The sequence below is a fragment of the Pelodiscus sinensis genome, chromosome 30 (assembly GCF_052426305.1).
Source record: "Pelodiscus sinensis isolate ZL-2025 chromosome 30, ASM5242630v1, whole genome shotgun sequence".
In the NCBI taxonomy this organism is placed as follows: Eukaryota; Metazoa; Chordata; order Testudines; family Trionychidae; genus Pelodiscus; species Pelodiscus sinensis.
The window spans coordinates 10,965,956-11,092,500 of record NC_143081.1 but is presented as its reverse complement, the minus strand read 5'-3'; the positions used below and the strand labels follow the sequence as shown (position 1 = coordinate 11,092,500).

Here is a 126,545-nt window from a genome sequence, read left to right as displayed (position 1 = left end):
ATGGGCTCCCGTTGATCTATTGGGCAGTGGCGCATTTAACATCAGCCATCAGCCATGCCTGGATACCAGCAGTACCAGGGAGGAACGCGCATCTTCCAGCCAAATCTCGGCTGATGTAAATGGGTGAAACTCAGTTGGCTTCAGAGGAGCAATGTTAATTTGAACCAGCTGAGGACCTATAGAGACCCTGAACTGTGTCCATAACACAGCAAAGCAACACACACACACACTGCCATCAAATACACTCCCACACAAGCGTTCACTGAGGGCTCATTCCCTGCCATGCACCTGCACACACACATGCCAGGTACACAAAGCAGATGAAGACACCCTCAAAAGCATCTGTAGCGACACAGAGAGGCGAACACACAGGCGCCTACACACATCCATACACCCCAACTGAAGATCCCTCCTCCTCCACACACATACACTACAGGCACGCGTCTGCAGGGACACCCATCTAGATCCACACACAGAGAGGCTCATACATACAAATTCAGACATTTATACACCCCATAGTAAGATGTGAGCACTCCTGCACACATGTAAAAAGCTGCTTTAACACATAAACCAAAGAAATCCATCACTCCCAGGTACCTAGACTTTGTCACCTGTCCTGTCACTGAAAAAGGTGCAGTCATTTTTCCAACCATACCGTCTTATGCCCACTCTTTTTCTTTTATTTTCCATTCAAACTGATTTGCATCACCAAAGTGAAATTACTCCTTATTTGTCATTAATGCAGGAAAACTGGAGAGGGTCCAGTGGAGGGCGACCAAAATGATTAGGGGGCTTGAGCACATGATCTACGAGGAAAGGCTGGGGGATTTGGGCTTATTTAGTCCACAGAAGAGAAGAGTGAGGGGGGATTTCATAGCAGCCTTCAACTTTCTGCAGGGTGCTCCAAAGAGGCTGGAGAGAGGCTGTTCACAGTGGGGACAGAGGCAGAACAAGGAGCAATGGGCTCATGTTGCAGTGGGAGATGTCTAGGTTGGCTCTTTGGGAAAACTATTTCCCTAGCAGGGTGGGGAAGCGCTGGGATGGGTTCCCTGGGGAGGTGGAGGTGCTTAAGTCCTGGCTTGACAAAGCCCTGGCTGGGATGATTGAGTTGGGGTGGGTCCTGCTTTGGGCAGGGCGCTGGGCTCCATGACTCCTGAGGTCTCTGCGCAGCCGGAGATTCGAGGGTTCTGTGCTGGAGCGATTTAAAGACAAGGAATTAGCTTGTTTGGGTGCAGGCCAGCAGCCCACAGCTCCAGCACTGCAGAGAGCAGCCTAAAGGTTCGGACACAGCTTCCCGAGGGGCCCCGAGACAACCAGAGAGGGACGTATCCCATGGACATTGGTGGGGTGGCCAACTTTCCCCACCAGATGGCCCCACAAAATGTGCAACAATGTCCCATGGGTGACACCCCCCCACCACCACCCTCATTACTTCATTTGGTTTTGATTTTCCTGACAGGGAAAGCTTTAGACTAAGGGCTGGGGAGCGAGAGGAAGGGGTGGAGGGGGGAAAGCTTTAAGCAGCCTTGTTTGCCAGACCACTGGTAGCCAATTGACAGTGGCCATGCCAGGTGCCCCAGAGGGCGTGAACAGAAACAGGTAATCATCAAGTGATCCCTCCCCTGTCACCCATTTCCAGCCTCTGACGAGCATTAGCCAGGATGGACAGGAATGCTTTCCCTAGCCTCTAAGTACTGATGGACTTATCCTCCTTGAATGTATCTAGATCTTTCTTGAACATTGTTAAAGTCTTGGTTTTCACAACATCTTATGGCAAGGAGTTCCACAGGTCGACCACGCTGCATGAAGAAAAAACTGCCTTTTGTTTCTTTTAAACCTGCTGCCTATTCATTTCTTTTGGGGACCCCTAGTTCTTATATAATGGAAATAAGTGAACAGCTTCTCCTTATTCAGAGGCCAGGTCAGAGGGTTGGGAGGCCAGGGGAGCTCAGGGCAGGGGCTGAGGTGCTGGAGTAAGGGCAGAGGTGGAGGGGCTGAGGGCACAAGGTTTGGTGGGGGGGTCTCAGCGCATGGGGTGGGGTGCAGAAGTCAGGACACAGGGCTGGGGGCTGAGGGCACAGGTTTTGCTGTGTACAGGGCTCAGGGAAAGGGGCTGGGAGCCCGGGGGAGGGGAGCTCACCATAGTCACCCACGGTGGCCAGGTTGGGGCTGCTCCAGCTGTGGCACCTACTGGGGGGCTGTGGAGACCAGCCCAAGGCTCCAGCTCCCCCCCCCCCCGGCATCCAGCCTGGGCCCCTTCCTCCAGCTGTGACTCCCACCCTGGTTGTGGGGGCTCTAGGGACCGGCTCTGGGATCCAGCTGTCCCCCTCCCCCTGCCTCTAAATTATTTGTTGGAGGGGGCTCAAAGGGCTGGCCCAGGCCTCCAGCAGCCTCCCCTTGTCCGACAGTAGGTTGGGGGGCAGGACTCCAGGGGACTTTGGTGGGGGGGGACACTTCTAAGGAGAGCCTGGGCCGTGGTTCCTGGCTCCAGCCTCTCTTTTGGGGGGGGCCCTTCTCCGGGGTGGGAGCTGAGTTGCACTGCCGGGTACTGGAGGTGGTTCTGGGGAGGAGGGGGCTGCAGCAGGGGAGCCAAGGAGGTGGGGGGCTTCCCCCTTGTCCAGTGGCTCATTAGCACGGCTGCTCAGGTACAAGCCCCCAGGTCTTTCCATCGGGGTTCTCACGGTTTCATGTTCACAGGCGGCGAGACACGGGCCCCATGCCACTGGGTAGCAGATCAGGCGCTAGGGATCGGGCCAGGCATGTGAGACACGCTCCTTGGTTCTGTGAGGCCGGTACAATTCTCCGCGCTGGCTTCCCCTGCCCCGCTCTGCCGGCGCCCGCGAGGGGCCGGGTCCAGCGTTCAACTTGCCATGATCTCGCAGCTGGGGGAGCTGAGGTCTGGGGGGAGCGCAAGTGACGCACCAAAGCGTAAGGAGGCTGCTGGTCCCCAGCTGCATCGGTTCCACCGGCGAGGGGCGTCTGTGCCCGTCTGCGGAGCGCAGCTCTCCTGGGGCCGGAGTACAAAACAAGCCTCCTCGCGCACCCTGCGGCTCCTTAGCGCGGTAGGCAGGGCGAGGCCGTCGGAAAGAGACGGGACAAGCTTCCGCCTTGGCCCGTGTCTCCGCGTTTTGAAAGGCAGAGTCCCGTTCACACGGGCGATTCTGCACCGCTCGGGCGGTGGGGTGAGGCTCGCAATTGCAGGGACCGACACGTAGTTTAAAGCCCTCCGCTCGCCTACAGGGGTGCCAAGTGGCCTGGATGTAGGCGTGAGCCAGGGGTGCGATAGCCCTTTGCGGGGGGTGCGGGGAGATATTCCGCTGTCCAGCGCACCAGCGGCCGGCGGCCATGCTCTGGGGTGTCACCCAGCCAGGAAACGACGGGCAGAGACGGGAGTTTGTGTTACCAAGGTCTCCAAGAGGACGGGGTAAGTCAGGCTGCACCTGGCTCGTGGTTCTGGTTAGTCACTGCAGCGTGAAGCAGTGCACGGAGACCGAGTTCTGCCTCGCTTGGTACAGTGAGCGATGTGGAAACTGCCATTCAGTTAGCCTCAAGTAGGAGTCAGCAGATTCGTGCTGAAAGACATATACCGAGTCCGTCTCATCGCTCTATTTCATCATTGTCTAAAGTCGACACTGAACAAAAAGAAAGAGCATTTTCTACATCACCTAACTAATACAGCCAACTGGGATACAGGGGCTGTGGGAGATAGATAGATAGATAGATAGATAGATAGATAGATAGATAGATAGATAGATAGATAGATAGATAGATAGATAGATAGATAGATAGATAGATAGATAGATAGATAGATAGAGGGGTGTGGGGATAGATAGATAGATAGATAGATAGATAGATAGATAGATAGATAGATAGATAGATAGATAGATAGATAGATAGATAGATAGATAGATAGATAGATAGATAGATAGATAGATAGATAGATAGATAGATAGATAGATAGATAGAGGGGTGTGGGGATAGATAGATAGATAGATAGATAGATAGATAGATAGATAGATAGATAGATAGATAGATAGATAGATAGATAGATAGATAGATAGATAGATAGATAGATAGATAGATAGATAGATAGATCCCCATACACCTTTAGCGATGTACTGTAGGTTCCCAGCACTGCTTTGCACACTGCTTTGTGGGTTGGACAGCTCCACCCATGCTGTGTATTGTTAGCTGAGCGGTTTGCACTTATCTTGTTCCCTCACCTGCCTTCAGACCAGGCTGGAGGGGCGAGGCTGGATTAGCTGTGTAACTAGTATTCTGGGGCGGGAGGGGGGATATTTCAAACTTTGCTCCAATATGGAAAGAACATGAGACCATCCAAACTTTTGACAGACAATACAGAAGAGCAAGACACATTTGCACAACAGGGGGTTGCTGTTAGCCGACACCAGCGTTGTGGCAAAGCTAAGTTCATGTCCCAGCTCTGGCTGATTAGGAGGAGGGACTCAAACCTAGGAACATTCACAAGCTCCCTAGCTACAATGTTAGGCTCCGTCTAGATTGGCATGAGTTTCCAGAAATACTTTGAACTTTAAGTTTTCTGTTAAAAGCATTTGCAGAAAAGAACATCTAGATTGGTACGGACGCTTTTCCGCAAAAGCACTTTTTGTGGAAAAGCGTCCGTGCCAATCTAGATGCGCTTTTCCTCAAAAAAGCCCTGGTCACCATTTTCACGATCAGAGCTTATTTGCACAAACCAATTCTGAGATGTCTACACTGGCCCTTTTGCGGAAAAGCTTTGTGCAAAAGGACTTTTGCCCGAACGGGAGCGGCATAGTATTTCCTCAAGAAGCACTGATTTCACACAGTAGGAAGTCAGTGTTCCTGTGGAAATTCAAGCAGCCAGTGTAGACACAGCCCACTAGGGATGGAGATTCCACCACCTCCCTGGGGAACCCATCCCAGCACTTCCCCACCCTCTTAGGGAAATAGTTCTTCCTCACATCCAGCCCTGACCTCCCCCGCTGCAACGTGAGCTCATTGCTCCTTGCTCTGTTATCTGCCCCCACTGAGAACAGCCTCTCTCCGTCCTCTGTGCAACCCCCCTTCAGGAAGTTGCAGGCTGCTCTCAAATCCCCCCTCACTCTTCTCCTCTGCAGATGAAACAAGCCCAAATCCCTCAGCCTCTCCTTGTACGTTCTCACTTTAATCCAGCATTTATCAGCCCAAGTGCTGCAGATGTTCAGTGAGAATTAGGCAGCCCAGGGAGCGATTTGCAATGGGGTTGAGGTACCTAAAGTTCTCAATCGGCAGCCAGTGGGATTTTGAAGAGTGCAAAGCCCCTAAGCTGAACATCCTTCAAAAGAAATCAGTCTCCTAGGCCTGCCGATGTTGCCCAGCAGACTCAGCCTTGTCGGAGGCTTAGAAAGGGCCTGCGTGTGGAAACAAGGCCAGTATTGTTTTGCAGCAGAGTTCCTACTAGCAACTGGGTTTGTGCAGCTGGCAGGTCCATGAGCAGCCACCTGGGCCGGGAAGGCCCTAGAGCTACATCGACATTTCCCGGCAGCGGCTGTGGCGTGCTGGGGGTAAGCGGCTAGGCACTGAAGAGGAGTCTGCAGCCAGCACTGCAGGGCTTAGCGCCAGGAGGAAGTGAAAGGCACGGGCAGTGGGAAGGATGTGGGGAAAGCTGGGGCAGGAGGGAGTTGCCAGAGCTTTTCCCCACTACCAGAGTACGTCTCCGGTGGCTGCCTGGGGGTTGTGGAAACTCCACCCCTGGAGATAGGTGAGAGCAGGTTAGGCAGACGCCTGTCAGGGATGGTCTAGACGGTGCTTGGTCCTTGGCCAGGAGCGGCAGTGGAGGAGCTGTTCCAGCACTTGCGGCTGAGTGGTTCAAGCAGGGCGTTTGGGGCTACTCCCCGCCTGCTGTCGCCAATGTCTCTTGTCTTGGCAGATGGGCTTCAGGACGAGTCCAGCAATGGAAAACCAAACCAGCCAGTCGGAGTTCATCTTCCTGGGCTTTCCCGGCACCGGGAATTTCCAGACCTACCTGGTTGTCCTGTTTTCCCTGATCTACATTCTGACTGTCCTTGGGAATGTCTCCATCATCATCTTGGTGAGGATTCAGCCCCAGCTCCACACCCCCATGTACTTCTTCCTCTGCAACCTCTCCTTCCTGGAGATCTGGTACACCACTGTGGGCGTCCCTAAGACCATCGCGATCTTCATGGGCAAGAGCAGAACCATCTCCTTCTCTAGCTGCATCCTGCAGATGTACTTCATGTTCTCCCTGGGCTGCACCGAGCAAATCCTTTTATCTGCCATGGCCTACGACCGCTATCTGGCCATCTGCTACCCGCTGCGCTACAGCACCCTCATGAACACCAGCCTGTCCGCTCTGCTGGCCGGGGGGTCCTGGCTCTCTGGCTTCCTGGCTATTTCTATCCCGGTGTCTCTGCTAACGCGGCTGTCCTTCTGCGGCTCCAACGTCATCAACCATTTCTTCTGCAGCTTCGATTCCTTCATCATCCTCTCCTGCACCGACACCTCTGTCATTGAGACAACAGCTTTCATCATCGCCATCATCGTCATCCTGGGCTCCTGCTCCATCACCCTGGTCTCCTACGTTTACATCATCTCCACCATCCTGAGGATCCCCTCGGCCCAAGGCCGCCAAAGGGCCTTTTCCACCTGCTCGGCCCACCTCACGGTCGTGATCATCTGGTACAGCTCCACCATCTTCCTCTACGTCCGGCCTTCCAAGGAGAACTTCGTGGAGATGAACAAGGTCGCCAGCATTTTCAACACCGTGGTGACACCGCTGTTAAACCCCTTCATTTACACGCTGAGAAATAAAGAGGTGAAGGAGGCTCTGTGGAAGACATTCCGCCGGATGTGACTTTTCAGTGGCGAAGATCTTCCTGGTCTGATTTTCAGCCTGGGATCCTCTTGCCTCTGCCTCTGAAAGTCTAAGAGGCACCTAAACATTGACATAAAATTAAAAACCTGCCTTCTAAGTCCCTACATTTTATCCAAAGTCTATGGGATGGAAGATGTTAAGGGCCAGGATTGCTGAGGTGCCTAATGAAGGAGATACGTGCCCAGAGGGATTTTCAAAAGCACTGCAGAAGTTTACCTGCCAAAATCCTGTACGTTTCAATGGGAGTGAGGCCTCTGTCCTGCTTGACTGTTGGAAATTTTCCATTCAGCTCATATCTGCACCTTTCAGAAGGGACATTGTTTTCAATGCCTGGTCCTGAGACACTATCTAGCCGTCTCCTCCAGAGCCCATTGGACTCAATAAATGAACATTTTGCAATTAAACTAAATGGGCTTTTATTCAGTGCCTACATAGATGCTGGCTTTAGCAATGCAATTTAGGCCCCCATCTTGATGTTATTACTGATGTGCTGCCTTTCACTATTTTGAGCAGTCCAGCTGACTTCAGCAGGACTATTCACTCTAAGGCCGATAAACTTGTGCACAAAACATCTGCAGGATCAAGGTCTCAGAAAACTGTGGGTGCTGTTGCAAAACTTAAATTTTATTAACCCCAGTTTTTATTGCCCATGATGTATGATTGCTTGGGTGAGTCACATGATGTTATGTCTAGTCCCTGATTCAATAGCTGAATTAAACAACAGAATGAAAAACAGAGACTCATGAACAAATTTGGCAATTGTTTTCAATTAGTGATGAATTTCAAAATTTCCACTTTTAAGGATGCTAGGTTTTTATGTTGTTTGCTCTAAATTTCAGTAAGTGCACACACAAAAAATTAGTAATGGTTTTTATATATAAAGTTTTCCATAAAAACGTTGACCAAAACACAGTGTCATTAAAAAAAGATTTAAAAAAATCTCAAAATCGGCAGTTCTTCATAAAAATTGTCATTTTTAAAAAAGAATCCCTTTTTCTTCTTATTAAATAATTGCCCAGCTGTCATGATGAATAATAAATATCATTCTTACTGGTTTACCCATGAATGCTCATGCTTTCCAGGTAGAGGTACAGAAAAAAATCTGACAATATTTGTGTGAACAAAACCTTGTTTATAGGTGAAAAGTGATAAACAGTTGTATAAAGAGTCCAGTTAAACTGTGAATTAGAATTTGAATCTATGGTCACAATCATAATTTGGAGCATTTGGTGAGCTGGGCTCATTCAGTTCTAATGGATGGTGATTTGCTAGGAGGCAGCTTAAAGGTTCATAAACAAAACTGAAGTCCATAAAACTCTTTCAGTGAACTTTGGAGGAGGAGAGAGGAAAAGAGGATCATAAAATCATAGAACACTAGAACTGGAAGGGACCCAGAGAGGTCAAGTCCAGTCTCCTCCTCTCACAGCAGAACCAAGGATCATCTAGACCACGCCTGACAGGTGTCTGTCCAACCTGCTCTTCAATATCTCCAGTGATGAAGATTCCACAACCCCCCCTAGGAAACTTATTCAAGTGCTTCACCACCCTGACAGATTGGAAGTTTTCCTAACTCAGAGGCTACGTCTACACTAGCATGATTTTCTGGAAATGCTTTTAACAGAAAAGTATTCCGTTAAAAGTATTTTCGGAAAAGCGCGTCTAGATTGGCACGGATGCTTTTCCGCAAAAGCACTTTTTGCGGAAAAGCGTCCGTGGCCAATCTAGAAACGGTTTTGTGCAAAAAAGCCCCGATCGCCATTTTATACATCGGGGCTTTTTTGCGCAAAACAGTCCTGTGCTGTCTACACTGGCCCTCTTGCGCAAATGATTTGCGCAAGAGGGCTTTTCCCCAAATGGGAGCAGCACAGTATTTCCGCAAGAAAACTGATGATCTTACATGAGATCGTCAGTGTTCTTGCGGAAATTCAAGCGGCCAGTGTAGACAGCTGGCAAGTTTTTCCACAAAAGCAGATGATTTTGCGGAAAAACTTGCCAGTCTAGACGCAGCCAGAGAGTACGTCTACACTGCATGCTTATTTCAGAATAAGCTATTCTGGAAGAAATACTCCAAAATAGCTTATTTTGAAGTAGAGAAGAGTTCTCTGTGTGATCTATTTCTTTGGGCAGGAGCACAGACGAGGGAACAGAGCTCATCAAAAGCATGGTTGGAGGGGGCTATGAGAAGTCCTCAGATCCAATCCCCTGGACTGAGGCAGAACAAAGCAACTATTCTACAGGGAAGCCTTGAAATTATTCCCAGGCAGGCTCCCTTAGGCTACATCTACACTGCAGTCTTCTTGCACAAGAACTTTTTGAGGAAGAGATTTTCCACAGAAAGTTCTTGCACAAGAATACGTCCACACTGCAAGGCTACGTCTACACTGGCATGATTTTGCACAAGAACTCTTTTGTGGAAGAGTTCTTGTGCAAAAACTCTTCCAGAAGAGAGTGTCTACACTGGCATGTGCCTTTGCACAAGAGATGTGCTTTGGCGCAAGAGCATCTGTGCCAGTGTAGACGCTCTCTTTCTCACGAAAGCTCTACTGGCCATTTTAACCATTGGGCTTTGTTGCGCAAGAAATTCACGTTGCCTGTCTACACCGGCCTCTTGCGCAAGAAGAGTTGCACAAAAGGGCTTATTCCTGAGCGGGAGCATCCTAGTTCTTGCGCAAGAAGCCCTGATTTCACACATTAGAACGTCAGTGTTCTTGCCAGTGTAGACAGGCAACAAATTTTGGCACAAAAGCGGCCGCTTTCACGCAAGATCGCACCAATGTAGACATAGTCCAGGAGCGCCACAATGACAACACTGCAGAGTCCCTCTCCCGGGGTGCGGCAGCTTCACTGCTGGACCCACAGCCCACCGTGGAGAGGCAGTTCTGGAGGCTGGACATCAGTTCTGATGGGTGGGACGGGCTGGGGATGGAGCACTGGGACGACCAGCAGTGGCTCCACAACTTCCGGATGAGGAAGGAGACATTCATGGAGCTGTGCGCCTGGCTCCACCCGCACTCCAGAGACACGACACCCACTTGTGGCCACTATTCCCCTGCAGAAGAGAGTCGCCAGCACCTTCTGGGAGCGCACCACCCTGGACAGCTACCGGTCACTGGGCAACCAGTTTGGTGTGGGCAAGTCCACCGTTGGGGCGGTCGCCTGGGGCTGCAGTCCCTGCACAGGGTGGGGGGGAGACAGTCCTGGCTGTGGTGGGTCGAGTGGGGGTGGGAGGAAGCCCCATCCTCCAGGGGGTTGTGCCGTCCCACCCTCACACAGCCCTGCTTATGGGGGGAGGGCAGACTCGGATAGGGCTCCAGGGGGATTCGGGGGAAGAGGGCATGGGAGGGGGCAGGCACCTCACAAGGGCCCAGGCTCCCCCTCCTTCTCAACCTCTGTTTTCGGTGTTTCTCTGTGTCCTCCTGCTGAAGAGGGTCATCCAAATGGGAGACCCGGATGCCACTGTGGCCTGATTCACTGCCCTGGGGTTCCCCAATTGCAGGGGAGCCATCGATGGGACACACATCCCCATCCGAGCACCTGTCCATCGAGCAGCCCGCTCCATCAACAGGGAGGGCAACTTTTTGGGGGGTGGTCGGGCAGGGCTCACAACGCCAGCATCTTTAGAAACTCCAGCCTGCACCACAGGCTGGAGCTGGACACATTCTTTCCCTACTAGAAATTCGCCACTGGGGATGTGCAGATGCCACTGTGCATCGTGGGGGATGCAGCCTACCCCCGCAGGCCCTGGCTTATGAAGCCCTACACGGGCCACCTGGACCCCAGCAGGGAACAATTTAATGCCCACCGGAACTGGGCCAGGAACCAAGCCGAGCGCACTTTCGGCCATCAGAAGGTTGCGGTTCCATTGCCTGCTGACCCGCCTTGACGTGGCGGAGCACAGCATCCCCAAGGTGGTCTCAGCATGTTGTGCCGAGGGTTGCCAGATGGTTTCAACAAAAATACCGGACACACTTGACATGACATCACAATCGACATTCCATCTTATTGAGGAAATACCAAACAGTTCTGTTTGCTCACTTCTATTTCCTCAATTTGTTTCCCGAACAGAAAGCTCAAATACTGGACTGTCCAGTTCAAAACCAGACACCTGGCCACCCTAGTTGTGTCCTCCACAACATTGTGGAGAGGAAGGGGGAGGCCTTCCTCCTGAGATGGGGTGCAGACACCGGCCAAGTGGGCTGTGCGCATGAGCAGCTCTGGAAAGCTGCCGTCTGGCAGGCCCACCAGGCCAGGGTGCTCATCTGGGAGGCCCTGTGGGAGAGGTTCTCGCAGGTATCCCCGTAACTGTCCCCCGGGGCCTCCTACCAAGGGGACCCTGCCTTGCGGCCACATCCCTTCCCCCACCTCAACCCCTCCCTTCCCCCCTTCCCTCACTTTCCAATAAAGAACCCTATCTTGAAACCAAACAAAACTTGTTTTATTTAACAGGAATGAAAGGTGGGTAGAGGGAGGGGCTCTGACCTGGGGGGGGTTGTGTTTCCCAGGGGCTGCCGGTGCCAACTTGGGTGGGGGGGCCTCGTTGGCCTATTGGCTGGGTGGGTGCAGAGAGAACAGGGAGGTGGTCAGGAGGGGGGGCATGGGTTCATTGGGTGGCCAGCAGGGGAGCATGGGGGTGGCAGGGGAGCCAGGAGGGGAGGCAGGGGAAGCAGCATGGGCCATGTGAGCCCCCATGCTGGCCATGAGCTTGCTAAAGCGATCGCAGAGCTCAGTGTATTATCCCCAGCCATGCTGGCGCCACTCCTGGCCTGAGCGGACCTTCCCCGTCCACGTCGGCTGCATCTCCTCAGTGGCGGTCACGTGGCACCGAAGGAGCTGTTCCCGGAGCCGGGCCCGCCTCTGTCCCCCGGCCTGTGGCAGGTGGCAGCGGGGGACTGGCTGGCCCCTCACTCCCAGCTGGTCCGGCTGTGGAGAGCACATAGATGGAGGGGGAGTCAGTCCTCCCGTCAGACCCTGTCCCGAGGCCATGCCCTCCTGTGAGCAGTGAGCAATAGGCTGCGGTTCAGAGGAACGGGCTGCCTGCTTCCCCCCCCCACAGACAAGCACCCCAGGGAAGTGGCCTCAGGGGGTTCCCTCGGGGGTGGCAGAGGATCTGGGAGCAGGGGCTTCCTGGGGGCTGCATGCACAGGGGCGGCTCGCAGCGACGTGCACGGATGCGACTGCTGTCTCGCAAGGGCAGGCGTGGCCCCGTAGTGCATGTGGCACTCCATGCCCCCCACCCCAGAGAGGATGTGTGTGTCCAGCAGGATCCCAGGCATGCCATTGTGTTGCCCAGTAACTCATCTATACAGCAGGGCTAAAGCCGAGCTATGTCAATTGCACAGATGAAGTTGGAATAACTGAACTCAGCTTTTGGCGCTGTCCGAGTAGAGCGCACTCCCCCCACTGCCCTCACTCCTCGTGAACTGAGGGTTACAGGAGTCAGAGTAAGCACTCCTCCAGCTCCCCATTATTTCAACATTATGTCGAAATAGCCGTGTGGATGCGGACCATGTTATCTGGGAGTAACGCCAGTTTTTCAACACTGCTGCGTAGACGTAGCCTGAGTAAGTGTCTGTCTGCATCTTTCAGTGCCTAATACCTGTTGTAAATCTTCCTTAGATTTCCTTGAAAATCCCAGGGCACAGGACTTCTTCCCGTGGTCACTGAGCTCTTGCTAAGAACCTCAGTGCACGTCGGCCCCTGCGGAGGTTGGGTGAAGAATGTGTTGCACTGGGCATTATGTCTATGGGCCATTGGCTCAGGGGATCCTTGCCTGGGGTCTCTAGGTGAGCTGGGAGGTTGTGTGTATTGTCAAAGCAGGTGTTCTGAAAACATGAACGCACTACGAGATTTGCTTCCTCAAGGGCAGGGAAGTCTCCGTTTGGAGAGTACTGCTGTGTCCTCACACAATGCTTTCAGCCATATTGGTCAGACCAAAGGCCCAGTTTCCTGTCTGACAACAGCAGCCAATTCCAGGTCCCCCAGAGGGGCTGAGCACAAACAGGTAATCATCAAGTGATCTCTCCCCTGTCATCCATTTCCAGCCTCTGACAAACATTAGCCAGGATGGGCTTTCCCTAGCCTCTAAGTACCTATCCTCTTGATGGACCTATCCTCCTTGAATTTATCTAGTTCTTTCTGACAGGGTGTGTCTAGACTACAGGGTTTTGTCGACAAAAGTGGACCTTTGTCGACAAAACTATACCTGCGTCCACACTGCCTTTGAGTTATGTTGACACAACGTCGACAAAACTCAGCAGTTTTGTCGATGTATGTAAACCTCATTCTATGAGGAATAACGCCTTTTGTTGACAGAGTTCTGTCGATAGAAGACATTATTGCATCTACACTGCCCTTTGCGTCCACACTGTTATGTCAACAAAGCAGCTTGCTTGTCGACAGAACTGGATGTAGTCTAGACGCTCTTTGTCGACAGAAGCTTTGTTGACAGTATCTGTCGACAAAACCCTGTAGTCTAGACGTATCCTTAAAGTCCTGGTCTTCACAACATCTTATGGCAAGGAGTTCCACAGGTCAACTGTGTGCTGTATGAAGAAAAACTGACTTTTGTTTCTTTTAAACCTGCTGCTTATTCATTTCATTTGGGCACCCCTAGTTCTTATGTCATGGAAATAAGTGAACAGCTTTTCCTTATTCAGAGGCCAGGTCAGAGGGTTGGGAGGCCTGAGGGGCTCAGGGCAGGGGATGAGGGTGCAGGAGTAAGGGCAGAGGTGGAGGGGCTGAGGACACAAGGTTTGGTGGGGGGTTCTCAGCGCATGGGGTGGGGTGCAGAAGTCAGGACACAGGGCTGGGGGCTGAGGGCACAGGTTTTGTTGTGTACAGGACTAAGGGAAAGGGGAGGGGAGCTCACCGTAGTCACCCACGGTGGCCAGGTTTGCACTGCTCCAGCTGCGGCACCTACTGGGGGGCTGTGGAGACCAGCCCAAGACTCCAGCTGCCCCCTTCCTGGCATCCAGCCTGGCCCCTTCCTCCAGCTGTGCCCCCCACCCTGGTTGTGAGGGCTCTGGGGACCGGCTCTGGGATCCAGCTGTCCCCCTCCCCCTGCCTCTGAATTATTTGTTGGGGGGCTCTGGGATCCAGCTGCTCCCCCCCAGCCTCTAAGTTATTTGTTGGGGGGGCTCCAAGGGCCTCCAGCAGCCTCCGCTTGTCTGACAGTTGGTTGCGGGGCAGGACTCCAGGAGACTTGTGGGGGGGGGGGGGAGGACTTCTCCTGAGGAAAGGCTGGACTGTGGTTCCTGGCCCAGCTACTCGTTTAGTGGGGGGCGAGATTTCTCCTAGGTTGGAGCCAAGCTGCTCTTCCAGGCACTGGAGGTGGTTCTGGATGGGAGGGGGCTGCAGCAGGGGAACTAAGGGGGTGAGGGACTTCCCCCTTATCCACCACAGTTTCGGGTGAGAAGGGTACTTATCTACAGCCATGTGAAGCTCCAAACCAGCTGGCCACTCCCCTGCTTGTGCAGCTGGGTTACTCTGCAGCATGGCTGGCCCTCCTATCAGCCCCTCCCTTTCCAGGGTATGGACATCAGTCCCATTCTGGGCACTGCCCATTGTCCTGGCACAACCCAGCCAGACCTTGCCTCAAGATAGGAGAAGAGGAAGCTGCATCTCAACTATGGTGGCCCCAACTCTTACCATTTAGGAGGAGGTCTTGGACAAACTGATTCGCAGACAGATGGATGGACTCACAGACAAACAGACACAAACTCTGAGGGTATGTCTACAATACCACCCTACTTTGAACTAGGGTGGTAGTGTAGACATACCCTGAGATAGATAGATAGATAGATAGATAGATAGATAGATAGATAGATAGATAGATAGATGGGGTGTGTGGGGATAGATAGATAGATAGATAGATAGATAGATAGATAGATAGATAGATAGATAGATAGATAGATAGATAGATAGATGGGGTGTGTGGGGATAGATAGATAGATAGATAGATAGATAGATAGATAGATAGATAGAGGGGGTGGGCAGGGATAGATAGATAGATAGATAGATAGATAGATAGATAGATAGATAGATAGAGGGGGTGTATGGGGATAGATAGATAGATAGATAGATAGATAGATAGATAGATAGATAGATAGATAGATAGATAGAGGGGGTGGGCAGGGATAGATAGATAGATAGATAGATAGATAGATAGATAGATAGATAGATAGATAGATAGATAGATAGATGGGGTGGGCGGGGATAGATAGATAGATAGATAGATAGATAGATAGATAGATAGATAGATAGAGGGGGTGTATGGGGATAGATAGATAGATAGATAGATAGATAGATAGATAGATAGATAGATAGATAGATAGATAGATAGATAGATAGATATTGGGGTACAAATTTCAAAGATGCCTAAGGCCAGTTCCCTAAAGTTTCAGACTGGCACCTAACACCATTACAAAGCTGATTTCTATGTTTTGCTGAACCTCTACTGAGCGTAACCTCCAACGGGCCAGATTTGCTCAGGTAGCTAAACAGACAGATTGGTGCCCAATGGGATTTTGAAAATCACTGCAGCTGCTCAGGTACAAGCCCCCAGGTCTTTCCATCGGGGTTCTCACGGTTTCATGTTCACAGCGCGGCTCGCTCCCCCCCTCCCAGGCGGCGAGACACGGGCCCCATGCCACTGGGTAAAGATCAGGCGCTAGGGATCGGGCCAGGCATGTGAGACTCGCTCCTTGGTTCTGTGAGGCCGGTACAATTCTCCGCGCTGGCTTCCCCTGCCCCGCTCTGCCGGCGCCCGCGAGGGGCCGGGTCCAGCGTTCAACTTGCCATGATCTCGCAGCTGGGGGAGCTGAGGTCTGGGGGGAGCGCAAGTGACGCACCAAAGCGTAAGGAGGCTGCTGGTCCCCAGCTGCATCGGTTCCACCGGCGAGGGGCGTCTGTGCCCGTCTGCGGAGCGCAGCTCTCCTGGGGCCGGAGCACAAAACAAGCCTCCTCGCGCACCCTGCGGCTCCTTAGCGCGGTAGGTAGGGCGAGGCCGTCGGAAAGAGACGGGACAAGCTTCCGCCTTGGCCCGTGTCTCCGCGTTTTGAAAGGCAGAGTCCCGTTCACACGGGCGATTCTGCACCGCTCGGGCGGTGGGGTGAGGCTCGCAATTGCAGGGACCGACACGTAGTTTAAAGCCCTCCGCTCGCCTACAGGGGTGCCAAGTGGCCTGGATGTAGGCGTGAGCCAGGGGTGCGATAGCCCTTTGCGGGGGGTGCGGGGAGATATTCCGCTGTCCAGCGCACCAGCGGCCAGCGGCCATGCTCTGGGGTGTCACCCAGCCAGGAAACGACGGGCAGAGACGGGAGTTTGTGTTACCAAGGTCTCCAAGAGGACGGGGTAAGTCAGGCTGCACCTGGCTCGTGGTTCTGGTTAGTCACTGCAGCGCGAAGCAGTGCACGGAGACCGAGTTCTGCCTCGCTTGGTACAGTGAGCGATGTGGAAACTGCCATTCAGTTAGCCCCAAGTAGGAGTCAGCAGATTCGTGCTGAACGAGATATACCGAGTCCGTCTCATCGCTCTATTTCATCATTGTCTAAAGTCGACACTGAACAAAAAGAAAGAGCATTTTCTACATCACCTAACTAATACAGCCAACTGGGATACAGGGGCTGTGGGAGATAGATAGATAGATAGATAGATAGATAGATAGATAGATAGATAGATAGATAGATAGATAGATAGATAGATAGATAGATAGATAGATAGATCCCCATGCACCTTTAGCGATGTACTGTAGGATCCCAGCCCCTCTTTGCACACTGCTTTGTGGGTTGGACAGCTTTATCTGGACAGTGGATGAGAGGCTGGATATGAGTCAACAGTGTGCCCTTGTAGCCAAGAAGGCTAATGGCATATTAGGTTGCATTAAGAGGAGCATTGCCAGCAGATCCAGAGATGTCATTATTCCCCTTTGTTCGGCTTTGATGAGGCCACATCTGGAGTATTGTGTCCAGTTCTGGGCCCCCTACTACAAAAAGGATGTGTACGCATTGGAGAGGGCCCAGCGGAGGGCAACCAAAATGATTCAGGGGCTGGAGCATATGACCTACAAGGAGAGGCTGAGGGAGTTGGGTCTGTTTAGTCTGCAGAAGTGAACAGTGAGGGGGGATTTGAGAGCAGCCTTCAACTTCCTGAAGGGAGGTTCCAAAGAGGATGGAGAGAGGCTGTTCTCAGTAGTGACAGATGGCAGAACAAGGAGCAATGGTGTCAAGTTGTGGTGGGATAGGTCCAAGTTGGATATTAGGAAAAACTATTTCACTAGGAGGGTGGGGAAGCACTGGGATGGGTTACCTAGGGAAGTAGTGGAATCTCCATCCCTAAAGGTGTTTAAGTCTCTGCTTGACAAAGCCCTGGCCGGGTTGATTTAGATGGGATTGGTCCTGCCTAGAGCAGGGGGCTGGACTTGATGACTTTCTGAGGTCTCTTCCAGTTCTATGATTCTATGATGAGGGGATGGGTTGATGAGATAATATGATCTTGGTAACTAATTGATCATTCATTTTCAGTGGTAAATAGGTCAATGGAGGGATGATAGGAGTTACTATAGAGAACTTTCTGGGTGTCTGGCTGGTGAGTCTTGCCCACATGCTCAGGGTTTAGCTGATTTGGGGTCGGGAAGGAATTTTCCTCCAGGGTAGACTGGCAGAGACCCTGGAGGTTTTTCGCCTTCCTCTTTAGCATGGGGTACAGATCACAGCTGGAGGATTCTCTGCATCTTGGGGCCTTCAAAGTATTTGAAGGCTTCAATATCTGAGCTATAGGTGAGAGGATTATTCTAGGAGGGGTGGGTGAGATTCTGTGGCCTGCACTGTGCAGGGGGTCAGACTAGATGATCATAATGGTTCCTTCTGACCTTAAAGTCTATGAGTCTATGAATCTATCTGTGCTGTGTCTTGTTAGCTGAGCCGTTTGCACTTATCTTGTTCCCTCACCTGCCTTCTGGCCAGGCTGGAGGGGCGAGGCTGGATTAGCTGGAAAACTAGGATTCTGGGGCGGGAGAAGGAATATTTGAAACTTTACTCCAATATGGAAAGAACATGAGACCTTCCAAACTTTTGGCAGAAAATGCAGGAGAGCAAGAGACATTCCCACCACAGCCAACACGAGGGTCATGGCAGAGCTATGTTCATGTCCCGGCTCTTGCTGATTAGTAGGAGGGACTCAAACCTAGGCACATTCGCAAGCTCCCTAGATTCCATACAGAACCATAGAATCCCAGGGGTGGCAGAAACCTCAGGAGTCACTGAGTCCAACCCCCTGCCCAAAGCAGGACCAACCCTGAATCAACCATCCCAGCCAGGGCAAGATAGGACTTAAACACCTCTAGGGATGGAGATTCCACCCCCTCCCTCGGGAACCCATCCCAGCGCTTCCCCACCCACCTAGAGAAAGAGTTCTTCCTCATATCCAACCCAGACCTCCCCCACTGCAATGTGAGCCCATTGCTCCTCATTCTGCCATCTGCCCCCACTGAGAACAGCCTCTCTCCATCCTCTTTGGAACCTCCCTTCAGGAAGCTGCAGGCTGCTCTCAAATCCCCCCTCGCTCTTCTCTTCTGCAGACGAAACAAGCCCAAATCCCTCAGCCTCTCCTTACACATTCTCACTTTAATCCAGCATTTATCAGCCCTAGTGCTGCAGATGTTCAGTGAGAATTAGGTGGCCCAGGAAGAGATTTGCAATGCGGTTGAGGTACCTAAAGTTCTCAATCGGCAGCCAGTGGAATTTTAAAGAATGTGTAGCAGCAGGAGGAAGTGAAAGGCGAGGGTGGTGGGGAGGCCGTGGGGAAAGCTTGAACCATCCACACGAAATCTGATGAGGACAAGTGCAGAGTCCTGCCCTTGGGATGGAAGAATCCCAAGCATTGTTACAGGCTGGGGAGCAACTAGCTATGTAGTAGTTCTGCAGAAAAGGACCTGGGGGTTACTGTGGATGAGAAGCTGGATATGAGTCTTGTGGCCAAGAAGGCTAATGGCATATTAGGTTGCATTAGGAGGAGCATTGCCAGCAGATCCCTGTATTCGGCTCTGGTGAGGCCACATCTGGAGTATTGTGTCCAGTTCTGGGCCCCCCCACTACAAAAAGGATGCGAACGCATTGGAGAGGGTCCAGCGGAGGGCAACCAAAATGATTAGGGGGCTGGAACATATGACCTATGAGGAGAGGCTGAGGGAGTTGGTTCTGCTTTAGTCTGCAGAAGCGAAGAGTGAGGGGGGATTTGAGAGCAGCCTTGAACTTCCTAAAGGGGGGTTCCAAAGAGGATGGAGAGAGGCTGTTCTCAGTAGTGACAGATGGCAGAACAAGGAGCAATGGTGTCAAGTTGTGATGGGAGAGGTCCAAGTTGGATATTAGGAAAAACTATTTCACTAGGGGTGTGTCTAGACTACATGCCTCCTTCGATGGAGGCATGTAGATTAGCCAGATCGGAAGAGGGAAATGAAGCCGCGATTAAAATAATCGCGGCTTCATTTAAATTTAAATGGCTGCCCCGATCTGCCGATCAGCTGTTTGTCGGCAGATCGGGGCAGTCTGGACGCGATGCGCCGACAAAGAAGCCTTTCTTCATCGGCACAGGTAAACCTGGTTTCACGAGGCTTACCTGTGCCGATGAAGAAAGGCTTCTTTGTCGGCGCATCGCGTCCAGACTGCCCCGATCTGCCGACAAACAGCTGATCGGCAGATCGGGGCAGCCATTTAAATTTAAATGAAGCCGCGATTATTTTAATCGCGGCTTCATTTCCCTCTTCCGATCTGGCTAATCTACATGCCTCCGTCGAAGGAGGCATGTAGTCTAGACACACCCTAGGAGGGCGGTGAAGCACTGGAATGGGTTACCTAGGGAGGTAGTGGAGTCTTCATCCCTAGAGGTGTTTAAGTCTCGGCTTGACAAAGCCCTGGCCGGGTTGATTTAGTTGGGATTGGTCCTGCCTAGAGCAGGGGCTTGGACTTGACCTTCTGCGGTCTCTTCCAGCTCTATGGGTCTATGACTCTATGATTCTAAATCTGGGGCAGGAGGGAGTTGCCAGAGCTTTTCCCCACTACCAGAGTACGTCTCCGGTGGCTGCCTGGGGGTTGTGGAAACTCCACCCCTGGAGATAGGTGAGAGCAGGTTAGGCAGACACCTGTCAGGGATGGTCTAGACGGTGCTTGGTCCTTGGCCAGGAGCGGCAGTGAAGGAGCTGTTCCAGCACTTGCAGCTGAGTGGTTCAAGCAGGGCGTTTGGGGCTACTCCCCGCCTGCTGTCGCCAATGTCTCTTGTCTTGGCAGATGGGCTTCAGGACGAGTCCAGCGATGGAAAACCAAACCAGCCAGTCGGAGTTCATCTTCCTGGGCTTTCCCGGCACCGGGAATTTCCAGACCTACCTGGTTGTCCTGTTTTCCCTGATCTACGTTCTGACCATCCTCGGAAACATCTCTATCATCATCTTGGTGAGGATCCAACCCCGGCTCCACAGCCCCATGTACTTCTTCCTTTGCAACCTCTCCTTCCTGGAGATCTGGTACACCACTGTGGGCGTCCCTAAGACCATCGCGATCTTCATGGGCAAGAGCAGAACCATCTCCTTCTCTAGCTGCATCCTGCAGATGTACTTCATGTTCTCCTTGGGCTGCACCGAGCAAATCCTTTTATCTGCCATGGCCTACGACCGCTATCTGGCCATCTGCTACCCGCTGCGCTACAGCACCCTCATGAACACCAGCCTGTCCGCTCTGCTGGCCGGGGGGTCCTGGCTCTCTGGTTTCCTGCTTCTTTCTATCCCGGCATCTTTGCTAGCACAGTTGTCCTTCTGTGGCTCCAATGTCATCAACCATTTCTTCTGCAGCATTGATTCCCTGGTTATCCTCTCCTGCACCGACACCTCTGTCATCGAGACGACAACTTTCATCATCGCCATCATCGTCATCCTGGGCTCCTGCTCCATCACCCTGGTCTCCTACGTTTACATCATCTCCACCATCCTGAGGATCCCCTCGGCCCAAGGCCGCCAAAGGGCCTTTTCCACCTGCTCGGCCCACCTCACGGTCGTGATCATCTGGTACAGCTCCACCATCTTCCTCTACGTCCGGCCTTCCAAGGAGAACTTCGTGGAGATGAACAAGGTCGTCAGCATTTTCAACACCGTGGTGACACCGCTGTTAAACCCCTTCATTTACACGCTGAGAAATAAAGAGGTGAAGGAGGCTCTGTGGAAGACATTCCGCCGGATGTGACTTTTCAGTGGCAGAGATCTTCCTGGTCTGATTTTCAGCCTGGGATCCTCTTGCCTCTGCCTCTGAAAGTCTAAGAGGCACCTAAACATTGACATAAAATTAAAAACCTGCCTTCTAAGTCCCTACATTTTATCCAAAGTCTATGGGATGGAAGATGTTAAGGGCCAGGATTGCTGAGGTGCCTAATGAAGGAGATACGTGCCCAGAGGGATTTTCAAAAGCACTGCAGAAGTTTACCTACCAAAATCCTGTACGTTTCAATGGGAGTGAGGCCTCCAGCTTGCTTTGGTTGTTTGAGTTTTTCCACGCAGCTCATATCTGCACCTTTAAGAAGTGACGTTGTTTTCAACAGCTGGCCCTGAGACACTATCTAGCCGTCTCCTCCAGAGCCCATTGGACTCAATAAATGAACATTTTGCAATTGAACTAAATGGGCTTTTATTCAGTGCCTACATAGATGCTGGCTTTAGCAATGCAATTTAGGCCCCCATCTTGATGTTATTACTGATGTGCTGCCTTTCACTAATTTGAGCAGTCCAGCTGACTTCAGCAGGACTATTCACTCTAAGGCCGATAAGCTTGTGCACAAAACATCTGCAGGATCAAGGTCTCAGAAAACTGTGGGTGCTGCTGCAAAGCTTAAATTTGTATTAACCCCAGTTTTTATTGCCAGTGATGTATGATTGCTTGGGTGAGTCACATGATGTCTAGTCCCTGATTCAATAGCTGAACTAAACAACAGAATGAAAAACAGAGAATCATGAACAAATTTGGCAATTTTTTTTCAATTAGTGATGAATTTCAAAATTTCAAACTTTCCACTTTTAAGGATGCTAAGGTTTTAGGTTTGTTGCTCTAGATTTCAGTAAGTGGATGAACAAAGTCAGTAATGGTTTTTATATATAAAGTTTTCCATGAAAATGTTGTCTAAACCAAAGAGAATATTTTCATTGAAAAAGAGAAAAAATTTCAAAATCAGCAGTTCCTCATAAAAATTGTCATTTTAAAAAATATTTTTTCAAACAAAAATATCCCTTTTTCCTTTTTGTAAATAATGGACCAGCTGTCGTGATGAATAATAAATATCATTCTTACTGGTTAACCCACGAATACTCATGTTTTCTGGGCAGAGGTACCTAAAAAAACCTGACAATATTTGAATGAACAAAAACTTGTTTGTAGGTGAAAAGTGATAAGCCACAGTATTAAGAGTCCGATTAAACAGGCATTTTGATTTAGAATCTATGGTCATAACCATAATCTGGGGCATTTGTTGGTCTGGGCTCATTCATAAGCACAGAAGAGCATAAGAACAGGCAGACTGGATCCGACCAAGATCCTTCCAGCCCAGTGTCCTGTCTGCTCACTGGCAAAAGCCAGGTGCCCCAGGGGGAGTGAATAGAACAGGTAACCATCAAGTGATCCCTCTCCTGTCACCCATTCCTAGCCTCTGACAAACACTCCTACCCATCCTGGCTAATAGCCATTGATGGAACTAACCTGCATGAATTTAGCTAGTTCTTTTTTGAATCCTGTTAAAGTCGTGGCCTTCACAACATCCTCTGGCAAGGAGTTCCACAGGTTGACTGTGTGCTGCATGATGAAAAACTTCTTTTTACAGTAAACTTCCAATAATACAGCACCTTTAGGACCCAAGACTATCAGAAGGGGGAGCTATGAGGAGTCTGGGGTGGGATGAGAGGGAAATGCCACCCCAGACCCCTCATAGCCCCCCCTTCCAATAGTTCAGCTCTGTCCCAGGTGTCCCCGATTCAGCTGCTGTTGGTCAGTTTCAGCAGCTGCTAAATTTCAGATGCCTGCAGCAGAGCAGCTGGGGTTGGTTCAGTAGCACCACCCCTCGGCGCTGTGAGACCAACCCGGCAGCACCCCAGCTGCTCTTGGGGATGCCTGGGGCAGAACAGCTGGGGGTGCTGCCGGGTTGGTCCCACAGCGCTGCCCCTGAGCGCTGGGGGACCAACCTGGCAGATTCCCTTCTGACTTGCAAATGGGCCAGTGTAGACAGCTCAGATTTGTTTTCCGCAAAAAAGCCCCAATCACGAAAATGGCGATCGGGGCTTTTTTGCGGAAAAGCGCGTCTAGATTGGCACGGATACTTGTCTGCAAAAAGTGCTTTTGCGGAAAAGCGTCTGTGCCAATCTAGACGCTCTGTTCCGAAAATGCTTTTAACGGAAAACTTTTCCGTTAAAAGCATTTCTGGAAAATCATGCCAGTCTAGACGCAGCCAGAGAGTGCTGAAGTTTCCAGGGCCAAGTCACATCCTCAGTAAAAAGGGAACCCCCCCCCCCCCACTCTGGACAGGTATTGTAGGTGGCAGCAAAGAGGGTAACAGCTCTCCTGTTGGGTAGAGGAGCGTTGCGAGTGCTGAAGAGGCTCTAGTATCAGGCCAGGAGGTGTTTGGGAGCTAGCTGGAGCTGGTAAGCTGGCAATGCCTCTCACATCCTTTTCACTGTTTGTGTCAATGGGCCAGATTCTGAGCTGGAGTAGATTAGTCAAAGCTCCATTGGATGCAGTCAGCCAGGACCCATATAACAGATGATCCAAGTGTTTGCAGGATTGGGCCCCTATCTTGAACGCTTAAAAGAAAGGCAAACAGCCTTAACTCTCAAAGCACCCCCCGACTGGCACTTACATATCTCCCATGACAGCAATAATAACAGTGTCTCTCTTTTACACCACACTTACTTGCCCCTGTAACTGCAAAAGTTCTGTACCCTGGAAGGTACTAATGTTACCCCCACATCACCAATGGGGAAACTGAGGCACAGAGAGGCACATGATTTTCTCAAGGCCACCCAGCAGAGCAGTGGCAGAGCTGGGAAGGAAATCTCTGTCTCCTGAATCCCAGTCCAGTACCTTATCCACCTTAGCTATAGTGCCAGTGCAGCCACTTCTGGCTGGCTGCAATGAACACAACGAGACAATCTGGCCTGGAATACCTGCTATTCATTTAAAAGTCTGATACGTGTATTTTTTGCACAACCGGACAGAGTCTAAGGGAGTCAGGAACACAGCTCCCATTGGCACTCTGTGGGACTTGGCACCTAACTCACCTGAGACTCTTTAAAACTTGCAGCTGCAAATTCCCTGCGTGGATCCCTGGGGTTAAGATTTTTAAAGATGTCCAGTTCCCATTAATTGAAGCCTCCAGATCCATTAGGCTGGGATTCTCAGAGGTCCTTATGGGAAACAAATGCCCAGCTCCTGGGTAAATCGGGGGAGCTGGGAGTCTAACTCCCTTAGGCCCCTCTGAAAATCACACCCCGAGAGTTTGGGGGATGTGCAGGACTTGGCTGGCCCGATGAAACACCCGGGACTGACCTGAGCGTTGTAGTTCCCAGCACATTTTCTGCCCATATTTTTCTCCTTGTCTGTGGCTCCCGGTCCGGATGCGTTTCCAGGAATCCCCACATGTAGCAATTCCCTTGAGCTAAGGACCCTGCAAGGGCAGTTTAATGCTGAGGTGATATTCCTCCTAGCACACTGCCAATTAAATCCAGAAGACGTGGGGGGAGTCAAGACAAGACAGACGTGGGGGGAGTCATCTGCAGAGAGAGAACACACGTGTAAACCCTGCAAGGGTAGCACTGCCTCTCGTGAAATACACCAGGGACAGGCTCACCACGAGTGTGCAGGCATGTGGAAGGATACGAAGGAGCCAGAACTACAGGTGGTGCATTGCCCCGTTGTTTTGCTTTGTTCCAAGGTCATTGTGAGATGTTTCCTCCCGTCGCTGTTACATGGTCACCATGAACACCAAGGTTTGCCAGCAGAGGGCAGCAGGGCCTTAGATAGGCGGGTTCCTGGCTCCCAGAGGCTATGTCTACACTCATGGCTTCTTGCACAAGTACAGCCGTTCTTGCACAAGAGCTATGCTCTTTTGTAACAGGTGTAAGCTCTCTTGCCGAAGACCTCTTGCATAAGAAAGCCCTATGGCTAAAATGGCCAGCAGAGCTTTCTTGCGCAAGAGAGTATCCACACTGCCATGGATGCTCTTGTGCAAAAGCACAGTTCGCACATGGCAGTGTGGATGTGTTCTTGTGCAAGACTTCTTGCACAAGAACCCTTGCACAAGATGTTCTTTCACAAGAAGCTGCCAGTGTAGACATAGCCATAGACACCATTGTCTTGGCTTCCTGGTCCCGTTTTGCACCTTGGATGAAATGGACCATTTCTCCTGCCACTCAGCTCCAGTCCGGACGCTCTCCTGCAGGGACACGGCTGTGGCCGAGACAACCACTTGCCTGATGGCCTCCGTTGTGAGCCCGCTCCCATTGCTGCCGAATGGTGTATCCTCTGTCCTCCTCCTCCCTTCCTTGCTCAGGCTCCCGCCCAGCGTGGGGAAACAGAAAGCCTTCGCGCTCCTCCCATCTCACCCTGGTGACCTCCTTCGACAGAGCACTGCTTGTGTGGGCCCCACAGCCAGCCAGTCTCTGGGCCTAAACAAAATGTCCTCCCTGCTGTACATGGCGGTAACCCCTGTGTGAGCATGTGACACAAGGTGGGGGAGGAGTGAATAATGGAGAAGGTTGGTCGCTGACTCAGAGATCTGGGTTGCCGGGTTCACTGGTCACAAGCCAACCACGTGCATTTCAATACAGCTAACTGCAAGTGCAAACACCCAGACGTAACGGGGGGCACGCGTACACGAAGAGACGGCGACCCAGGGAAGCAGTCACTGGAACATCCCAAGTGCTTGGGGAGTAAAGGGGGGTGGCAGGCTGTGTGGGTGTCATGGGGGGGGGGTTGAACACAGCACCCGGGGCAGGGTCCGCATCCCCCACCCACAAGACCAATCCTGCTGGAGACAATGGGCCAGCTTTCGCTCTGCCCCTGGGTTGCGTCCCTTCCTAATTATCTCCCACTGGCAGGACGCTTCCATGGTCCGGCTGCCAGGGCCACAAAGGAAGCAGATCCTGGAGACACACGCCAGTGATGTGCAGTGGTATTTAGAGAGGTGGACAGGCCGGCTGTGTCAAGGTGTTCAGATGCTTAGAGGGAGGGGTTCTCTAGGGAGGGGGTGGAATCTCCATCCCTAGAGGTGTTTAAGTCCCAGCTTGGCAAAGCCCTGGCTGGGATGGTTGAGTCGGGTTGGTTCTGCTTTGGGCAGGGGCTGGACTCGGTGGCTCCTGAGGTCTCTTCCAGCCCTGAGATTCTCGGATTCTCGGATTTTCTAACCCAGGCACCCCCAAGCAGGCTGGGCCTACCTCACATTGGCTTCACTGGGGCCTGGCTGAACACCCCACGGAGCACGTATCTGCTCCGACAGATACCCAAGAGCCTTGCCAGTGTGGCCCTGTGTGTCTTCAGCACTGCGCAGTGCCTGTCCGGCAGCTCCTTTCATTGGGGTTGCTTCAGGAAAAAAGCAAATGCAACCCAACAGGCCGAATCGCAGACAAAACGAAAGGGGGGCCCATTGGATCTGCCCACCCCGCTCTGAAATCCCAGTGTCGGATAACGCACTGGCCCAGCTCCACGTCACTAGGAGACTTTCCTCGCTATGGCTCGGCCTGCTCTGAGGGGCGAGTCCCCGAGGTCCCGGCGACGTGTTTTCTCCAGCTCTGATAGGGCAAGCCGAGACCTGCAGCCCCACGGGGAGACGAGCAGGCCCCTGTCATTAGCGCTATGACTGTCAGGGCTTCCCCGCCTCGCTGAGGCCTGGCAGAGTCCAGAGGCCAGCTGGAAAATCAGTAACAAACACCAGTGTCTAACGCAAGAGCTGGAAACGCCTGGCCCCGTCTCCGACGGCCACTATAAATAGCCCTTGGGCCACGCAGTGTGCAGGTCTCTGCAAGGGTCAGGCAGGGCTCTGTCCATCACAGCCTCCTGCTGAGGTGTTAAAGCTTCCCCTCCAATTTAAAGTCTGGGCCGCCGGCCTCTGTGGGACTGCAGAGCTCCCTAAGCCAGCGGCTTGCAGGGCGTGTTGCCTCTAACCGGCTGCTAGCCGCACACCGGGCGAAGTGCTGGGAGCCTGCATTTCAGCTTTCCCTTGGCATGACATTCCCGTGAACGTCACAATGATCATTCGCCTCTTTCTGCTGCTGCTGCTGCCTCGGGCCCTCGGCAGGACCCGGAGCCCCATGTGCTTGATGAAGAAACTCTTCCCGACTCACCCAGATTATTATCGGCAGGGAGACCACGTCATTGGTGGGATCCTCTCTCAGGTTATCTCCATGCTAGACCTGGAGACCTTCCGGCAGCCGCCCCTGCCTTGGTACATTAAGTACTTCATGTGAGTACAGCTGTGCTGTGTATGGAGACGCCGCGAGTGCGAGCCCTGGAGCTGAGTGTTGGGGGGCAGGGGGGTCACGGTGCAGAGCTGGGGGCAGCTTCTCTCTTTACAGGGCAGAGAATAGGCTGAATTTTAAAGAGACCAGTGAAGTGACTAGTATCTGTGTTGCTTGCCCCCAGCGGCTTTAAAAGGATTGGCGAGGGAGTTCTTGAGGGAATGATTGTTATTGAACAAATCTGGTTAAACTGAGGAATGCCCAGGGAAATGAGAAAAACCTCCCAAATGTACCAATATTTAAGAACATCAGATCAGCCACACAGGGTCAGACTGATAGTCCATCTAGTCCAGTGTCCTTTCTTCTGACAGCGGCCAATGCCAGGTGCACCGGAGAGAGTGAACAGAACAGGGAATCATCAAGTGAGCCCTCCCCTGCCACCCACAAATAGACAAACAGAGGCTAGGGACACCATTCCTCCCCATCCTGGCTAATAGCCACTGATGGACCTGTCTTCCAAGAACTTATCTAGTTATTTTTTGAACCTTTTTGTAGTTTTGGTCTTTACAACATCCTCTGGCAGTGAGTTCCGCAGGTTGACTGTGCTGAATTTAAAAGAGATGAATCAAGTTTATTAGCCTGATGCTAGCCAAAATGATGGCAAATCTGATATGGGAAGCTACACAAGAAAGATTAAATGATGCCAGAATATATGGTGCCAGTCAGCATTGTTTTATAGAAGCTAGGTTTTGCCAAACAAACTTGATATCATGAAAATCCTGCTAAACTCTTAACTGCTTATGTGAGCTTATGGATTTAGTTGACAAAGGAAATTGTGATGATATAATATGAGAGACAATGTGGGCGAGGTATTATCTTTTATAAGCTTGACTTCTGTTAATAAAAGAGACAAGCTTTTCCTACAGACCTCTTCTGCCCCTTTGGGGAAGGGAAACAGTATCACAGATAAATACAAGTTGGAACAGGCTGCCAAGTATCAGGTGTTAACACAGTGCAAGAAAGTGGGGCGGGCAGATAACGGCTCTGAGCTCAGAGGAGAAAGGCAAGCGAATGGTTAACAGATTGATATAATGTTTCTTCAAACCAGTGTCTTTGATGCGCGTATGATTTCCAGTGGCTAGCAGAGGGATGAAGTGACAAATTGCGATGGTGTACTCACACTTACCTAGGGAGTTTGATGCGAAGTTAAACAAACGTTTTACAAAATCAGAGTCACCAGAGCAAAAAGGACTAAGAACGGGGTAATTGACAGATCCCAAAACAATGCTTGTAGAGACTGAGCAGTAAAGGGGGGTTTCTAGCAAGGTTAATAGTCAAATACCTTTATCAGGGAATTGGAAGAAAATAACAAAGCTGTTGCTGCTCAGTTTGCAGGCAGCCCAACAATTCGTGGATTGGGCCGGGTCTGCAGTGGCCAACAACCCAATGCAAGGGGATGGGTCAGGTCTAGGGGCAAGCGACGGCAGCCACGTGTGTAGGACACGGGCTCTGTGTGGAAGCCTGGGACTAGGAACAGGGATTAGCAGTCGGGGTGGATCATGGACTGAACCCAGAGTCCCGGGGCAAGACGGGGGCTGGGCGAGCCAGTGCAGCCCTGGGGTGTGTCCGTGGGCGCATGCTGACTAGAAATGGGGGAGGCGGGGGGAGGGATTCTGGCTGTATCGTTCCCCAGGCTGTTACTGTCCAGTTCAGCTCGGCACTTCCTCGAAAGGGCTCCAGAAAGGGCCACCGGGAACACCTCCGCACAGCTCGCTCTAGGCGATTCCTGCCAGGGAAAGCTCAGAACGCCTTGCCCAAAGCCTGTCGGCGAGATTCCCGTCTGCCCTGGGCTCTCAAATTCTCCAGAGCCAGGTGTAGCAGCACCCAGGGGCCGAAAGCCAGAGATCAACGCCCTATCCCCTAGGCCACTGCCGGACCCAGCCCCAGTCCGTACCTTCCAGGAATCCCTTACCCTGCCTTCCGAACACTAGAGCCAGTTCCCTCTCCGGGGCAGCCTGTGTGGGCCATTCAGCTCTCCCAGGATGGGGCGGGATTCGAACACCCAACCCTGCCCTCCCCAGGTGAGAGAGAAGGGGTGAGTTCTATGGCAGAGTAGGTTGGGACAATTGGAACAATTTGCCACGGAACACAGCTGCACCTCCAGCTTTAAATAAACAGCAGCTGCATCTTCCTACGGGCGAGGCAGGGCGCATCCGTGCGCTATGCAGACCAGGCTAGTGGCTCACCATGGCCCCTGTCGGCCTGGCCATCGAGGAGTCGATGAAAGGCCGGGAGTTCTAGATGGTGTGGCCTTTGACTGGGGCCGGGTGGGTGTTACTGAGCCACCAAAGGGCAAACCGAAGGGCAGCCGGCGCGGAGGAGGAAAATCCAGGCAGTGCAGCCAGTGGCAGGGCCCCAGTACTGAACAGCCACTGTCCAAAGAGAGCTGGCTGCACCACCACACGCGTACGCAAACCCAGACAGTCACAGCTTGGCTGCAGCCTGCAGTGCCCCTCCCCTGTCCTGCTGGCTCCTGATTCCTTAGTGTCTCCTCCCGTCCCCCCCAAGCCACTGGAGGACTCGGTCGGAGGGGGCTTTCCCGAGGCAGGGGGCTCAGGTTGCCTCTCCCCCAGCAGCTCTCGTAGAAGCGGAGCCCCAGGTGATGTTGGGGAGCGGCGCAGGTCCCGGTTGAGCTGACTGATGGGAAACGCCAAGGCCCAGACGAGAGGTTGTTCTTAGGCACTGGCCTCGGAATGGGACAGTTCCCCGGTGTGGGGTGGAATCTCCATCCCTAGAGGTGTTTAAGTCCCGGCTTGACTAAGCCCTGGCTGGGATGATTGAGTTGGGGTTGGTCCTCAGCCTCATGCCAAATTTCCAAAAAGCCTCTTTTGAAAGGAAAGTGGAAAAGATCTGTACACTGTGGTTTGCAGCTTGCCGATCTTTTTCCAGCTTTTCTCTGTAGTGTAGATGTAGCCATAGTCATGATTCCTGCAGTTGTCACTTTGGGTACGTCTAGACTACAGGCTTCTGTCGACAAAGAGCATCTAGACTACATTGAGTTCTGTCGACAAAGCAAGCTGCTTTGTCGACATGGTAGTGTAGACGCAAAGGACAGTTTACATGCAATAACACCTTCTGTCGACAGAAACTCTGTCGACAGAAGTCGTTATGCCTCGTAAAATGAGGTTTACCAGCGTCGACAAAACTGCTGAGTTCTGTCGACGTTATGTCAACAGAACTCAGCGGTAGTGTGGACACAGGTATAGTTTTGTTGACTAAAGTCCACTTTTGTCGACAAAACCCTGTAGTCTAGACACACCCTTTAAGGAAAATACTAAATCTTGCTAAAACACAATAACATCTCAAAAGTCCAGAAGCTGGAAATGGGCAACAGGGGATGATTCCCGGTTCTGTTCACTCCCTCTGGGCCATCTGGCATTGGCCACCATCGGCGAGCAGGACATGGGGCTAGATGGACCTTTGGTCTGACCCAGGCTGTCTGCTCTCATGGTCTAACACTGTGGCGGGGCAGTGGGCGGAAGGATGAGCTCTCCTTGCTAGCAAGCTGCCGGGTGTACACCTCTGTGTCTCTCCTGTCGCCCACAATTTTAATCTCGTGCAGGCTGGTGCCCAAGAACTACCAGCACGTCTTGGCCCTGGTGTTTGCCATCGATCAGATCAACCGGGACCCCGTGCTGCTCCCCAACATCACCCTGGGGTTCCGCATCTACGAGAGCTTTTTCATCCCCCGGAAGACCTACGAGAGCGCCTTCACCCTGCTCTCCACCCGAGCCATCATGATCCCCAATTACAAGTGCGACAGGAAGGACCAGTTGGCAGCTGTCATCGGGGGGCTCGGGGCTGAAACATCCCTCCAGATGGCAACTGTCTTGGGCCTCTACAAGATCCCGCAGGTGAGGAGTGGGGGGGGGGAGGGGTGTCTCAGCTCACTCAGATGGGGCCAAAGACTCATTGTGCAACTTGATTCATCTCAGAAGAGACGGGGAAATACTCTACGGGGATTTCCAAGCCCTTCTCGGCCCTCCTGCTGTTTGGAGGCGTGGAACCCGTGGTTCTGCAAGTCCACCATGCGCCCCCGTTTCTCTGTGGCTCTCCAAATGCATTCACACTCCCGTTAGCGGCACCTGGCCTTGAGGGAGCAACACGACCGCCGTGTGTGCAGTGACCTAAGCCAGCTTTTCATTGGGTGGCATTAGGACACCGCCACTGAGTGCCCTCAAATAGCATGGGAAAGCCAGGGTTGTCGGCAGACTCAAGAGCCCCACGTTCCCCGTTTGGCTGGAGTCCATCTTCACATCCGGCTCTCTCCGATCCACAGCAAAACTCCCAAACTAGGCCGTCCACAGCTGGGTCACTTGTCTCCAGATCCAGCCATGGTATGTCAGCCTGCCTGGGCTTCCAGAGCTTTCCAGCAGGAACCTTTTGGGGGTTGGGGGCCACTGGCCCACAGAGAAATCAGTCGGGTGCCGCACGCAAGTGAGAAGCAGAGAAACCTCGACCCCATATGAGAAGCAAGAAAAAAGACACTCGCCTCTCTCCCCTCAAGCTGCTGCCAAGATTCAGGGCTTACACCGAGGGCTCGAGGGCCTGGGGCTAGTAGATTTTGTGGAGGCCCCTAGGCTCTGGGGTGGCACAATGAGGGGTTAAGCATAGGGGAGGAGATGCTGGGGAGTGGGTTGAGAGTTGGGGTGCAGGATCCAGGAAGGAAGTAGGGAGCAGAAGCAGGCTGAGGTGGGGGTGCAGGGTTTGGGAGGGAGGGTGCAGGAGCAGACTGAGGTGGGGGTGCAGGGTCTGGGAGGAACAGTGCAGGAGGGGGTGGGGGTGCAGGGTTCAAGAGGGATGGTGCAGGAGGGGGTGGAAGTGTGGAGCTAATACTGGGTGGGAAGGAAGAACCAGGTGGGGGTGCGGGTGAATGTATTTAGTTCTTGTTTGAGCCCTGTTTTAGTCTTGGCTTCACAACATCCTCTGGCAAGGAGTTCCACAGGTTGATTGTGCATTGTGCTCACTGTTTAGCTTTTGTGAACTCCCTTTTCATGGCAGCTGCAGGACGTAATGTATTTTCACATCAGGTCCCATCGCAACAGTGTTCCTCATGTGGCTGCATCTCCAGTCTAGTCTGGAACTGAACCTGATGTTGAAAAAAAATCCCTGAGTGATTCTTGTGGTTAAGACTGAAGGTTGTTGCTGTAACACCTCTAGTTACTCACTTTCGTTGTCTGATTCATTGAGTGGTTACTGGTTGTATCGACTTGTGAGAATTTCCAGTCCCTCACTGATCAAATTTCTGAGGCTTAGAAAGGGTCTAGTCCCAGAATCAGTCCCAACAGAATTAGGTTTCCACCTTACACATGCTCACTCCTTTTACCTACGTTCTGCCCTGCCTCTGGCGTGCCAAGCAAGTCAGGATCTCAAAACTCACATGCTGATTTGTCCTATTCCAGGGCCTGGCGACTACCACAGATATTGACATAAACTCCCAGCCTCCTTTGTCAAGAACTGTCGTCCTCATCTAAATGAGGGATTATATGTAAATTAATGATCTCAACGTGTTTCCAAATACATCAATTTGTTGACAAGGCAAGAAGGTGTTCCCAGCATAAAATATCCAAAATCTGTTACCAATCACACTCCTGAGGTTACGTGGCGTCGTTTACACAAAAATTCGTTAAACATAACTATCGGGGGGTGCCATTAATTCAGGGCCGCTGTTGGATAACACACTTGTGCTTCCAAGCCTGATGTTCCCTACTGAAGCTAATGTCTGAGCAGTGTCCATTTCTTGTGTTACTTCTCCATATAAAAGCTATAAGCTAGCTCTGTGGGGCACAGAATTACAATCTGAGATGTATTATTTGGAGTGGAACCCACATGCTCACATGACATTACTCTTAAAGAGAGATCATGGAACAATCTTGGCAGGTCAACAAGTCCATTGTGAGGCCCAAACACCATCTAGGTCATCTCTGAGGGTACGTCTAGACTTCATGGCTCCGTCGATGGAGCCATGTAGATGAGTTTACTAGACATAGGAAAATGAAGCTGTGATTTAAATAATCACTGCTTCGTTTACATCAAAATGGCTGCCCTGCTGTGCTGATCAGGTGTTTGGTGGCACAGCGGGGCAGTCTGGACGCTCTGCAGTCAACAGTGGAAGCCTTTGTCAACCGCTCTGGTAAACCTCATTCCACGAGGTATAATGGAGCGGTCAGCAAAGGCTTCCCAAAGTCCAGACTGCCCTGCTGTGCCGCTGATCAGCACAGCGCGGTGGCCATTTTGATGTAAATGAAGCAGTGATTACTTAAATCACCGCTTCCTTTCCCTATGTCTAGTAAACTCATCTACATGGCTCTGTCAATGGAGCCATGTAGTCTAGACATACCCTGATAGACCTGTTCCCAAATATCTCCAATGATGGAGACTCCACAACCTCCCAAAACACATGGCCCTAGTGAGATTTGCATTCACAACCCTTGGTTTACAATGCCAGTGCTCAAACCCCTGAGCTATGGAGCCTAACTGGGCAGGTTTCCTTTTTGCAATTGAACATATTAAAAATTCACCATTTCTGGCTGTTTCCCAATTTATTGTTTCCAGGATTTTTGCAACCAGTGATCTCCTCCCTTCTCCCTAGGAGAAGCCAATGCAGAAGAAACATAGTCAGATTGGTACTTGATTTGGGGGAAATAATTTCAAATTTTCAGAAGAGCTGGCTGGAAATTTTCCATGGAAATGTTTGTGTGCATAATTTGGGGGTTTGGGAGAGAAAAAGGAAATCGGGGTCAAAGGAAATCTTTTTCTTGAAAATATTACAGTTTTCACTGGGAACATAAACAACTGGAAACAAAATATCTGGGTTTTGTGGCTGAATTGTTTGTTTTGGTTTTGATAGAAATTTTGCTAAGAAATGTTGGGTGTTAGATAGCCCAGAAGAAAACTTGGCCATTTTGCATAGAAATTTTCCACCGAGAGAAGAAACCATTCTCTAAAAACTTTAGATTTCACCCAGATCTTTGACACATTTTCTCTTTCAGATCAGCTATGGCTCATTCCACACCATGCTCAGCGATAAACTGCAGTTCCCTTCTGTCTATCAGATGGTCCCAAATGAGACCCTCCAGTCTCTGGGCCTGGTCCGGTTACTGCAGCATTTCCGATGGACCTGGATTGGCCTCATCACTTCGGACGATGACAGTGGAGAAAAGTTTGGGCAGGCGCTGAAGCGAATGCTCACTAGGAACAGCATCTGTGTGGCCTTCACTGAACGGGCCCCGCTTGTGCCTTCCTCTTCCATGGACTATGCGTTTCGGGAGCTCCATTTCAAGCTCCATGCCACTATCTCCCAGACAACAGCGGAGGTGATTGTTGTCTATGGCGACATGGACTCCCTGCTAGGCTTGAAAATGTTTTTACATGCGAGCTCCCAGGCAGCCCTGATGCCGATAGGGAAGGTTTGGATCACAACGGCTCAGTGGGACTTCACGTCGTCTATCGCACTCAACCAGTGGACTCTAAAACCCTTCCACGGTGCCTTGTCCTTCGCGGTCCACACAGAGGAGGTGCCGGGGTTCCTAGGGTTCCTCCAGGCCCTCAACCCTTACCAGCCCCGAGGAGATATTTTCATCCAGCGGTTTTGGCACAGTGTCTTCAATTGCTCCATTCTCAACACCAGCTTGACGATCAAGGGGGGGAGAAATTGCTCGGGGAAGGAAAAACTGGCAGGCCTGCCGGGCTCTGACTTTGAAATGAAAATGTCCAGCCAGAGCTACAACATCTACAAGGGTGTCTATGCTGTGGCGCATGCGCTGCATGCCCTGTACTCATCCAAAGCCAAAAAGGAAGCCACAGGCAAAGGACCTCAGTGGGAGCTTCAAAACATCCAGCCATGGGAGGTAATATCTCTGCTTACGGAAGCACCAATAAACATTCGCAATCCTCTATGGCCAGGTCTACATGAGACCTGGAAGGTCGAACTGGAGTCGGCTTAACTTAAGCCGAGCCTGGCGCTGTCCCCGCTGCGGGAGGTCAATGGGAGCCAGCGTTCTCGTTGTCTTCCCTTACCCCTCGCAACTGCGAGTACAGACTACGGATGTTAAAATGCGGTTAATTGACTAGTCGAGCAGTCAGTGGAATTTCCATCGACTACTCGACTAGTCGATAGGCACTTCTGCATTCCTCCTTTGAAACGTACAAGAGCCCCTGCTGGGAAGGAGGAATGCAGAACTCCATGTGCACCCAGGACCAGCGGGAAGTCCCTCTGACTCCGGGCTGCATGTGGGTGCCTGCTTTGAAATGCACAAGAGTCCCCAGCGTCCCCCATTGATCCCTGGCTCCACGCTGCGCTGCAGCTGGGGAGTTCCCAGCTGACCCTGGGCTCCACAGCGCTTCAGCGATTTAAAGGGGCAGCGCTGCACAGCTGGGCCTTGGATCAGCTGTGCGGTGGCTGCCCCTTTGAAACACCACCTTGAAACCTTTGAAACGTCAGCTCAGCTATGCGGTGCTGCCGCTTTGAAGTACCCCTCCTCCTTCCCCTTTGCTGTCTCTATTTCATAGAGGCAGTAAGGGGGAAGGGGGAATTGACTAGTCAACTAGTGAACAGACTCTCCGATAAGCAAATGCTTATCAGAGAGTTGACTAGTCAACTAGTCCTTAGTACAGACGCCATCCAGAACTGCCCTCAATGTTCGATTTACAAATCTATAGTAGACCCACTAAATCAAACGCCAAGAATGTCAATCTCCGGCACATCAAGTGGTCCTGCTTCAGACAGGGGGCTGGACTTGATGACCTCCTGAGGTCTCTTCCAGCTCTGTGATTCTATGATTCTATGAGTGAAGACATGCCCTGTTTAATGTGTGCCAAAATTTTCAGTAGGACCTTTTTTCTCACGTGTATAATACAATAATAATGATCATTAATAATTTTAGCACATCCACTGGTGTAAATCAGGAGTAAGTCTACTGGGATCAGATCGGGGAGACACTATTGTAATGGGCGTTGAATGAGACTGAATAATTTATATTTTTAACTGAATAGTTTGGATGATTTATTTGCAGAATTGTTTCTTATATGCCAGGAGCTTCTCAAATGCTTTAAGAAATTATTCCAGATGTTCTCAGTGCATTGCTTCTCAATTCAGGACTTCTCAATTGGGGCTTGATTTGTACCGGTATTTAGGTTCTCTTAATTCACTAGAGAACTTTTCCAAAGTTCTCAATTTTCAGTCTGCTAGCTGCAAAATGCCTTCCTTTACAAAGTCACCCTGTGCCGGAGAAAAGAGAAACAGAAAACAGAATTCTGCTCCCAAAGATTGTAAGTGGCAGTTTCATGAATTCAGCGCATGGGCATTTATCGCATTTGGTAACCTTGGCCTCCTTCCCTTCTGATCTAGCTCCATCCTTTTCTGAAAAACGTCCGATTTAACAACAGTGCCGGGGACGATGTGTATTTCAATGAGAACGGAGAATCATCAGCCGGATACGACATTTTAAACTGGATCATTTTCCCCAATGAGTCCTTCGTCAGGGTCAAAGTGGGCCACGTGGATCCCAGGGCACCCTTAGGCCAAGAATTCACCATTAACGAGGCGGCCATTGTTTGGAACAGCAAATTCAATCAGGTGGGGAATCATTCCAGGTTCCGGTGACACAGGGCAGTGACTCCTATTGGGTAACCCATTCCCCTCTGGATTTCACACTTCCTCCCAGAGAAGGGGCACAGACACCTCACAGTAATGCCCCGCTGCTGCTAACCCACTCGACTGCTTCTGTCCAGACAGTGCCCCAGTCCACGTGCACCGAGAGCTGCCGTCCTGGGTTCGTTAAGACAATTCGGGAGGGGGAGCCGCTTTGTTGCTACGACTGTGTGCCATGCCCAGAAGGGACCATTTCCAGCCAGGCAGGTGGGTGTCTCTGCAGGAAGCTGTAGTGTATTAAGCACAGTGTGGGACTCACAAGCAATCCCTGTGCAGGTGTGTGCAGTGGCCGGGGGCGGGGGAGTCTGTCCTGTCCTGCTCTCGCAGGCTAACCGTCTGTGGGTTTGTGATGTGTCTCTCTCTGTTGGGAGCCAGTCTGCGCCAGAGTAGAGCGTTGTTCCCCTCTGCTCTAAGGAGCAGCCTGCTCTGTCTCCCCCTGTTTTCGGTTCTTGTGAGTCCATGTTCCAGATGGTAAGAAATGAGGTTGTGTGACATTGCCGCCTTTCTCAAAAAGTGTTATTGCTTGGAAACTAAATTCTCCCTCTGTGTGATGTGAACATAACTGAAGTATCAGCCCGTATAGAAGGGCGAAGTTGGGGGAATTGAACTCATAATTAACTAATTACTTTTTATAACTTCTCACCTGTGGAAAATTCCAGCATTGTGACAATTGTTTTCATCCAAAATTGAGACACTAAAGTTGAAATATCAAAACAGAATGAAAATTTAAATTAAAGAAAGTAAAAATGCCCTGAAAATTGCTTCATTTTGCATCTATCTATCTATCTATCTATCTATCTATCTATCTATCTATCTATCTATCCCCATACACCCCCTCTATCTATCTATCTATCTATCTATCTATCTATCTATCTATCTATCTATCTATCTATCTATCCCCATACACCCCCTCTATCTATCTGTCTGTCTGTCTGTCTGTCTGTCTATCTATCTATCTATCCCCATCCACCCCCTCTATCTATCTATCTAGCTATCTAGCTATCTGTCTCTCTATCTATCTATCTGTCTATCCCCATACACCCCATCTATCTATCTATCTATCTATCTATCTGTCTGTCTGTCTGTCTGTCTGTCTATCTATCTATCGATCGATCTATCTATCTATGTATCCCCATCCACCCCCTCTATCTATCTGTCTGTCTGTCTATCTATCTATCTATCTACCCCCATACACCCCCTCTATCTATCTATCTATCTATCTATCTATCTATCCCCACACACCCCCTCTATCTATCTATCTATCTATCTATCTATCTATCTATCTATCTATCCCCACACACCTCCTCTATCTATCTATCTATCTATCTATCTATCTATCTATCTATCTATCTATCTATCTATCCCCACACACCCCCTCTATCTATCTATCTATCTATCTATCTATCTATCTATCTATCTATCCCCACACACCCCCTCTATCTATCTATCTATCTATCTATCTATCTATCTATCCCCACACACCCCCTCTATCTATCTATCTATCTATCTATCTATCCCCACACACCCCCTCTATCTATCTATCTATCTATCTATCTATCTATCTATCTATCTATCTATCTATCCCCACACACCCCCTCTATCTATCTATCTATCTATCTATCTATCCCCATACACCCCCTCTATCTATCTATCTATCTATCTATCTATCTATCTATCTATCTATCTATCTATCTATCTATCTATCCTCCTTATGCGGTGAAGGGCAACCTAGTCTAGTGAGTGGGTCACATTGGTGGCCTCCTTCATCTTAGTGGGCCACAAGATTATCGTAGCCAAGAGGTTTTCCTGGGATAGGGCACTTTACACAGTCTAGGTAGACTGCAATGGTAAGTTGGAAAAAGAAACGCAATTTGCGGATCTTTTTCCGCTTTACTGTCAAAAGAGGCTTTGTAAAAACATTGCACGTCTACACAGTGCCAAATTTCAGAACAAAAGTGCTCTTTTGACACATCCCTTACTCCTCATAAAACGAGGGTGACGGGGATGGCGTAAGAGCGTGTCCACTTTTTCAAAAATTTTCCAAAAAAGCGGCCGCGTTCCTTGGACATGGCATTGCTTCACCGATACCTCTGGGACCCCAGAAAAGCAGTACAGTCTAGAGGTGGCCTAACTGTGCGTCTGTGCCTAGATGTGCAGCTTGTGCTGACTGAACTGGAGCAGCGCTGTGACTGGCTGCAGAGGGAGCGCCCGGCTCTCACAACGTTGTGTGCAATCTGCATGCACGTCCCTTCGTGTGCCCTGGCTTTGTGTGTGTGTCACTTTAGTAATACTGGTAGGAAAAAAATACTGCTAGGGGGTCATCCCCCTCTTGACCTGCTGCTATTAGCTCCTGGCATTGGAGGGGTCACTGGCTAAGCTGGCCTGCGTGAGGGAAACACTGGGGTGTGTGTAGATGAGGAGTCCTCGCTTTGTTTCTTTCAGATGCGGCTCATTGTGACCAGTGCCCGGAAGACCAGTATCCAAATCGGGACCAAGATACCTGCCTCCCCAAGACTGTGGTTTTCCTTGCCTACGGAGAGCCTTTGGGCTGTGCTTTTGCTTCTTTTGCTCTTTTGTTCTCTCTCCTCACAGCCTGTGTGCTGGGAATCTGCATTAAGCACCGGGAGACGCCCATCGTGAGGGCCAACAACTGGGAGCTCACCTTCCTTCTTCTCCTCTCCCTCCTGCTTTGCTTCCTCTGCAGTTTGGTGTTCATTGGCCGGCCTGGGCGGGTGACCTGCCTTCTCCGACAAACGGCTTTTGGGATCATCTTCTCCATCTCCGTTTCCTCCGTCCTGGCCAAAACCGTCCTTGTGGTTCTGGCCTTCAGGGCCACGACGCCCGGGGCCCGCACAAGGAAGTGGGTGGGGAAAAGACTGGCTGGCTCCGTGGTCACTTCCTGTTCCCTTATCCAAGTGGGGATCTGCTCTGGCTGGCTGGGAACCACTCCCCCATTCCCTGACTTGGACCTGACCTCCGAGGCCGGGCACATCGTGGTGCGGTGTAACGAGGGGTCCAACGCCGCCTTTTACTGCGTCCTCGGCTACTTGGGACTCCTGGCCCTTGTCAGCTTCACGGCTGCTTTCCTAGCCAGGAAACTGCCTGATGCCTTCAACGAGGCCAAGTGCATCACCTTCAGCATGCTGGTGTTCTGCAGCGTCTGGGTGGCCTTCATCCCCACCTACCTCAGCACGACGGGGAAGTACATGGTGGCCGTGGAGATCTTCTCCATCTTGGCCTCCAGCGCTGGGCTGCTGGGCTGCATCTTCCTCCCCAAGTGCTACATCATCGTGCTGCGGCCGGAGCTGAACACCCGCGAGCAGCTGGTTAGGAAGCCCAAATCTGGGAGCCTGAATTATGAAGTTTCCTCCTTTTGATAAAATGTCTTCATTTATCTCACTGATTTTGTCCCAGGGTGGCTTTGGCCTGGTCTATTAGGGTACATCTAGACTGTGGCACTATTTTGGGATCAGAGAAGAATCCTGAAATAGCTATTCCGCCTCTTTTAAACCCGCCCCAAATCAAAATAGATTTTGAAATAACGGGCACGCTATTCCAGCGTCCGTGTAACCCTTCTTCCACAAGGGTTAAGGGATGTTTTGGAATAGCACCTGATTTAAAAAACTGGGACTGTGTAGACAGCACCAAATTTTGAAATAAGCTATTTTGAAATTACCTCAAATTGTGTAGCTTATTTTGAGGTAAGAATGCAGTGTAGGCGGCACCCAAACACTGACGAGAATTGAAACGGGAAAAGTTCATATGTGGGTGTTTCTTACGGAGACGTTCTGCTCTGGGTGTCTGCGACACAGCTCATAGATCCCAGGGCCAGCCGGGACCACTGTGGGCACCTAGCCTGACCCCTCTGTGGAGCACACATCAGGGAATCTCCCCAAATCTCTTGTAGGGCTTTCAAAATCATTCCAGGCATATGCAAGTCCCGGGGTGAGTCTGACGTGCGAACCTTCCTGGTGCCAGGAGTGTCCATGCTGCACTGTCCAGTAAGCAGCTCAGCATCTAGGCCTTGGTGCGCCCTGACAGGCAGGCAGGCACGGTGCGGAAAGGGGGGTTCCTGGGGGTTGCAGGACAGGGTGAGGTAGCAGATCCCTCTACACAGGGGCTCAGACACGACCACTTCAAAGGGAGAAAAAGTCGGTCGTGCTTTGATCCCAGGCAAGGCAAGAGTCCAGGTTCTGCAGATCCAAGGTCTGGGGTGTCCCGTCCAACAAACAAACGCAGGGCTCTGAGCCGGGCACAGTCTCTGTCTCTCATCGGGGCCCTGCTGCCGTGCGACCCTGCCGAGCCGTTACTGCTGTGCTGTAAGCCCCACATGGACGCCACTGCTCCCCGCCCTGCCAGGGGCCCCATCCCGACCCCATGTGTCTCCTCCAGGGGCCCCATCCCAACCCCACGTGTCTCCTCTACCCCGCCCCTCCAGGGGCCCCATCCCAACCCCACACGTCTCCTCCAGGGGCCCCATCCCAACCCCACGTGTCTCCTCTACCCGCCCCTCCAGGGCCCCCATATCAGCCCCACGTGTCTCCTCTACCCCGCCCCTCCAGGGGCCCCATCCCAACCCCACGTGTGTCCTCTACCCCGCCCCTCCAGGGCCCCCCCCAACCCCACGTGTCTCCTCTACCCGCCCCTCCAGGGCCCCCATATCAGCCCCATGTGTCTCCTCTACCCCACCCCTCCAGGGCCCCATCCCAACCCCACACGTCTCCTCTACCCTGCCCCTCCAGGGCCCCCATCCCAACCCCACGTGTCTCCTCTACCCCACCCCTCCAGGGCCCCCATCCCAACCCCATGTGACTCCTCTACCCACCACGTAAACGCATCCACATTTCCTGGAGCTCTTCTCCCACTCTCTAGTGCCTTGCTATTCCCACTGCAAAACAGAATCCAGCCACCTTTTTCTTCAGCCTTTCCCTTTCTTGGCCAGGGATGTGAAACGTACCATAGGAGGGGACCTGTGGCTATCATAGCTGCTGCTCAGCTGGGACACACAGTGGACAGAGGGCTGACGGCAATTCCCTGCTTTGCAGCTACAACACTTGGTTTACAACTTGATCTTGTGCATTCTTTTGACATTGTACCTATCCAAAAAGTATTTAAGCAATTATATAGCTTAGTATTTTCAGCTTCTTATTAATAAATTGTCTTTTCAATGTGTTAAAAATGGCAAGTGCTACGGTGCTTATTTATTAGCTAATACACTTTTTTCTCATAATTTACATTAGGGTGGTAACTGGAATTCAATTAAACACAGAAAACAACATATGAAATTAGATATTATTTTACAAAACAATCCTTTCATGCAGAGCATTACCTGATTTGCCATATTTTATATAGTTTAAATTCAAAAGTTTAATATATTCCCCTGATTCTTTATGTAAAAAAGGCCCCATGGGAAGAAGAGGAGACGCCAGGGATTGCAATGGGGGCCCTGGAGGGGTGGGGTTGAGGAGACACATGGGGTTGGGAGGGAGGATCCTGGTGGGGTTGAGGAGACACATGGGGTTGGGAGGGAGGATCCTGGTGGGGGTTGAGGAGACACATGGGGTTGGGAGGGAGGATCCTGGTGGGGGTTGAGGAGACACATGGGGTTGGGAGGGAGGATCCTGGTGGGGTTGAGGAGACACATGGGGTTGGGAGGGAGGATCCTGGTGGGGTTGAGGAGACACATGGGGTTGGGAGGGAGGATCCTGGTGCGGGTTGAGGAGACACATGGGGTTGGGAGGGAGGATCCTGGTGGGGTTGAGGAGACACATGGGGTTGGGAGGGAGGATCCTGGTGGGGGTTGAGGAGACACATGGGGTGGTTTGCCAACTCTGTGTAACTATGAGCATTTCTTTTGCTCTTTCGGAGCTCAGCGAGAACGGGTTCTCTCCCCACAACTCGCTGAGGTCCCAGACCTCCTGCACGCTCCATGCAGATGTTTTTGCACCACAGGGGACTGGAGCTGCCCCCTTGAGCCATGTGAGCTGCCGCCTTGTGCAGCCTGCTCTGAGGTTGCTTGGAATGCTGGCCATACAGGAAGGAAAAGTAAACTTTCCCAGGGCTTGCCTGTTCACCTAGAGAGCAAAAGAGGCACCAGAGCGGTCAGTGTGGGGCACTGTGGGATGCTTCCCGGAGGCCAAGAACCTCCACTTTCCCCAACACTGTGTCTACATGGCCATAAATTTGACCAGGCGAGGTTGGAAATTGCACTATTCCTCATAAAAGCAGGCGTACCCAAAATCGGCCTCAGCAGCCATTAAGGTCAATGGAATGGACACATCTTTGGAAGAGTGGACACATCATTTAGAAAATCAGCTTTATGCACTAAATTCACTCTAACCTCCTAGTGTAGCCCAGGCATTAACAGAGGTATTAGGGCGGGGGTTTTCAAAGCTGGGTCACGGACCCACCAGGGAAAGCCCCAGGTGTACCCGCGTTGCGCTTTATTTATTCTAAAGTTCCACCGTCATGGAGCCTCGCAGTTTTGCCGTTACCTGATCCCAGTGTATGCCGCTTCCCGCAGGTCCCAGGTTTGAAAACCACTCTAATAGGCTTTCATGGGTAAAACCCACTTCATCAGATGAACTGGAGTGGAAGTGTCGGGGACTCGAACCCAGACGGCTTCAGTTCGTTGTCTGACCGCAAAGAGACAGGCAACACCAGCAAGGTCTAATCACAAAGCTCTTTATTGAAGAGTGCACACGACAATAGAGAGCAGCCTATCTCTACCAAGAACCAGCCCCCGATTTCTATAGGAAGTAGGGTTATATAGACAGTTCCGTCGTGTCATAGACTATTTACTTAAGCAACCCACCCCCCTTTGTTAGTTAGAAACTTCTAGCGTGGGTGCATACCTTGCCAACTATACAAGGTGTCCTTGATGCATTAGCAACTTTGGGTATGTCTACACTACAGCGCTAGTTCGAACTAACTTAGTTCAAATTAGTTAATTCAAACTAAGCTAATTCGAACTAACGCGTCTAGAACTAAAAACTAGTTCGAATTAGCGTTTTGCTAATTCGAACTAGCAAGTCCACATTGAGTGGACTCTGAACAGGGCTTAAGGATGGCCGGAAGCAGTGCCATCAGGGCATCAAAGGAGGACTTAGAGCGTGGAGATGCTGTCTCAGGCTAGCCGAGGGCTGCGCTTAAAGGGTCCTGACCCCCACCCCGGACAGACAGTTCTCAGGGGTGCCCCGCTTGAAAACCAGTCCTGGCTTGGAGTGCCCGGAGTGCCCACACTGCGCACATCACACCATTCGGCCATCAGCCCGGCTGCACTTGCCGCAGGCTGCCATCTGGGGAGAGGGAGCAATCGGGGGGCCCCCTTGATTTTCATGCACACCTGCTCCTGGGTGGCCAGGCTGGCAGCTCTCCTGCCCTAGACGGCCACTTTCCTGTGCCTAGTGCGGAGGTCGTGGACAAGGTCCACGATGTCTGCACTAGCCCAGGAAGGTGCCCGCCTCTTGCGGTCCAGGGCAAGCTCCCGGGAGCCGCCAGCCTGGTCCCGGGAAGAGGGGGTGGGCTGGGGGACATCGGGTGGGTGGCTCTGTGCCGTGCCAGGTGCAGGGTCTGCTGGCTGGGTGCTGGCAGGCTTGCACCTGGCACGGGCACCGTAGCCAGCCCGTGCCCCTTTAAGGGGTCTGGGGCCAGGAGGGGGGCATAGAGTTTCCCTGGTGTTGGCCAGAGTGGCCACCAGGGAAACCTGGGGAAGGCTAGCCTCCCACTAGTTCAAATTAAGGGGCTACACACCCCTTAATTCGAACTAGCTAGTTCGAACTAGGCTTAATCCTCGTAAAATGAGGTTTACCTAGTTCGAACTAAGCGCTCCGCTAGTTCGATTCAAATTCGAACTAGCGGAGCGCTAGTGTAGCGGCTATGAATGTTAGTTCAAACTAACGTCCATTAGTTTGAACTAACATTGTAGTGTAGACATACCCTCTCTTATTAAGACAGAAGGCGAGTACCAGACAATGAGGAGACGGAGAGTTTTCTTATCAGTTTCTTAAGCAAGCTGTTCAGCTCAGCAAGTACAAAAATGCAGCTGTTCGCTTGTCTCATGTCCTTACTCAACTCATGTCTCAAATTTTGTTCAGGGACTACCCAGAACCCTTTGCTGACTCTTCTCCATCTGTCTTAGCATAATCGCCCTAGGCCCAATTTTCTGTGGCCTAACAGAAGTAACAGAGGTAGGGCCTCAAAGGGAAGACGATCCTTGTACAAATTGCACAAGCAACTTTTTCCTTATATGTACTCCTTCCTCCCCTACACTTCCACTCCAGTTCATCTGATGAAGTGGGTTTTACCCATGAAAGCCAATGTCCTAATAAATCTGTTAGCCTCTTAATGTGCCGCAGGACTCCTTGTTGTTTTTGAAGACACAGACTAACACAGCTACCTCTCTGAGATGTTTCACCTAACATAAAGCTCTGTCTCCTATTCTTCACGGGGTTTTCCTGTATTCAGAGGTGTCCTGGCCTGTGTAGGATGAATGTACCCTCACCTCTTCTGATGGCCCCTCAGGTGCCTAGTTCTAGCCATAATACTTCTCCATGTCTTCCAGTAGTCCCTGAACATCTCACCAGCATTAATCCACTTATCCTCAGTATTATCTCCATTGTACACATGGGGAAACTGAGGCACAAGCAAGGCCATGGGGCCTACAAGGAGTCTGTGTTGTGCAGGAACGTGATCCCAGAGCTTCTGTGTCTCAGGGTCATGCCTTCACCTCAGGGCTATCTTCCCTCTCTGGCTGAACGCAGATGGTAACTGGGCAGCTGTGTAGGAGATTGTGTTGGTGTTACATCTCTGAAGCACTCTCAGGTGCGGTCCCGTGAGCCACATGACAAACATTCCCTTTGAAACCAGGGTCTTAATTTGCTGATCTAGGAAACACTGGGAAAAGTCACCACTGTAATTAACCCCAGGGGGCAGTGCAGGAGAAGTGATATAGCCCTGGACAAGGGACAAGGCCTACAACAGTGTTTCTCAACTAGTGGTACGGGTCCCCGTAGGGGTAATCGAGAGAAGTCTGGGAGGGACGTCAATACAACTGAAATTTGAAGAAAACTGAATTTTTGTTGTAAGTTTTACAGCACTTTATTATTTTTGTACTTTTTACACCCAAAAATTTAATCGCCCACCGGGCTATCATTAAGTTGTTTAAACAAATGTGTTGCAATGGTAGCAAAAAAAATTGTGTGTCTGAAAACTGTAGGTACTGGGGACACTTATAATTTTTAAGGGGGGTACTTTATTACAAAAAAGGTTGAGAAACACTGGCCAAAAACATTATTTCAAGACGAGAAAATGCTCAGCAAGTCGCTATGCCCGGGACAGGAGAAGGCAAGGAAAGAAGAACAGCAGACACCCTAAGGCAGCCAAGGAATGTCCATGAAGAAAGACACACTACTCCAACAAGAATGGAAGGTAAATAACCCCTCCCACTCTAACAGGAGCCTTTGGGTATCCAAAGCAGCACAATTCAGGCAAGACCCAGCCTGTGAAAGGGATTTATGCAAAATACAAGCGGCAAGATTTTCAAAGGAATGTTTGCACCTCTTGTGTTGCTCAGAAGCATCTCAGCATCCGAGCTCAGCCATGTCCCCGGCTATTAGCGAGTGAGATGTAATTGTAGATCCTGTGTGGTACCCAGATACCATGGGAATTCTGAGCCTCAGCTCATTTCACTTATAACTCTCAATTATTTGCCTAGGAGTGGGCACGGCACCCGCTTAGGCATCGTTCCTGAGACTTGTAATGGAATTTCAATACTGAGGCTACGTCTAGACTGACATGATCTTGCTTTTGCGCAAAAGCATCCGTGGCCAGTCTAGACGCGATTTTGCGCAAGATAGCTCCAGTGGCCATTTTCACCATTGGGGCTTTTTTGCGCAAAACAGTCCTCCCCTGTCTACACTGGCTCTCTTGCGCAAATACATTTGCTCAAGAGGGCTTATCCCTGAGTGGGAGCGTCAGTGTATTTGTGCAAGAACACTGACAATCTTACATTGGATCGTCAGTGCTCTTGCGCAAATTCAAGCGGCCAGTGTAGACAGCTGGCAAGTTTTTGCGCAAAATCTTGCCAGTCTAGACGCAGCTTGAGTGTCTTTGACTTATGCTGGGAATTGTGTGACTAAATCATTTAGTGACTTGGAAAATGTTGACCTCTTGTTGACCTCTGACTTCACCTGAATGCTGCTATTTCCAAAGGGATCGATCTCCCTGGAATGTGAGTGTTTACATTTTTGGGGAACCCTCAGCAGGTATACATGGCAAGTGAAAAACAATCCCACTGACTGTAAGAAATTGCCTTCTTCTTGAATCCCCAGAGTGGGCATCTTTGCTTCTGTGCTTATCTGAATTGAATATGTTGTATTTCTTCTGTGAGCCTTTGGCAGGTCCCCTAACCCCACTGCTTGGCCAGAGAGAGGTTGGTGCTGTCTTAGACCCACAGACAGGCAATCACATACTCACTGAATGGTGCAGCGGTACCTGACATCCGTCCTTGGCATTGCTACACAAAAGCTCCTTCACACCTGCTCAGTGAAGGTCTTATCTCCCTATGGGAGACAAACAGTCCACCTGGTTTTGTGGGCTTCAGTCCCTCATCTTTGTCCCTTGATGGGGCTGTTGGCTTTTTAGAGCATGGCCTGGCCCTTGCACTGCTATAGAAACAAAGCGGGCGAGGGAATATCTTTCATTGCCTCTGCTGGTGAAAGAGACAAGCTTGAGACCTTGCACCACGTCGTTCCAATGCCTCACACGTGTGTCTTTCTCCAGCAGCCAACACAAAGAGGCTCCGGCACAGGATAAGTTCTCTGCACGCTAGCACAGTGTGTGTCGGGGGGGGGGGGGATGTCAAGACAAACCTTTTTACCAGCAAGTGTCAGTACACCTGACTCCCTGTGCACACCCAAACCGATGACAACCCCTCCAGTGCTCCAAGTAGAACCTCAGAGTTGCAAACATTTGGGAAGGGAGGTTGCTCGTAGAATCATATAATCACAGGGCTAGAAGAGACCTCAGGAGGTCATGAAGTCTAGCCCCCTGCCCTAGGAAGGACCAATCCCAACTAAATCAACCCAGACAGGGCTTTGTCAAGCCGAGACTTAAAAACCTCTAAGGATGGAGAAAAAATGCTGCTTTTAACCACCAGAATTTAACTGAAACAAGCACAGACACAATTTCCTTGTTGAGTCTGCTTGATAAATATCCCTTTATTTTTAAGCAGTTCACATTTCATAGAATCATAGAACACTAGGACTGGAAGGTCATCGAGTCCAGTCCCCTGCCCTCATGGCAGGACCCAGTATTGTCTAGACCATTCCTGATAGACATTTATCTAACCTGCTCTTAAATATCTCCAGAGGTGGGGATTCCACACCCTCCCTAGGAAATGTATTCCAGTGTTTAACCACCCTGACAGTTAGAAACTTTTTCGTAATGTCCAACCTAAGCCTCCCTTGCTGCAATTTAAGCCCATTGCTTCTTGTTCTATCCTCAGAGGCCAAAATGAACAAGTTTTCTCCCTCCTCCTTGTGACACCATTTTAGATACCTGATAACTGCTGTCATGTGCCCCCTCAGTCTCCTCTTTTCCAAACTAAAAAAACCCAATTCTTTCAGTCTTCCTTCATAGGTCATGTTCTCTAGACCTTTAATAATTCTTGCTGCTCTTCTCTGGACCCTCTCCAATTTCTCCACATCCTTCTTGAAATGCGGTGCCCAGAACCGGACACAATACTCCACCTGAGGCCTAACCAACAGAGTAAAGGAGAAGAATGACTTCTCGTGTCTTGCTCACAACACTCCTGTTAATGCATCCCACAGTCATGTTTGCATTTTTTGCAACAGCATCACGTTGTTGACTCATGTTTATCTTGTGATCCACTCTGACCCCTAGTTCCCTTTCTGCAGGGCTCCTTCCTAGACAAAGCGACAAGGAGTCACGTGGCAACTTATAGACTAACAGATGTCTTGGAGCATAAGATTTCATGGGCAAAGACTCACTTCATCAAATGCCACATCTATTAGTCTATAAGGTGCCACAGGACTCCTTGTTGCTTTTGCAGATCCAGACTAACACGACTACCCCTCTCATACCTTCCTAGACAGTCGCTTCCCATTCTGCATGTGTGAAACGGATTTTTCCTTCCTAAGTGGAGCACTTTGCATTTGTCCTTATAAACTTCATCCTATTTACCTCAGACCATTTCTCCAATTTGTCCAGATCATTTTGAATTATGACCCTGCCCTCCAAAGCACTTGCAATCCCTCCCAGCTTGGAATCATCTGCAAATTTAATAAGCGTCCTCTCTATGCCAATATCTAAATCGTTGATGAAGAGACCCCTGTGGAACCCCACTTGTTATACCTTTCCAGCAGGATTATGAACCATTAATAACTACTCTCTGAGGGTATGTCTACACTAGAAAGTTAGTTCGAACTAACGGACGTTAGTTCGAACTAACTTTCCTATGCGCTACACTAGCGCTCCGCTAGTTCGAATTTGAATCGAACTAGCGGAGCGCTTAGTTCGAACTAGGTAAACCTCATTTTACGAGGACTAACGCCTAGTTCGAACTAGCTAGTTCGAACTAAGGGCTGTGTAGCCCTTTAGTTCGAACTAGTGGGAGGCTAGCCCTCCCCAGGTTTCCCTGGTGGCCACTCTGGCCAACACCAGGGAAACTCTATGCCCCCCTCCCGGCCCCGGACCCCTTAAAGGGGCACGGGCTGGCTACGGTGCCCGTGCCAGGTGCAAGCCTGCCAGCACCCAGCTAGCAGACCCTGCACCTGGCACGGCACAGAGCCACCCACCCGATGCCCCCCAGCCCACCCCCTCTTGCCGGGACCAGGCTGGCGGCTCCCAGGAGCTTGCCCTGGACCGCAAGAGGCGGGCACCTTCCTGGGCTAGTGCGGACATCGTGGACCTCGTCCACGATCTCCGCACTAGGCACAGGAAAGTGGCCGTCTAGGGCAGGAGAGCTGCCAGCCTGGCCACCCAGGACCAGGTGTGCATGAAAATCAAGGGGGTCCACTGAGACCCCCGACACTGAGCCCTGAGCTTACAATGGCCGTACTGGGTCAGACCAAAGGTCCATCTAGCCCAGTAGCCTGTCTGCCAACAGCGGCCAACCCTAGGGACCCTGGAGGGGATGGACCGAAGACAATGACCAAGCCATTTGTCTCGTGCCATCCCTCTCCAGCCTTCCACAAACTTTGGGCAGGGATACCACTCCTACCCTCTGGCTAATAGGACTCCATGGACCCAACCTCCATCACTTTATCTCACTTCCCTTTCAACTCTGTTCTAGTTCTAGCCTTCACAGCCTCCTGCAGCAAGGAGTTCCACAGGTTAACTATTTGCTTTGTCAAGAACAACAACTTTCTCTTACTAGTTTCAAGCCTGCTACCCATTCCTTTCCTTTGGTGTCCTCTAGTCCTTCTTTATGGGAACTCAGGAAGAACTTTTCTGAATGCACCCTCTCCACCCAACCCCTGCTTTTAGAGACCTCTATCCTGTCCCCCCTCCGTCTCCTCTTTTCTAAGCTGAACAGTCCCAGTCTCTGTAGCCTCTCTTCATCTGGGACCTGTTCCCAACCCCTGATCATGTTAGTTGCCCTCCCCTCTCCCAGCCTTTCTCTTCCCCTCTCCCACCTCCTTTTCCCAGTCTCCCCCAGTTTTGTTCAATAAAGACAGAGTCAATGTTGGAAGAAACGTTATCTTTATTTTGTACATCAATAAGAAGGGGGGCTAGGGAAGGGCAAGTGGAAGGAGGTGAGGGAGGAATGGGGTACGAGCCCCCGATGGGGAGGACTGGGCTGGCTCTGCGGGCTTCTGGGGGTGGAAGCTCTCCTGCAGCCCCCCAATTACTCCCTCTCCCCAGATGGCAGCCTGCGGCAAGTGCAGCCGGGCTGATGGCCGAGTGGTGTGATGTGCCCAGTGTGGGCACTCCGGGCACTCCAAGCCAGAACTTCTTTGCAAGCGGGGCACCCCTTAGAACTGTGTGTCCGGGGTGGGGGTCGGGACCCTTTAAGCGCAGCCCTCGGCTAGCCTGAGACAGCATCTCCATGCTCTAAGTCCTCCTTTTATGCCCTGCCGGCACTGCTTCCGGCCATCATTAAGCCCTGTTCAGAGTCCACTCAATGTGGACTTACTAGTTCGAACTAGCAAAACGCTAGTTCGAACTAGTTTTTAGTTCTAGATGCGTTAGTTCGAACTAGCTTAGTTCGAATTAACTAATTCGAACTAAGTTAGTTCGAACTAGCGCTGTAGTGTAGACGTACCCTGAGAATGGTTATCCAGCTAGTTATGCACTCATAAGAACATAAGAACATAACATAAGAACATAAGAACATAAGAACGGCCGTACTGGGTCAGACCAAAGGTCCTTCTAGCCCAGTAGCCTGTCTGCCGACAGTGGCCAGCACCAGGTGCCCCAGAGAGGGTGGACCGAAGACAATGATCAAGTGATTTGTCTCCTGCCATCTTTCTCCAGCCTCTGACAAACAGAGGCCAAGGACACTATTTTATCCCCTGGCTAATAGCCTTTTATGGACCTAACCTCCATGAAATTATCTAGCTTCTCTTTAAACTCTATTATAGTCCTAGCCTTCACAGCCTCCTCTGTTCCACAGGTTGACTTCACGCTGTGTGAAGAACTTACTTTTATTAGTCTTAAACCTGCTACCCATTAATTTCATTTGGTGTCCTCAAGTTCTTCTATTTAGGGAACTAATGAAGAACTTTTCTTTATGCACCCTCTCTACACCACTCATGCTTTTATAGACCTCTATCATATCCCCCCTCAGCCTCCTCTTTTCTAAACTGAAAAGTCCCAGTCGCTTTAACCTCTCATCATATGGGACCCGTTCCAAACCCCTAATCATGTTAGTTGCCCTTTTCTGAACCCTTTCCAAGGCCAAAATATCCTTTTTGAGGTGAGGAGACCACATCTGTACACAGTATTCAAGATGTGGGCGTACCATAGTTTTATACAGGGGCAGTAAGATATTCTTATTTTCTATCCCTTTCCTAATAATTCCTAGCATCCTATTTGCATTTTTGACCACCGCTGCACACTGCGTGGAAGTTTTCAGAGAACTGTCCACGATAACTCTAAGATCTCTTTCCTGATTTGTCATAGCCAAATTAGCCCCCATCATACTGTACGTACAGTTGGGGTTATTTTTCCCAATGTGCATTACTTTACACTTATCCACATTAAATTTCATTTGCCATTTTATTGCTCAATCACTCAGTTTGGTGAGATCTTCTTGGAGTCCCTCACAGTCTGCTTCTGTCTTGACTATCCTAAACAGTTTTGTATCATCTGCAAACTTTACTACCTCACTGCTTACCCCTTTCTTCAGATCATTTATGAATAAGTTGAAAAGGATTGGTCCCAGGACTGACCCTTGGGGGACACCACTAGTTACTCCTCTCCAATCTGAAAATTTACCATTTATTCCTACCCTTTGTTACCTGTCTTTTAACCAGTTCTCAGTCCAAGAAAGGACCTTCCCTCTTATCCCATGGCCATGTAATTTACACAAGAGCCTTTGGTGAGGGACCTTGTCAAAGGCTTTCTGAAAATCCAAGTATACTTTATCTACTGGATCCCCCTTATCCGCATGTTTGTTAACCCCTTCAAAGAACTCTAAGACTGTGTCTACATTGGCACCCTTTTCTCGAAAAGGGATGCTAATGAGACACTTCGGAATTGCAAATCCACGGGGGATTTAAATATCCCCTGCAGCATTTGCATGAACATGGCTGCCGCTTTTTTCCGGCTCGGAACAGAGAAAAGCGCCAGTCTAGATGCGATCTTGCAGAAAATAAACCCTTTTCCGGAAGATCCCTTATTCCTACTTTCAAGTACTTTCGAACTAGGGTGGTAGTGTAGACATACCCTAATAGATTAGTAAGACATGATTTCCCTTTACAGAAACCATGTTGACTTTTGTCCAACAAATTATGTTCTTCTACATGCTTCACAATTTTATTCTTTACTATTGTTTCGACTAATTTGCCCGGTACTGAAGTTAGACTTACTGGTCTGTAATTGCCCGGATCGCCTCTAGAGCCCTTTTTAAATATTGGTTTCACGTTGGCTACCTTCCAGTCATTAGGTACGGAAGCCGATTTAAAGGATAGGTTACAAACCACAGATCATAGCTCAGCAATTTCCCATTTGAGTTCTTTTAGAACCCTTGGATGAATGCCATCCAGTCCCGGAGATTTGTTAACATTAAGTTTTTCTATTTGTTCCAAAACCTCCTCTAATGACACTTCAATCCGGGACAGTACCTCACATTCATCACCCACAAAGGACGGTGCAGATTTGGGAATCTCCCCAACGTCCTCAGCCGTGAAGACTGAAGCAAAGAAATCATTTAGTTTCTCTGCAAGGGCTTTATCATCCTTGATTGCTCCTTTTATAGCTCGATCTGGGGGACCCACAGGTATTTTAGCAGGCTTCCTGCTTCTAATGTACTTAAAAAACATTTTGTTATTTCTTTTTGAGTTTTTGTCTAGCTGTTCCTCAAAATCTTTTTTTGCTTTTCTTATTACATGTTTACATTTGATTTGACAGTGTTTATGTTCCTTTCTATTTATCTCACTAGGATTGGACTTCCACTTCTTAAAAGATACCTTTTTGTCCCTCACTGCTTCTTTTACATGGTGGTTAAGCCACGGTGACTCTTTCTTAGGTCTCTTGCTATGTTTTTTAATTTGGGGTATACATTTAAGTTGGGCCTCTATTATGGTGTCTTTAAAAAGTTTTCATGCAGCTTTTAGGGATTTGGCTCTAGTCACTGTGCCTTTTAATTTCTGTTTAACTAAGCTCCTCATTTTTGTGTAATTCCCCTTTTTGAAATTAAATGCCAGGGTGCTGGATTGCTGAGGTGTTCTTCCCACCACAGGAATGTTGAATGTTATTATATTATGGTCACTATTCCCAAGCGGTCCTGTAACGGTTATATCCTGGACCTGATCCTGCACTCCACTCAGGACTAAATCGAGAATTGCCTCTCCCCTTGTGGGTTCCTGCACCAGCTGCTCCAAGAAGCAGTCATTTAAGCCATTGAGAAATTTTATCTCTGGTTCTCTTCCTGAGGTGACATGTATCCAGTCAATATGGGGGTAATTAAAATCCCCCATTATTATAGAGTTCTCTATTTTGGTAGCCTCTTTAATCTCCCTCAGCATTTCTATGTCAGTATCGCTGTCCTGATCAGGTGGTCGGTAATATATCCCTACTGCTAATTTCTTATTATTGGAGCATGGAATTACTATCCATAGCGATTCTATGGAACATGTTGATTCATTTAATATTTTTATTTCATTTGATTCTACATTATCTTTCACATACAGTGCCACTCCGCCACCCACCCGGCCTGCTCTATCCTTTCTATATATTTTATATCCCGGTATGATGGTGTCCCACAGATTTTCCTCATTCCACCAGGTTTCAGTGATGCCTATTATGTCAATCTTCTTATTTAATATGAGGTACTCTAGTTCACCCATCTTATTAGTCAGACTCCTAGCATTTGTGTACAAGCACTTTCAAAATTTGCCACTGCTTATTTGTCTGCCCTTCCCTGATGCATTGGATTCCTTTGTATGTGGTTGTTTGTCTGCCCTGGCCCATGGTTTGTCCTCTCCCCTTCTCTCTTTCTGACTACAGCTTAGAGAATCTCTATCAATGGATTCTCCTCTAAGAGAAGTCTCCCTCCGATTTACGTGCATCTCCGCACCAATCGGCTTTCCCCCATCTCTTAGTTTAAAAACTGCTCTACGGCCTTATTAATGTTTAGTGCCAGCAGTCTGGTTCTACCCTGGTTTAGGTGGAGCCCATCCTTCCTGTATAGGCTCCCCCTCTCCCAAAAGTGTCTCCAGTTCCTAATAAATCTAAACCCCTCTTCCCTTCACCATCGTCTCATCCACGCATTGAGACTCTGAAGCTCTGCCTGCCTACCTGGCCCTGCGCGTGGAACTGGAAGCATTTCCGAGAATCCCACCATAGAGGTCCTGGATTTCAGTCTCTTTCCTAGCAGCCTAAATTTGGCCTCCAGGACATCTCTCCTACCCTTCACTACATCATTGGTACCTACATGTACCATGACCACCGGCTCCTCCCCAGCACTACACATAAGTCTATCTAGATTCCTTGAGAGATCCGCAACCTTCGCACCAGGCAGGCAAGTGACCATACGGTTCTCCCGGTCATCACAAACCCAACTATCTATGTTTCTAACAATCAAATCACCCACTACTAACACCTGCCTCTTCCTAACTGGCATTCCCTCCCGCTCAGAGGTATCCTCAGTGCGAGAGGATACCGCAACATCCTCTGGGAGGAGGGTCCCAACTACGGGATGGTTTCCCTCTGCTCCTTATAGTAGCCCCATCTAAGTTGTATTTGCCTAGTTTATTTATAAGAATATCATGCAAGACCATATGAAATGCCTTACTAAAGTCTAGGTATACCACATCCACCGCCTCTCCCCTATCCACAAGAGTACTGAACTATATTTGCCTTTTGTTCCCTCTGCTGCTGCCCAATTCCATACTTCCGGTTCCAAATGAGGTGTATAGTTGACTGGTCAGTTTATAATCCTGCTGTTTGTAACTCTGAAGGATCTGCTGTAATAATAAACAGTCACGGGTGGGCACATTAAGAAAAAGTCCACTCAAAATTGAGTTGTTTGATTCAATGTTATTTACTTGGTGTGTTTTAACACAGAACAGTGACAATTTACCTCCTAGTGGTTATAATTTTTTTGAATATCAGCACTGATTGGCATTAAATAATTATTGTCTAGCACCCACATTTATCTCCCCCCTCATTTCCAGCAATGGTGAAAATTTAAATCAATAAATGTTAAAAAGTTGTTATAAATATTTTCCAGAGGAACCATAAATAATAAAAACTGAACTCTGACAAGTTGAAATAATAATAATAATAATTGAAACATTCAGCATCCAACTATAGTAGTAACAGTAGTCGTAGTAGGCTATGCCTACACTGCACAGTTATTTTGGAATAATTTTTTCTGGAATAGTTATTCCGAAACAGCTTATTTCAAAATAGCACGTCTATACTACAGGGAAGCCTCAAAATTAGTCCAAGGCCAGCAGGGACAGATGAGAGTTTTGCGGGGCCCAGCACAGCACAATTTCGCGGGGCCCCCCTTTGGAGAAAAAATAGAAAAAGGTATCCCCCCCCCGTGCCCACTCCTTCAGTAGCCACACTCTGATCATGAGAGCTACCCCTCCTCATGCCCTCTCCTAACACCTCCCTCTCCACACCTGCCCTGCCTCTCTCCTCTGGTGCTGGTCCCTCCCCTGCAGGTGTCTGCCCTTCTGCTTCACCCCAGAATCCCCTGGCACTTGCACCTTCCCTTAGCCCTGCACCCTCCTGGTGCCTCCCCTGTCCCTCATTGCCCCTGTGCCCTTTGCCCTCTCTTTCCCTGATGCCCACCCCCTCACCACCCTCTACCCCTGTTCCCCTCAGGCCCCCGTGCCCTCACACCTGCCTTGCTCCATCCCCACCTTTCTCATGCCCACCCCTCCTTTCAAGCCTTCTCCCAGCACCTCCCCCTCCCCCCTTTAGCCCCCAATGCCCTTACCTTCTCCTCTCCCATCATCACCCTGTCCCCCCTCCCACTGACACCTCCCCTCCTGCCCTTTTCCTCATTGTCTCCACTTGGCCCCCTGGGATTTGTCTCTCCTGCACCCCTGTCCCTTGGTGCCTTCCCCTTTCTCCTCTTGATCTGCCCCCCTCACCTCAGCACAAGCCCCTTCCTCAGCCATCCACCTTCTACCTTCTAGTTTGCAGGGCGGCAGTGACCCCAGCTAAGGTTCCAGAGCATGTGCCGAACCAAGCAGTGTAACACTGGGCTGCACGGTTTTAAAGTCCCAGGCCGTGACTTCATGGCACGCCCGGGCATCTCCCCTCTCAGCTATTGTGTGGCATTTCAGCATGCTGCGCATGTGCTGCCTCAGCCCCACATGGCCCGTACTGTCCGGCACCAGGGAATTTAAAGTGCAGGGCTATGGCGCCCAGTCACAATCCCCCTCCTCCTCCAGCAGCTGCCAGCTGGCCCTTCAGTGAATGGCCAACTGGGAAATACCCGGTATCCCGCCGGGCCAGTCCCCCCCCCCCCGGAATTGGCACAGGGCCTATTGAAGTATGGGGCTCGGGGCAGCTGCCCCACTCGCCCTGCCCTATATCCGCCGCTGAAGGCCGGCTTCCCTAATGTAGACATGCTATCTCAATTTAGAGCCCCAGGAGGAATAACTTAGAACAGCCCTGGTGAGGGGCTATTTTGAAATAGCAGATATGGAACAGCTACCCAGCCCCTATGTAACTATTTCGGAATAGGTGTTATTCTTCATCGAATGAGGTCTACAGAAGTTGACTGGACTTGATGACCTTCTGAGGTCTCTTCCAGTTCTATGGTTCTATGATTCTAAGTGGGAATAAGCCATCCATTATTTCAAAATTAGATGCTTACACAGTTATTTCGGAATAACAGCTGTTATTCCAAAATAACTTTGCTGTGTAGACACACCCATAGTAATATGCTGAATGTTTCAATCATTCTTTTCCTCTAGGTGAAGTTCATCTGGCAACAAAGTGTAAAGAGAACCAAACAGCCATCACAGAATTCATAATCTTGGGATTCTCAAGTTCTGAAAAAGTCCAGGTTATCCTCTTTTGTGCCTTTTTAGCCACCTACCTTGTGACAGTTGTTGGGAACCTCCTCATCCTGGTGACGGTGTTGGTTGACCGCAGTCTCCACACCCCGATGTATTTCTTTCTGGGAAATTTATCCTTCCTGGAGCTCTGGTATGCGACAAACCTTGCCCCCAGGATGCTCTCTGGCATGGTAACCAAGGACAACACGGTATCGTTCGCAGGCTGCATGGTGCAGTGCAACCTCTTTGGTGCCCTGGCAGTGGCTGAATGCCTCCTCCTCACCGTGATGTCCTATGACCGCTATGTAGCCATCTGCCAGCCACTGCATTACATGGCTCTCATGGACAGCAAGGTCTGCACTCTATCAGCAGCTGGGTCCTGGGCCAGTAGCTTCCTAGGAACATCGATAATCGTGGGTTTGCTCTCTAACTTCCGTTTCAGTGGCCCCAATGAGATTGACCATTTCTTTTGTGACATCACTTCCCTGATCAAGCTCTCCTGCTCCGTCACGTGCCTGTTCGAGAGCATGGTTTTCGCTTGCTCTGCAGCCGTGTCACTGATCCCGTTCCTCCTAATCCTGGCATCCTACGTCTGCATCCTCAGGGCCATCCTGGGCATCCCTTCCACCACAGGCAGGCAGAAGGCCTTTTCCACCTGCTCCTCCCACCTCATCATCGTTAGCGTCTTCTACGGGACACTGATTGCAATGTACGTGGTGCCTCCGTCGGACCGCTCACTGGTGCTCAGCAAGGTATCTCGCTGCTCTACACAGTGGTGACCCCGGCGCTGAACCCCATTGTCTACAGCCTGAAGAACAAGGAAGTTCAGGAGGCTCTTAAGAGGTGGCTTAGTGCAGTATCAGCTCCCACAAGAGCACTGTGAAGATGTCTTCTTGTCCCTTTTTAATTATTTTTAATCAAATATGGGCTCAATTAATATCTCTAACTATATATTTCCAGTTGTTATGAACTGCCCCTTCTATTAAAGTAAGTCTATCTATCTATCTATCTATCTATCTATCTATCTATCTATCTCCATATACCCCCTCTATCTATCTATCTATCTATCTATCTATCTATCTATCTATCTATCTATCTATCTATCTATCCCCATATACCCCATCTATCTATCTATCTATCTATCTATCTATCTATCTATCTATCTATCTATCTATCTATCTATCTATCTATCCCCATATACCCCCTCTATCTATCTATCTATCTATCTATCTATCTATCTGTCTGTCTGTCTGTCTGTCTGTCTGTCTGCCTGTCTCTCCCCATACACACTCTCTCTCTCTCTCTATTTATCTATCTATCATAGATTTCAAGAAATTAAAAGACTGTTGTGATAATCTAATCTGCCTGTTAAACTCAAGCCATAGAAATTCTTCAAAATGATTGCTAGAGCAGATATTGCAGAAAAAAAATGAATTGTCAACAATGGGAACTCCATCACCACCCTTGATAAATCGTTTCCATGGTTAATTAAAAATTAATGATTTATTTCCAGTCTGCCTCTATAACCATAGTGTGTGATGATAAAAAGCTATTCAAGAGAGTTCATTCCAAAGCAAAGTGCAAAGAGCTATAAAGGGATCTCATAAAATTGGGTGACCAGACAATAAAATAGCAGGTGAAACTCAGTGCTGAAAAATATAAAGTAATGCATACTGGAAAACAATTACACATATAAAATGATGGGGTCTGAATTACCTTTTACCACTCAAGGAAGAGATCTTGGAGTCATTGTGGCTAGTTCTCTGGTTTCACGAGGCATACCTGTGCCGATCAAGAAAGGCTTCTTTGTCGGTGCGGCACGTCCAGACTGCCCCGATCTGCCGACAAACAGCTGATCGGCAGAGCGGGGCAGCCATTTAAATTTAAATGAAGCCGCGATTATTTTAATCGCGGCTTCATTTCCCTCTGCCGATCTGGCTAATCTACATGCCTCCGTCGACGGAAGCATGCAGTCTAGACACACCCTCAGTGTACAGCAGCAGTCAAAACCATGAACAGAATGTTGGGAATCATTATGAAAGGGATAGGGAATAAGATGAAAAATATCATATTGCCATAGTGTAAATTCAAGATATACCCACATCTTGAATATTGCATGCAAATGTGTTTGCCCCATCTCAAAAAAGAGATATTGGAATTGGAAAAGGTTCCAGAAAAGGCACACTATGATGAGGGGTATGGAATAGCTTCCGTATGAGGAGTTATTACTCAGACTCTGACTTTTCAGCTTGGAAAAGAGACAACTAAGGGGGATTTGATAGAAAATCATGACTGGTATGGAGAAAGTACAGAAGGAAGAATTATTTACTGCTTTTTGTAACACAAGAAATAAAGGTCACACAACATTCAGTCCATCTGTGGAACTACTTGCCAGATGATATTGTGAAGACCAGGACTTTAACAGGATTCAGAAAGAGTTTAGGGTATGTCTACACTGCCACCCTAGTTCAAACTAAGGTGGCTAATGTAGGCATTCGAAGTTGCAAATGAAGCCCGGGATTTACATATCCTGGGCTTCATTTGCATCTTGCTGCACGCCGCCATTTTTAAATCCCCGTTAGTGTGGACTCCGTGCCCGCGGCTACACTCGGCACGGAGTAGGTAGTTCGAATTAGGCTCTCTAATTCGAACTACCATTACTCCGCGTGAGTTTTAGTTCTAGCACCTCTAGTGACTCTGCCAAGCCTGCCCATCGCTGTCTTAACAATGGATTATCAATTCCAAGGCCGGAAGGGACAATTGTTCCAATCTCGTCCGGCTGTGTGCATAGCGCAGGGCGTAGCACGTTCCCAGTGTCGGAGAAAGAGTCTGAAGCATGGACCTAATGCTTGAACCAAAGAGTTACACTCTGAGTAACAGGCCATGTCACAAGCAGAGGTTTCCCTGCTAGTAGAGCAGTACAGGGACACTCCTCTGAGCACATGATAAAATAGTTGGAAACAACAGGAGTGAAAGCAGAACAACAGGCAGTGAAGGCTTTGGACAAAAGTCCCAGGGAAGGTACCAATCGTACCATTAACACTTAAGATGAAACGTACAGTGTGTATCATAGATTGTGTATTTCTGTCTATAAATCTTGGGGCACCTCGATGTAACTCTTTGGCTGGCCTAGGGGGCGATAGTGAATCCATACTATGCATTAAGCCGTGTCCATTACAAACACATAGGGGCCAGAGGCCATCTGGCTACTGCCTAATATTCACGTGCTTCATTCAACAATAAACCTGCCTCGGGTGCCTTTGTATCTTATCTGAGTCTGTGCTCTTTGGGGCGCTGGTGAGGTCTGTTCTGCTAGCCCCTGTGCAGAGCTGGCAGGACGTATTGAAGGAGCGCATGAAAACGCACCCAGCCGAACGTTTATCATCACTAATGGATCAGGAGACCTGTCAGGACACCGCACTGGTGAACCCGGAATGTATTGTATCGCTGTCCTGAACACTACGCCCAGAACAGTGCACAGAAAATTTGTCACGTCTAGGAGTTACCTACACCGGGGTGGGTGAATCTGGCCCCCCGCTTTTCAGGATCTGGCCCCTGAGGCTTCCCCTCTCCCCGCCAGCACTGGGGAGGTGGGGCTGGGGCTCCAACCCTGCAGGTCTCCCACCCCCAGCCCACTACTGCACCTCCTCTCTGCTCCTGCGCCCTCCCTCCAGCCCAGCCCTTCCACCCCCAGCCTGCTCTTGCCCCTTCCCACACTCCCAGAACCACCAGCCCCCAGCACCCTCCTGCCCCTCCCCCTCCCAGCCTCTCCCACCCCCAGCCTGCTCCTTCGTCCTCCCCCTCCCAGCCCTTCCACCCCCAGCCTGCTCCTGCCCCTTCCCACTCTCCCAGAACCACCAGCCCCCAGCACCCTCCTGCCCCTCCCCCTCCCAGCCTCTCCCACCTCCAGCCTGCTCCTTCCCCTTCCTACACTCCCAGAACCACCAGCCCCCAGCACCCTCCTGCACCCTCCCCCCCTCCCAGCCTTTCTCACCCCCAGCCTTCTCCTGCACCCTCCCCCTCCCAGCCCTTCCACCCCCAGCCTGCTCCCAGCCCTCCCCCTCCCAGCCTTTCTCACCCCCAGCCTTCTCCTGCCCCCTCCCCCTCCCAGCCCTTCCACCCCTAGCCTGCTCCTTCCCCTTCCCACACTCCCAGAACCACCAGCCCCCAGCACCTTCCTGCACCCTCCCCCTCCCTGCCCTTCCACCCCCAGCCTTCTCCTGCACCCTCCCCCTCCCTGCCCTTCCACCCCCAGCCTTCTCCTGCACCCTCCCCCTCCCAGCCCTTCCACTCCCAGCCTGCTCCCAGCCCTCCCCCTCCCAGCCCTTCCACCCCCAGCCTGCTCCCAGCCCTCCCCCTCTCAGCCCTTCCACCCCCAGCCTGCACCTGCCCCTTCCCACACTCCCAGATCCACCAATCCCCCACACTCTAAGCCCAAATCCTGGCAGCCCCCTCCCACACTGAACCCCTCATTGGGCCCCCCCCTCCCCGAGCCTGGGGAGGCTGTGCGAGGGGAATGAGGGGAGGCTTCTGCTTCTCGGTCAGGGGGGTTTCTGTCTTGGGGGGGTTGCTTCTCCCTCCTGTGTGGCTCCTGACTGATTTTTCTGTGGCTTTGTGACCCCAGGCCCAATGAAGGTTTCTCACCTCTGACTGGACAAAGGCCAAGACTCCATTAAATGGAGCCAGGACTTTGCTAGTCTCATGGGTTTGCTTTTGCACCTGCTCACGTGGCAGCAACATGATGGGGACCCCGAGGGGTTTTGCACACTCAGAGCACATGGGGGGGGAGAGATTTACCCTGCGATTTGAATGCCGGCGGCCTCGGCTCTGGTGCGGCCCTGTTCTCACACGCACCACCAGCGTGATTCCCTTGGGCGGGTACCTTGCTGCACTCGCCAGCCACAGGGCCCCGGGGTCCCACCCACAGCACAGGCCGGGGGAGGCGGCGCTCCCTGATAAGCCCTGCCTGAATCCAGAGCAGGAGCCGTGCCCTGCTGTGTGATGCAAACAGCCATGACAGACCCTTCCTGGCAGCAACGTGCAGGAGTCTTTACGGGAGCCCAGAGGATGAGAGGAGGGGAGGTCGCTGCTTCCCAATGAGGATTAAAGGTGAGTGAGACCAGTGACAACATGAAGCCTCGATTCTCTTCCTCAGCCCTTACGCCAAAGCCCTCTCCTCTTGGCTAATGCCCTTCCTCCCTGAAAGCTTCACCTCAATACCAACTTTGTTATCTCCTCATGACGGTCTGCCCGGGAAGCTATCTACCCCCCCAGGACACCTGCCTGGCTTCTCTTTCTCCAGCCGCTTCCACGTCCCTCTACTTAGCTCTTTCCTACACAGTGACAGAGCCCTGTCCTGAACATCCTAAGCAATCCCTCCGTACATCACTCTTGGTTTCTATCCTCTGCTCCCTCACAGCCTTCCTGGAGAGTCACAATTTTCAAAAGCACCCAGCTTCCTTAAAACCCAATGATATCCAGCTCTGGCCACCACAGTTCAAAAAGATGTGGAGAAATTGGAGAAGATCTAGAGAAGAGCAACAAAAATGATGAATGGACTAGAAACCATGAGCTTTGAGGGGAAGCTGAGAGAACTGAATTTGTTTGGTTTAGAAAAGAGAGGATGGCAGGGGGACATGAGAATGGTTTTCTAAAAGGGAGTCACAAGGAGGATGGGGAAAAATTGTTCTCCTTGGCCTCTGATGATAGGACAAGAAGCAATGGGCTGAAACTGCAGCAAGGGAGGTTTAAGTTGGACATCAGGAAAAGCTTTCTCACTGTCAGGGTGATTAAAAACTGGAATAAATTGCCCAGGGAGGTTGTGGAATCTCCATCTCTGGAGATATTTAAGAGAAGGTTGGACAGACACTTGTCGGCGATGGTCTAGATGGTGCTTGGTCCTGCCGTGAGGGCAGGGGACTGGACAATTTATTCCAGTGTTTCACCACCCTGACAGGTAGGAAGTTTTTCCCAATGTCCAACCTCAACCTCCATTGCTGCAGTTTAAGCCCATTGCTTCTTCTCCTACCGTCAAAGGCTATGGAGAATAGTATTTCTCCTTTCTCGTAGTAGCAATGTTTTGATCTTTTTTAGGCTGTAAATAAAAGACTTTCTGAATTAAAATAATGGGAACAGGCATGGATGAGTCATGAATTAACTGTGTTGCCACTTTTTGGGTAGGTCTTAGGAATTCTGTTTCCCAATAAGCTGTGCAATGCCTGGGCGCCGTTCTGCATTGGAGAAAGGATATGCCGTCTAAGCCAAGTTTGCAATCTCAGTTTCATAGGGAATCAAATGGATGGGAGTCCACTTGGTTTCAGTGTATGATTATTCCTTTTCTCAAATGCCAGATCCATCACACAGGGAACGAGAAAGGAGAAGACCAACGTGCACCCCATGGAGGAAGGAGAAGGGAAAAATCAAACACCAGTTTCTGAATTCATCCTTTTGGGATTTGGGAATCTCCCTGAACAGCAAATTATTTTTTTCCTCCTGTTCCTAGGGATCTACATTGTCACTATGTTGGCGAACGCGCTCATTGTATCTCTGGTGGTGGCTGATCAGAACCTCCACACCCCCATGTATTTCTTCTTGGGGAACTTGTCCTGCTTGGAGATTTGTTGCACCTCTACCATCCTGCCCCGGCTGCTGGCCAGTCTCCTGACTGGGGACCGGACCATTTCGGTGACCAGCTGTATGGTGCAATTCTATTGGTTTGGTTTCCTAGTGACGGCGGAGTGTTCCCTGCTTGCGGTGATGTCCTATGATCGCTACCTGGCAATATGCAGCCCCCTGCACTACGCCATCCGTATGAATAGCAGGTTCTGTCTGCAGCTAGTGGCCGGATCTTGGCTGAGTTCATTCGTAATTCTCACCACGCTGATTTCTGCTATGTCACAACTAGCCTTCTGCGGCCCTAATGAAATTGATCACTTTTTCTGTGATCTGGCACCTGTGATTAACCTGTCCTGCAGTAACACCAGCTTGGTTACCTTGGTGACCCTCGTATTCTCCTCCATAGACACAGTCCCCCCATTCCTGCTGACCCTGATATCCTACGTGTGTATCATCGTCACCATCCTGAGGATCCCTTCCACCGCCGGGAAGAAAAAGGCCTTTTCCACCTGCTCCTCTCACCTCATCGTGGTGACACTGTTCTACGGGACCCTGATCACCGTCTACATGTTACCCAACACCGGAGCCCTGAAAGCCCCAAGCAAAGTGTTTTCTGTCTTCTACACGGTGCTCACGCCCCTGATTAACCCCCTCGTCTACAGCCTGAGAAACAAAAATGTCAAGGAGGCTGTGTGGAGAACCCTGCAGGAATGTCGGGTGTTCCTAGGAAAGGTTTGAAATGGGAATACATCAAAGAGCTAGTTAGAAAGGATCCATTGACGTAGTCCAAGTTTTTATCAGTGCAAGTCTCCCGCATTATAGGAAGGCGGCGCTGAGGGTATTGTTAGAGCTGTAGCCACCATTCAGTTGTGTTTCCTTAGGTCAATGGTTCTGAAACTTTTGGGTCCATGGCCCACCCAGCTCAACACAGACCATTCGACAGAACACCAGCCAACCAGTCATGGTGACAAAACAGGTGGAGGAGCATGCTGGAGAGTCTGAGAGGGAGGGCGGGTGCAGGAGGGGGTGGGAGTGTGGGTCTTGGAAGGAGGAGGAAGAGTGAGGGGGATGGGAATGTTTTCAGATATCCCACCCCAAACTCCAACCATTGTACCCAGCTAAGTGCATGATGGGAAATGAAAACATTCTTTATTGCTGTTCCCAGAATTATTTCAGTCTGTCTTGTCTCGGCTGGCAGTGGGTTCTTCTACGGCAATGAGAAACAGGGAGAGTGGGGAAAGCGGATAGCCCTGCTCTGAATAGGATGGGCAAATAAAGATCGGGCACAGAAGGTAGGATGCCAACCCTCCTTAAAAATCCGTGGGATTTGGTTCCTATATTTCCCAAGTGGTGGTTGATTTTTTTTCACCCATGGAAAATTTCAAAGCACTTTCTTTAAATCGGGCTATTAAAAAAACCACCCTCTGTCTGGAAAATATTGGTTTTCAATGGTTTCTGGTTTGTCTATGCATCCATTGTCTGCAATCACTTCAGAAACACACTTGTCCTGCACAACATCAGGGCCAGCTAAAATGTGATGTACCAGCCCAGTCAAAAGACGGTTCTATATACATTAAAAGGTGCGGGAGTTTCTGTTTCTAACTAATATTCCCAAGTCATTTTACACTCCCAGAAGCCCATTACATTCGTGGTAGCCTGAGGCCAGTGTTTCTTCGATTCAGCAATGAAAAACACCCCAAATTGCCAAGATACCCTGGCTTTCATGGCAGCACTCAGATGGGATAGCTAGAGAGACATCGTGTGGCACCATATATCTTACATTGTACTCCAGCACATAGCATTTCACCTTGAAATCAAAGGCCCTGTGTTCTGCTGTTTATTCCAACTGCCACTTTGGTCATGGCAAAGCCATCGGCCTCCTTTTTCCCAATCCCATATCTGTCTATTTCAACTGTCAGTTTTGCAGGGCAGGGACAGTCCTTCCCTTTCCCTATATTCACGTGCGGCACCCGGCACAGTGGAGACCCTGCCTCTGTTTCATTCCGTAAGGAGTCACCATCTTGCTATATAGTTTAGAAACATGCATCTGTCTGTCTATCTGTCAGTGGGTCCGTTTCTTCAAGGAGGCAGCTTCCTCTTATGCTAACATAAAGCAGGGGCAGGTTGTGCCAGTACAATAAGATGTGCACGGAATCCAACCGTTTTAAATACTATGGAAAGGAAGAGGGCGGATCGGAGGGACAGTTCTGCTCGTGGCCACAGGAGGGCTGCAAGCGCAGAGAACTGTTACAGTGCTGAGTGACCACAGCAGGGCAGCGAGCACAGAGGACAGTTATAGTGCAGAGTGACCACAGGGAAGCAGCGAGAGTAGGGGACTGTGATAGTACAGAGAGACCACGCGGGTACAGTGAGCACAGGGGACTGTTATAGTGCAGAGTGGCCACAGGGGGCAGGAAACACAGGGAACTGTTATTGTGCAGAGTGACCTCATGGGGGAAGCAAGCACAGGGGCGCTGTTATAATGCAGAGTCACCACAGGAGGCCAGCAAGTACAGGGGACTGTTATAATGCAGAGTGGCCACAGGGGGGAGGCAAGCACAGGGGACTGTTATAATGCAGAGTGGCCACAGGGGGGAGGCAAGCACAGGGGCGCTGTTATAATACAGACTGGCCACAGGAGGGCAGGACGCACAGGGGAGTGTTATAGTGCACTGTGACCACAGGAGCAGAGCATGAGCAGGTGACTGTTATAGTGCATTGTGGACGCAAGGAGGGCAGCAAGCACAGGGGACTGTTATAGCACAGTGTGTCCACAAGCGGGAAGCATGACCTGGTGACTGTTATAGTGCTGAGTGACCACAGAGGGGCAGCATGTATACGGGCGCTGTTACAATACAGAGTGACCACAGGGGGGCAGCAAGCACAGGGGTGCTGTTGTAGTGCAGAGTGACCACGGGGGGGGGGGGCAGCAAACACAGTGAACTGTTATAGTGCAGACTGGCCATAGGAGGGCACCAAGCACAGGGGCACTGTTATAATGCAGAGAGACTAGAGGAGGGCAGCAAGCACAGGGTATTGTTATAGTGCAAAGTGACCACAGGAGGGCAGCAAATTCACGGAAGTGTTATTGTAGAGAGTGACCACAGGAGGGCAGGAAGCACAGGGGACTGTTATAGTGCAGAGTGACCACAGGAGGTCAGCAAGCGCAGCTGACTGTTAAAGTGCAGAGTGACCAGAGGAGGGCAGCAAACGCAGGGAACTGTTATAATGCTGAGTGACCACAGGGGGGCAGCAGCACAGGGGACTGTTATAGTGCAGAGTGTCCTGCTGAGGGCAGCAAGCACAGGGGACTGTTATAGTGCAGAGTGACCACAGGAGGGCAGGAAGCACAGGGGACTGTTATAGTGCAGAGTGACCACAGCGGGGGCAGCAAGTGAAGGGGACTCTTATAGAACATAGTGACTTCAGTGGGGGCAGCAAGCTCAGGTCACTATTATACTGCACAGGAGTACCCACAGCAGGATAGCATGCACCGGTGACTGTTATAGTGCAGAGTGACCACAGGGGGGCAGCAAACACAGGGGACTGTTATAGTGCAGAGTGACCACAGGGGGGCAGCAAACACAGGGGACTGTTATAGTGCAGAGTGACCACAGGGGGCAGCAAATACAGGGGACTGTTATAGTGCAGAGTGACCACAGGGGGCAGCAAACACAGGGGACTGTTATAGTGCAGAGTGACCACAGGGGGGCAGCAAACACAGGGTACTGTTACAGTGCAGAGTGACCACAGGGGGCAGCAAATACAGGGGACTGTTATAGTGCAGAGTGACCACAGGGGGCAGCAAACACAGGGGACTGTTATAGTGCAGAGTGACCACAGGGGGCAGCAAATACAGGGGACTGTTATAGTGCAGAGTGACCACAGGGGGGCAGCAAACACAGGGGACTGTTATAGTGCAGAGTGACCACAGGGGGGCAGCAAACACAGGGGACTGTTATAGTGCAGAGTGACCACAGGGGGCAGCAAATACAGGGGACTGTTATAGTGCAGAGTGACCACAGGGGGCAGCAAACACAGGGGACTGTTATAGTGCAGAGTGACCACAGGGGGGCAGCAAACACAGGGTACTGTTACAGTGCAGAGTGACCACAGGGGGCAGCAAATACAGGGGACTGTTATAGTGCAGAGTGACCACAGGGGGCAGCAAACACAGGGGACTGTTATAGTGCAGAGTGACCACAGGGGGCAGCAAATACAGGGGACTGTTATAGTGCAGAGTGACCACAGGGGGACAGCAAGCGCAGAGGACAGTCTTAGTGCAGTGGGACCAGAGAAGGGCAGCATGAGCAGGTGACTGTTATAGTGCTCAGTGACCACAGGGGGCAGCAACCACAAGAAACTGTAATAGTGCACAGTGACCGCAGTAGGGCAGCAACCGCAGGGGAGTGTTATAGGGCAGAGTTACCACAGGGGGGGCAGCAAGCACAGGGGACTTTTGAAGTGCAGAGTGACCACATAGGAGCAGCAAGCTGGGGCGATGTTACAGTGCAGAGTCACCAAAGGGGGGCAGAAAGATCACGGGACTGTTATAGTAGAGAGTTACCACAGGGGGAGCAGCATTCTAACGCAGAGGTAGTATGGACTGTGCTGTGTCACGGCTGAGAGGATACGTGCTCTTTGAGGGGGCATTGAAAACAAACATCGAGCTTGGCGAGCATGTCTTTAGAGAGCTAATGAAGGAGTAGGTGCTTTTCTTTCTTGTAAAAACGTCCCAAGCAAATGGGGTGTGCGAATGTACTTCTGCAGTCGTCCAGTCCGTGGGTCCCGCTTTTAGGCGCATTTCTGAAGCCATAGAAGAATTTGTGTGAAACAGTGTCAGCTAGTAATACCTACATTCGGCAATGTGGTGTACGAGGCGCCCTAGCATTCTAATGCACATACAGCAGAAACTGCGCTGCCTTTTTTTAAAGGAAACTTGATTGTTGAGGCGTCATTGAAACAGGGCTCAATGTTGTAAAAGATGACTTTATAGAACTAGAGAAAGATTAGGGTCTTTTTTTCCCATGCATGTAAGAACGTCGGAAGGACATCTCGTGTGAGAAAGTAGTTGAGTAGTCCTTGACTATGTGTGGCAGGTTTTTAACCCATTTCTGAGGCCATATATTCCTGCCTCGTTAGGAATACTGACATGGGACAATGCTGACATAGTGGTGTAGAAGTCGTGAGCACATTCTAAAGCACCTACTCCATAACTACTGCTGCCCTTTACTGCAAAAGTAACATTAAGTTTGGGGGTTGGGCGGAGTCATTGAGAACAGGCATCAATTTTGTAAAAGAAATGCCTCTAAACAGCTAATGAACGATTCGGGTTTTTTTCCTGCTCGTGAACATGTCCCAAGCAAATCTCGTGTACGAATCGAATTTTGCTGTCCTATAGCATCTGTCGACGGTATTTAACGCACTTTTAAGGACAGCTAAGAAATCCTCTAAAAACGTGTTTTGCTAGGATTACATCAAGTCCAGCCCCCTGATCTAGGCAGGACCAATCCCGGCCAGGGCTTTGTCAAGCCGAGACTTAAACACCTCTAGGGATGGAGACTCCACTACTTCCCTAGGTAACCCATTCCAGTGCTTCACCACCCTCCTAGTGAAATAGTTTTTCCTAATATCCAACCTGGATCTCTCCCACCACAGCTGGAGACCATTGCTCCTTGTTCTGCCATCCATCACTACTGAGAACAGCCTCTCTCCATCCTCTTTAGAACCTCCCTCCAGGAAGTTGAAGGCTGCTATCAAATCCCCCCTCACTCTTCGCTTCTGCAGACTAAACAGACCCAAGTCCCTCAGCCTCTCCTCATAAGTCATATGCTCCAGCCCCCTAATCATTTTGGTTGCCCTCTGCTGGACCCTCTCCAATGCGTCCACATCCTTTTTATAGTGGGGGGCCCAGAACTGGACACAATACTCCAGATGCGGCCTGTAAAGACATCTTTTAAAAGATTGAGCCCTGTTTCAATGACGCCTCAACAATCAAGTTTTCTTTAAAAAAACGCAGCGCAGTTTATGCTGTATGTGCGTCAGAATGCTAGGACGCTTCGGGCACCACATTGCCGAATGTAGGTATTACTAGCTGACACTGTTTCACACCAATTCTTATATGGCTTCAGAAATGCGCCTAAAACCGGGACACACGGACTGGACGACTGCAGAAGTACATTCGCACACCCCATTTGCTTGGGACGTTCTAAGATGAAGGAAAAGCACCTAATTCTTCATTAGCTCTGTAAAGACATGCTCTCCAAGCTTGATGCTTGTTTTCAATGCCCCCTCAAAGAGCACTTATCCTCTCAGGCGTGACGCAGCACAGTCTATATTACATCTGTGTTAGAATGCGATCCTACTTTTAAACCAATAGCTCAGCATTGCCCACTCTAAGGAGCAGAAGCAGCATAGAATGCGCTCCGTTCTGCTTCAAAAGAAACTTGATGTATACGGAGAGGTGGGGGCTTTGATAACAGGATTGCATTAGTAAATCATGTCTTTACAGTGCTAATGAACGATTAGGTTTTTTTCGTGCATGTGAGAACTTGGCAAGGCAATCTCGTGTGCGAATGTAGTTCTGCAGGCTTCCAGCACCTGTGGCGATTATGTAACAACTTTCTGAAGCCATATAAGAATTTGTGTGAAACGGAGTCTGGCTAGTAAGACTTCTATTGCACAATGCTGAGTTAGTGGCGTTCACGAAGTCAGGACATTCTAAGGCAGAAACTGCACTGCAAAGATTTGGGACTGTAGTGGGCGCTTCTGTGAAGCTGCATAAGAATGGGCGTGAAACACTGTCTAGCTAGTGATAGCTACACTCGGTTATGCTGAGCTTTCAGAATGCTGTGATTCGTAAATTGTTACCAATACTTGTAGACCCCGATCACCGTCTTGATCAATATCAGTAATCCTAGCAAAACACGGTTTTAGAGTGTTGGAAATAAGCCAGGACACTCTGGATGCAGGTAAAACAAGCGGAGGATTTATTATACACTGGTAGGTGGAGTGACAGGCACGGGTTACCCTTGTGAACACTGGTTAATTAACACAATACAATAGGTTATATAATTAGCAGGTGGAGGGAGGAAAAATGATTTGGTGATGAATTCAGGGGTTGAGTTTCACCACCTCATGCGGTCCCGAGAAGAAGGTTTCGGGGTCCCTGCCCGTGCGGAGATGGGGTCAGTGTGGTCACAGGGTTGCACGAGGCTGGGGCACTCGCTGGAGGGTTACACATCAGGGGCTGGCGAGCTCGGTGTGTCCGGCAGACTTTCCCCAGAAGCAGGCGGGGAATGCGGATTTGGGATCAGCCCAGGAGGGTGACACACAAACCGCAGGCGAAGGCAGCAAGGCGGGGACAGCAGGACTCAGTGGAGCCGGGATTTGTGTGGAGGGGCTCGGTGTGGGAAGGTTCCGGGCGAGCTCCAGTCAAACAGAGGCGGAGCGATGGCAGGGACTGTCCCCGCAACAGGGAGTGACAGAGCCAGGGGCAGATCCCAGCGTCTGACTCCCAGACCAGCAGCCTCACCCCCAGTGCGCACGATGGGATCCCAAGGAACCCCTCCCCCACAAAATAGGCAAAGCAAGCTATTTCCCTTCGTACCGTTTGGCTTTTCGAGTGTAGCGGGGGGCGGGGCAGAATGGTATTTCCGAGGCCCCTTATTTTTCATGGATAGAAAGACCCGGGACTCAGACTATCCCTGCGCTCTGTGTTCTCCTCTGACAGACAATCGCCCCGCCCCGGTCACTGCCCGACAGGAGCGTGTAGGCTGTTCGCATCCATCCCCGAGTGTGTCCTTATCTCAGAGGGGCCCCGCTCGCCCTGCTCGTCTGGCCACGGCATGCGGCTTCGAAACCGCTTCTCCTTTTTGTGCCGGGCCCGCTGCGCTCCGTGTCACTGTGTCTCTGGCGCAGTAATAGGTGCCGCTGTCTGCAGCTGTCAGCGAGCGGAGCTGCAGCGAGAACTGGTTCTTGGCGGTGTCCCCAGAGATGGTGACTCGGCTTTGGAAAGACGGGGCGTAGCCTGTGCTCCCAGCATACGGATACACGTATCCCATCCACTCCAGCCCTTTCACGGGAGGCTGCCGGACCCAGTGCCAAGCGTAGCTGCTGTCACTGATGGACACACCCGAGACAGCGCAGCTCAGGGTGAGGGTCTCTCCAGGCTTCACTGTCCCTGGGCCCGACTGGACCAGCTGCACCTGGGAGAGGACACCTGGGGAAAGGGAAACAAAGGAGGAAAGATTCAGCCACCGAACCAACCCACGGTTCTGTCCCTGTGTCACATTACCGAGTTGGAGGGAAGCAGCCAGATCGCTGCTGCACCCCTAGGTGGGGGTGTTGGCCCCAGAAATCTGTATGAAAGGGAGCTATGTGGGGTATTGAATGGGAGATTATTGTTTGTTGATCTTATGTACGCTATTTATGTGAGGGTATAATGTCTATGTGTGTAGGTAGGAATCTGTAATCTGTGTGGAAGCTGAATATTTCTGTGAATGTGGTTAAGCATTGCTATGAACAGGCTGAGTAGCAAAGCCCTGTGGAACAATGGCTCTCAATAGGCTATGGACACACCCAAAGAATGGGATTTGTCACCTGAGGGCAGCCAGCAGGAAACAGAGATTGGCCTCTGACCAGGTGACCTGCTGCAGACAAGAAGAGGCCAGGAAGGGAATAAAAGAGGCCATGTGGTCGATGCCATTTTGTCCTCAGCTCAGCACTTCATCCCAGAGGCAGCATTGCAGGGATTGAAGAGCCCGGAAGACCTGTGAACCCATCCTGATCTCAGGATGTGCAATAAGAACTTTTAAACCAGCAGCTGTAACATCTCTGCTAGAGCCTGCATCGAGGACTGGGAGATTCGGTGCATGTAACGTACTGTACTTTAATAACCTTACTCTCATGCTTTTCTTTCTTGTGTTAATAAACCTTTAGTTTTAGATTCTAAAGGATTGGCCCAGCGTGATTTGTGGGTAAGGTCCAGAGGGTAAATTGACCAGGGATCTGTGGCTGGTTTCTTGGAACCGGACAGGACTTGTTCGGGGTAGGTGGGATTGGGTGCTAGGACCCCCCACCTGTGTATAGGCCCGGGGCCATCTGGGGCACAGATATTGATGGGGTGTTGGAGGGGTTTTGCTCGGGAGGCTTCAGGCAGGCAGCTGAAGCGCTCTGTGGGACTGGTTTGTGGCCTGTGTGGAGAGGTCGCCAGTCGGGGGCTGTAAGGAACTCCGGATTTGAGCAATTCGCCCTGAGTGGACGCCCTTAGCTGTGCCCAGACATGGCCCGGTCCGTCACACCCTGATTTCTCCACCTGCCCCGGTCTCAGCCACACTCACAGCCGGGGGTGGCGAGCAGGGCCAGGAAAAGCAGCAGAGGTTCCATTCTCGTATCCAGGCACTGAGGGAAACTCCCCAGCGGGCCGTTCTGTGAGCAGAGACTGAGACTCCTGGACCTGGGGGGTTGTATTTGAACAGCAGGGCCTGGGCAGGGATTTGCATGCGGGTTGCACCCAGCGGATATAAGGTGACAAAGGGGGGAGCGGTGTCTGGCGCAGCGGCCTCCACCACGGCATCAAGTACGGGCTGGGCTGGGGAGGTCACAGGGCTGTAGGATTTTCCCCCGAGTGCCACGTGCCTTAGGACTTAGTGGGCTTAGCGGGGTCGGTGGATCCCAGCCCCCCAGCAGCGGCTCCTGGGAATGGACAATAAACAGACACAGAAGCAGCCAGTCACAATGAGCTGCCGTTGGGATGAGCGGAGGGGAAGGTGGATCCTGTCTGTGTAATAAACATGAAGGGCTCAGATCGCAGACACAGCCAGTGGGAAAAGTGGGCGGGGGGGGGGGGCGCTGGTTGAGTTGCCGCTTTGGGGTTTGTGCCCTGAAGAGCTTTGGCTGCACCCGGGGAGTGCGAAGGGAAACCTAGAAGGGACCTTTTCGATTCTGTCCCTTTCTCAGGGACCATTAGAACCGCTTCATCTGACTCCCCGCCCGGCACCAAGAGCGGGTTCCCCCGGGGGATTGCGGGACGCCGGGCCGCGAGCCAGCAGCGAGTTCTCGCAGACAGTTCCTGCCCCCTGCCGGAGGAGACGGGAATTGCTTTGTGTATGGGTAGGCGTGTGTGGGGCGGGTGCTTGTGTCCGTCACTGACGGTCCCGGTGGAAGGAGCTTAGCCTAGTTCGACTTGTCTCTTTCTGTCCGTGTGCTGCCCCCTACTGGAGGTAGTGAGAGCTTCTCATTTTCTGTCTGTGTGTGCCTTTGTGTACCGAGAACACACCGACCCACACCCCGCGTGCTGGCTTTATCAGACTCTTTCTGTACCCACTTCACCTTTCCATGCCTCAGCTGTCCCTTATATTATTTCTCTTTCACAGGAGCCCCATGTCAGGCCGGGTTATACAGGCCCACATGTAGACTGAATTTGTGTTTCAAGGCAGAGCTTTGGGACAGTATATTGTGGGACACAAGGCAGACCGTGTTGTGGAGAGGTGTGTAGAGTGTCTGTTTGTGAGTCCATAGGCACGTGACTCTGTGAGTCTGTTTGTTCAAGAACTCCTGCTAAGCCATTAGAGCCGGGCCACCAAATGCTCTCTCGGAACCTCACTTAAACTGAGGTCAGGGTTTGGTTGTGGCAGGAAAACGGAAAGTGACTGAAACCCGATAGTTTCCCAAAACATGGGAAGGAACGGGCCCAGAGAGGAGGGACACCATCCTTCAGACTCACCACTGGGGGCAGCGAGCACAGGGAGCAGCGGCACTGGGGGCAGCTGCAGCAGGAAGACAGTGGCCACATGAGAACGGGGCTCTGGACCCTGTCGGCATCCTGGTCCAGACTCCTGTAGGCACCTCTCGTCTAGGCTGTGCTGTATCTAGGAGAAGCAATCAAACCACTCTACGCTACTGGCTGGCGAGTCTCTTCTTGCTGCTATGGGGCTTCATGATCAGGGGAACCCCACAACTCGCAGTCACACTGTTCAAGAATGAGTTGGCGGAAATGGTGGGAAGAGCAGACACACTGGGCCAGGCACCACTGGGAGCTGCATCTGTCCTCGGCCCCCCCTCCGCGGGAGGGAAGGAGAGTCCAGCGGTAGCGATAATGCGAGTAGGAATATCAGTGGGGCCTCACCCGGCTCCCAGCGCAGTGTCCGGCCCGTGGGCAGAGCCGAGCCCTGGCGCTCAGGGCTCCCGGGTTCCGCTCTCGGCCTCGGTGTGTCTGAGTCACGGGGGACGCTGGGCGAGGAGGGGCGGATGGGACACGAGCCGGGCACTGGCTGCGAGAGGCACCGAACGTGCGGGACTAGCCGAGCAGAGAGAACGCTGCGGGGGAAACCGGGCAGCGGCTGCTCTCGGCGGCTCACACAGGAGGCTGCTTCTCCGCACGGCTGGTTTCTGTGCGGGCTCAGACAGGTTTCGCTTCGCTGTGTCTGGCGCAGCGATACAGTTCTATGATTCTGTGATTCTATGAGTGTCCTACAGACAAGGAAGAGGCAAAGGAACAAAAACGAGCTACGAGCCCAACCCAGCGAAAACATTAAACTGGTGTCACTTAACAAGAATGGTAAACTGAACCTCGAGTGCAAGTTTCAGAGTGGAAGGATGTGACGTAGTGGGGGCACCTGGCTGGTTCTCTGGGGCACAGACGACCTGTTCCTTGGTCTCGCCCCGTAGTTGACTCCGTCGCTCAGCTGAGATCCGGTCTCTGCACGGTTCCCTTTCTCTCCGGGACTCCCGTTCACACCCGGACCGGCTCTCCGTGAACTCATCCGCCAGCCTCCCAGCCTCCTGGGGGGTCTCTGGTCTCCGGTCCTTGAGCCACAGCCTCAGTTTGGGTGGGCATGCTTCATAGAACTGCTCCATCAGGACCAGCTTGAGCAGCTCCTCTGCGGTCTAGGCTCCAACGCCAGACACCCACTTGTGGCCGTATTGCGACAGGCGGGAGGCCAGGTCCACATAGGTCTCCCGTGGCCCTTTCTGTACCCCCCGGAACTTCTTCCTGTACATCTCGGGGGTCAGCCCGAACTTGTGCAGCAGGGCCTCCTTGACTCGGTGGTAATCCCCTGGCTGTAGGTCCTCCAGCTGACTGAGCACTCCGGCCGCCTCCTGGTTCAGTGCGGGGACGAGCTCCTGTAGCCAGTCAGCTGGGGAGACCCGTTGCAGTCCACAGGCCCTCTCAAAGGCACTGAGGAACCCGTCTATGTCACCCATGTCCTTCAATTGGGCCACCACGAGCCTCTCCAAGTGTCTGGCAGTCCTGGGACCCTGGGGCCCATCCGCACTTGGCGCAGCCGGTGCCCCACCGGTTCTCCGCTCTGCCATGGCCAGCTCATGCTGCCGCTGCCTCTCTCGGTCCTGGCGGTCCCTTTCTCGATCTTGGCGCTCCTTCTCTTGGTCCTGGCAGTCCCTCACTAGGTCCTCTGCTTCCAATTCCTTTATCCGCAGCTGGATCTCCAGCTGCCGCAGCTCCGCTGGACTAGTCCCTGCCCTAGATGGGCTACAGCTTGCAGGCCTCCCGGGAGATGCTGTCTCATCTCTCCGGTGGGTTCCAGCGCTCCTCCCCCTCTCTGAGCCTGACACACTCTCAGGGGGGGTCTGGCTGCTTCCCCTGGGGACAAGATCCTGGCCCTGTGGCTGGTCATTCTCTTCCAGCTGGGCAATCAGCTGGGCCTTGGTTGCTTTCCACACCGGCAAGCCCCTCTCTCTGCACAGCTTCCCCAGCTCTGCCTTCAAGAGTTGGGCATAGGCCATCTGCCCGCTGATCCCCTCGGTGCAGACTCACCAGTCTAGTGCTGCAGCGCCCCACGATTCCCAGGAACCGCTTCGCTCTGTCTCCAGCACGCCTGGCTCCAGGGCTCTTGCTTCTACAGCGCCTTGTCGCTCGCCGCTGGAAGCTCCATCCACGGGGTGCAATGCATCCCGCTCCTGACACCAGTGTGACGGCACGTTGGGGGTCCCCTGTCTCCTGCACCCTGAAATGGCACAAACCGACTGCCCCAGCCGGTGGAATAGAGGAAGTTTATTGCCTCTCCAGGATACAGCACAGCACAGATGTAATCTGGTCAGAGCTGGGCTAGGATGCCTCAGGCCCCCTTGAGATGGGGGAGACTGGGCCCCTAAACTCCAGCCCCTTTCCCTAGGCTGTCTCCTCCATGCTCCCAGACAGCCAGCAACCCACTAACTCTCTTCCAGCCCTGCCCCCCAGCCAGGGCAGCATTCCACCTTCCTTTGTTCCTCTCTATGGGGGGTGTCTGGCCATACTGGTTTGCAAAATGACTCATCCTGTTTTGCTGGGTCCTGGTACCCACGGCAGCCAGTGGGGGTAACCCCAGAGCCAGCAGCATAGGAACCAGCCAGGTACCCCCACTACGTCACAAAGGAACAGAACCCCCAGCATCAAACACTGCCCCGCTTTACGCATTCTGACAGGGTTTGCCTTTTGGGAAAATCTATTTCACAGTATTTAGCTGTATACATGCAAGATAGGTAAGAATCGTTGTTCTCGGTTTAACCCTGTATTTTCAGAACAAGGTTATCTTTCTTTCAACTACAAAATCAGGAGAAAGCGCGCACGCAGTCCCCCACTACCACAAATTGTGCAGTCGAGTTTCCTCTATTTGAGAAAATCGCTGGGGTCAGCGCACCCGCAATGCAATGAATGGGCCTCACCCTAGGAAACCCACCTTCCTGAGCGTGGTATTTCCCCTGCCAAGTAAGTATAAGCTCTTGTCTCAGAGCCCCCGCCAAGCCTCAAGCGACCCGAACTCTCACATCACGGTGGCTTCCTGAGCGTGGTATTTCCCCTGCCAGGTAAGTATAAACTCTCGTCCTAGAGCCCCGCCAGCCCTCAAGCGCCCCGAACTCTCACATCACGGTGGCTCCCACTTCCACCTCCAACCAACCCCACCGACACCGCTTCCCGCTGCTGCCAGCTGCCCCACCCCTGTCCCCAGAGCCCCGCTTGCAAATTAGGGCCCCGCTCGTCAGCCCGCTCCCACTCCCATAGTGCTCCGCTCGCACACACATCTGCATATGTGCACACGGGGCTCCGCCCCTCCGGATGGGCCACGCCCCAACTGCCCTTGGTCCACACTCTCCAGTCCAGCCAGACCCGGCTCTTCAGCTGCTCAGCACCCGATAGACAGAGCCCAGGACCCTCTCTCAAGTGCTCCCCGAGGGGTGGAGGTTTAAGGGAAAGTAGTAGGGCGGGGGACAAAGAGGCACAGCAGGAAAGGGTGCACCCGGCCACGCCCCACGGCGCTCATTGTCACCAGCGGGGAAGCCACGTGGTCGCAGGCTTCCCACCTGTGTGGTCCTGTTCTCTCCCCGGTACGAACCAGCAGGGGAGCAGATGGAGCCGGGGGCGTGTTGCTCTGCTGCTCCCCCCACGGCCAGTGAGTGGTGGCGGGAGGTGCTTCGGGTGACAGGCCCATCCTGCAATTACCAGGGCGCTCAGGGATTCCGGCCCGGCTGGCTGCTGTCGGGTCCCTTGCTGCCCGGTGCTCAGGTACTCGGGCCCTGCCCCCTTGCCCATCCTGCCAGGGTACTGGGGCTCTGTGCCCCTTGTGTCCCCCACACTCCATCCACAGTCCGGTCTCTCTGAACCCCGCATTTTTGGCCTTCCCCGCAGAGCCTAGGAGCTCCCGGGAAATCTCATCGCCCCGGCCCCAGAAGAGTTTTTCCTGCTCTGCCTGCGCCTGTCACATTCTCACCGCCAGTCCGTGTATCACGTGGTGCGAGTGGGTAACTGGCCCGACCAATCAGCGAGCGAGATCACCCGGGCAGGTTACCCGGGTTGGTCAATAATCCGCTCGCCCCGCGTTCTAACAGCACGTGCTGCAGAGGGCGGCGGGAGACACGTTTTGGCGCCACCTGCCGGGCCAGCCCCGCAGTGTGAGCGACGCTGGTTTCAGCCGGGCTCTGTGGGAGACCGGGCCAGGCCGGATGCGCAGGGCGGAGCGTCTCAGTCAGACCCTCAGTGCGGGGCCCTGCTCGGAGACAGGGGATCGGGCTCCGCAGAGCTTGACTCGCCTCCTTTCCCTTCCCCTCCTCACCCTCCTCGGCCAGTGTCTCCCCGCTTCTGATGCGGACTGAGTGTGACCGGGCCCCAGTGACCCCAGACAACGCGCCTCCCCTTTCGCACCAGCTCCGCTGCGCTCTGTGTCCCTGTGTCTAGCGCAGTAACGGGGCGGTGTCTGCAGCTGCAGGGAGACCTGGTTCTTGGTGATCTCTGCAGAGACGCTGGTCCGGCTATGGAGAGACGCGGCAAACCACTTGCTCCTGTCATCCGAGCTACCCACTCCAGCCCTGTCCGGGGGGCTGCCGGTCCCAGTTCCATGCGGAGCTGTTGCTAGTGGTAGAGACCCGGTCACAGCGCAGGTCAGGCTCACGGTCTCTCCGGGCGTCACTGCGCCTGGCCTGACTCGACCAACTGCACCTGCGAGCGGACACATGGGGACAGGGAAACAAGACCATGGAAGAAATGAGCCAGCCCACGAATCTCTGGCCCTGACCCCAGTTCTCCTGCTCCCGAACACACACTCACAGCCGGGGGCCGAGAGCGGGGAAAGGAAAAGCCACAGAAATTTCATTCTCGCTTTCGTGCACTGAGGGAAACTCCCCAGAGGCCTGTCCTGGGCAGGTTTGTTTTTGTTCATTCCCTCTGGGGCACCTCGAACTGGCCACTGTGGGCAGACAGGACACTGGGCTAGAGGGACCTTTGGCCTGACCCAGTCTGGTCCTTGTCGTGTTCTCAAAAGAGAGAATCTTGTGGCGGCGCGTATCACGGTGGGTCCCAGCGGGTGCAGTGATACGTGCCGGTGTCCCCAGCGCTCAGCGAGCGGAGCTGCAGGTAAAACTCGTTCTTGGCGTCATCCTTGGAGATGGTCGCTCGGGATTTCAGGGCCGCCGCGTAGTTTGTGTCCCCGGAGAAATGGACGCGCCCGACCCATTGCAGCCCGTGGCCGGGCAGCTCCCGCACCCAGTTCCATCAGGTTTGGTTAGCGATGGAGTCCTCGGATACGGCACAAGTGACTGTCAGGTCCCCGCCAGGGGCCACCACTGCCGGGGCGGACGGGACCAGCTGGATCCCGGAGAGGACACCTTGGAGAGGGGAGAGACACCGAGAAGTGAGGCCTCAGGGAGAATCCAGATCATAAGCAACAAACAGAAAGAAGATGGAATCCCCTGCTCCCGCTCTCTCTCTCACACACACTCACAAGGCCACAGCAGGGCTTGACGTTATATGTAACGGAAAGGTATATATATTGGGGTTTAATTGTTTTGTATTTGAAGATCCACTTATGCTGTCTTTCCTTGCAATATTGCTCAAATAAATTGCCTCTGGCTACTTGTTGCTTAACACAGAGCAGAGTGAAGGCTTGTTTTCTTCCACAACATGTTTTTTTTTAACTCCGATATAGTGTTGGATTTCACAACATCCGCTGGCGAGGAGTTCCACAGGTTGCCAGGTAGGGAAAGAGCCCCAACTTCAGGGTGAGGAAGGCTTATCTTAGACATCTGTGTGTCAAACAGCCTTCGCCAAGGGGAGGCAACCAGGTATAAACAGAAGACTCATCTGGGCCATGTGTCCAATGGGGCTGTGATCACAGAAATGAGATTGGGGGAGGAATCCAAGGCTTCGGCACAGCTCGCTGCATCGTTGTAATCATTGGAGTGAGGGGGATGCGGGAAGCCGGGCTGGGAAAAGAAGGAGGGGGCTGAGTTCTAGGCCAGGCACGGGATTGCGGGGAGCTGTGGTCGAGGGTTAGGAACTGGGCTAGGAGCGGAGTGGGGGACAGAGATTGTCAGGGATGACTAGGGGAAAGGAGGGGGGCTCACACCGCTGAGGGGCAGAGCTGTCTGAGGGGTGAGGGAAGTGGAAGAAACCGAGGTGGGCACAGGACCGCAGGGGGGAAGAGGTGGGCTGAGGGTAGCAGGGAGGGGAAGGAGAATGGGGAAGCAATTGGGGGTTGGGACTGTCACCTACCAGAGGGTTCTCTGACAGAGGGGTGGCACTCGGGGATTTTCTGGGTGGGAGGAGGTTTGCGGCTCGGTAAGAGGGAAGGGGACAGGGACCCTTGGACTGCGCTGTCCCAGGGCCAATCGGGCCTTTCTGGCTAAAAGCCTTTGGCCCACCTGTCCCCTGGGAATTTCTCTGTATTCACTCCCCCCTGTAAAATAGGTTCTGTGCCCAGGCCGAGCCGGAGCTTTCAAAGGGCCCTTATTGTGCGTATGGAAACCGCTTCCCATTTTTGTGCAAGGCCCTGGCGCTGTGTCTCTTTTCCTGGCGCAGTAATAGGTGGCGGTGTCCGCAGCTGTCAGAGCGCGAAGCTGCAGCGAGAGCTGGTTCCGGGCGGTGTCTGCGGACAAGGTGACCCGGCTTTGGAAAGACTCTGTGGCATAAGTGGCGGTGGCTCCGTCATAAACCCCTCCCACCCAGTCCAGCCCCTTTCCGACAGGCTGGCGGAACCAGTCCCAGCCGTAGGTTCTGTGAGGGATGGAGACCGAGACACCCGAGACAGCGCAGCTCAGGGTGAGGGTCTCTCCGGGCTTCACTGTCCCCAGGCCGGACTGGACCAGCTGCACCTGGGAGAGGACACCTGGGAAAGGAGAAAACAAGCAGAGACAATAGTAACCCCCGAACCAATCGGGCTCTGTTCCTAGGTCCCCTCTGCCCCACGGACACTCACAGCGGGGGGCGGCGAGCAGGGCGAGGAACAGCAGCAGAGGTTCCATTCTCGTTCCCAGGCACTGAGGGAAACTCCCCAGCGGGCAGGGCCGGGCAGGTCTGTGTCTGGGCAGAGACTGAGGCTCCTAGAAGCAGGGGCTGGTATTTCACCCGGCAGCTTGGGGCAGGTATTTGCATGGGGGTTCCCCAGCGCGTGTAAGGGGGAGTGGACAGACACACGCGCCTCCTCTCGGCTGGGCTGGGTGAAGAGGTCACTGGAGGGTACAAAAGCCTTTCCACTGAACGCTGGTCCAGGACAGGGCTTACCAGGGTCTGTGAATCAGAACCTTCCACCGGCGGCTCCTGCGCAACGCGCCGGGCCTTGAGGAGAAATAGCAACAGTGCAGAGAAGCGTCACGAGAAACGCGCTGTCACGGGATCCAGAAAGAGAAAAGGATTCTTGTTTAATAATAATAGGTGATGCTGAACACCTCACATTGCAGAACTAGCCAGCGGGGAGGAGTGGAGGGTGGGGTCAGGGTCTGACACACGGAGCTCTTGGGGGGAAGGAGTAAAGTGGGTGTCGAAATGCTGTTGGCCTGCCAATACCCCGGGCCCGGGGACCTACATCCCTGTCCCTTTCCCTTTCTCTCCGACGCTCCCCTCCCGCGCTCCTTGCGGGCTGGGACTCACTAGCGCCCCCTGGCAGATCATTTCTCCCGCCGCAGTCTCAGGCGGGATTTGTCTGGGCCCGGCCTGGCTTCCCCGCCCTGTGAGCGTCTCTTGCGCAGTAACACACGGCGGGGCCCTCGGGATCGGGATGCGCATGCGCAGCGATAACGTGGCGCTGTCCTTGGTGGCTGCGAATCAGCCCTGCTCTGAGGCCGAGGTTTGTGACTCGTCTGAACCCTCCGCCAGACGCTCCCGTCCCTCCCCGGGCTCCTGCCTGGCCCCGCCCATCCAGGGGCTGCTGAGAGCAGACGCGTTGGGGTCGCGTTGTCTTAACACTGATTTTCTGGCTCGGGGCTCAGGGCGGAGTCAGACCCTCCCTCGCTGTGTCGTGGGGAGGGGTCTCCGGGGCCCTGCCCGTGCGGACATCGGGCCAGGGGGTCAGTACCTGCAAGGGGCCGGGTCACAGGGTTGCTCGGGGCTGGGACGCTTACTGGAGGGTTACAAGTCACAGGCTGGCAAGCGCGGTGTCTCCGGCAGCCTCTCCCCCGGTTCGGGCGGGGAATTAGGATTTGTAATCAATGGGGGGGGGGAGGGGGTGACCCGGGCTCGCACAAACCGCAGGAGAAGGCGACAAAGGGAAGGCAGCAGGACTCGGTCACCGGATCCGGGATTAGTGCAAAGGGGCCTTGGAGGGAGAAGGCGCCGGAGATTTGACGGGGATGTTCAACTTTGTCCTGCAGGACTCTCACCAGGGACACTCAGACCTCGGGGAAGTGGGCGCGGGAGCTGTCTCGCCACATGGGCTGCAATGGGTCAGATGAGTCCATTTTTCCTGGGGCACAGAGGCCCTGAAACCCCGAGCGACCATCTCCGGGGATGAAGCCAAGACCGAGTTTTATCTGCTGCTCGACTCGCTGAGCGCTGCGGACACCGCTCTGTCAGTGCCCCCGCCGGGACCCACAGTGATATGCACTCCAGCCCAATGGACCAGAGTTTATGCACAATTCCCTCCCCAGCTGTGGCATGGAAGCCAGTGCCCAGTGTGGACACTGGAGTGGGAGTAAGAAGACAGAGCACGGACCCGTGAGAAAGGCCTACAGGGCTTCCCCCCTCCCTAGCCCGGACTGGACTATCTGAACTTAGAAAAACACTGCTGAGGGGGGTGATTTTTCTTTTCAAAGCTATAGATCTAGTTGTGAATTGCATCCCACAGCAGCTGTCCGAGTGATTCTATTGCCCCACTACCTTAATCTCTGTAGAGTGTTCTCCCTCACAGTACCCTTGGGAGGCAGGAAGTGCTCTCAGCCCCACTTCACACCAGGTTGCTCACGGGACTGATTTACACAGGTGCTTCAGCACACAGAGCGGTACCTAACAGGCCGGGCCAAAGAGCCTGAGCGATGGAGCCCCGCTAACTCCCACTGCAGGTCAATGGAAATGAAAAATCTGCTCCTTCCATGTGCGAAATCCGCCAGGGCCAGGCTCTCAGCGCTTTGCAGGCCCCGGGAAACACAGACAGATGCCGAGGGAGGGTCACGAAAGGGACGTGCAGCTCCCAGGTAAGTCACTGGGCGTTAGTCGCCTGGAAAATTCTGACAATCCCGCCGAAAATCCCTCTGGGTGGCCGGATACCTCTACAGTTCTGGCTGTGCCGGACTTGTCAGCGGTCACACAGGGAGGCTGCGACGGATCAAGAAAGCGAATCCAAGTGTCCGAGCCCCAGGCTGGAGCCCTTAGCTTCCTTCTCCCAGATACTCACCGGCTGGCGGCAAAGGCGGGCGGAGGAGAAGGGCAGGGATTCCTCATTGGCACCGAGACACGGAACAGACGTGAATAGCTCAGCGGCTAGTGGGTCTGTTCTCTGGGTCCCTGGGAGCTGCTGTTTAAACAGGGCGCCCTGAACGAAACATGGCACAGGACTGTCTGTCTCCAGCCCAGTGGCGACCCAAACCTGCCCATCCCCCTCAGTGCCCACACACATCCAGTGTCTCCGACGTCTCCGCTGTGTCTTCTATCGCTTCCTTTCCAACTCGGTGGGCGGGGCGGATCTGCTCCACGGGCCCAGAGGGACTTAAACTACAACCAGGGCACGTGGCCGGGCAGTGAAAGGGTTAAAGCCCCGCGGGGTTTGTGGGTTATTTGCCTGGAGGCGCCTGCTCCGCTCTGTGCCCAGCGCCCGCTTGTTTGTGTCTCTGCTGCCCCCGCGTGGCGGCAGCGGGTTCTGCAGGTTGGGTTTTTGCAAGAGCGTCAATAGGTTTCATGAAATACAGGACTATGTAGCACTTTAAAGACTAACAAGATGGTTTATTAGGTGATGAGCTTTCGTGGGCCAGACCCACTTCCTCAGATCAAATAGTGGAAGAAAATAGTCACAACCACATATACCAAAGGATACAATTTAAAAAAAATGAACACACATGAAAAGGACAAATCACATTACAGAACAGAAGGAGGATGTGGGGGGGGGGGGAAGGAAGGTGAATGCCAGTGAGTTAATGATATTAGAGGTGGGGAAGGGGAAATGTCTGTGAGTTAATAGTATTAGAGGTGATAATTGGGGAAGCTATCTTTGTAATGTGTAAGATAGCTGGGGTCTTTGTTAAGTCCCGTGCAGAGAGTGTCGAATTTTAGCATGAATGCCAGTTCAGAGGATTCCCTTTCAAGTGCAGATTTGAATGTCTTCTGAAGTAGGATGCAAGTTAGCAGGTCATTGAGACTGTGTCCTTTCTGGTTGAAATGACAAGCAACTGTTTTTTCTTTGTGATCCTGTCTAATGTCTGTTTTGTGGGCATTGATTCTTTGGCGAAGTGTCTGAGACGTTTGTCCAATGTACATAGCAGATGGACACTTTCGGCACATGATAGCATAGATTATAAAGTGCTACATAATCCTGTATTTTGCTTCAGCTACACCAGACTAACACGGCTACATCTCTATCAATAGGTTTCATGACACTGTGTCTAGCACAGTAATAGCGGGCGGTGTCCTCGGGCTTCAGGCCGGTCATTTGCAGGTGCAGCAGGTTGTTGGAGTTGTCCCTGGAGATGGTGAATGGGCCTTTCACGGCATCAAGGTAATATATAGTACCCCCGCCGCTGCTGATTACAGCGACCCACTCCAACCCCTTCCCGGGAGCCTGCCGGACCCAGTTCATTTCATAGCTGCTGAAGGTGAAGCCAGAGGCTTTGCAGGAGAGGCGCAGAGAGTCTCCGGGCTTCTTCACATCCCCTCCGGACTCCACCAGCTGCACCCGGGATCGGACACCTGGGAACAAAGAGGCGATACGAACATCAAAATGTCAAACACAAAATCTCCATCCGCCTCCCCAGAGTGTTTAGCTAGAAAATAGCTGGCAAAGCTGCCACCACGAACCCTAAATAGACCCAAAATTCCATTTTTCCCGTTGCAGGGGGTAGAGCTGGCTGGTAACTGCACAGACACCGGGGCTGCGGGGTGTCTCTCCGGGTGCAGCCTAGGGCGAGGGAGACACCGATATAAGCAGGCAGCGGTCACGGCCATTTGAATATTCCCCTCCTCATCAGAGACACAAACGCCTTCACTTAACTACCGAGTCACTGCCAGGGAGTGTCCGGCAGAAGGAGTCTCTTTCCCCCTCCCGGTGTGTTTGTGCAGCGCCTGGCACAGCGCAGGGGGTCCCAATGGGCTCTCACAGCGCTGGGGAGATGAGGAGAAATGACGTCACTTAGCTCGCCATTCCTGTCTAGAGGTTGCCTGGGAATCGGCTGTGTGGAAGGGAAATAGTTTAATTGGCGCTAGTGGGTTTTAGCTCACGTGGTGCGATGGGGGGAATGCGATTAGTGAGCCCGAAGGTGCGAACATTTCTTCTCTCTGGTTTCATTCGATGGGAATTGCAGCTCCAGGCCTGGAGGTTCAAGATCGTTTAGTGCGATTCGGTGTCTGGATCCCACAGAGGCTCAATGTGATTCCTGCTCCTTTACATCCCTTGGGAAGCGCGAGCCCCATTTCGCCCCGTGTCTGTAATTTTCCCTCGAATCACTTTCCCGCTGCGCTCAGTGAGCGGCGATGCGGTGAGTGGTCGAGGCCGCTGGCCCATTTCTGGCCGCTCACCCAGGCTGGGATGCGCAGTCGGAGGAAGGCTGCCTGCAGGAAGCCAGGCGTATTAAACGCCCCCCGACTCCCCTAAACCATTGAGCCGGAGTAGGGGCTGTTAAGCTGCCATTTCCGGGCGCTGTGGGGGTTGTTCCCATGTTCTCTGTGCGTAGGGAGGGAGGGCAAAGTGCTGATGAGCCTGATCCGTCCTTCTACCCCCTCCCCTGGGCAGCCGGGAGCTAGCGGGAAGCAGCAGGGTCTGCAGCATTTTGCTCTCGCTCGCTGGTCACAGCCAACAGGGAAACACACACCAGGGGCGGGGGAACGCAGCTGCAGCACCCCCATAATGCCCCGCCCCCACTCACCCCTAAACTCCCCAGCACCCTGTCCTGACTTCCCCACCCACGTAGATAATTTTAAAGCTCTTTGTTTTAAAGAGCTTAGTTTCCTGACGCGCCTGCCTAGTACCAAGAGAGCCTGGATTTGATTATCACTGCTCCCTTATTGTAGGCCATGAGTGGGGAACCCAAAGGTGCCCCAGTTGGCTCTAGGGCCCTGCCCCACGGTGGGGCGAGGGTAAAAAAGTTTACTTGACTGCCCCGCTGTGACGTAGTGGGGGGTACCTTGCTGATTGCCATGCTGGGCAATGGGTTGTGAGTGACCTCCACCGGCTGCCGTCTGCAGCACGGCCCAGCAGGGCAGGGGATGAGTCATTATGCAAGGGGGCTTTCGAACCTGCCTGACGAGTTCTTCCCCAGGGAGCGTTGGGTGGGCGGAGCACGGGTGTAACCTGGGACTGGCACCAGGATCTCGGCTCCGGCCCCTGGCCTGACACCCCCGTTTTCAAGATGACCTAACTAAATAGGAATGTTTTGAGCTTCGTGCCGAAACGTGGCACTTTCCTGTCCCATGTGGCTCTACCTCTGTTACTTTGGTCAGCATGGAAACTGTTTTGTTCTCTTTTACCCTAAGGTTCATGTAACTTGGCCATTATTTTTTCATCCTGAAGGCCCCCGGGGGGCAGCAGGTTTGTCTATTTGGTTGTGCCCTGTGTCCAGGATTGTCCCTGCACCCCACAAATCGCATCTTTATTCCCTCTCAGAAACGGAAGAGGGGGCGGAGGAGGGGGGGGGCGTATTGAAGACACGAAAGAGTTAATCTGTGACGTCAGCGTGTCCCATCCTGACAGGCCTTTGCTCCTCTGCGCTCCAGGCCGGGCTGTTTGGCGCGTGTCTCTGCTGCCCCCGTGCGGCGGACGCGGGAAGTTCCGCAGCTCTGCTTTGTGTACGAGCAGCCGCAGGGTTGGTGTCACTGTGTGTCTGGCACAGTAATAGCGGGCGGTGTCCTCGGGCTTCAGTCTGCTCATGCGCAGGCGCAGAAGGTTGTTGGGGTTTTTCCTGCAGATGGTGAATCGCCCTTTGACTGCATCTGCATAATGTTGTTTTCTCTCATCCCAGTAAATAAGCGAAACCCACTCCGGCCTCTGTCGGACCCATCCCATCCCGTCGCTGCTGAAGGTGAAGCCGGAGGCTTTGCAGGAGAGGCGCAGCGAGTCTCCGGGCTTCCTCACATCCCCTCCGGACTCCACCAGCTGCACCTGGACCGGGACCCTGGGAACAGAAACCCGAACATAACGGAATGTTGGGGTAGCGCTGCCAGGGACTGAGAGGAAACAAAAGCTTCAGGCGCCGCTGCCGTGACCATTAAAAGGAGCCAAAATTTCATTGTCGCTGGTGTAGGAGGGGCAGGGCCGGCCCCAGGCACCACCAAATCAAGCTGGTGCTTGGGGCAGCACATTTCCAGGGGCGGCACATTTCCAGGTAAGCAGCCGCCCCGGCAATGCCCCGCTCCGCCCCGCCGATTTTTCTCGGACTGAATTTCCAACTTTTCCCCATCAACACGTCCATGTAAAACTCCATATTTTGGTGCTTCAGAGGCATCCCAATGGGCTGACAGAGAAAAGTTTGTTGATTTTCTTGCCTGGGGCATAGTCAAGAATCCGGAGTCGCTTTTGCCCATCCAGCTGGATGACTTCGGAGCTGGGGGCGGAGGAGCCCACGTGCGCCGACTTGAAGGAGTCCAGCCTCTGCCCGGGCCACACGGCTCTCAGGGACTCGTGGGTGAACATGCGGTTGGAGTCGGACACGCAGAGCGGGAATCGTCAGGGGGTGGCTCCTAGCCAGGGGTGGCTCCTGGCCAGGGTTGCCTGCCTCCTCCGCCCTGCCCATCAGCAGCACCTTCCTCCGGGTGCACAGAAAATCCAGGAGCCAGAGCATCAGCGCGGGGAGCAGGGCGCCGGGAGGAAGCAGGCAGCGGCCTGGGGGAGCAGCTACAAGGCGCGAACCCCGAGGGAGTGGAGCATCGTGAGGGCTGCCGGGCTCCAGCTCTCGCCCCTTCCACACACGCCCGCCAGCGGAGCTCCCGCTTCTCTTTAGGCTCATTTTATAGTCAGGGATTTCAATGAAAAGTGACTCCAGCTCCGGCCGAACCCCGCCCCTTGGCACTGGAGCCTGGGGGTTACCTGCCCCTCCCCGCCAGTGAGCTAACAATGCACCGCGAGGCCGGAGGCTGGAGCCCGGCCGCGAGCTGCAAGGGACGTGCCACGGCGCAGGGAGGCAGGACGCGGCCGGACTCCAGAGGCAGAGAGCAGGCCCCACACCGGGCCCGGGACAGGGCAGCACTGGGAGGAGGGGGGCGCAGCGCACGTGTGGGGGCAGCGGGAGTGGTTGCCAGAGGCGCTGCCGGGAGACACGACCTCGCTGCCGGGAGGCAGGGCTAGTAGCTCCTTGCCATTGAGCGCGAGTATTGAAGCGTTTTCTCTACCTTGTCCCCTCCCCATTTCGGGACCCAGATGCTGCAGCCGGGCCGCCCAGCGGGGGCGCGGAGCAATGGTCGCCCCTTTGCCGGTCAGGGGATGGCACACGGGGGCTCTGCCTTGTCCGAGCTAGAGGCCTGGCCCTGGAAGGGGCCGTCGCCAGCAGGTGCGTTTGGTTCCAGGGCGTTTAGCTCTTGCTCCGTCTCGATGAGCCGCGAACCAGCGCCTTGGCTGCAGCCGCCGGGGGGGAGGGGAGGGGTCTGTCCCGGGGGAAGGGCCGGGGGCGCTGCCAGGTTAGTGACCGCTGCTGCCTCTCGCTCCCAGACCTGCTGACAGCGTGAAATCAGCGAGAGGGGAGCGAGACAGGGAACCGATTCCTCGCCGCTAGGGGTCGCTGTTGTCCGAAAGCGGAAAGGTCCCCGCTCTGCTGCGGGCTGCGAAGGGAGCGACCTTCCCTCCCCCTTCTCGGAGCCGAGGCCGCCTCTCCGATTGGAACCTCACAGAACCCCCGTCGGCTCCTCAGTCCGCCGCAGGGAGCAGGAGCCTTATGAAGCGAACCACCCCCTATCACCCATTCCCAGCTTCTGGCTAACAGAGACTAGGGCTGGGCTGGCCAGAGCCATTTCGGCACCCCGGGCGGGCCCCAGGCATGCAGCACCGCCCTTAGGGGCACATGGCCCTGCCTCCGGGTGACACATGTGCGGGTCCGCCCCCAGGGCACATGGGTAGACACAATGCATGCTGCCCAGTGGGCCCAGCCACCGCCAATGGCGTGCAGCCCGGGGCCACCCAGGGGGGGCTGTGCCTGGCCATGCAGGGCCCTGCGGCCACGGGGGAAGGACACTGCTGGCCGGCTATGGGGGTTAACATGTCCCCGCTGCAGCCTCCTGGGAGCCGAGCACCCCCCATATGTTGACGCCCTGGGCAGCTGCCTGACTAGCCCACCCCTTAGTCTGGCCCTGGGCTAGGGACAACATTCCTACCGATCCTGGCTAATAGCCATTGATGGACCTTTCCTTTATGACCTTATCTAGCTCAATTTTGAACCCTGTTAAAGCCCTAATCTTCACAAGATCCTCTAGCTAGTAGTTCCACCAGCTGACTGTGCGCTGAGGGAAGAAATACTTTGTTGATTTTAAACCTGCTACCTATTCATTTCGTTTGGTGACCGGTAGCTCTTGTTTTGTGGGAACAAGTAAATAACTTTTCTTTATTTACTTTCTCCACACCAGTCTTGATTTTATAGACTTGGATCATTTCCAGTCTTAGTTGTCTCTTTTTCATGATGAAAATTTCCAGTCTTCTCAAAACTGAAATTATAAAAAAATTATTTGAGAACCACCATTTCTCAAAATCATTTGTCAGGACTCGCATTAATTTCAATAAAAGTACCATTGCAAAAAAGTTAGATCTTACTGAATGAATAAAAGGCTATGCAAGTCTAAAAACCAGAACAATTCAGTTCATAAACATTCTTTTTATTTAGGAGAAACTGGGGGCAGGGGAAGACACTAATGTTTTTCATTACAGTGTATAGTTGAACCCAAATAATTTGTAATTGTGATTTTGTTAAAATTAAATGAGTAAACTAGTAGGAAATTGTTTTATTTCACTAACTACAAATTATCTATTTTCTTTTTTTTTTAAATTTTAACAGTAAAAAACAAACCAACAAAATTGCAAAGATCAAATGTGTCTAAAAGCCAACAAAAAAGGGGCGGGGCGGCCAAAATGTGTTTTGCTTGGGGCAGCAAAAAAATCTAGAGCCAGCCCTGCTCCAATGACATCAGTGGGCGGAACCATCTAAGGGAATCAGCTGATCATAGAACCAATGGGGCTAGATTCCCAGCTGGTGCGAATCAGGATCTGGCCAATGGGGCCAGATTTCCAGTAGGCACAAACCAGGGCAGTTTAGTCCGAGCCGGTGGAATTGTGCGTATTTCTGCAGGCTGGGAACCTCGGCCATTGTGCGTAGCGCGGTAGCTAGCTCTGGCCCCTCAGTGCGGGGCCACGTGTGTTACCCGCAGGTTACTCCTGTAGCATTTTGAAGCCACAGGCAGAGATCAGGCCTCCGTGATCTCAGCAGCCACAGACACCCCTAAGGCAATGAAGGCCGCTGTTCTCGGGATGCGCATGCTCAGAACCCATCAGACACCAACGGGAAGGGGGTGTCCGAATTCTCTGCGAGACTTGCAATGTGCCACGGCAGGCGGGTGCCAGACACACGAGTGTGCGGAACGTAGCTGCGAAATAAGGACACTGCTGGTTAGTACGTGAAACGTGCAGAGTAGGGAGCAGCCCTGGTCTCCGGGGCTAGGTTGGCTTTTCATTTCTGTTCCCCGGGCGCTAAGGGAGCGAGGGGATAGTGTTTGCGCTCCAGGCATGGCTCCCACACCCGGCTGCTGAAGGGCGCTCAGAGCGGACTTGTTTGCATGTCGCTCGGCGCCTAGGTCAGAGATTTAGCTCCCTGAAAAACTGATGGAACTAGCACACGAAAGAGTTAATCCGTGACGTCAGAACGTTCCATCCTGATGGGCCTTCGCTCCCTTGTGCTCCACTCACGACTGTTTGGCGCGTGTCTCTGCTGCCCCCGTGCGGCAGACGCGGGAAGTTCCGCAGCTCTGGTTTGTGTACGAGCAGCTGCCGGGTTCGTGTCGCTGTGTCTCTCGCACAGTAATAGCGGGCGGTGTCCTCGGGCTTCAGGCCGGTCACTTGCAGGTGCAGCAGGTTGTTGGGATTGTCCCTGGAGATGGTGAATCGGCCTTTGACTGCATCAGCATAGCTGGGACCCGACCCATCAGTGTAAATAAACGCGACCCACTCCAACCCCTTCCCGGGAGCCTGACAGACCCAGAACATCCAGTAGCTGCTGAAGGTGAAGCCGGAGGCTTTGCAGGAGAGGCGCAGAGAGTCTCCGGGCTTCTTCACATCCCCTCCGGACTCCACCAGCTCCTGGGACCGGGCACCTGCGAATAAAGACCGGTTATAAATATTGGTATCAACACAAGGGAGTTTAATATTCTCGCACTGCTACCGTTATTCCAAAGAAGAAAATACCTTCGAAAGCCGCTAAAGCCAAAATTCCAATTAGCCAAAACTTCATTGTCCCTGGTGCTGTATTGTTTGGTCACTGCACAGACTCAGGCAGCTGATAATTGTCTGTGCGGGTACAGCCTGGGCAGAGGGAGAAGCAGATTTAAGCAGGACACTCAGTCCCTCATTTGCATACTCCGCCTTATAAGAGACACGCACTTTCCTCCTGCCAGCGATATGACTGACTCGCTGTACGGTTCCAGGAGCAGGAATCAGACTTCTTCAGCCTCGGTGTGTGTACAGCCCCCAACATAGGGTGCAGGGATCCTCCTGACACTTCTGTATTTTTAGGCCCGTGGTCAGCAACCAGGAGCAACCTGGCTGGGTTGATTTAGTTGGAATTGGTCCTGCCTAGAGCAGGGGGCTGGACTTGATTACCTTCTGAGATCTCTTCCAGCTCCATGGTTCTATGATTCTATGGTAGATATTGGAGCTTCTGACAGGGCATCCTGACAGGTTTGACCAAGAGACTATCAAGTGCGGGCGCTTCAGCTGCCCCTCCCCACACTGCTGCACATTTCCTGCCCTTTTCCTTGGAGCTGCCTCCCCCTCAGGAGTCTCCTGGGTGCCATGCAGATGACAGGGGAAGGAGAGGAGGGGTTGCTGATGTCAGGGTGCCCCCTCCCACACTCTATTGTATCTCCACAGAATGGAAGGGGGGCACAACAGGGTTTGGGATGGAGTTTGTTGGCTACTTTTGAGAGTGATGCAGAGCCATGTCAGGGGTGAGCCTGCTTTATCCCCACTGCACCACCACCCTGGAGCCAACTGAGGTAAACAGTGTCCAGCTGGAGCCAACTCCAAACACCTGCCCCAGTCATGAACCTCCTCTTGCACCCCAAGCTCCTGGCCCAGCCTTGAGACCCCTGGACCCAAATCCCCTTACAGACTTTGTACCCTGAACCCCCTCCTGCACCCAAACTCCCTGCCTGAGGCTTAGCTCAGAGCCCCTCTCAATTCTAAACCCCTTAGCCCAAGACTAGATCTTGTGCCACAACTCTGTGCTCCTGCCTGGTGAAAAGAAGGGAGGATGGAAGGAGAGAGGGAGGATGGAGTGAGCAAAGAGAAGGGGCACACAGGAGGCGGAGCAGAGGTATTTGGATTTGAGGTAGATCCTGCATTTAAGTTCAAAAAGTGATCTTGGGCTTAAAAAGTTTGGAGACCCCTAGATTCAGGGGCATGAATCCTACAGCGAATATGCTTCCTCATACAGGGACTTCTCAGGTGAGAAAGAAAGAAAGAAAGAAAGAAAGAAAGACTTTTTAGCTGTGGGGCACGGTCTGGAGATGACATCCCGGAAACCCCTCACAGCCGAGGTGGTGGGCACTTGGCTGTGAGGCACAACATCTCCCTGGCAGTCCCTTCTCTGAATGTGGTGGGGAGAGAGGCCGGGCACTAAATATGATGTTGTAGGTTCCATGGGGAGCCCGGCGTTCTAAGAAGGAGCCTCAGCCCTTTGTGTGACTCAAGCCCCCAGCGCTCTCCAGGGCACCGACACCGCCAGGGCTGCCCACCACAACATGGGGCTGGGTCCGCTGCTCTCAGTCTGAGCTGTTTGTGGATCTGCTGCCCTCTCGTGGGGAATGGGGAAAGGAGGATTCCTCAGCCCCAGTTTTTGTCTGACCACCAGCAGGTTTTGTGTCACTGTGCATCTCTCGCACAGGTAGGCTATGTCTACACTGGCAGGTTCTTGCTCAGCAAGGCCATTTTTGTGCAAGAATCAGCAGAGCGCCTACACTGCCCTCCCTCTGTTGGGCAAGAAGATTTACAATTTGGCGCGGTAAGAGAGGGCTTCTTGCCCAAGAGCTGCACTCTTTTCTAACAGGTGTGAGCTCTCTTGCACAAGAGGGCAGTGTGGATGCCCTGTAGGGCTATGACTACATTGCAGAGTTCTTGCCCAAGAACATCTTGCACAAGGGTTCTCGTGCAAGAAGTCTTGCTCAAGAACATGTCCACACTGCGCACTGTACATCTTCTTGCAGAGGAGCAAGTGGGCAGTGTAGATGCCCTGCAGATTATTGTGCAAGAACAGCCATTCTTGTGCATGAAGCCGCAAGTGTAGACATCTGTGTGTCGCACAGTAATAGCCGGGGTGTCCTCCGGCTTCAGGCCGGTGAGTTGTAGGTACAGCTGGTTGCTGGAATTGTCCTTGGAGATGGTGACTCGGCCTTTCAGGGAGTCTGCATAGTCCCTGGTGTTCCCATCCGTGCTAACAGAGGAAACACAGCCCGGGCGCATCTTCCCTACAGGTGGGTCAGCAGAGGACCCAGCGTCGCTGTTATTTATTCATAAACGTACCGCTCCCACCAATAACTCACAGCGCTTCCCCGAGTGGGCGAAGCGTCAACAAGCCACGTCCTATAAAAGGGGAAACTGAGGCTCAGAGACGTGACTTGCCGGAGTTCACTCGGCGGCCAGACTCTCTGCCCAGGCCGGACGGAGCCCTCCCCACCCACCCAGCCGCCCTCCTGCCTGCTTGCCTGCCTGCTGAGGCCTGCTTCCCTGGACACTGCTCCAGCCGCTGCTGCTGCTTCTCACCACCACCACCACCAGCTGCTGCTGCCTGACGGGAGAGGGGGGCCTGCCGGCTGCCCTTCCTCTCCCCTCCTCCACCGCTCCGGGGAAGGAGGACCCCACCAGCACCCACCACCCGGAGGCCTGCCCCACCTGGCTGCTGCCCGCCCGCTGTTGCTGCTGCTGACTACCTGCACCCCACAGAGGGAGACGAGGACCGCCTATTGGACTGTGGAGGGGGTTTGTTTGCAAGAACTGAGCTTTTTACCTGCTCCTGGGGTGGTGGTGGACAGAGACACCAAGAGGGGGGCCAGGGGAGAAGCGTAGAGCCCTCCTCCTAGCCCAGCTGCCCCCCCCACAACCCCCTCCACCAACCCCTGCACCACCAAGGAAGCGCCCTTCGGTGGGGCTGGCTGTTCCCCCTGTTTGTGCCACCTGGGACTGTCTTGCTGTGGCAGAGGGCGAGGACTGAGCCTCCCACAAACGCTCGTGGGCGAGCTCCCCCCCCCGGACTTGGCCCCCTTCCCTCAGCAGTGTTTGGTTGGGGGCCCCCCCTTACCTTTGGTTTCCTTGCCCTGTTCCCCACTCTGTTAGCCAGTTCTGTTCCCTTCTCCCCTCCTCAGTTTGCTGACCAGCCCCGCCCAGCTTCAGTTTGTTTTTCACTTGCCCCGCCCACATTCAGCTAGTGTGTTGTTTCCCAGTCCTTACTGCCCTATCCTGCCCTGCTAACCCAATGCCCTGCTCCCCCAGCCCCCCAGAAGTCCTGTAGCCCCACCCAGAGTTCCGCCCCCAGCCCGAGCGCTTGTGCCCCCCCCCCTTTTTAGTTACCCTTCCTTCACATCACCCCTGCCGCTCAACAGCCCCATAGTCCTTCCTGTACCCCAGTGCAGCCGGAGGAGCCGGCCCCCGCCCTGCACCCACTACCTTGTTCATTGCCCACCCTGCCAGCACCCTTCTCCTCTGCCTCCAGCCTTGCAGGGAGGACAGGTCGCTGGCCTTTTAGGTTTCTAGTCTACTACCCCTGGTAGAACCCTCCCTCCCTGAAATCAGTTAGTGGGAGGGAGTGGTTGGTTTCCCCTCCTCCCCCTTTTTCCCTCTCTCCCCCCCAATTGTGTACCCCCCCTTTTTCCCTCACGTGCCCCCTCCCTTGCAATAGTGCCCTCCTCCTCTGCCCTAGTCTTATTGAGGTTCTGGCTGCACTTTTCCCCTCACCTTTTTATTTACGCACACCCAATCCGTGGCCCCACAAAGTCGCGAGACCTCCTCGTCAACCTCCTCCTGGCCTTAGCGAAAGCTGCCATCTATAATAGCAGGAGGAGGAAGTTAGACGAGGGGGTTCTCTGCGACTGTGGGGCCTATTTCCGCTCTTCCCTCGTGTCACGAATCCGGGCAGAGTTCCTCTGGGCGGCGTCCACTGGCTCCATCGACAGCTTTGAGGAGCAGTGGGCGCTGTCCGGGGTTCTCTGCTTGGTGTCCCCATCCGGCTCCCTTATTTTAAACCTGTGACCCGCACTCCTTGACCCTGTTGTCATTTTTTGTCCCCCGGATTCAACTGAACATGGGTTCAGTGTCCCTCCCATAAGGTTGGGGAGGGGCTTTTAGAACGTGGCGAGAGACGCTAACTTGATCCGATTCCCATCCTACGCAGCATTCACAGTCTGGTTCAGCATGTCTCAGTCGCTCCCCGCCCTTCCAACAGCGCCTCCCCCGCTGCAGCTTCTCATCGGCTCCGCTGTGGTCAGCAGGCTGGGCTGTGCAGCTTTTAGAACATGAGAATCCTGGCAGTGTAAGTCCAGCCTTGTAATGATTGATGGAAAGAGTTTGACCTCGACAGATCTGTGCTATGAAGCTGAGACTTTCAGAAACCTCAGCAACGTTTGTGTCTCCAGTTCCGATTCATTCTGGTGCAAACTGAGTGCGCCTGTCCCTCGGGCAGCATTGAAAATGTCAGCCTGACAGCGAGGCAGACAGCTCGGGATTGTAGAAACATTTCTATGGCAGATAGAGCTCCAGAGAGATACATGGGGCTGTGTGGGGATGGGTAAAGGGAGAGTCACAACAGTCACCGAGGGCCCATGCCGATGTATTTATAGGTGAGTTTGCCAACAGACTCAGATGCTACTCCTGCATCTGCTGCACATCAATGTGCAGGCATCTGACCCCCTCTCAGTTTTCTCAGAGCCACTTTCACCTCCTTGTTGCAGCTCCCATTGGCCATGGATCACAAATTAATGGACAAGTCTTTCAATGTCTTTTATCCAATGCTTGGGGCTTCCCTAAACCCCTGGCTGTCAGAAGCTAGGAGTGGAAGACAGAGCTGGAGCGCTGCAGAATTGCCCCGTTCCGTTCGGTCCCCTTGGATCTCTGGTGCAGGACGCTGTCCCAGACAGGATACTGGGCGAGGGGGACCATTGTCTGAACCAGAGCGGCTGCTCGTGTCTCCAATAGGATCTGGGTGTCTCACACTTTTGGGGCGGGTCCACACAGGGATACGCCCACTGCTGGCCTGGCTCATCCAGCGCAGGCTTTGGGCTTCAAAGCTCCTGGGCAGACATTGGGGCTGGGGCTGGGGGGTGAGCTCTGGAACCCTGAGGGGGCGGAGGGACCCAGACTCAATGTCTACTCAGCAACTTTTAGCCCCAGCCAGCTGATGCCACAGCAGCCTTCAGCTCCCTGAAGGGGGGTTGCAAAGGAATGAAGAGAGGCTGTTCTCAGTGGGGGCGGACGGCAGAACTAGGAGCAATGGGCTCAAGATGCCATGGGGGAGGTCTAGGTTGGATATCAGGAAAAACTATTCTTAGGAAAGACCCAGCCACAGTCATACCATAGGGCTTTTATCCTCGTGGACAAGGACCCTTCAGTGCCTTTCTGAATCAGGGCCTTTATCCCCATCCTTCCAGATGCGCCAAATTCTGGAGCTCTGTTGACTTCCACTTGCACAATCAGGGATTTGGGCAAAGGAAAGATGCCCAGGACGATACAGTAAGGAAGGGAGGTCTGGGGAGGAAGAAGAGGCAAGAGTAATATGAACAATGTCCATCTGTCTTACTGAAGCAGGATCCTTCTGGCGCAAAAGGGCACAGAATTAGGGCAGGACAAAAACTTGTGGCCAAAGGCTGGACTGGGATAGGTCCCGCACTTCCCCTTGGTGAGCTGGGTTGGGGGGGGCACTGTTTGCCTCTACACTGGGGCGCTGTGAGCTTTGACTGTTCCCCTGCCAAGGTCGTTTCCTGCTCTGGCACTTCCAGTGCAGAAGGTAGGGGGAGCTGCAAGACACTTTAAAATACCCTGTCACTGAAGGCTTCTAAAACTCCCCAAGATCGGAGCTTCATGGAATCACAAGATCCTAGGGCTGGAAGAGACCTAAGGAGTCATGAAGTCTAACCTCCTGCCCAAAGGACCAATCCCAACTCAATCATCCCACTCAGGGCCTTTTCAAGCTGCTTAAAAACCTCTAGGGATGGAGATTCCACCCTCTCCCTAGGTTACCCATCCCAGTGCTTCCCCACCTTCCTAGGGAAATAGGATTTTCCTAATATCCAGCCTAGAACTCCCTCGCTGCAACCTGAGACCACTGCTCTTCATTCTGCCGTCTGCCATCACTGAGAACAGCCTCTCTCCATCCTCTTTGGAACCCCCCTTCAGGGAGTTGAAGGCTGCTCTCAAATTCCCAGACCTTGGGTGATGTTCTGCTGCAATCCACATGCAACCCCCCCTTTGAGATCCCAGGAAGATGCACTTGGGGAATTTCTTCCTGTGGGATAACCCCAAGCTTTTTAACCCTTCCTCTGGGAAAACTTTAAACACACACACACACACACACACACACACACTGGTCCTGCAGCACCTCAGAGACTAACAAAAATATTATGAGCTTGAAAACAAACTGCAATTCGTAATAGTTGATGTGGGGCCCTGCTGCCACCCACTGGCCCTGAGACGAACTGGAATTTCCCACGGAGGAGTTTTTGCATGAGCCGGGCGATGTTTTCTCTCCCTGTGTTCGCCCCATCGCGCACAGTAATACACAGCGGTGTCCTCAGGCCTCAGCCCGGCCATGCGCAAGAACAGCAGGTTCTGGGAGTTGTCTCTGGAGATGGTGAATCGCCCTTTGACCGAGTCTGCGTAGTACTGGGTGTCCCCAGCCCCGTGTGTAATTGAAGACACCCATTCCAGGCCTTTCCCCGGAGCCCTCCGGGCCCAGTGCATGCCCTGGTCAGTGTACGTGTAGCTGGACACTTTGCAGGAGAGTTTTGCAGAGTCTCCTGCTCTTTTAACCTCCGCTCCAGACTGGATCAACTGGATCTGCGACCAGACACCTGCAAAGAGATAAACATTACAGCGCTAGGGCAGGATCCCGCGAAGCCTTTAGCATGTTCTTCAGTGTTGCGTAAGGCTGCTCCAAAAGCCTTTATCGCGACGTAGTAAACAAATCGTTCCAAGAAAGGGGAGATGAGGGAACAGTGGGAGGAGCTTTCTAGCTCCCCAGTCAGCAGCCTCGGGGTTTCCACTGGTGGCCACTGGCTCTGTGCCCGGTGTCCCAGACCGCCCCCACACCTGCACCTACTGCCCCCACACCTGCAACCACGCCCTAGCTGTGACCCCAACCACCTCCACCTTACCCCGTCCACATCCCCCCTCCTTCAGCCACAACCCTGCTCTGGGCCCAAGCCCTGAGAGGTGGGGAGGAGCATGGAGAGAGGTAAGGGGGGGTTCAGCCCAGCACCCCCACCCCAAAAACTGCTCTGACCCCATTGCCATGCACAAGAAATCCCGAGAACCCTAGAAAGGTAGGACAGTAAGTGAGACCTCAATGTTAGGGAAGAAAGAACACTAAGACAAGGGATGATTATCAAGGGGCATGACGTTCAATGCTTATTTACTTCGATGTCAAATACAAAGAAAACACTGGGCCGAAATGTTCAGTAGCCAACTTCCTCTGTGCGTAGCCTCTCCCGGACCCTCCCCCAGCTGGGCCTGGTCACAGTGTTACCCCGGGTAGGACACTCATGGGCGGTGAGGATTCCCCGGTGAGTCCGGGAACCTTTCTCTAGTGAGGGGCCGGGCAGCTCTGAAGTCACATGATTATTAATGATCCAGATTCATACCGGTGTTACATTCCCATTCCCACTGCCCTTCCCATTGGTATCTGGGCTGGAGCCTCACCGGGATGGGGAGAGTCCGTGTGTCCTGTCTCTGCGCTCTGGGTCGGGGTCTGGGAGTGGAGCTGGCAGGATCTTTACGCAGGACTTAATGTCTGCGAGTAAAGCCTCTAGAATCAGATTTCTCCTGTTGCTTGCGGACCGTGAGCGCCACCGCGGGACATTCTGCCGCAATTGCAGGGGAAGGTTTTGAGAGGGGCGGGGGTTGGTTGCCAGCCCTTGTGAGGTCCGCACAGGAATTACCCGGTGGGGCCCGCTGGTGTCCGGCTGCTCGGTCACGTTGGTGGAGAACAGGAGTCAGGGACCCTGCATCCCCAGTCCAGCCCATTAGCCGGCCACGGCCCTGCCTGCACAAGGAACAATCTCAGCGCACGGAGCCGGCGCAGCTGGACTGTGCCGCTCCCCCGGGACCGGGCAGGCTGCAGCTGCGGAGTGAAGGGGCTGGGACCAGCCAGCCCCGATTAGAAGCAGCAGAACCGGGGAGAGATGAAGCGATTGGCCCTCAAATGAGCCGCAGGGCAGCATCGGAGGGAGATGCTCAGTGCGAGACCAGCAGAGTCCAGGGCGTGAGAGCAAAGACTCCAGCCCAGTGCATTAGTTGAGGGGGCCGAGTGTCTGTCCCCCAGGCCCAGGGACACAGGGAGGGCCCCTGCAGTGATGCGTTCTGTGGCCCTAGACCTGCCCAGAGCATCGGGGTGAATCTGAGCCCTTGTGAACTGAAAACAATTGGCAAGATTTTGAGCAAATACTTTTAACGCAAGAGTTTTTGCATTGAAGTATTTGCACAAGAGAGCGTCTACACGGCCACGTGCTTTTGTGCAAGAGATGTGCTTTTGCGCAAAAGCATCCCTGCCAGTGTAGATGCTCAATTGCGCAAGAAAGCTCCAATGGCCATTTTAGCCCTTGGGCTTTCTTGCACAAGAAATTAATGTTGCCTGTCTACACTGGCCTCTTGTGCAAGAACATTTGTGCAAGAGGGCTTATTCCTGAGCAGGAGTGTGACGTAGTGGGGGTACTTGCTGGGCTGTGGTGACCTCTGTGTCTGGAGCAAGACCCAGCAGGGAAAACCTCACTATGCAAAGGTGATGCCAAACTTGTTGAACCAGACACCCCCCATGGAGAGGAACAAAGGAAGGGGGAGGCTGCCCTGGCTGAGGGGCAGGGCTGGAAGAGGGTGAGTTTAGTTTCTGTCTGGAGCATGGAGGAGACAGCCTAGGGAAAGGGGCTGGAGTTTAGGGGCCCAGTCTCCCCCATCTCAAGGGGGCCTGAGGCATCCTAGCCCAGCTCTGTGACCAGATTCCATCTGTGCTGTGCTGTATCCTGGAGAGGCAATAAACTTCCTCTATTCCACTGGCTGGTGCAGTCTGTTTGTGCCATTTTGGGGTGCAGGAGACGGGGGACCCCCAACGCGCTGTCACAAGGAGCATCACAGTTTTTGTGCAAGAAGCACTGATTTCTTACACTAGAATGTCATTGTTCTTGCGCAAGAACTCGCGGCCACTGTAGACAGCCAGCGCTTTTGCATAAAATCTTGCCAATGTAGACACAGCCACATGTCTCACACAGTAATAGCGGGCAGTGTCCTCAGGATTCAGGCTAGTCAGTTGTAAGTACAGCAGGTTGTTGGGAGAACTGGCATTGTCCTTTTAAGGGTGGCCATTTTGAACTCTGTTCTCCATGGCACGTCTTCAATTACCAGTGTGCTGTGGAACACAGTTTTAAGAAATGCTGCTCTTGTGCATTTCAAAGAGGAAGTGCATCAGGAAGCCTGGGGCCTGTGGAATTCCCTTTGAAATGTACAAGAGCCCCAGCAGGGGCTCTTTGATATGATTTGTACATATCCAAGGCGGAACATGAAAGTCCTTATCAACTAACTGAATAATCAATGGAAATCCCATTCGACTGTTCCATAGTTAATCTAAATTTAACATCCCAAACTCTCTATCTCTCTGTAGTTCTGAGGCCCTGCACCTTCCAGAAGGCCAAAAACTGGCCTGTGATCACATATCAAAATTCCTGAAGTGACCCCCCACGGTGAAGATTATTGTCCACCCTTGGGTCTTTTCTGGCCTTACAATCTGCAAAGTACATGTGGCACTGAGCAGCCTCTGATGATTCCATGTGCAGCCTGCTTGATTCCTAGAAATAACATGGAGTGAGTAGGGGTAATGCAGGGGGAGAGGCTCAAATATGAACAGGGGCTGGCCAAGGGCAGGACAGGGTGTGGCAGTGACATCACAAGGCCTTTTTTGGTGTCTCTGCTTATTGGTTAAAGGACATTGACAGGTGGTGAACTCACAGAGAGTCCATGACAACCGCCAGGTAGGACAGGATGTGGGGCTGGGGCAATTTCAGACTCCTGAAGCTTTGCAGCTGGGAGTCATCTCCAGGCCTCCTCTGCTTACCTTGAGTGCTCTCAGGCCTTGAACATGAACACGAAGAGAAATCTTGGAGTTTTCTACAAATCCAATTCTGAAAAAAGAGACACATCTCTGCGGAGAAGGTAAGAGCCTATGACAGATTTTGTGCTGAAGCTGCCTGACCTATCCGGTGCTGGCCAAATGAAACACTAAAATTGGAACTATTATTTTCCCACCTAGGCTTTTTGTTCCTTACCACTGGGGACAGTGGAATTTGTGTCTTTTGTTTCCCTTTTCCCATAGCTTCCTGCCCTGCCAGAGTCTCACTGTTGAGTGGATGGGATAGTGATAGGGAGAGGACTCAGGACTTTGTTCTCTTTAAGACCCAGCAAATGAGACAGAATGTATCATCTGCTTGGGAATTGTTCTGCTTTTCTACATTGGTTGGGTCTGAGCAGTTCCTGATTCTCTCAGGAATGGATTGTTACACCCACCTATCTGCCCTATGGCTAAGGAGGTTGAGGATCTGTGTGTGTGTGTGTGTGTGTGTATGTCACTGCCAGGAGTGTATAATATGAGGTGCCCTATTATCTGGAGTCCTTACAGATGATGTGGTGCAGTAGAGCCCCATTTTTCCAGCCTTCCATTGTGCAGCTTTCCCTGTTGACCTAATAACCAGTGCACGCAGGGCCAGCAGCAGGCAATCCTCCCATGGCCACTAGATGGCGCTGTGGCCTCACACTTCCCTACTCTCCTGAATATAGGAATTTTTGATCATCTGGTTTGGTCCTGGTCCCAATTTGACATGACAAGCGTGGCTCTGCTGTGTAATAGCCAGCAGTGTGGGTAGGGTTGCCATATGGTTTCAACAAGAATACTGCACACACTTGACATTACATCTCAATCTACATTACATCTCATTTAGAAACTACCAGACATTTTATATTTTCTCATCTGTTTCCCAAACACCTCTAATACTGGACTGTCTGGTTCAAAACCGCACACCTAGCAATCCTAGTAATAGCTGGAGCTGGCAATTTTATTGGTATTGTATTATGTTTAAATCTATTAAGAGGAGCAATTCCTTAGCCCAGGGGCAGGCAAAATATGGCCCAGCAATCCTTTCAATCTGGCCCATGGCCATCCGCTGGGATTCTCAGGCAGGGAGCAGCACAAGGGCTCTGAGCAGCTGATCCATTTGCATCTCTGCGCAGAGGGGAGGGAGAATCTTTGCATGCTGCCTCGCAGGCAGGACAATCATTCAGCTCCTGTTAGCTGCTTCCCATTGGCTGCCCTTGTCCTAAGCATGAGCTCACAGCTCACATTACCTGAAACCAGCCAATGGGAGCTGAGAGATTGTGCTGGGGGCCTGGGCAATGCATGTAGATCCTCCTTCCTCTCCCCCCACTGTGCGCCACAGAAAGGCACGTGGAGCAGCAACTCTGAGCTCCGGGGTTGTGGTGGGCAGGGAATTTGGCACAGGGTTCCATTAGGCAGCTAGCCTGGAACCATCTAGGGAAGTGCCTCCTGGTCAGAGCCTACTCTGGCACCCAACTCCTTGCCTTAGGTCACAATCTCTCCTGTTCCAGGTCACTACCTCTCTACCTGCCCCCCTCCTGTTCCTGGGTCACAACTCCATCCCAAACCCTGCACCTACTCCTAGACCTCTCCTCCAGACCAGAATCCTCTCCTGCACCCCAACCCTCTTCCCTCATACCCCATACTCTCTCCTGTACACCAGAACCCTACCCTGAGCTCCCCTTTGCATCCAATTTCTGTCCCAGACCCCACATCCCCTCCATAGAGAAATGTGGCCCTTGACCACTTGGAATGGCATCCCCATCAAAAATTAATGCCCATCTCTGCTTTAAGGCATCTTTAATTTTATTGGTATCCTGAAACAAATGCTCCTGAGAGGTTAATGTACATGAAGTGGCTACATGGAATATGCTCAATATACTTTACTTAGCTTCTATGAAAGTATTTTTAGGGACAATCTGTGGTTGAAATAGTTTTTCCAACTTCAGCTATAAAGGCATAACAAGACTATGAGGATCCTGAAGCTAGAGTAGACAGCCTAGGTGTGAGTTTTTAGGTGGCTGAAAGTTCTTTGTTTCACTCTCTCCAACAGCAGTAGCTCTGTCTCCTCCAGATTTAGCTTAAACAAGCATGTCTCCATGTGCATGGTGACTCAGATCTCTGGGAGATGGTCTGTATTTTCTGTTAAGAAAACAGCATGGTGGCTACATTTTTACACGGTCATGTGATCACCCTTTGCAAACAGGCTTGCATAATATTTCTGTGGAGGACTGGCCTGTATTCAGACACTGGCTGTTGTGGTTTGTCATATTATAACAAGAATGCAGCTACTTTTGTGGCCTACTTGAATAACTTTATTTCTAACTACTTTTCTATCTGCCCTGTGGGAGATCTTATCCATGCTCACTGTGAATGTTAACATGGGTCTCTGCTGCAGACTAATGTAGTCCTTCATCCTAACCAGTTTTAAATCTCGCCCTGACTGCTGTCTTCTCCTAGCTGTTCAGCCACTTTTCCTTACTACCCTTAGCACTGGCAACAATTATGTATAACATAACTGTAGTCATAGTCACTCATGGTTGGAAATTATTTTATGTAGATTTCTAAACTTCTCCCATGGTGAAGCAGTGTAAGAAAAAGGACTTACTGTTTTTTCCTCTTAGCCATCCATTCAGTTGGCTGGATTTGAATATTGGAATTATTGCTAACTTAATGAATATTATTTTGCTGTGAAAATAGTGATGTGAGTTATTTCTTCTTTGGATAAAGAATCTACTTTTCCAAAATCTCATTTTGATTGTTGCATTGAGCCTTTTTGATATTACAGCACATGACAGCTCCCTCTAACATGTCTAATTGGTAGAGGCTAAGATTTAGGAACAAAAGAAAATAGATCTTGAGAGAGTCTTTAAAAGAGGCTGTTGGCTGTGGTTGGAAGGAGGTGTGAATGAGGTGCTGAAAAAGTAACACAATTTCCAGTTGCATTGACCTTAGAAGAAATGTCTGTCTCTCTTCTTAGGTCTCTCTTGAATGTACCTTTAAATGTAGGTTTAAATGTACCTTTAAAGGTTCCAAATGTATTGAACTAGTTCACAAGGTTTTATCAAAGAGGGTGAACTGAGGATAATGGCTAAGTTTTGTCAGCGGCTACTGCACGAGTGAGGAGTGCTTCCAGGACATAGCAAAAGAGAAAGGTGACTGAATAGTTGAGGGAATCTTTTCAAAAACTGAACGATAAAATTAGTGTACTTTTCATGTATTAGGGCATGTCTACATGGGGGCATAATTTCAAAATAACAAGGCGAGCATCCACACTACCAAGGCTGTTGTGAAATAAGCTTATTTAAAAATACCCCCATTATTTCAAAATAGTTATGAGTTATTCTTCTTCACAAACAGGAGATATTTCAAAATAACTTATTTCTAAATAACCTGGCAGTGTCGACATAGCCACGTGGACTAATCACAATCAAAAGATGTTGAGTGTAAATGACTGTTTTAAAATGTAAAGAACAGTTCCCCTATGCACCAAGGGGTGCAGTAGAAGAGCAGTAGTATGTGCCGTAGGGGGCTGAAAATACTGGTCGGTGCCAGAGTATTAGCAGCTAAACTACAAGTCCCTCTAATATTTCAGAACTGGAAATGCTCCAGCCTTGCTCAGACTGCCTGCAGAGTTTGTTCTTGTGAACGTTTCTGGGATTATCTTTTGACATCTCTTGCTCTGTCAGACTTGTCTCTCCTTGGAGTATTTTAACCCATCCCCTCTTTTTCAGCGGTGTTCAAACTCCGGCATGGGGGATGTCGCAGCCCTTTCAGCGGTGGCATCGCAGCCCTCCCAAGGGATGTCACAGTTCTCCCGGGTGACAGCGCCAAACACCTCCCAGGTGTTGGCATCACAGCTCTCCCAGGGGACGTCGCAGCTCTCCCGGCTTGTGGTGCCACAGCCACCATGGGTGACAGTGCCACAGCCCTCTCCAGTGGTGGCATCCCAGCCCACCCCGCACAGTTCTCCTGTATGGTGGCATTGCACCCCTCTCAGGGGATATCACGGCTCTCCCAGGCATTGGCGCCGCAGCCTTCCCGGGGGATGTCACAGCCCTCCTGGGTGAGTGCTTCCACAGCCCCACTACCCCTTCCTCCCCCCCAAAGCCACTCCTCCGGCTCAGCCCTGCTGCCGTCGCCTGTCTAACTTATTGAGCCGGGGCCCCCGCCGGTTGCAGCAGCGCTGTTCTCTCATATGGGAGCACATCTCAATACCGGAGAAAGATCCGTTCCGCCTGCCCCGGGCAAAGCAGAGGGGTTACGTGGCACCGCCATACCCCTATGGCCCATCCAGCTGCCTGCTGCTGCGGCCGCTGGCCCTGCCACCACCCGCGTGTAGCCTAAGAAGCAGGTGGCTCCTAAGAATCCAGCACCACCACCCGGGGAGAGGAATCCATGAGGGGCGCCCCAGGCAGGGACCAGCCCCTTGCTCAGCTCCTGCCTCTGTGCCTCCCAGCAGCAGCAGCAGCAACAGCTACAGACGCAGCAGGAGGCACAGAGGTTGAGCCCAACCCATACCTGTGGTCGCTCCGCCAATAACCCAGGCATGGCGGCGAGGCCGGAGCAGGAGGCTGCAGTCCCCACGACGCAGTACATGATCAACCTCACAGCCGAGGCAACCTGGCTGCTGCTGCGCCTCCACCCAGAGAACCAGTGGGGGTGGATGAATCCCTTCGGCGGCACTGGTCTCCTGCTGGGCTCCCAGAGCAGGGCCGGCCTGGACCTGACCTCCTTAATGAAGATCTCGCTGCTGAACGAGCAGAACCGCTACGACGACGAGGAGTACGAGGAGGATCCGGCGCTGAGGGTCATGGACCAGGAGCTGGTGCGCAGGTGCATGGGGTGGCTGCGTGGGTTGGAGGAAGTGAAGAGAGAGGGCAGCTGGAAACCCTGCCCCACCTGGATGACCCCTGAGCCTGAGGGGCGGAGAACCATCTCACCCTCGCTCCTCCCGGCAATTGCTGAGGCTGCCGGTGTGCTTTGCCTGGGAGCAGAGTTCATCCGTCCTCTCCGACACCTGGTCTTGTGACCGTTCCATCCCGCTCCACACGTTCGTGTCTGCAGACTCAGCCATGAGAGATCAGAGTTTCAGTGTCTGCAGACTCAGCCATGAGAGATCAGAGTTTCAGTGCCGGGTTTAACCAGCAAGGAAACGGACTTACTCTGCCCAGACAGAGGCGAGGGACAGCTGTCCCTGCAAAATGCACTGGGACCCAGAGAGGTCTGTTCTACAAACAGGGAAAAGAGGGGAGAGCCCTTTTCCCGAGAATTTCTTATTCCTACTTTCAAAAAACTGATTTTGACAACGTTTAGGAAAAATCTTGGTGGGACATGACATGACCTGACCGTGTTGCCTCAGATAACGCTGTGTGCTGATGGTAACTGCTGAGTTGTTTAGTGTTAGGGGAAAGTAGCCATTGGAAGGAGGTCTCTAGTGGGGCTCCCCAGGGATTTATTCTGAGTCTGGTGGTTTTTATTATCTTTAGCCATGACCTGGATGTAGCAATAAGAGAATAAACCAGTATAAAATGAAAGGCGTCCAACAAGCCATTTGTCACAGGAAACGGTTTATAACACACTGGAAAACCTGAGTTTCTACAAAACAGCAAAAAGGAAAGGTTGCTTGGAGCTTTCAGTACAAAGCTCTACATTAAACCAGAATAAACCACGGAAAGAACATAAAGCCAAGCGATATAACAATTAAATAATATTGGTACAAACACGGAAAATACCATTTCTTTCTTCTATTGAACAAAGTCGTCCAGCCTCCGCAGAGACCGCCAAAAATTGCCGATGCCGACTGTATTGCAAGTCATCACGGCGGGGTATTGGGAAAAGTTTTCAATTAGCAATAATCGCACCTCGGATTAACCTCATCGGTTACGATATTGCCACTGCGCAAAGATAATTAAACCGTCCCCGGCGCGGTGACCCCGGGCCGGCCACGGGCTCCCAGCTTAGGGCGAGGTCCGGTACCGTGGCGGGAAGCCGGGTACGAAGTGCCCCAGCACCGCTGCCTCCTGAGCCCCGGCAGCCCAGCCAGACCCAGCGGGCTTGCGGGGTTCAGCGCTTCTGTGCGGCTCAGAACCCTCAGCTGGCCGCAGAGGCCTCTGGGAGCGCGCGGAAATGTCACAGTGACGTCACCAGGCGGGAGGGGTGGGGGCGGGAGAGGCTGTTTTGTCTCATTGCAGCTAAATGCCTGGAAATCACAACACCACGTGGGGGCTGCTGGGTGATTCCCGCCAGATTTTCCCGGCAGTTCGACATGGAGGGAAACCAGCCCCCACTGCGCGTGCGCAGAACAGTCGCCTCTGGGGCATCAAAGCCTTGTGCTCAGCCTGGCAGGGGACATGGGAGCTGAAAATCGCAGGGCGCTGGGCCACTGCGCAGTCGTCCGGGGACTGACAGCGCGTGCGGATCGGCCCCTGCAGTGGGGGAGGGGAAACCCCCCCCTAGAGGGGGGCGCCATTTACACACAGCAGCTGTCCCCGGGGGTCGCTGCCCCAGCGCCGCGCAGGACATTGCTCCGCCTGCCTGTGGGAAGCCATCGCGCAGGGGCTGGACACTTCCGAGGGGAGGCGCCCGGGCGGTGACAAACGCAGCAGGGGCCGATCCTCATCGTGTGACTGTGGGGAAGCCCCCAGGACAGCGCGTCACCCCGAGAAGCAGCGACACAGCCCCGGACACTGACCGGGCAGCGCTTCGTCCGCCTCAGTCCCCGCCCGCCCGCATCTCGGCGCGTCCCCTCCCCGCGGGATTGACACTGATGCTCCTCGAGGACGTGACTCCAAGGCGGGGACACTGCGATGGGTCCCGATCCACTGTCGGAAACGTCACTGGCCGCCCCTTCCGACGGAAACGCGCGGGGATGGCCGCGCACGGGGAGCGGGTCTCACGCCAAGGGCAGCACCGACCCCATCGGACTCCGACCGCCCGTTCGCAGCGCTGCGCCGCCAGCTCCCATCGGACCCGCCTCTGACCAACGCCCCTTTCCCATCCCCAGCGCACCTGGCCAGCGAGTGACCGGGGGAGCGGTTCTCGGGAATGGTGTTTATAGGGAGGCGATGCAGCATTTGTGAGTTGTGGGGGGTGCGCAGAATGCACCAGCCCGTTTGTCTCTGCGAGTATCTGGGAGGAAATAAATGAATAGACACCAAACCTCCCTCGTTCTCGGCATTCCCTGGAATGTGACCCTGCTCCGCCAGCACCGCCCAGCACAGAATCCGAACACAACTCCTGCAACCCACCTGCAGATCCAAACCAGGCCACGCTGAGTGCAAGTCTCCCGTCCCACTCCCAACGGGTCGGGTAGTGCTCGTGAATTATATAATACAGACTCCTTGGCAGAGACCCACAGTCCATTTCCCGCAAGTGTCTCTGCATTGGAAATGACTAGAGAGAGAACAGCCCCAAAGGGGTGTGTGACCGGGTGGGGTCATTTATGCGGGGATGCCCTGTTCACACCTGTGCACCATTGAACTGTTCACTCCACCTGCTCCCCAGAGGGACTTTAGAAGTCGGAGAGTTCGGGTTAGTGGCAGCTGAACAGAGTCAGGGACAGGTTAGAAGAGAGACAAGGTCACTTCTGCAACATTAGCAACCAGGGGCGCCGATTTCCTACTTGCCGTGTGTGTGCTGGGAAGAATGTGCAGCAGCATCTGTCCCCCACCCCCCACCCCGCCCGCACACAGAGCCGGAGGGAGCGACACGGGCTGGGCGTTGGGAGGGGCCATGGGACGAGAGGACCTAAATAGTCTCTGCTGGAGAGGAAACAAAACCTCTGCCACAGGTGCCCTGAACCGGCAGATTCCTAAGCGCGTGTCCTTGCAATGACAGGGGGACATGGACATGCGGTTACTTCTCCGCAGAGGAAGCAAAGGCGGTGCCCGGAGCGGGATTTGAACCCACGGCTGAGTTCGGAGACCAGAACACCCATGAGGAGACAGAGAGGCCCTGGAGTGGGCCGCTTTGTTAGATCACTCCCCGCCCTGAAAGCGGCCCGGGCAGTTTCTTTCGACCTTCGTTTTCCTAAATGTTTGCGTTACTCGGGGGTGGCCAACATCCAAGCCAGGCCCAGAGCTGAGTGGGGGTGGGGAGCTTGCAGCTTGGACCAGAACTTCCCAGAGGGTCGGAGTACCACGCGGTTTCGGTCAGACCATTGTCCTACCAACAAGAGGGATACAAAGGAACAGAAACAAGCAACGAGCCCAACCCAGCAGGGAAATAAACTGATGATGCTTTACGGGGATGATAAACTGAACCTCGAGGGCAAGTTTCAAAGCGGAGAAAACACAACCCCCAGCATCAGACACTGCCCCGCTTTACAGATTCAGACAGGGTTAGCTTTTGGGGAAATCTCTCTCACAGTATTTATCTGCATGCGTGCAGAATAGAGAAGAACCGTTTCTCTCGATTTAATCTTGTATTTCTGAAACAAAATTCTCTGTTTTTCAACAACAATGCCAGGGGAAAGCGCGCACGCAGTCCCCCACTATCACAAATTGTGCAGTCGAGTTTCCTCTACTTGAGGAAATCGCAGGGGTCAGCGCACCCGCAGTGCAATAGATGGGCCTCACCCTGGGAAAACCACCTTCCTGAGCGTGGTATTTCCCCTGCCAGGTAAGTATAAACTCTCGTCCTAGAGCCCCGCCAGCCCTCAAGCGCCCCGAACTCTCACATCACGGTGGCTCCCACTTCCACCTCCAAACAACCCCGCCGGCACCGCTTCCCGCTGCTGCCAGCTGCCCCACCCCTGTCCCCAGACCCCACCCAGAGCCCCGCTTGCAAATTAGAGCCCCGCTCGTCAGCCCGCTCCCACTCCCACAGTGCTCCGCTCGCACACACATCTGCATACGTGCTCACGCTGCTCCGCCCCTCCGGATGGGCCACGCCCCTGACCGCTCTTGGTCCACACTCTCCCCTGTGCAGCCAGACCCGGCTCTTCAGCTGCTCAGAGCCCGATAGACAGAGCCCAGGACCTTCTCTCAAGTGCTGCCCGGGGGGGGGGGGGTTAAGGGAAAGTAGCGGGGCGGGGGACAAAGGGGCGCAGCAGGAGAGGATGCACCTGGCCACACGCCCCGGCGCTCACTGTCACCGGCGGGGAAGCCACGTGGCCGCAGGTTTCCCGCCGGTGTGGTCCTGTCCCCTCGCCGGAACGAAGCACTAGAGGAGCAGATGGAGCCGGGGGCGTGTTGCTCTGCTGCTCCCACCGCGGCCAGTGAGTGGTGTTTGAAAGACGGAACCAATCGATGCGGTTGCCCCTTTGGAAATATAAATATTCACAAGTTGGGGCGAGTCTCAGCTCTGCAGCTCCGGCCCATGAGCAGGGAGGGGGCTGTACTGGGGGTGGGGCTCACAGGGTCCCTGAGGACGGGGACACCCCTGGCTCTGGCAGGAGGCTGGGAATGAATCCCCTGTCCAGCACGGACCCGCCCCATTGCCCTGTGCAGGGACAGAAAGAAACACTGTCCGGCAGGTGCAACCAGAGGGAGACGGGGCCCCTCGCTCCTGGCTTCGCTCCCTGGGATCCCTTTAGCTTCACTGAGAGGAGCCGTTTGCAGAGGCTGCCGCGCTCGGCCAGGCAATGGAGTCAGGACATGAAAGAGTTAATCCTCAACATCAGAGTGTTGTATCCTGCCTGGCCTTCGCTCAGCGCGCCCAGGGCCGGGCTGTTTTTCGCGTGTCTCTGCTGCCCCCGTGCGGCAGACGCGGGAAGTTCCGCAGCTCTGGTTTGTGCACGAGCAGCCGCAGGGTTCGTGTCGCTGTGTCTCTCGCACAGTAATAGCGGGCGGTGTCCTCGGGCTTCAGGCCGGTCACTTGCAGGTGCAGCAGGTTGTTGGGATTGTCCCTGGAGATGGTGAAGCGGCCCTTGAAGGCCTGGGCGTAACTGATGGAAGATGAACTTGGGTGTATTTCCCCGACCCACTCCAGCCCCTTCCCCGGAGCCTGACGGACCCAGCTCATTCAGTAGCTGCTGAAGGTGAAGCCGGAGGCTTTGCAGGAGAGGCGCAGAGAGTCTCCGGGCTTCTTCACATCCCCTCCGGACTCCACCAGCTCCTGGCACCGGGCACCTGCGAATAAAGGGATAAGATCCGTTAAAAAAACAGCCAATAATTGTCTGGGCTTCTGGCTCTGTCATTTCATCAGGGGCACAAAATACCTTCCAAAGCTGCTGCAAGGAAAACAGTTGCTACCCAAAGTCTAATTGTCCCTGGTGCTGGAGGGGGAGGTTCTCAGGGAACTGGCTGGTCACTGCCCAGACACAGGGGGCTATGGATTGTTCTTGCGGGTGCCGTCTGGGCAGAAGGGGGGACAGATTTAAACAGGAAACTCACTCCCTTATTTGCATATCCCCTCCCTGCGACACATAAAACCTTCTCACTGAACGAGCCCAATTCACCTGCGCAGAGATGCAGAAGGGAGCGAGCCAGGATCACTCAGCGGGCAGGGAGCTCACCTGTTACCATGCAAGTCCAGGCTCGATTCCCTCCTCTGGCCCAGACTTCCTGTGTCGCCCGGAGCAAGGCGCCTGGGCCTTATCTGAAGCACCCAGGCGCCCAACTCCCATAGGTGCGCTGGTGCCAGAACACCCCGATACAAGGTCCTGGCGGAACCGCACCCGCTGGAGAAGACGCAAGGACACCCCAGCCCCTCGTACCGCTCAGGAGAGGGTGGCAGGGAGGGGATAGAGATGGTTGGATCGAACCAGCCTGCACAAGGCAGAGGGCGAGGACTTTTCCCTTCTGCGTGGCGACACGTGACTTGTTTGTGTCAGTGTGAAGAAGAGGGGCCCAGAGGCGGTGCCTTGTCTGGCTGGGAGGGGACCAGGAACTTTCACGGGTCTCTGAGCCGGGCCATACTCATGGGCCCGTCAGGCCGGTGTATACAGGTGACTATGACCAGTTCCGCGAACCAGCTCAGGGCACTTCAGCTGCGTGGAGCCACCGGCACCGGGCGTCTTCATATGTGGACCCGACTGGGTCAGACCAGCCCGTGCCCGGCCCCTGAGCAAGCCAAGCGGCGGAGTGAACGAGGGGGGGTAACAGACATCAAGGAGGGTCACAAAATGTGTGACGTCACCGCAGCGACCCCGCGAGAAGCTCCTGCTTGGGCGGTGGGTTTGCGGAGAGATATTCCCTTCCCGAGCCGCCTCCAGGGAGTCACCGGCCCGAAGTCTCATTGTCACTGCGGTGGGGGAGGGAAGTGGCCTTATGCTGCCCCCTCGCGGCTGCCGGGGGAGGGGCGGCTCCGCTGCCTGGGTTTTTGGACGGACGCAGACCGGTTCCCTGTCACTGTGTATCTGTGTCTAGCACAGTGATAGCGGGCGGTGTCCTCAGGCTTCAGGCCGGTCATTTGCAGCTACAGCGCGCTCTGGGAATTCTCCCTAGAGATAGTGAACCGGCCTTTCACGGAATCCTGGTATGCGGCAACTAATCCGGTGTTTATACCACCGACCCACTGAAACCCCTTCCCGGGAACGTCCCGGATCCACTCCATTGTATAGTCAGAGAAAGCGAAGCCGGAGGCTTTGCAGGAGAGGCGCAGAGAGTCTCCCGGCTTCTTCACATCCCCTCCGGACTCCACCAGCTGCACCTGGGACCGGGCACCTGGGAACACAGACCGGTTATAAATACCAGTAGAAAAAAAGCAAGATTTGTGTTAACTCTGCCGGTTATTCAGAGGAAGAAAATACCTCCCAAAGCCGCTACAGCAGCATTACTAGGATCCAAAGTCTCATTGTCTCTGTGCTGGAGGGAAAATTCTCCGGGGACTGGCTGGTCTCTGCCCAGACCCAGGGAGCTGCGGATTCTCCCTGCAGGTGCAGCCTGGGCAGAGGGAGGGACAGATTTAAGCAGGAGACTGACTCCCTCATTTGCATACCCCGCCTTACAAGAGCCCCGCGCTGCTCCTGCCAGGGATCTGAGAGACTCGCCCCGGGGCTCCGGGTGCAGGAGTCAAACTGCCCCAGCCTGGGTCTCTGTGCAGCGCCGGGCACTGGGCGCTGGGACCCTCCTGACACTTTGGGACCTGCATGAACGAGCAGCTCCCTGCAGTGACTGTCCGCTCACACAGGGACTGAGGGGCTGGTGACTCTCAAGTGATGGAGGGGAGAGGAAAGTCATTTGTGGACTCTCTTCCCCTCCCCCCCCTCCGCCATGCTCTGAGGGGCCAGGAAGAGCCGGTCCCTGGCTCAGTGTGGGGGAGGGGCTGTGCCCCAGGGAGCCATTGGCCTGGGAAACAGCTGGGGAGGGCAGATTTCCCACAGAGCTGGGAGCCGGAAGCCCCTTTCCCTCCCCTGCAAACCAGCCCGGATTCTGGCCGGGTTGTAGCGCTCCCTGGCGCGTTTGACGCTTTTCCACGGAGTGTGAGGGGGGCTCGGTACACGGCCTAAGGGGTCTGTGAATCTTTAGCCTTCCAACTGCGGCTCCTGTGACGTGTATCGGGCACAGCTGAGACACCGACACAGCCCCGCAGCGGGCAGAGACGAGCGGTCACAGGTCTGAGCAAAGGGGAGGCGCTTTCTCTCTCTGCATAACAATCACTGAGGCAGATGAGGATGCGGCTGTCCGGGCCTGCGCGGTCAGGGGTTTGTGGACACCGGTCTCCCGCTCTCAGGCCGCAATCGCCCCACAGGGAGTTGGCCGTGGGGTGGGAGCCAATGTGAGAAAGGCCGGGCCGCCCTCGCTAGAGACAGAGGCCCGGGCCGGTCACCGCTAGGGACGCTAAAGTAGAATGAGCAGCAGCCAGCAGGCAAGACCCCACCCCTGCCCGCTCCGGCCCAAGGACCCCTGACCCCTCACCAATGGGATCGGATCCCGCATGCGCAGGGGTCTCTCCCTGAGCTTTTCCAACCCGCTGCGCTGGTCTCTGCCTCTAGGTCCCACAACCGGCCTCGGGGCCAGCCCCGGAGAGAGTCGAGTGAGGCGGGGCCGCAGCGGGGCTGTTTATCCTTGTGCGAAGAATTTCGCATCGTGGGTTTTGGGCCTTGTGCTGAACCTCCCGCATCCCCCACAGCTGAGGGGCTGGGTGTGGATCTCCACACGGATGGGGGGCACCTTGATTGGTGGGTCTGCTCGGAAATCCCAGCCCTGACCCATCTCTCCAGCTGTCGCTGACGGGGGTTTGCTCGGGACCGGGGCCGTGTCTGCGCGGGGCCCAGCCCGCAGCGGGAGGTGACGCTGCCCGGGGGTCGCGGGGCTCCAGGCCCAGGGCAGAGGTTCCAGTCACAGAAGGTCCCGTGTCAAGGTTCCAAGAGCGTCTAGCACCGACCCCAGGAGCCTGTTGGGGGATGGGGGGGAAGGTGGAAACAGAAACCGCGCGCTGCCCCTTCCCTCCCACCTAGTAAAAATGCAGCGCGTGCTTCGCTCTCCCTGGGCAGGTGTGGCGGCGAGTCGGGTACCCGGACCCTGCATTCCCTCTGCTACAAGATGATACTCGGTCAGCCAGTGGCACAGAGAGCGTGTATTGGTTCTGTGAGGTACAGCACAGCCCGGGCTCTATGTGGGGGCAGGCAGCCTCAGACCCTGGGGGTGAAGATCCACCAGCCCCTGAACCCCCGAGCTCTCTGTTTAGTCTGTTCTCTCCATGTTTTCCCAGCCCAGAGTGACTCCTCTCCAAACCACACCCGTCCTTTGTTCGGACCCCTTTCCTCATCAGTGAGAACCTGTCGGTCACTGCCTACATGGCATGAGGGTCCTCAGGCAGCGTCCTCCACCCCCTCTGCTGGGCAGTGCTTACAGACCCAGGTCAGTAGGGGTGATCCATAGCCCAGAGCCCAAACGAAGGGACTAGACACCGAATAGATACCACCCCCACTGCATAACAACGGGTAAATTACAGGCTGAGAGGCCGGAGAATCCCGTGCGAATCCTCCTCCCCTTTGTGGCTGCATCCCTGCTGCGCTGTGTGTGTGTCTCTCCGGGTGCAGCAACAGGGGGTGGTGAGCGCAGCTGCAGGGAGACCCGGTGTGATGGCGAGTTGGGGATCCCCCATAATCCTGCAGCCCGTAGCAGCAAGAACAGACTCCGCCAGCCAGTAGACTAGAGGGTTTATTGCTCCTCTAGGATACAGTACAGCATAGAGGTGATGTGGCTACAGGAGTCTGGGCCAGGATGCCTCAGACCCCTGGGGTTGGGGGGGTCCATCACCCCCCTACGCCTCCAGCCCTCAGTTTAGGCTGTTTTCTTCATGTTCCCGAGCCAGCAACTGACCCTTCCCCAGTAACCTGGTGTTCGGCTGCATCTCCCTCCCTCCCTTCCTCTTTCCCACTGGGAAGCTCCTTGTTATCTGGTCAGACTGGACCTGGGTGTCTTGGCTAATACACGTGCCGGTGAGTCAGCGGGAATCACACATCGCAGCGCAGGGGGACACCAGGTTACAGAGCAGACAGCACCCCCACTACGTCACACCTGGTTCTTGGAGGTGCCCGGGGAGACCGTGACCGAGCTCCGGAAGGAGGAGCTGTTCTCTGTGTGCCAGGTGGACCCGCCCTAATATCCCTGCCCCAGCCACTGCAGCCCTGTCCCGGGAGGCTAACGCCCCTCAAGGCGGAGGGCTGAGAACGCCAGTGAAAGGGGTTTGCTGTTCCCAGCCTCTCTCTGAACTCGGTTTCGTTTCCTGCATGGAGCTTGGGCGCCCCCAGCGCCAAACGGCTTCGCTGCTCACTGCAGGGGGAGGTTTGTGTCTGGGCTCAGACCGGCTTCTCCTCGCTGTGTGTCTCGCACAGTAATAGCGGGCGGTGTCCTCGGGCTTCAGGCCGGTCATTTGCAGGTGCAGCAGGTTGTTGGGATTGTCTCTGGAGATGGTGAATCGGCCTTTCACGGCGACCCACTCCAGCCCCTTCCCCGGAGCCTGCCGGACCCAGCTCATCGAGTAGTCGTCAAAGGTGAAGCCGGAGGCTTTGCAGGAGAGGCGCAGAGAGTCTCCGGGCTTCTTCACATCCCCCCCGGACTCCACCAGCAGCACCTGGGACCGGGCACCTGGGAATAAAAACCGGGTGTTAATACGGGGACTAAAGCAGCAATAACACAATAGTATCCCAACTCTTCCCGTAGAAAATACCTGGGAAAGCGGCTACGGCGACAAGCAAAAGGAGAAACTTTTTCATTTTTCTGCTGTTCAAGGACCTTTGAGGGGACTGGCTGGTCCCTGCCCAGACACAGGGTCTGCGGATCGTCTGTGCGGGTGCAGCCTGGGCAGAGGGAGGGACAGATTTAAAGAGGACACTGACTCTCTCATTTGCATACCCCCAGCCTTATAAGAGACACGTTCCTTCCCCCGAGTGATGTGGGGGATGTTTCCTGGCCTTACAGAGCGGGGCTCGGACAGGCCCTCGGGATGGGCGCGCAGCGCTTGGGGGAGGGATCGGGAAGATACTTTTCCCCAAGGGAGAAGCGAAGAGATCGCCCCTCCCTCCCTCCCTCCCTCCCTCCCCTGGCCGGACACAACGATACAAACCGGCCCATTGCAATTCAGGTGACGCCTAATTTAGGGCGGGGATTTCACAGGCGGCCCAGGGTAGCATCGGGCCTTGTCTCAGGGGGGAGCCCTTTGGTGTCCCTTTTGCCCCGACCCCTACGCAGTCCGGCCCTGCGTCCCCCTGCGCATCAGGCTCTGAGCGATTAGTCTCGTCTTATTTTACAGCCCTTAGCCACGTGACTGCCCTCATTGACCTGGGTACCCGCGAGTGACGTCATCAATGGCCGAAGTGCGGGTCCTTTTACCTCCAGGGGGTGACTGCGTGAAATTGTGGGACCTTATTGCGGGCGGCCTGGGAAGTCTCAGCTCCGCCCCCTGACACCAGCTGAGCTGGAGGGAAACGAGACCCAGGTGGGCTGGGGAGGCGGAGCCAACGTACCAGACCCTGGTGGGGAGGGTGACTCAGAAGGGGATTCGCCCCGGATTGAAGTTCCCGGACGTGGCGAGGGATCGTTGCACCCAAGGTGAGACATTGTCCGGCAACGGAGGAGTTAACATGTGCGGGAGGTTTGTGTTACATGCACCCAAGTTCGTTGCTCTATCCCGGAGCCTGTTCCTCTACTGCCCCCTCGCGGCTTCCGTGGGAAGAGCGATTCCACAGCCTGGGATTTTGCGTGTCTGTCAAATTAGATGAATCAATTAAAGAGGCAACGTGTCTCATTTGTGCGCTGATTCCATTGTGATCCGAAAGCAGAAATCCAATCTGGATTCAACTTTTGTAGGCAATTTCCTCTTCTCCTAATGTCAAGGTTTGGTTGTGCCAGAAAAACGGGATGTGCCTGGATTTCGATTGTTTTCCAAAACCTGGAAAGGGAGGGGGCAGAGACAGGAGGGATGTGACATTCACAGTCACCACTGGGGGCAGTGAGTGCAGGAGACAAATCCTGCAGTGTCAGGGGGAGGCCAGCTGGGGGCAGAGCTCACCATTTTGCCTGCCACTAGCCCAGGTAAGTGGTCCCTCTGCCCCAAGCCCCTCCCCCAGCCCTTGGTCCCAGATCTGGATGGGGAGAGGAAGACCACCAGTCCGACAGCTGTGCCCCCTGCCCCCGAGCACCACCAGGCCAGGCATCACAGCCATGGCCCGCAGGACCCCCGGGCGATGGAGTATCTAGGGGAAAGAATCAGCTGCCGGGTCTGAACGCAGGTTCTCGGTCATCAGTGAGGGGCTTAATTTTCATCAGCTCCTCTGGTCCGGGAGAGAGAGGTTTCGGGGACCCCGCCCGTGCGGACATAGGGTCAGTGTAGTCACAAGGTTGAACGAGGCTGGAACAGACAGAGGAGCAGGGCGAGCGGGGCCCCTCAGAGATCAGGACACACATGCGGATGGATGCGAACGGCCCACACGCTCCTGTCGGGCAGTGACCGGGGCGGGGCGATTGTCTGTCAGAGGAGAACACAGAGCGCAGGGACAGTCTGAGTCCCGGTTCTTTCTTCCCGGGAAATACAAGGGGTCTGGGAAACACTAGAGGGTTACAAGTCGTGGGCTGGAGAGCTCGCGTGTCCGGCAGCCTCTCCCCAGGCGCGGGCGGGGAATGAGGGTTTGGAATCAGTCCAGGGGGTGACCCGGGCTCACACAAAGCGCAGGAGAAGGCGGCAAGGCGGGAGCAGCAGGACTCGGTCGGTGGAGTTGGATTTGTGTGGAGGGGCTCGGAGTGGAAAGGTTCCGGGCGAGCTCAGGACAAATAGAGGCAGAGCGATGGCAGGGACTGTCCCAGAAGCAGGGGAGTGACAGAGCCAGGGACAGATCCCCGCGTCTGACTCCCAGCGCAGCCGCCTCCCCCCTAGTGCGCACTGTGGGATCCCCAGGAGGCCCCCTCTCTCCCCAGAAGAGGCAGAGCGAGTTAGTTCCATTGGTATCGTTTGGATTCTCTTGTGTAGCGGGGGCGGAGCGGGGATGGTGTTTCCCAGATCCGTTGTATTTCCCGGGAAGAAAGAACCGGGACTCAGACTGTCCCTGCGCTCTGTGTTCCAGTCTGACAGACAATTTGTAATTATTATTGAAAGTATCATTGCAAAAAATGTAGAGTTTACTGAATCACTAAAAGGCTACGCAAGTATAAAAATCAGAATAATTCAGTTCATATCAATTCTTTTAATTTAGGAGAAACTGGGTGCTTGGGAAGACACTAACGTTTTTCATTACAGTGTAGAGTTGAACCCAAATAGTTTGTAATTGTGATTTTGCTAACATTAAATGAGGACACTAGTAGGAAACTGTTTTATTTCACTAACTACAAATTTTCTGTTTTCATTTTTTTAATTTTAAACAGTCAAAGACAAACAAACACAAAAATTGCAAAGTGCGAGAATGTGTAAAAGTCAACAAAAAACGGGGGGCGGCCACCATTTTTTTGCTTGGGGCAGCAAAAAATCTAGAGCCGGCCCTGAGGAGGGGAAGGTTCTCCGAGCCAATAGCTGGTTCTTGCCCGGACACAGGGCTCTGGGAGCTGTGATCGCAGGGGCAGCCTGGACAGAGAAGAGTGAAACGGGCTGGTAGCGTAATGTACAAGTGTCCCTCTTTCTAAGGTACAAACATCTGTCATTGGCACCGGAATGACTGTGACTAAGGCTCTGAGCGGACTCGGTCTGGGTAAAGACAAACGTGCAGCGCCTAGCACAGCGCACCGGGGCCCGGACTGACATGTCCGAAAGGAGAGATTGCAGGAGGCCCCAGTGTCCGAGACATGGTTCTAGCTTGGCTCGAAAGCCGCTGCGAGCAGAACAGAGTCTCGTTCGCTCAGAGAACGTTGGGTCAAACCCTGCAGGAGAACACTTGTCTGGCGAGAACAGGAGGCAAATCAGAGGGAAGGGCCCTCGGAGGGGTGTGGATGCTGACGAGCTATCAGCTTCCACAACATCAACCTCCTCCCTTGAGCACTTCCAGGCTGTCTTTCTGTGTGATTGTTTTTATCTATTGCGTGCAGGAGCTGCTTCTAATCATATTGCTTGTTGCCTCCGAGGTCAAATACAAGACCATTGCTCCCCAAACAAAGAGAGAAAACTGTCACCTTTCACTAGACTGATCAGCATTTGGGAGGCAGGACACCGAGAAGTAGGAGAGCAAATCAGTGAGGTCAACTTGTGGCCGGCAAGGTTCAGGGGCCGGGCCGTGTCACAGGAGCCCGTCTCCCAGCAGCCGCGCCGCGGCCTCGGCCTCAGGGCTTGAGCCCCGAGCCCAAGCGCAAAACCTCCATCCGGGCAGGTGTCACTCTCCTCCCGCCTCGACGCCGGCTGAGAGGGAGAAACGCACGAGCCGCGCGGGTTCTTAGCCGCCTCCCTCCTACGGGCCTGTTTGCTGCGCAAACCTCTGGGCCTGTCTCATGCCTTGCCTGGGAAGCACGGCCGCGCCAGCTAAGCCCCAGTCACAGCTCCTGAGGTTTCCTGTGCAGACTTGGACTTGCTCGGCTGCCGTGGTTTCTCTTTGGAAGGGACTCAGTCCCGCTTGGACAAGTGACTCGCCCGTTTGACTCCATCCCTGGAGTCTGCCGTGGCTCTGCTGCTTTAGAGCTCAAAGTTTCTCCCCTTCCTGGGATTTTGCCTCTGAGACTAGAAGTTTGCATCTGCTGATGTCATCTAGAAACAGACCAAACACCAACTTTCCTCGCCGGTGATGTTCCCCGTGGGACTGGCACCTGGGAAGGCAGCCCCTGCCCGCAGCAGGCTATACAGCGCAGCGGAGAAGATTTTCCACAATTGGCGCAGGGCTGAGGCTTGCGGCGCATCACCGGACAGAGCGAAGGAGCCTCGGTCGCTGCTCTGGGCTCTGACGTTCCATTGACTGGGCCGGGGCGCAGGGGAACGCGCCGGGCAGAGATGGGCGGAGGAACCTGCCTCTGGCCCTGAGACGCTGCGTGCGGAGGTGGGAGCCGGGATCCCGTTGCTGCCTGACCTGCCTTGGAGGTAAATCAGCCGTTTCCTCCCTGCTCCCTGGCGCTTCAGGGTTCGGAAGCAACGTGGGTTTGGTAGGACACTAGTGGGGGGGGGGAGGGTGTTCATGGGGCGCGGGGCGCTGGTTTCTAGCAACCCTCCCACCCAAAAGGAGAGGATTTCAGATCAGCCAAGAGCTTTCAGCTCACAACTTCCCTTGCTTCTGTCACCCTGGTATCTGGGCACCGCACTCTCTGGAACGTGTCTCTCCTCCGCCGCCCCAGTGCATTGCCACCAGCCCAGCTTGGCAGCAGGGTGTACCGCACACAGAGGGACTGATCTCTGGAGGTGTTTGGGCAGCTAACGCTGTAGTATCCCACACTGCCAACAAGCCCATTCTCGGGCAGTGGCAGAGCCTTTCTAATGGCCCAATGAGTCCCAGAGAGAGCTAGGGGCAAAGCCAGGATGGGAATAATTGAATCATAGAACACTAGAAGTGGAAGGGACCTCAAGAGGTCATTGAATCCAGTCCCCTGCCCTCGCAACAGGACCCACTACTGTCTAGACCATCCCTGATAGATGTCTATGTAACCTGCTCTTAAATATCTCCAGATACGGAGATTCCACCACCTCCCTAAGCAATTTATTCCAGTGTTTAACCACCCTGCCATTTAAGCCCATTGCTTCTTGTCCTATCCTCAAAGGAAAGGAGAACAATATTTCCCTCTTCCTTGTGACACCCATTTAGATACCTCAAAACCACTATCATGTCTCCTCTCAGTCTTCTCCTTTCCAAACTAAACAAGCCCAGTTATTTCAGTCTTCCCTCATAGGTCATGTTCTCAAGGCCTTTAATCATTCTTGCTGCTCTTCTCTGGATCTTCTCCAGTTTCTCCACATCTTTCTTGAACTGTGGTGCCCAGAACTGCATAATCACGGCAGAGTAGAGTGGAAGAATTACTTCTCCTATCTTGCTCACAATACTCCTGTTAATGAGCCCAGAATCATGTTTGCTTTTTTTGCAGCACTGTCATAGTGTTGACTCATATTTAGCTCGTGGCAGAGTTGTTGACTCAAGTCTGACTTAAATTGCCTAGGTGACTCAACTTGAAACTCGACTCGGGTTCATTGTTTGTGACTTGAGACTCGACGTGGACTTGACAATGACGATTTGAAGACAACACTGGCTTATGGTCCACTATGGCCCCTAGATCTATTTCTGCAGGAGTCCTTCCTGGACAGTCGCTTCCCATTCTCTGTGTGTGAAACGGATTGTTCCTTCTTCAGAGGAGGACTTTGCATTTGTCCTATTTACCTCAGACCATTTCTCCAGGTTATGCAGATAATTTAGAATTATGACCCTATCCTCGAAAGCACTTGCCACGCCTCCCAGCTTCGTATCATCTGCAAACTTAATAATCATACTGTCTATGTCAGTATCTAAATTGTTGATGAAGATATTGAACAGAACCAGTCCCAAAACAGACACCCCCTCCTTGTTATGCCCTTCCAGCAGGATTGTAAACCATTAATAACTACTCTCTGAGAACAGTTTTCCAGACAGTTATGCACCCACCTTAGAGTAGCCCCATCTAATTTGTATTTGGTTTTCTCCAGATTACAGTTGTGTTGATGTACACCCCAGACTTCTCTCAAGTACCCCTGAGGGTACTTATACCACTGGATGTGAAACACTATTCTAAACCTACCCCATTCCCACTAGTATTCACTATGTCAGGCATTCCTTCATTATCAGACTTCTCGGTGAAGACAAACAAAGAAGTCATTAAGCACCTCTGCCATTTCTAAGTTTCTTGTTACTGTTTCTCCCTCCTCACTGAACAATGGGCCATCCCTGTCCTTGGTCTTCTTCTTGGTTCTTATATATTTATAGAAAGTCTTCTTATTTCCCTTTGGCTGTGTCGAGACTGGCAAATTGTTCCGCAAAATCACATGATTTTGCAGAAAAACTTGCCAGCTATCTACACTGGCCACTTGAATTTCTGGAAAAGCACTAACGATCTCATGTAAAATCATCAGTGCTTTTCTGGAAATACTATGCTGCTCCCATTCAGGCAAAAGTCTTTTTCCGAAAGATTTTTCCACAAAAGGGCCAGTGTAGACAGCAGAGTACTGTTTTCTGCAAAAAAGCCCCGATCGTGAAAATGGCGATCTGGGCTTTTTTGCGGAAAACCGCATCTAGATTGGCCACGGACGCTTTTCTGCAAAAAGTGCTTTTGCGGAAAAGCATCCTGCCAATCTAGACGCGCGTTTCCAAAAATTCTTTTAATGGAAAATTTTCCATTGAAAGCATTTTCGGAAAATCATGCCAGTGTCTGCAGCTAATTTGAGCTCATTTTGTGCCTTTGTCTTTCTAATCTTGCCCCTGCATAGCTCTATTGCTTACTCATATTCATCATTTGATTTGTCCTATTTTCCACTTTTTATGTGACTCCTTTTTAATTTTTAGATCATGGAAGATCTCCTGGTTAAGCCAAGGTGGTCTTTTTTCCGTAATTTCTATCTTTCCTATGCAGTGGAATAGCTTTCTTTTGGGCCCTTAATAATGTCTATTTGAAAAACTGCCAACTCTCTTCAGTTGTTTTTCACCTCAGTCTTGCTTCTCATGGGACCTTATCTACCAAAATCTGCTTTCCTGAAATTCACTGTCCCTATTTTGCTGTTTTCCCTTCTCCCATTCCTGAGATTCATGATTTCTATGATTTCATGACCACTTTTACCAATGCTACCTTCTACTTTCAAATTCTCAACCAGTTCCCCCCTATTTGTTAAAATCAAATCTAGAGCAGCTTCCCCAGTAGCTTTTTCAACGTTCTGAAATAAAAAGTTATCTTCAGTGCAGTCCAAGAACTTATTGGCTAATCTGTGCCTCTCTGTGTTAGTTTCCCAGCTGATATCCTGCGCCCAAGGCATCCTTGCAAACACTGGGCCTGCTTTCCACTCCCCTCCCTGCGGCACAGTGACAGTCCTTCCCTGCCTGGTGGACCTCGCAGGGCCATGAAGAGGGGGTGGGATGAGGCAGGGAATGCAGAGCTGAGAATCGCTGCTGTCTCAGGCCAGGGAGGAGACGTTGGCTAGGACCAGTCTGGCGGAAAGGATTTCCTGCAATCTTATGGACTAATCTTTGATTTTATGTCTTTTCCCCATTTGTAACCAGTTTAATTGTTTACCTTTGTGGGGATGGGTAGGTCAGTGCCAACACGGGGCTGTGAGGAGACCCCACCTGTGAAAGCAGAGATACAGCGAGTCCCTTGCATCACCGAGGGGGAGGGCACGACATCGTGGGCTAGGTGCAGGGACGGCAGCTGATCTAGCCCAGGGCAGTGTCCATCCAGAGCCAGGGCTAGGAGGAGAAGGAGGCAGCTGCAGCCCCTCAATCATTTTGGTTGTTCTCCGCTAGACTGTCTTCAATACCCGGCACCCTAGAACAGACTGTAAATGTCAAAGGGCAGGAGGACTGGGAGCTGCTGTTTGCTGCCTAGTTCAAGGAGGGGTTTCTCTTCCCCCCCCCCCATTAGCATCTGAGCCAGTTTGTGAGTCTGAGAGATTCTTGGGGGTTTAACTTTTGAGACACTCGCATCGCCCCCTCCCCCCAGACGTGTGCGGGACAAAGGGAAAAGTGATGTGGTGCCACGTTCCCACCACCAGGCGGAGCCTGTGGGCCCACGAGGCAGACCTGGGACAGAGCTCACAGTGTGACAGGGACCGGTGGGATGGCGCTGCCCGACTGCCCCACGTCTGTGTCTCAGATTCAGGCCCTGCAGCCACATGCGAGGGGCAAAGTTGGCAAGGAGCTCAAAGACTCAGTGACCAGAGAAATGCTGACCCACTCAGCCTCCCTCCTTCTCCTTCCCACGGTGGGATGCAGATCCTAACTCATGGCCCCTCCGAATGGAACATGGCGTCTAGAAGGTGTGACTGGGGGTGCACGGTGGGTGTTTCTGGGCCTGTGAATAAGAAGAAGGAGTGGGAAAGGAGTTGGGAATGGGGGGATGGGGCACCGGGAATAGGGAAATGAGGAAGAGGGAACCAGTCAGAGCTCTGCAGCATGGGAGTTTGAAACATAGCAGAGGGACGGGGGAGCCCATTGGTGTCTGCGGCTGGGGATTACAGGAAGGGGTCTATTGGGTGAATCGTGGTAGCTGGGGGAGAGGAAAACTCTATCAGCCCACAGAGATGTGCCTGACTGGTGCACAGGGCTTGGAAAACCCACTGTTTGTACGATGGCCCAATACAAGTCTCATTGTCTGCTCTTCAGACTGTGCCCTGCTGCTTTCTGCCTAAAGGAGCAGAATCAGGGACCAGGCCGACGGGAAAACCCCTCACACCGGCCCTTACAGGTCCCAGGACCATTTGCTTGGT

The 126,545-nt window shown here is 52.9% G+C and overlaps 4 protein-coding genes, 3 non-coding genes and 1 pseudogene across 7 annotated transcripts; 5 read left to right on the top strand and 3 right to left on the bottom strand.

The window, feature by feature from the left end:
- The first annotated feature begins 5,935 nt into the window (after positions 1–5,935).
- Positions 5,936–6,856, top strand: LOC102445022 (olfactory receptor 6F1-like). Its single transcript, XM_075912113.2, has one exon. It carries the CDS (start codon positions 5,936–5,938, stop codon positions 6,854–6,856), a length of 921 nt encoding a protein of 306 aa, XP_075768228.2.
- Positions 6,857–20,181: 13,325 nt separating this feature from the next.
- Positions 20,182–21,102, top strand: LOC102444781 (olfactory receptor 6F1-like). The gene has a single exon (XM_006111318.3). It carries the CDS (start codon positions 20,182–20,184, stop codon positions 21,100–21,102), a length of 921 nt encoding a protein of 306 aa, XP_006111380.2.
- Positions 21,103–27,137: 6,035 nt separating this feature from the next.
- On the top strand, positions 27,138–40,436 carry LOC102444564 (vomeronasal type-2 receptor 26-like). The gene is made up of 6 exons (XM_006111317.3): positions 27,138–27,352; positions 30,970–31,261; positions 34,400–35,257; positions 36,757–36,984; positions 37,140–37,266; positions 39,502–40,436. Exons 1-6 carry the CDS (start codon positions 27,138–27,140, stop codon positions 40,434–40,436), a joined length of 2,655 nt encoding a protein of 884 aa, XP_006111379.3.
- Positions 40,437–53,826: 13,390 nt separating this feature from the next.
- Positions 53,827–58,653, top strand: LOC106731969 (olfactory receptor 11A1-like; annotated as a pseudogene).
- Positions 58,654–64,137: 5,484 nt separating this feature from the next.
- LOC142821271 (olfactory receptor 11A1-like) lies at positions 64,138–65,123 on the top strand. Its single transcript, XM_075912111.2, has one exon. It carries the CDS (start codon positions 64,167–64,169, stop codon positions 65,121–65,123), a length of 957 nt encoding a protein of 318 aa, XP_075768226.2. The 5' UTR covers positions 64,138–64,166.
- A 12,814-nt stretch (positions 65,124–77,937) lies between these two features.
- LOC112545654 (U1 spliceosomal RNA) lies at positions 77,938–78,101 on the bottom strand. The gene has a single exon (XR_003089187.3). It is a non-coding gene; the product is annotated as a U1 spliceosomal RNA (small nuclear RNA).
- A 30,482-nt stretch (positions 78,102–108,583) lies between these two features.
- Positions 108,584–108,724, bottom strand: LOC149521223 (U4 spliceosomal RNA). The gene has a single exon (XR_016348141.1). It is a non-coding gene; the product is annotated as a U4 spliceosomal RNA (small nuclear RNA).
- A 2,557-nt stretch (positions 108,725–111,281) lies between these two features.
- Positions 111,282–111,445, bottom strand: LOC149521222 (U1 spliceosomal RNA). The gene has a single exon (XR_016348125.1). It is a non-coding gene; the product is annotated as a U1 spliceosomal RNA (small nuclear RNA).
- Positions 111,446–126,545: the final 15,100 nt, after the last annotated feature.

Bases quoted from the DNA above. Each gene is read 5' to 3' on its own strand.
- LOC102444564 (XM_006111317.3), top strand. From the start codon at position 27,138: ATGATCATTCGCCTCTTTCTGCTGCTGCTGCTGCCTCGGGCCCTCGGC. The intron at 27,353-30,969 runs GTGAGTACAGCT...AATCTCGTGCAG, and splicing joins TGGTACATTAAGTACTTCAT to GCTGGTGCCCAAGAACTACC. The intron at 31,262-34,399 runs GTGAGGAGTGGG...TTTCTCTTTCAG, and splicing joins GCCTCTACAAGATCCCGCAG to ATCAGCTATGGCTCATTCCA.
- LOC102445022 (XM_075912113.2), top strand. From the start codon at position 5,936: ATGGAAAACCAAACCAGCCAGTCGGAGTTCATCTTCCTGGGCTTTCCC.
- LOC102444781 (XM_006111318.3), top strand. From the start codon at position 20,182: ATGGAAAACCAAACCAGCCAGTCGGAGTTCATCTTCCTGGGCTTTCCC.
- LOC142821271 (XM_075912111.2), top strand. From the start codon at position 64,167: ATGGAGGAAGGAGAAGGGAAAAATCAAACACCAGTTTCTGAATTCATC.